Here is a 144179-nt window from a genome sequence, read left to right as displayed (position 1 = left end):
TTTTCAAGTCAAAAAATGTCATAAACTAGATTTAAATCATGATCTGAAAAGAGTCAAACTATTTGTAACAAATAAAGAAAAATATCCTTAATGTAGAAAGTGTTCTTTCAAATAAATATGAAAATATGAAAAAGGTGAACATAGGCAACATCAAATAACAAAATCTTACCAAATTTAGACAACTCTTACATAATTTAGACAACTCTTTTACACGTATTATGTCAATCGGCTTCTCATACCAAGTCATATAATCCAGCAGGGGAGAAGTTAATTACAGAGATACAACTAGAATAAAACTTCCATATGTATGCTAAAAATAAGATATGGGGGATTACTTTACATTTGTGAAACTGATATAACTGAAGTCTTAAAAATTGTATTACTCAGATGATCCATTAATATTCTCACTTTTTCTTTTCCACTTGATCACAAATTTTATATTAAGTTTGGGTTTAGCTGTGTCTGACAGAAACCCCCAAATAAGACTGACTTAAACGAGGTAGAGGTTTTTATTTTGCTTTCATACAAACAGAAGCACAGAGAACCTTGGGCTACTAGGAACTCTATACAGTGTGATCAAGGCTTTACAATAGCATCAGGACCCAGACTTCTCTTACCTTGCTGTTCCACCGGTGCTTACCTCACAGTCCAAAATGGTAACTGACCGTTAGCTGTTAACAGTCACCTTCCAGCAGAAGGGAGAAGGAGGAGTGGAGGAAGGGATGCCCTCTTCCTTCATAAACTCTTCCCAGAAGTTGGAGACAAGTTGATCACACATAACAAAAAGCAGTTGTGGGGGAAGCTGGCAAATGCAGTGTCTATTTCTGTTAGCCTTGTGTCCAAAGTTCTGGAAATTCTATTATGAGAAAAAGAAAACATATATGGAGACCTAGCTGTCTCTGCCTCTGACTTAGTTTATTAAAGTACATCTGTTAGAAAATCTGTATTTTTCTGAGTGTTTATTTTTAAACAAAGGTCTAGAGAGTTAATGTGTCAATACTGCACCACCATGGGGGGTGAAATACAAATCAGAGAGATATCAAGTACCAGAATTTAAATCTCTCTCTGTCTCTCTGAATTATTTGTCTGTCTGTCGATCATCTATCTTGACCTCTGTTAAAATTTGTATTGATAACCTTTACTTATGTATATAGGAGAAATTCACATTAGGTAAGGCTACTAGATTTGAAGTAGTTGCTGCACTGATATCTAGAATTTACTTCGAAATGCCCGAAAAAACAAGATTGATGGTTGTATAGAGGGATGGAAGTAGATGGGAAAATCTCTGATAAAACAAATATAATAAAATGTAAGTGATGGAAACTAGGTGGTGGTCATATGGGTATTGACTTTAAAAGACTTCCATCTTTCTCTTTTTGAAAAATGTTGTTAAAAGATGTTGAAATACAGACTCCATTAGCAAAACTCATGAGTCTGTGAGGAGAGGATTAAAGAGTCAGGAATGGGGCGCCCGGATGGCTCATTCAGTTAAGCATTGGACCCTTGATTTCAGCTCAGGTCGTGATCCCATGGTTTGTGAGATCGAGCCCCACATAGGGCTTTGTGCTGACAGCATGCAAAGCCTGCTTGTTGGGATTCTTTCTCTTCCCTGTCTCTCTCCCCCTCCCCCCACTCACATGTGTGCAAGTGCTCTCTCTCTCTCTCTCAAAATAAATAAACTTAAAAAAAAATAAAAGAGGAAATAAAAGAATTCAAAATGTTTTGTCACAAGTACAAATCAATAAGATTGTGAGAAAAATTCCTAAATATTTGGATATAAAGTATAATATTTCTAAATTACCCATAGTCAAAGAAGAAATCACATAACTCATAAATTATTTAAGCTAAATAGTAAAAACAACATATAAAAATTTTTGAGATGTGGACAAAGCAATTCTTAGATGAAAATGCATCACTTTAAGTGCAATTTATTAGAACAAAACAAAGTAGGTTTAATATCAAGGAGGTAAGCTACCTATCCAAGAAGATGGGGAAAACAAATTTAAAGTAAAAAAAAAAGAAAGCAATAATATAAGAATAGAAATCAATGAAATATGAATCAGTTGGAAAATAAGGAAAGTTGACAAAGCATCTAAAAATTTGTTCTTTGAAATGACTATCATAATTCATAAACCCTTACAGGATTGAAATGAGAGAAAAAATACAATGTATAAAAAAATGTTACAGAGATATTCCTATAAGTTGTATGATATTTCAAGGGTAATAAGGAAATAACTTTATGCCAATTTTGACATTTTAGATGAAATGGCCAAATTCCCTGAAAACCACATAATTCTAATTCTGATATAATAAGAAACAGAAAAATATGAATAGCTCTACATCTAAAGAAACTGAAACTTACTTAAAACCTTCTTGTGAAGACTTCATGTCCACTATATAAGAAATAATACCAATTATACACAATTTTTCTTCAGTGGAGGAAAAATACTTACAAAGTCTTCTTTGGGGCCGATATATCACCCTAATATAAAAGCAGGCAAAGAAAGAAAAATACAGCCAAATATCTCTCACAAACCTAGGCATAAAAGACCTGAACAAAATATTAGCAAATGAAATACACTAATATATAAAAAAGATAGTGTATTATGGCATAGGGGAATTTACGTTTAAAATGCGTGGTTGTCTATAATATTTAAAAATTAGCCAATGTAGTTAACCCCTACATTGAATAAAGGATAAAAACAAAATTATTACCTCAATAAGTGCAAAAAAAGTGTTTCATAAAATTCAATTATGCTTAAAAAAAACCCCGGGAAACTAGTCATTTGAAAGAACTTAATTTGATTTTATAAGGAGTATCTTTTAAAAATGTACAGCTAGAATCATGCCTAATGGTAAAATATTAAATACTTCTACCTTCATTTCAGGAAAGGCAAGGAAGTTCACTTCTATTCAGTATTATATAGGTGATTTTAGCTAATGCAACAAGGCAATAAAACAACCAAAAGAGACTGACCATCTCAAGTGTGGTGAAAATGTGGAACAGTTGGAAATGGCATGTATTACTGGTAGGAGAATAAATAATTCAACCACTTTGGAAAACAGTTGACAGTTTCTTTTTTTAAAGCTAAACAGGTATCTAGCTCATGATCCATCAATTCCAATTCCACTACTAAATGGAAAAGATAAATGAAAAACACAAGTCACAGAAGACTTATACACAATGTTTCCTAGTGGTTTTATTTTTCATATCCCAAGCCTGGAAACAACCCAGGTGAAGACAATAATGAGCAACCAAAATGAGTTTATATTGTCAATATCCACTTATATTGAGGTCTTAAAAGGCAAAACTAATTTAGGATAATATAAATCCAAATAACGGTTGCTTCTGTTTAAGGGGTTGTTATTTAGTAGAAAAGTACACGGGAGAACTTTCATGGATGATAGTAATATTCTACATCTTGATTTGGGTGATGAATACACAAGCATGCATGTTTGGCAAAATCCATTAACTATGTATACATTTAAGCTGGTGAGTTTTACTACATGAAATGTGTATTACAATAAAACAAATACATGAAAAGAAAAAGGAGACAAAGGAAATAAATCAGTGGATGTATATATATATAATATTTTTGAAAAGCTTATCTTTAAAGGAATGAAATGAAGCAGTAATGTAAGGGAGAAATAGAGATAAATAAGATATTTGCTGTTTGTTATACTTTGGCTCTCTTCCACTCTAAACTCTTTTTTTTTTTTTTAAAACGAGAACAAACTGAGGGTTGATGGGGGATGGGAGGGAGGGGAGGGTGGGTGATGGGTATTGAGGAGGGCACCTTTTGGGATGAGCACTGGGTGTTGTATGGAAACCAGTTTGACAATAAACTTCATATATTGAAAATAAAATAAAATAAAATAAATAAAATAAAATAAAATAAAATAAAATAAAATATCTCAAAAAAAAGATATTTGCTGTTTGGTTATTGGTAGTGCTATTTATTAACATATCTGTTGCTGAGATCATTGCAGTAGTGGAAATATAATATTTTTATATAATGAAAGGAAATGTCCAGAAGGGGAAAAAAAAAAACACCTTGATGATATGGGAGAGAGATAATTGGTGAAGGCTGTCCTTATAGCTGCTTGGGTATGACACCTAATGGGTTAGTGGAGACGATGGCTTTAGTTTGGAGCTCAGACAGTTCCTTCACTTAAACATAAGAGGAGATTTATTTGGACAAAGATGTATTTTTCTATTTTTAAATTTTATTTCTCTTCTTGGCTCCCTGAAAAAAAATTATTTATTTCTTTTAATTTTTAGTTTACTTATTTTGAGATAGAGAAAGAGAGAGCAGGGCAGGGGCAGAGAAAGAGGGAGAGAGAGAATCCCAAGCAGGCTCCACACTGTTAGCATAGAGCCCAGTGAGGGGCTCGAACTCACGAACTGTGAGATTGTGACCTGAGCTGAAATCAACAGTCAGATGCTTAACTGACTGAGCCACCCAGGCGCCCCCAAAATTATTTCTTTAATTTTGAAACTTGGTAGCTTAATTAGGATGTATCTCATCACTGAATTCTCTTTATCTGCAAAATCATTTTTGTTTTCACTTCAGGGAATTTTTCATATGTTGTATCTTTGAGTACATCTACATGTTCATTTGTTGGGTGCTTGCCTTCAGGGATACCTGTTATCTTTACATTGAATTACCTTTCTCAGTTTTCTCTCTAATGTATTTTATCATTTTTTATCTGTACTTATTGTGGTTATCTTGGGCCTTTTCTGTGACAATAATTTGATTTTTATCATCTATTTCATTCCTTGATGATTCTAATTTATATATTAATTCTATAATGATGTTATTTTTGTCCGCAATTTATTTCCTCAAGTTAGGCAATTTCTCTTATTATCTTATTCTATTGTACTGTCATCTTGTGTTTAAATTCTTATTTTATTGAATTCATAGTCATCCTGCATTCTTCTATAGCATAAAGCAGCTCTGTGGAGTTTTCTTCTGTTTGTGGTTTTCTTTAGGTTATGAGTGCAAATTTTGCAAACTTTTCTTTTCCTTCATCTTTGCCATATTCTGTTTACATCATTTCCACAAAATTTCTTTTCATTTAGCTCAGAGCTAGGTGGCTCTTCATGAGTCATAATATTAGCTCTAATATAGTGAAGCTTTCTTTTTCACTTCAGGGCCTCAACGTATCCTTGTGTAACTGCCTTATTGAACCTAGTGTCTGGTCCAAGAGGCAATTGGGGTTGACATTCCGCCAAGTCATCATTCATGGTGCTGCATCTTGTAGTGGATGCTTTCTCTTATCTGACACAAGTATGCCTTAGAGTGGTCCTGCTAGATTCTCTTCCCACCAAAACTGACACCCAGGTTTTAAATCCCTTCCAAACTCTAGTTTAAACTCTACAAGACAATTGCAGTTCTAGCTGCTTGTTTGAGAGAATGGAGGTAAAAGTACAGCTGAGGCAATAGGGATACATTTTTGGCATACCTTGCTGCTAGGTCTTTGCTGTCCTGAGATTTCTTAAATGTCCTGTGCCAGTACTCGGGCCACATCCTCCAGGATTCAGGGCAAGGTTGGGAGTGATTTTCATTCTCATGAGAATAATCCTTAAACTGTGAATGCTTTGCCCAATTTGGGGAGGAGCTCTGGAATTCATGTCAGACACAGAGTCACCCACATTGCTCCTTCTAGAAAATGTCCTGTTTGTCCCTCCACCCCCACCCCAGCAGTGATTTAGCCCATAATCAGTAGATAAGAAACACAGGACCCTATTCAGTTGCTTTTCTCAAAATTTGGAGAGTCTCCATGAGAACATCAGACAGTTCTTGACTCAGGAGCATGGTTTCTTTGGGGGAAAGCAGTAGTTCATTGCTGATCAGTATTTCCTTGCTCTGTCTAGGATCCTGTGTTTTTCTCAGTCACCTGTACTCATGTGATAACTGTTAGAAGTTTTGACTTTTTTTTTTAATTTTTTTTTCAACGTTTTTTTTTGGGGGGGACAGAGAGAGACAGAGCATGAACGGGGGAGGGGCAGAGAGAGAGGGAGACACAGAATCGGAAACAGGCTCCAGGCTCGGAGCCATCAGCCCAGAGCCCAACGCGGGGCTCGAACTCACGGACCGCGAGATCGTGACCTGGCTGAAGTTGGACGCTTAACTGACTGCGCCACCCAGGCGCCCCAAGTTTTGACTTTTTTAAAATTGGTTTTGTTCACCACATTTGGGAAGGGAAATTTGATAGTGCATTTTCATTCATTATTTTTAAAATCAGAACACAAAGATAAAACTTTAAAATAGAAGAGCGATCCCATAAATAAAACTATTATTGCGTCTTAAGATTATGGCACTAGCTGACCAGAGCTGTGGATATTTCAAAACATAAGGAATATGTGAGCTTGATCATATCAAATGCTTAGTTTACATAATTATTGCCAAAACAATTATTTTTCCTGAAGGTATAGTTACCCTCCACTCTCAGAAATTCCCATGACTATCCATTCCCCATTTCTCCTCCACCTACATTATTAAGATATAGCCAGTGGTCTTCATAGGGAATGCCATCATTAGGGAAGGTAATCAGAACTGTGCTGTAGGAACTCCTTGGGCGCAGAATAAGTCAGTATTTCAGACCAGAAAACTGCAGGGCCTTCTTCTCCTCTTTTTCTCCCTTTCCTCATCCTCTCCTTTTTTCTTCTCTTCCTCTTTTCCTCTCTTTTTCCCTTTCCTCCTCCTCTGCATTTCCCCCATCGTCTCCTCTTTTTCTCTTGCTCCTCTTCATTCTCCTCCCCCACAAAGATCATTTCCTCACTCTAAAAAATCGACAGCATTCTCAAACTCTGTGTCTGAGTTTTCATATGGCAACTTCATAAAGGAGTACTTGCAGATTTAATTGATGTAAGATCAAGGAAGGGCCATTCTGGAAAGTATCAATTCTATTATTTTGTTCGTTAGCTTTATTCTTCTTTTAAAAATTAGAAATAACTTGAATGGTGGGAATAATGCCAAGAAGGCCTTGACATAAAGGAAAAGAAATCATTTTTAAAGATCAGAGTAAACAAAAATTTAAATTTTAGCATATTCTTACAATCCTATTTTCCTTTTTCATTGACCAGAAAAGAATTATGTAATGTTGACATTAAAAGTAAAACAGCTAGTTGTTTTACGGCAACATGGGTTCATTTAGGAATAGCAGAGGAATTACAATTCAGGGCAAGCAAGCTGTAGTCAAAGCCATAGGCAAGTCTGGAGAGCAAAGGAGAGGGACCTCTTTTATAGAGTAAAAGAGGGAAGTTGGGGGGGGTGCTATTATAAACAAAAAGTCCATTAGAGTAAACCGGGGGTTCAGAGTCTAGTGGCTTTTCACTCTCTAAATTGTGACAGTCTCTCATTGGTTGAACTGTTGCTGGGCAAAGAGAAAAATCTTCCTTCCTTCTGCTGAGCTAGTAGAGTGTTTCTTCCAGTTGAGAATACAACCTATGTCTCTTCTTGTTGGGTCTGCAAAAGGCTACCAGGAGAGGTAGGGTGTGAGACCTCCCTCTTCTGGCCTCCTGACTCCGTTTTGAATGAGGTTTCCTTTATTCAGTTTCACAAATTAATACTCACCTGCTGATCTTGAGCAAAAAGATACAGACTTCATTATTTCAAACAATTCCACTTTTTCCTGAGAGACAAACATAGTGTATGTTTACTAGTGAGGTAGACAGCAAATTGGCTGGGTTGTAAGGACAGTGTAGACCTACCCAAAGCAGAGTTCCTGAGACAGGCAGTATGTATTTTTAATGGGCATGTCATGAAAACACAGTTCTGGGTTGAGATGAGCTGGTAAAAGTTAAACAGTTTTGAAAAATTTGTTTTAACACCAAAACGCCTTATAGTTTTTAATATGTAAATTTTGAGAGACCTATTTCCTACCTTATTTTATCATGGTTGAATTCCATATTATTTTGCTATAAGGAGTTTTGTTTATGATGTACTTGTTTCATCTTACCTCATGAGGCACATGTGTTCCAAAGGGTGTAATTTGGGAAAAGATAATCTAAGGGCAAGAGGCAAAATTATACGTTAAAAGTTTGTTTTCTGTACATTTGTTTCCTTTTTCTGCCATGTTATACCTTTGCGTGACCTCAACTATGCTTTCAGGAGTATTTTATTGGTTTTCTTATTTCTAATTATAGGATAAAAGTCTTTCTCTAGTGATGGATCTTAAAATAAAGGATGATTGAGGTGGAGACTGTAGGGAAGCCCACACCAGGACCACTGCATCCTGTGTGGAGACCTGAAAGAGTTCAGTCAGTTGGCTGGGTTAAGGCTACTTCTGCCAGCCAAAATTGTAGATGTGAAAAAGAGGCCATTTTCATTACCAATCTGATACTCACTTTCTGCTACCTTGAGGTAAGGACCCTGGAAATTCCAAGCTATTTTGAAAGGCTCTGCACTAATCTCTGTTGTGCTCCCAGGGCTGGTATTGCTGATGCCATGTGCACCTGGATGGGTCTGGCTTGCTTAATCATGTGCTGGTTTCCAGCTGCCAGACCTGAAGACTCTTCTGATCCATTGGCTCTGTTAGCACCTCTGCTTACCCTCACCATGTCATTTGGGCACATCACAGTGTTTTCATTTCACATGCAGGCAATAAGGAACATGGAGGACAGAATCAGGCTTGTCTGTATCACTGTGTTCAGCTGCTGCTGTTGCCCCAAAAACTGTGTTGAATGACTTCTCCTGCCTAACAGCCTCTCCCTGTGTTTCTGGGAAAGCATACCACTACCACTATCATACCTATTGTAATGTTTTTAAAACCCCGTACTGGTTAGCTTTTGCTAAAAATAAGGCTGCATAACAAATAACCAACAAACCTCAGAGGTATACAGGTATACCTTACAGGTATACTTTTATTGCTCACGTTTGGAATCAGCTAGGCACGTCTACTGATCTTGGTTGGGCTCACTCACCTATGTGGGGCTGGCTGGGTGTTCACTTCTCTAAGCTGCTGATAGGTTTAAGGCAACTCAGTTATGCTCTAGTTTCTCATCCTCCAATAGACTAACCTGGGCATGTTCTCATGGTGGGGACTGAGGCACAAGAAAGCAAACAGAGACAGGAAGACTTCTTGAAGTTAAGACTCAGGACTGCCTTGCCGCCCCTTCTGTTTCAATATGTTGGATAAAGCCAGTCGGTGGTTGAGTTCAGAATCAAGTGGCAAAGCAAGTCACCCTCTCTATGGGACGGGCACTACAGAGTTACATGGCAAACGGGTATAGAGACAGGGAGACCTGAAGTAATGTAGTCAAATGATGCTATTTCCCACGTCTTGATCCCAGACACACTTGGAGGTGAGCAAGGGCAAACCAGGGACCTGGTGTTTGATTTTCCTATTCTGCTTCCTCTGCCTCAATTTTGTATTATTTGATGAGGGAGCATAAGGTAGGCTGAGGCAAAGTAAAAGCTAGCACACCACCCCCACCCCTCCAGGTGGGATATGTGTGATATTCCTCAGAAACTCCTAAAAGCTGCCTAAAAGTGAAGGAAAGGAAAGAAATGGTTAACTGATGGAGATCACAGTCATACAGGACATGAGTCTCCATCTGTTTACATATATCTTTGTAAATGACAAGAAAAATGCAATCATATCAATAGCCTAATAATCTCCAGAAACTTGTAGTCTTAGTTTCCCGGAACCCCAACATCACCTTCCCCTCCATAGCATTATGGGGAACAAAGGCAAGAAGAAAATGGCAGGTAAAATTAAATTTCCTTAAACCTAGAGCCCATTGACAAATACTTTAGGCAGGCAGAGTAAAACATTTCTCTAGGAGCTCCCTACTGTCTTAACGCGTTGCTAGAGGGAAAAACAACCTTAGCTATATATATAGTCAGTCTCTCTTCATGGTCCTGGGGCAGCTCTTTCTGCCCATGGGTCCTGTCCCCGTGCTTTAATAAAATCACCTTTTCACACCAAAGACATCTTCAAGAATTCTTTCTTGGCCATCAGCTCCTAACACAACCATCACCCCAAGAAACTTCATCACCATTCACTAATACCCTAAGGAGCCAACTCCCTTCCTTTCCTGTTATGAGCTGGATGAGATCTCCCTTATACAATATCATATAATCAAGCCCATCAAAAAGCCTCTTTAGTTATGAAAGAGTGAAGTAAAATAGCTTAAAAAATCTGTTTCTTTATTAACATCTGATTTGCATGACTAAATTATTGCTAGAGAGACTGAGAAATTCAGGTTTAAATTTCAAGGTTGATTGTTGTCTTCTTTGCTTTAGGCAGTATCCTTGTTCTTCTTCCCTTGAGAAATAAGCCTTGAGCTTAGCTCTGAAAATTTAAGGCTACCAGTGAACATGATTTAATGAAGAAATAAAAATGCATCCGTTTAGTATTTACAAAATACACTTCCATTACATTTTACCTCTAACTTCAGGTCCAGATTTTACTTCAGGCAGCGGATTTTATTGCTTGATTTCATAGTTTGTTCCAAGGATGTTTACATTGTGATACAGGACCTACGTTATTTCACCTCTTTTGGTTTCCATTTCCTTATCTATTAAAATAAAGTCAACAGAATTGAAATGTATAAGCTTGGGAAAATTATTTAACTTTTCTGGATTTCAGTTTCCCCTTCTGTCCAATAAAGCCTATTGGGAATCCCTTGCAACCCAATAGTCCTGTTATTCTTAAAATTCCAAAAAACCTTCAAGACTTAAATTCAAGATTCCAATTGTAGCAGCAGAATAACTTCAATACTGTGCAAATGGGAAAGGAGACATTTGGAGATGTAGGGGAGCAAAATCTGTCACCCTAAAATGTGTCTCTTTGACATGTAGATTTTAGGCTTATTATTTTTAAGGCATAGAAGATTCAGGAAGAAGCTTTGACCTTCCCCTTAACTGCCTAAAAGAATTTAGGTATAGGACCTGCTCTAGGAAGGGAGCTACCACCATAGGTAACTACAGTATAATATGAGCTAGAGGTAGTGGAGGGCAGGAACTTAGCAAAATCTGTTTGTTAAAATTCCTCTCTATGTTACACTGTTTCTGCATACCCCAGCAAGCATTTGTTTACCAAAAATTTACTCTGTTTCATCTTCCTGTAAATTATCTTCCCTCCCTTTGAAGTCCCAGACCCCTAGCCTCTTCTCCTTAGCTCTGGATGGCATATAAGCCTCAGTTGCCTGAATGCATGTGAGCCTCATATTTTTATAGGGTTTCTGTCCTATGTGATTAAATTTGATTTTCTCCTGTTGATCTGTCTCATGTCAGTTTAATTCTTAGACCATCCAAATGAATCTTGAAGGTAATAGGAAAATTTTTTCTCCACAACAGAGAGAAAGGACTCATTTCAGTATTGTTCAAATCAGAGAATGTAACCCTAATACAATTTCTAAGGCCAGTTCTGCTAGAGATGGAATACTGTCTATATAAAAACAGAAGATTCTGGAGAATGTTGACTTTCTAAGGAAGCAAGTCAGGAATACCTAACTTGTACCTCAAACAGCTAAATGACTAAAAGAAAATTGAGAGTTCATTTAAGTAAAGGAGAAGGTTAACTGAAGGCATATAAAACAGCAATAAAGGCAACCATGTAAAGTTTATTCGTCAGTAATTGCTGTAACTTATTATATTTCAGTGTTTCAGGCACCATACTTTCATTTCTCCATGAATCTTCACAAATAGTCTGGCAAGATAAGCATTATTATCCCAACTTCCAAAAAGTATGAATGAAACTGATCTACCCAAGAGCACCACACATATTGGGCAGTGTGCTGGCTGGAGGTTTTGGGCATAATACAGGCTTTGCACAGGCCCAGCACAACTAGGTGGTACACCAAGTGGCTCTTTGGGGCCGCAATATTGTGTACAACTCTTCCCAACCTCTCACGTTGCCTACTGAGTTGAGAAAGTTGAGTTGGCTGTCTTAGCTACTCTTGTTGGAGCACCATTCTGTCACACATGCCGTACATTTTGTCCTTTAAAACAAATTTTAATTCCATTCAGTCTGAAGTAGGTTGAGTAAAGAGAGGTAGGCTATTGCGGGTCATCGTTCAGAGTCAACCATGAGTTAAATCAGAACTCTATTCCCTCCATGTGTCTGTCAACCACTTCTAAACAAGACCATAGTAGAATATGGAAATATAAAGTGGAGGTCTACCAAACTCACCCCTGATTATTCTGATACTATGATTAATAATAATACTTCGCTAAAGAATGAGAAAAGCCATCTGAGAAGAAAATGCAATGGAATGGTAAATTGATATAACACGTGAGATCCAGGACTATCTCTGGCAAAATGGGAATATGGTCACAAAAACACTTGACTTCTTTAGTTAGCCATCAGGCATTCACAGCCAGCCTTTGTATAAAGAAAGTTTTGCTAAATTCCTTTGGCTCCTGTTTAGGCGCTAGGCCCAGTGGACTGATTATGAAGTTTCCTCCATACTGTAAGGGTATGGACACCTCAGTCTTCTCTGACTTTGGACCTAGGAAAGAAGACCACACAAAAGGCATGGCATTCAAACTTTTTTTAACCCTAACTTAAAAAAAATTTTTTATGTTTTAAGTCACAGCAAAAAAACCATATTTGCTTTAGATATCCAACACATACACACACATGCATGCATACACACACACACCACACACACAAGAAAAGTATCACAAAACCATATTCGTGCACCCTTCTGGTTTGCAATGCACCCTTCTAGTTTTGCAATGCATTTTGATATTTTCCACTCTTTTTCATTAAAAAAATGACAGTTGTCTTTAAAATTTTTTTAATGTTTATTCTTTAGAGAGAGAGACAGAGTGTGAATGGAGAAGGGGCAGACAGAATCTAAAGCAGGCTCCAGGCTCTGAGCTGTCAGCACAGAGCCTGACGCGGGATTCAAACTCATGAACCGTGAGGTCATGACCTGAGCCAAAGTCAGATGCTTAACCCACTAACACCCGGGCACCCCTAACAATTGCCTTTTAAATTAATGCCATGTCCTGGTGACTGCTGGGTAGTGATTAGCAATTTGAAAATGCTATACAAAAAAGAAACTGGTATCTTCTGTTCTCAAGGCATTTTCTTAGAAGAAAAGAGATGGGGTAAAGGAGGAAAATTCTCTTTCTTCTCCCATTTCTCCTGTTAAGCCTAGGGGTTGAGAGAGAGTGGTTTTAGAAATCACCAGAAAAGTAAAGGAGCTCCTTGAGTTTCTACTGTGCCTCTTACTAGTACTCTGGAAGGTGGGAAACATTGGGGATTTGCTCGCACATGAATTCAGGGTGTTTTAATTGAAATATATTCAGCAGTGCACTTAGGTAGAGGGAGGCTTCCAGGTTGACTGCCCCCTGACTTCCATGTATGACGTATTCAAGACTGTGAAATGATCCTGTGGAGACTTGATAGGTATCTCACAAGCTTGGCTGACAAATTAGTCAGAAATATCATAGTAATGAGAGAAAAGGCCTTGGACCTGGGGCAAGGCAGATGACACTTAATCAGAAACAAAGTGGAATTACAAAGCAAACCTTAGTGGGTTAAGGCACCATGAGAGCTGAATGGGTCCCAGTCAGAAAGTGACAGATGGTCAGTTCCTAAGGAGAGGTGCCAGAGTCAAAGAGCAGACCACAAGATCACCAGTCACAGACTTTGACATAGAAGATGAGCAGAGAATCTAGTGAGCAGGTGGAGAAAGGGCATTGCTGAGGAATCCCAAAAGAACCAAGGGTAGTATAAAGACATTACATCCTAAGCTAGTACCTATACCCTTTTACCTGCTGGTCAACCCACAAGGGCATAGTCAACTCCCAGAAACAATCACAGGGCAAGGGGATGGTGTAAAAAAAAAAACAAAAAACTGAGTAATATCTCAAGACTTGACTATTTAAGTGTTGGGGAAAATTTATGAGATGACACTAAATTTTATATTTATACCCTCAGTCCAACCCCTCCACCCAGTTCTTATAAAAAACAACAGTTTAATTATCAAAAAAAAAAAAAGAAACTCTTTTTCTTCCTCATGTCTGAGAATAGTGTGACAGAATCCCAATCATACTGTATGTCATTGTGATATTGTTTTCATTGTTACATAAGCTCATTTATAAATGATATAATTCTTCAGATCATTTCATATACCAGTGTCAGATATCTTTAGTATAACAATGTTATAAAAGCCATTAAACCTTCTTTCAAATAAGGCATGTTATGTGTTCTTTAAAGATGCTAATAAAGGAATCCTGGTACCTACAGGTAGGAGACACATCGATGTATTTCTGTTGTCAATGTATATTGAGTATACTATTTTATCATGTACCTCTCATGTTAATATTAATGGATAAAATTTTGGAAAATAGAGACTGTGGCCCAAATGTGAAGTTAAATGCTACACTGAGACAATTTTTAGATAATTCTAGTAAAGTATTCACTTCTACAACCCATAGCAACAAAAGTATATTTTCTCTAAACTTGGCTTTTTATGTGTAACTATCATATAAATGTTTCCTTAGGGGGAAAAGACAAGCTGTTCTTTTTTAAAATGAATATGTGCTTGTATCACACATCTATTCATATATTAATTTCTTTAAATGAAGACTTTGGAATGTATTTGCCATTAACAACTTGTCTTTGTAAAGAATTATAGCTACCAGTTTAAAGTAGATACCTATTTCAAGTAATAATACTTCATCTTACTGCGCAACAACTCTGAATATCTGGTCAAGTACAGCAATAAATACAATAATATGAACTTTTATTATCTAGCGGTCTTTTTGGAAATAAGATACAATGTATTTGAAATGAACAGATTTTGGAGTGGAGCTTTTAGAGAAGATTAAGCGTTATAGTAAAGTTTTTATTGTACTATTTTTACTGGAAAAATATTATTCAGGTTTAATAGTTATTTTAATTTCACGAAGCTTGCCCTGTGTTCTTAATGAAGAGCAACAAAATTAAGAGAGAAAAGGGACAATTTGAAAACACATCACTTATAGGAAATTCGGCAAAGGAAAAATGAGTGATTGAAAAATACCTATACCAGTGTTCAGAATTGAGAGGCCACACGGAGGTGCCAACTCCCCACCAAGAACATGAGATAGAAATATGATTCTTTCTTGATCATTAAACTGTAGGATCTTGACATTATCTAAAAGCACAGAACTCGCAAGACGTATTTCCTGATAAGATGTATAAACTCCTTAAAGAGGTGTCTGTATCTCTTAAGGCCTAGGGATGGAAGCTGGGGGCACAGCACTGTTAGTGCCCATCCAAGCACTATCCAGAGAGGGAGAAGCTTTAGTTACCTCGTAACTAAAGGCAACTAGTTTAGGCTGTAAGTTACCTGGTAAGTTAGCTAAGTCAGTCCCAGTCATTCGATGGGTGAATTAATCCTCCGTGTTGATTCTGTGCACATAAAACAATCTTCTGATTCATGTCTATATGCATGTATTCATACAGGTTTCCTCATTTTAGGTGTACCTATAGAGAAAGAATGCACTGGTCCTATAAGTACAGATACTTCAGTCCATGTGAAAGTTACATTTCACTTTCTGAATAAATAAATAGCTCTTTTTATCAGTTTGAGTGTTCTATTAATAGGATGCTGGCACTACATCCAAATCTCTACTCTCTCACCAAAGTCACAAATGACCCTGTGAGGCCCATTGGGAGATATCCAGCCTGATTTCATGCTCAGTGGCTGAAAGGAACTTTATTTTTTAATAGTCATGGCATTTTAGTATAATAAATGCTGAGTCTTAGTTTCCCTCTTACAGCGAGGATAATAGTCCTTATATGCCTATCATCTTGCCAGTACTTTGCTTGGCAAACACTCCTGGATTCTACTTCTGGTCCCTTGCACTCAATTTCTTGGCTTGAAGAGCCTGCTTCCCATAATAGAGGGTGAATATTCTGGATAATTCTAGGTAATTGCTTTCCTAGCTTCCCCTGAAGTTGGAGCATGGAGTTATTACTCAGTCCTGGACAACAAGAACCCTGTAGGGAAATTATGGGAAGTTTTCCTCCCTAATGAAAATCACATTTGACAAGCTGAAAAACAAAGGGGACACTTCAACATACACTTCTTCTTTCTAAAGCTTTCAAAATAAAATTTTCACTAGTAGAGTTTTTCTTTGGGGGCAGCAGAAAATGGGAGAGGACAAGAGGAGTTTGAATTCTTTGGTGCATGTGGTATGATTCCTCTCTGACTTGAGAGTCATGCCTTCCCTTTTCTTACAACCGTTGCTGGAACTGACATAGACCAGGACTCAACTGTGGCAGCTACCTAATTGTATTGCCAAAGCAGTGAATCTGTCTCTCTTTATCTCTCCTCTCTCTCTCTCATATCACCCCTGCCACACACACACACACACACACACACACAACGTGAGCTGAAACAGCTAGGCACTTGACAAGTAAAACAACTTCAACAACGGAGGAAAACAAAGTGGATAGAATACGCAGTGTGAAAAAGAAATATTGGAATGGACTGACGATTTCTATGCTATTTATAATAGCATTGATAATGTTCCAAATAGATATAAAGAAAGAACTTCACAATATAAAAAAGAATCAAAATGTATTTTAAAAATAGAAAACAGAAAACAGAAACTATGAAAAATAAAATTATTAAAACAATAAATCAGGTTAAGTAGATGGATAACAGCCAAAAACGAAAATAGTATGTTGAATAACACATTGAGGAATTCTCCCAGAAAGCACCAGGTAATAACAGAGAAGTAAAAAATATGGATAGCAGGAAGAAAAGCCTAAATATTTGGCTAATAGGAATCTCAGAAGAAGAAAAAAATTGAAAAGAGGCTATAACTGAAGAAGTAATGGACATAATCATCAAAATTAAAAATGAGAGACTCTGGGCCACCTGGGTGGCTCAGTTGGTTGAGTGTCTGACTCCTTATTTCAGCTCACGTTGTGATCTGCATAGTTTGTGAAATCGAGCCACGTGATGGGCTGGGTGTGGAGACTGCTTGGGGTTCTCTCTCTCCTTCTCTCTCTCTCTCTCTCTCCCCCTCCCTCCCTCTGCCCTTCTACCGCACCCCCCTCAAATAAATAAACATTAAAAAAAATTATGAGAGACTCTGATCGAAAGGGTTCACAGAAAAAAAAAACCCTCAAAATCTATGCACATTAGAATGACACTGAAGAAAATTAAAGATACGTTCTAAAGGTTTCAAGAAACAGATAAACTACAAAAAAAATTGGAGTTACATCAGGTTTCTCAACAGCATCATTGGAAGTTAGAATATAATGGAATAATACTTTTAAGATATTGAATAAAAATATTTTTGTTCATAGAATTTTATACCTGGCCAAACTGCCAGTCACCTGTAAGAACATAATTGCCTTAGAAGTTTGGTGGGCAGAATTCTAAATGCCCCCCAAGATCACTGATTGTGTGTACACATGCACATAATCCCCCTGGACTGTAAATGTGATGAATTTTACTTCTGTGGTGAAATTATGTTAGATGGCACAGTTGACTTGGAGAAAGAGATTATTGTCTGGGTGGGCCTTTTGCAAACACACGAGCCCCTTTAAGTCTAGATCTAGAGGTCAGAGACAGAGACTCAGAGATCTGAAACAATAGATGCTCTCTTGCTTGCCATGAAGAAACGACTGCCAAATTTTGGAGAGGTTGACATGGCAGGGAATGGCAAGCAGGCTCTAGGAGCTGAAAATGGCTTTTGGCAAATAGACAGCAAGAACTAGATTCTCCCAACAACCACAGTGAACTTGAAAGTGGATTTTTTTCCCCAGTGAACTCCAGACAAGAACCCAGCTTGGCCAACATCTTGTTTTCAGCCATGGGAGACACTGAGCAGAGGACCCAGGTCTCCAAGCAGACTCCTAACGCACTGAGACCGAGATAATAATTTTGTGTTGTTTTAAGCTGCTAACTGTACAGTAAATTATTCCACAGCAGTAAAAATGAATGCAGAAGTCTTGCCACATAAATACTTTATCAAAAACAACTAGAGTTTTCAAAGAAGAAAAATCCAGGAAATACTTCAAGATGAGAACAAATGAACAGAAAAGTATACTCTTATTTCACTAACAGACATGGCTTAAAAATCTCCTAAATAAAATATTAGCTAACTAATTCCAGCCATATCCATTTGTTTTAAAAATTAGGATTAAGTGCAGTTACTTTCAAGATGTTTGACCTGGTGTCACATGAGAATAAAACAGTTTTGGTTTTTTGTTTCTTGTTTTGTACTTTTTTGTTGTTGTTATGGTTAAAAAATAAGATAAAATAAATAAAAGATTGCTTTCTAAAATTCCATTTTCTTGGGGCGCCTGGGTGGCGCAGTCGGTTAAGCGTCCGACTTCAGCCAGGTCACGATCTCGCGGTCCGTGAGTTCAAGCCCCGCGTCAGGCTCTGGGCTGATGGCTCAGAGCCTGGAGCCTGTTTCTGATTCTGTGTCTCCCTCTCTCTCTGCCCCTCCCCCGTTCATGCTCTGTCTCTCTCTGTCCCAAAAATAAATAAACGTTGAAAAAAAAATTTTAATAAAATTCCATTTTCTTAAGATTATTTAGCTAAAGATGCAGGCAGCTTCATCTTCAAAAATGTTTCTCCTTTTTAAAGTTTAAAATTCTCTTTGATCAGTATTCAAGATTACCTCTTTGTGAGACATTGATGAAATGTTGAGGGACATATCAAGATGAAAAAAAAAAGCATGGGTTTCTGGCCTTTTGAGGATTATATTACAGTAGGAGAGACTGTGGCACAAAAATAATATAATATCAGGTAAAATAGAATGAATGCCATCAAAATGTAATGTAAAATAAGATGAATGTGGTTTTGTCTCTATCCTCAATGACATCATGTAGCTTTAGGTTTAAGTTTCCAGTATCTTTAAAACTGCATTGTGAGAATAGAATCTAGCCCTGGAAGTGACTCCAGATGAGGATAATTAGTGTCAGAGACATGTAATTACCTGTTCATGGTCACATGGTTAAGCCACAAGATTCTGACACAATGTTTCACAGTGTTTACTTTCTAAATTGGGAGTCTAGATTCACCACCTGTTGCTAAATTTGGTTCACAACTCTGTCTTAATATTATTTTTAGCTATTTCAGTATTTGAAAATGATTTCCTTGAATTACATCTGGTGTGCATACTTTCTTGAGTTGCTTCAGGTATGAGTATGTATATGATGATTTGACCACCTTAACAATTGTGAGCCTCCAAGGGCATCTGAGTCCGAAATTGCTTCTGAATCTCTGGTCTACAGCATATGCCAAATACTACCTGAAGTGCGGTACTTATGGTTCCCAGAAACCTGTCAGGTTCCATTTAAGTTCTGCGTCTTTGAATTTACAGCTCCCACTTCCTGGGACAAACATGACCATTCTTTCTTTTTTTGAACCGAGTATTATTTATATCAAGACTCCGCTAAGCAACTACCTCCCTAGCAAATTGAGTCAGCCTAGTTTTGCCATATCTTCTATTTGTAAGCACTGCATCCTGAATTTATCTCTAACAAAGCACCTTTACTGTATATTGCAATCACCCCTTTACTTCCAGATGAATTGATGATGGGTATTACCTATTCATCTTTGAATCTCTAGTGCTGTAGGATATCTCTGACACATAGAAAAAATTAAATAAATGTTTATTGACAAAATGTTATTTTGTTAAATGGTATGGAGAGGTAAAAATGACTTGAGAGTTCCATATTTATTTATACTTTTCCAGAAAAGTACTCTGACATAAGCACATTCTTGGGATTTGTGATTTAATATTGAATGCTTTTTGTCCTTAATTATATTTTTAAATCTTCTGGGAAAAATAATTATACATCTTAAATTATATAAACAGTATTAATAGCCATATGATACTGAAAGGGGGGAATAACAAAGAACTTTACCTCTTAAGTTGTTTTTGAAAGTATGGCTTAATAAAGTTGGATCTAGACCAAAGGAAAATAAAATACACGAGTGAATAACAAGGAAATTCATAATGTTTATGGTAAAGCCTACTATAGTGAAGACTTGTTTGAGCTGTGAGTCTCTATGACCAATAATCTTGCCAGTTGAAGACTCTGGCTAAGGGAGGCAGCTCCTCCTGGCAGGTACACTTTGAGGTTTGGATTTACCACCAGCCAATCACATCTAGCTATTAGCTCGTTTGGGGGTTCTTTTCAAAAATAAATCCCTGACTCAAGGAGCCCTCTCTGGCCTGCTATTTCCATTTTGGGGTGGTTCAACTCAGACTCCATAATGGACAAGGTGGGAAGACTATGTAAGGCTGTCCTTGTCAAATGGAAATGGTGTATTCAAGAATGAAATTGATCTGGTTCCAGTGGCTTCTTGATTTTACGGGAAAAAGCAGAAGCTATCTCATTGGGAGAAACTTTATCCCCTACTGTGCTGCCTGAAGCTTAGCCACTGGATATTCTTGTCTCAAGAAGACTCCTCTAAATATCTGGGCCTACTTCACATACAGCTTGGCCAAGCTGAAACCCGATGTTGTCTACTGGATTGCAGCCACAGTTCAGCCTTAGTCCCAGCTATGCAGGATCAAAAATAGACAAGGTTACTTGTCAGTTGCAGGACTTAAAGCATTTCTCATTGGTCTTTCCAAAACTACACTCCCTAACTTTGTTACACTTTATTCACCCTTAAACATTTGTGAATGAACTGGCTGTTTGGTTTGTCAGTTGGAAAACTACAGATGGCAAATTAAAGAGAGTTCTTTTGGGGGCCATGAACTATAGAAATAAAATCATGATTAATAATGGTACTGTCTGAGTCACACAAATAGATGCTCATGATAAGGGCTTGCTTTCTGATGATACCGCATGGAATCAAGCTACTAATGGAGGCTTCTACACTCAGATGCCACCATTGCTGTCTGATTCACCATAGTACCAGACGTAGCAACACATAAACCATCAGAGACTCGGCACAAAGTAACAGACTCTTGCTTTTGATTTAGAGGGTACCACTCTCAGACCTAGGACTCCTATCCAAAATTGACCAATTTGTCTTGCCCTGGGGACACTACATCACACAGAGCATTGCCCCTGTTGTCACTAGAAGATGGTGTATGTTAGGCCTTTGAACCCTTTCAGGGCTATCAGTCATGCCTCACTTACATTAACACATTTTCAGGTTACAGTATTATTATAGTCTGATCAGCCAACTCTAGCCATGTTATTGTGTCCCATAGAATAATCTATGTCATGGTTCTTACTTTCTGGGCCATCTGCAATTGGGAAATAATGTACCTTTGATCACAAAAGCCAGTCAACAATGGGTAATGGCACTCAATGGGTACAGTAGGCTGATCCTACCCTGATGTTTAAAGTCCTGTTGATGGTAGCTTTACTAAATGTTGTGTAAGACAACTAAATATATTTTGTCCTAACTTCTGTCAGTCAGATTAACTGACAGGATGGTATACTCACAAGAAAATTTGCGAGAAGCCACATGGTGTAAAAAGCAGAGGTTCATAATGTGAGGACAATTGAGATATCACCTCACACCTGTCAGAATGGCTAAAATCAACAACACAAGAAACAGCTGTTGGCAAGGATGTGGAGAAAGGGGAACCCTCCTGCACTGTTGAGGAGAATGCAAACTCGTGCAAGCCACTCTGGAAAACAGTATGGAGGTTCCTCAAAAACATCAAAATAGAACACAAAAATAGAACACAAAATAGAACACAATGCACAATCCAGGATTGTATGACTAGGTATTTCCCCAAAGAATAAAAAAATACTAATTCAGAGGGATCCATGCAACCCAATGTTTATAGAAGCATTATCCACAATAGCAAAATTATGGACACAGCCCAAATGGCCCTTCAGGTTTTGTATTTCTGTGTGTAAGGTGTCCAGAAGCACTGATATCCTTAATTCTGAACCATTTTTTTTAAAGGATTTTTTGTAATAGACTTTATTTTTTTACAGCAGTTTGAGGGGTATGGAGAAATTGCACATCAAATATAGAGAGTCCCATATACTGCCTACCAGCCTTCACCACCACACCCACCTCATGGTTTCTCCTTTTATTAACATCTTGACCTAGTGTGCTATATTTGCTACAATTGATGAACCAATATTGATATATTATTAACTAATAAAGACCTTAGTTTACATTCAGGTTTACTCTTTATGTTATACAATTCTCTGGGTTTTGGCAAGTGTTTAATATCATGTAGCCGCCATTTGAGTATCATACAGAATGATTGCACTGCCTTAAAGATGTCCCGTGTGCCATCTATTCATCCCTCTCCTCTTACCAATGATCCCTTGACAACCACTGTTCTTTTTGCTTTCTCTATGGTTTTGCCTTTTCCAGAATGTCATATATTTGGAATCACAGTATGCAACCCTTTCAAACTGGTTTCTTTAGTAATACCTATTTAATGTTCCAACATGTTTTATCCAGTCCTGATAGCACATTTCCTTATATCACTGATAATAGTCCATCGAATGGATGTACTGTGGCTTGTTTAGTCCCCTATTGAAGGGCACCTTGGTTGCTTCCAAGTTTTGGTAATTATGAATACCGTTAGTGTAAACATTCATGCCTAGGTTTTTGTGTGGATGTAAGTTTTCAATTCATTTGGATAAATACCTAAGAGTGTGATTGCTGGATCATATGGTAAAAATATGTTTAGTATTATAAGAAGCTGCCAAACTGTCTTCCAAAGTGGCTGTACCATTTTTCATTCCCATCAGAAATGAATGAGAACTCCTGTTGCTCCACATCCTTCTCAGCATTTGATGTCGTCACCATTTGGTGTCACAAACCCACGGCATGCGTAACATCCAGCTGGGTCTCCCTATATTACCCCGTAGGACTTGGAGGCCTGGGCAACCCATGCAAGTAGACTGTTACTTATGCTGTTTGCTGTGCCCTGAGGGATAAAGTCTTTAGTCTCTGACTCAGTAGTCTCAAGCCTTCTCTGCCAGAACCTACACAACTGTGCCAAGCAAACTTGTAAAAGGGTAAAATCACAGACTTTTTACCGTCCTTAGCATGCATTCCACCAAGAAAATATCTTACACAAAAATGTCTATTGTAGCTTTATTCATAACTACACATTTGGGAACAAACTAAATATCCAACAAGAGGTGAGTGGATAAACAGATTCTGGTGTTTCATACATTGGAGTACTACTTAGCGAAATGAAGGAATGACTTGCTGGTTGGCACAACCACACAGATGGAAATCTATGACATATGCTGACCGAAGTAAGGCAGACATGAACGTGCACGGGTGGTGTGGCTCCACTTATATGAAATCCTAGGATTTGCATAATGAATTTGTGGTTGTAGAAATGAGCACAGTGCTTGATGCTGGGTGGCAGAGATTGGGAAGGAAATTTCTTAGAGGAGAGAGATCTTGGCAAGGATGTAGTTTCTACAGTTGCATTTTAAAAACTGATCCAACTGTACATGCAAGGTCTTTGTACCACTGTGAATTATACCTTAAGAAATAACAACAACCAAAACAACCCTAGATGAATAAAAACATGATATGAAATTTCCAAACCAATGAAATCTAATTCAAGCCACCAATATAACAAAAAGGAATAAATAAAGAAGAAAACAAGAATATGTGTAAATGGAAAACAAACCAAATAAGTGGCAGAGATGAAAATTAACAGCATAGGGAATATAGTCAGTAATATTGTGGTAACAGTGTCTAATGACAGAAGATGACTATGCTTATCATGGTATTGACTAATGTATACACCTGAAACTGATATAACATTGCATATCAAGTATACTTCATTATTTTTTTTAATGTTTTTTATTTTTGAGAGAGAGAGCGCAAGTGGGGAAGGGGCAGAGAGAAAGAGCAACAGAGTATCCGAAGCAGGCTCCACACCGATGGCAGAAAGCCAGGTGCTGCGGGGCTCAAACTCCCAAAGCCCGAGATCATGACCTGAGCCCAAGTCCGAAGCTCAGTCGACTGAGCCACCCAGGTGCCCCCTATACTTCAATATTTAAAGAAAAACAAACAAAAAACTGAAGGAAAAAATAAAACACAATAGATGGTCGGATAGTCAAAATATTTAAATAACCACAGCTAATTCTTTTCAAAAGACAGAAGTTTTCAGACTAAGCTATATAAAATAAATTTTAAAAAACAAATGTTAAAATTCTAGTCATTAGTACTACTCTCTCTCTCAAAAATAAATAATAAAGATTAAAAAAAATTTTTAAAAAGGGGCGCGTGGGTGGCTCAGTTGGTTGAGCAATTGACTTCGGCTCAGTAGTTCATGGGTTCATGGGTTCATGGGTTCAAGCCCTGCATGAGGCTCTGTGATACCAGCTTGGAGCCTGGAGCCTGCTTCAGATTCTGTGTCTCCCTCTTTCTCTGCCCCTCCCATTCTCATACTCTCTCTCTCTCTCTCTCTCTCTCTTGCTCTCAATAATAAATAATAAATATTTAAAAAAATTAAAACAGGAAGGTTGCGGCAAGATGGCGGCTTAGGAGGACGCTGGGCTCACCGCACGTCCTGCTGATCACTTAGATTCCATCTACACCTGCCTAAATAACCCAGAAAACCGCCAGAGGATTAGCAGAACAGAGTCGCCGGAGCCAAACCCAGACGAGAGGCCCACGGAAGAGGGTAGGAAGGGCGGCGAGGCGGTGCGCGCTCCACGGACTGGCGGGAGGGAGCCGGGGCGGAGGGGCGGCTCGCCGGCCAAGCAGAGCCCCCGAGTCGGGCTTGCAAAAGCGGAGGGGCCGGGCGGACTGTGTTCCGACAGCAAGCGCAACTTAGCGTCTGGGAGGTCAGAAATTAACAGCTCTGCGCGGAAAGCGGGAAGGCTGGAGGACAAAGGGAGGGAGAGCTGCTGAGCCCCCTGACAACAGAGCTCAGTTTGGTGGGGAACAAAGGCGCTCGCCAGCGCCATTTCCCCCGCCCATCCCCCAGCCGAAATCCCAAAGGGAACCGGTTCCTGCCAGGGAACTTGCTCGCTCCGCGCAAACACCCAACTCTGCGCTTCTGCGGAACCAAACCTCCGGCAGCGGATCTGACTCCCTCCCGCTGCCACAGGGCCCCTCCTGAAGTGGATCACCTAAGGAGAAGCGATCTAAGCCTGCCCCTCCTGCCCCCGTGCACCTTGCCTACCCACCCCAGCTAATACGCCAGATCCCCAGCATCACAAGCCTGGCAGGGTGCAAGTAGCCCAGACGAGCCACACCACCCCACAGTGAATCCCGCCCCTAGGAGAGGGGAAGAGAAGGCACACACCAGTCTGACTGTGGCCCCAGCGGTGGGCTGGGGGCAGACATCAGGTCTGACTGCGGCCCCGCCCACCAACTCCAGGTATACACCACAGCACAGGGGAAGTGCCCTGCAGGTCCTCACCACGCCAGGGACTATCCAAAATGACCAAGCGGAAGAACTCCCCTCAGAAGAATCTCCAGGAAATAACAACAGCTAATGAGCTGATCAAAAAGGATTTAAATAATATAACAGAAAGTGAATTTAGAATAATAGTCATAAAATTAATCGCTGGGCTTGAAAACAGTATACAGGACAGCAGAGAATCTCTTGCTACAGAGATCAAGGGACTAAGGAACAGTCACGAGGAGCTGAAAAACGCTTTAAACGAAATGCATAACAAAATGGAAACCACCACAGCTCGGCTTGAAGAGGCAGAGGAGAGAATAGGTGAACTAGAAGATAAAGTTATGGAAAAAGAGGAAGCTGAGAAAAAGAGAGATAAAAAAATCCAGGAGTATGAGGGGAAAATTAGAGAATTAAGTGATACACTAAAAAGAAATAATATACGCATAATTGGTATCCCAGAGGAGGAAGAGAGAGGGAAAGGTGCTGAAGGGGTACTTGAAGAAATTATAGCTGAGAACTTCCCTGAACTGGGGAAGGAAAAAGGCATTGAAATCCAAGAGGCACAGAGAACTCCCTTCAGACGTAACTTGAATCGATCTTCTGCACGACACATCATAGTGAAACTGGCAAAATACAAGGATAAAGAGAAAATTCTGAAAGCAGCAAGGGGTAAACGTGCCCTCACATATAAAGGGAGACCTATAAGACTCGTGACTGATCTCTCTTTTGAAACTTGGCAGGCCAGAAAGAATTGGCAAGAGATTTTCAGGGTGCTAGACAGAAAAAATATGCAGCCAAGAATCCTTTATCCAGCAAGTCTGTCATTTAGAATAGAAGGAGAGATAAAGGTCTTCCCAAACAAACAAAAACTGAAGGAATTTGTCACCACTAAACCAGCCCTACAAGAGATCCTAAGGGGGACCCTGTGAGACAAAGTCCCAGAGACATCACTATAAGCATAAAACATACAGACATCACAATGACTCTAAACCCGTATCTTTCTATAATAACACTGAATGTAAATGGATTAAATGCGCCAACCAAAAGACATAGGGTATCAGAATGGATAAAAAAACAAGACCCATCTATTTGCTGTCTACAAGAGACTCATTTTAGACCTGAGGACATCTTTAGATTGAGAGTGAGGGGATGGAGAACTATTTATCATGCGACTGGAAGCCAAAAGAAAGCTGGAGTAGCCATACTTATATCAGACAAACTAGACTTTAAATTAAAGGCTGTAACAAGAGATGAAGAAGGACATTATATAATAGTTACAGGGTCTATCCATCAGGAAGAGCTAACAATTATAAATGTCTATGCGCCGAATACCGGAGCCCCCAAATATATAAAACAATTACTCATAAACATAAGCAACCTTATTGATAAGAATGTGGTAATTGCAGGGGACTTTAATACACCACTTACAGAAATGGATAGATCATCTAGACACACGGTCAATAAAGAAACAAGGGCCCTGAATGAGACATTGGATGAGATGGACTTGACAGATATATTTAGAACTCTGCATCCCAAAGCAACAGAATATACTTTCTTCTCGAGTGCACATGGAACATTCTCCAAGATAGATCATATACTGGGTCACAAAACAGCCCTTCATAAGTTTACAAGAATTGAAATTATACCATGCTTACTTTCAGACCACAATGCCATGAAGCTTGAAATCAACCACAGGAAAAAGTCTGGAAAACCTCCAAAAGCATGGAGGTTAAAGAACACCCTACTAACAAATGAGTGGGTCAACCAGGCAATTAGAGAAGAAATTAAAAAATATATGGAAACAAACGAAAATGAAAATACAACAATCCAAACGCTTTGGGACGCAGCAAAGGCAGTCCTGAGAGGAAAATACATTGCAATCCAGGCCTATCTCAAGAAACAAGAAAAATCCCAAATACAAAATCTAACAGCACACCTAAAGGAACTAGAAGCAGAACAGCAAAGGCAGCCTAAGCCCAGCAGAAGAAGAGAAATAATAAAGATCAGAGCAGAAATAAACAATATAGAAACTAAAAAAACTGTAGAGCAGATCAACGAAACCAAGAGTTGGTTTTTTGAAAAAATAAACAAAATTGACAAACCTCTAGCCAGGCTTCTCAAAAAGAAAAGGGAGATGACCCAAATAGATAAAATCATGAATGAAAATGGAATTATTACAACCAATCCCTCAGAGATACAAACAATTATCAGGGAATACTATGAAAACTTATATGCCAACAAATTGGACAACCTGGAAGAAATGGACGAATTCCTGAACACCCACACGCTTCCAAAACTCAATCAGGAGGAAATAGAAAGCTTGAACAGACCCATAACCAGCGAAGAAATTGAATCGGTTATCAAAAATCTCCCAACAAATAAGAGTCCAGGACCAGATGGCTTCCCAGGGGAGTTCTACCAGACGTTTAAAGCAGAGATAATACCTATCCTTCTCAAGCTATTCCAAGAAATAGAAAGGGAAGGAAAACTTCCAGACTCATTCTATGAAGCCAGTATTACTTTGATTCCTAAACCAGACAGAGACCCAGTAAAAAAAGAGAACTACAGGCCAATATCCCTGATGAATATGGATGCAAAAATTCTCAATAAGATACTAGCAAATCGAATTCAACGGCATATAAAAAGAATTATTCACCATGATCAAGTGGGATTCATTCCTGGGATGCAGGGCTGGTTCAACATTCGCAAATCAATCAACGTGATACATCACATCAACAAAAAAAGAGAGAAGAACCATATGATCCTGTCAATCGATGCAGAAAAGGCCTTCGACAAAATCCAGCACCCTTTCTTAATAAAAACCCTTGAGAAAGTCGGGATAGAAGGAACATACTTAAAGATCATAAAAGCCATTTATGAAAAGCCCACAGCTAACATCATCCTCAACGGGGAAAAACTGAAAGCTTTTTCCCTGAGATCAGGAACACGACAAGGATGCCCACTCTCACCGCTGCTGTTTAACATAGTGCTGGAAGTTCTAGCATCAGCAATCAGACAACAAAAGGAAATCAAAGGCATCAAAATTGGCAAAGATGAAGTCAAGCTTTCGCTTTTTGCAGATGACATGATATTATACATGGAAAATCCGATAGACTCCACCAAAAGTCTGCTAGAACTGATACAGGAATTCAGCAAAGTTGCAGGATACAAAATCAATGTACAGAAATCAGTTGCATTCTTATACACTAACAATGAAGCAACAGAAAGACAAATAAAGAAACTGATCCCATTCACAATTGCACCAAGAAGCATAAAATACCTAGGAATAAATCTAACCAAAGATGTAAAGGATCTGTATGCTGAAAACTATAGAAAGCTTCTGAAGGAAATTGAAGAAGATTTAAAGAAATGGAAAGACATTCCCTGCTCATGGATTGGAAAAATAAATATTGTCAAAATGTCAATACTACCCAAAGCTATCTACACATTCAATGCAATCCCAATCAAAATTGCACCAGCATTCTTCTCGAAACTAGAACAAGCAATCCTAAAATTCATATGGAACCACAAAAGGCCCCGAATAGCCAAAGGAATTTTGAAGAAGAAGACCAAAGCAGGAGGCATCACAATCCCAGACTTTAGCCTCTACTACAAAGCTGTCATCATCAAGACAGCATGGTATTGGCACCAAAACAGACACATAGACCAATGGAATAGAATAGAAACCCCAGAACTAGACCCACAAACGTATGGCCAACTCATCTTTGACAAAGCAGGAAAGAACATCCAATGGAAAAAAGACAGCCTCTTTAACAAATGGTGCTGGGAGAACTGGACAGCAACATGCAGAAGGTTGAAACTAGACCACTTTCTCACACCATTCACAAAAATAAACTCAAAATGGATAAAGGACCTAAATGTGAGACAGGAAACCATCAAAACCTTAGAGGAGAAAGCAGGAAAAGACCTCTCTGACCTCAGCCGTAGCAATCTCTTACTCGACACATCCCCAAAGGCAAGGGAATTAAAAGCAAAAGTGAATTACTGGGACCTTATGAAGATAAAAAGCTTCTGCACAGCAAAGGAAACAACCAACAAAACTAAAAGGCAACCAACGGAATGGGAAAAGATATTCGCAAATGACATATCGGACAAAGGGCTAGTATCCAAAATCTATAAAGAGCTCACCAAACTCCACACCCAAAAAACAAATAACCCAGTGAAGAAATGGGCAGAAAACATGAATAGACACTTCTCTAAAGAAGACATCCGGATGGCCAACAGGCACATGAAAAGATGTTCAGCGTCGCTCCTTATCAGGGAAATACAAATCAAAACCACACTCAGGTATCACCTCACGCCAGTCAGAGTGGCCAAAATGAACAAATCAGGAGACTATAGATGCTGGAGAGGATGTGGAGAAACGGGAACCCTCTTGCACTGTTGGTGGGAATGCAAATTGGTGCAGCCGCTCTGGAAAGCAGTGTGGAGGTTCCTCAGAAAATTAAAAATAGACCTACCCTATGACCCAGCAATAGCACTGCTAGGAATTTATCCAAGGGATACAGGAGTACTGATGCATAGGGCCACTTGTACCCCAATGTTCATAGCAGCACTCTCAACAATAGCCAAATTATGGAAAGAGCATAAATGTCCATCAACTGATGAATGGATAAATAAATTGTGGTTTATATACACAATGGAATATTACGTGGCAATGAGAAAAAATGAAATATGGCCTTTTGTAGCAACGTGGATGGAACTGGAGAGTGTGATGCTAAGTGAAATAAGCCATACAGAGAAAGACAGATACCATATGGTCTCACTCTTATGTGGATCCTGAGAAACTTAACAGGAACCCATGGGGGAGGGGAAGGAAAAAAAAAAAAAGAGAGGTTGGAAGGGGAGAGAGCCAAAGCATAAGAGACTGTTAAAAACTGAGAGCAAACTGAGGGTTGATGGGGGGTGGGAGGGAGGAGAGGGTGGGTGATGGGTATTGAGGAGGGCACCTTTTGGGATGAGCACTGGGTGTTGTATGGAAACCAATTTGTCAATAAATTTCAGAAAAAAAAAAAAAAAAAAAAAAAAAAAAAGTACAGTATCAAGTTAAAAAAAAAAAAAAAAAAAAATAAAAAAATTAAAACAAAATTCTAGTCTTAGTGCTTTGAAAGTGGCACCTATAAAACAATATGAAGCCAAATGGTTTAAGGCTAAAGGACCAAAAATAATGTAACAAGCAAAAAACTAACTAAAAGAAATGCTTTATGATACTATCAGAAAATATGCATTCCCAGTCAGACAAAAGAAATTCAATGTGACAGTTTTATATTATTGGTATAAGGTACAATCTACCAACATGTTCTAGCTCATGAATCTTTTAATGCACCTAACATAATACCTTTAAAGTAAAGGAAAAACTGTTAGAAATTTTAAAAGTACCTGACAAAAGGACAATCATAGTTTGGTCATCTAATAAATTTCTCTTAAAAACTGGCAGATAATACAGACACAGTGTATCAGTATGTATGACCTGGCAAATTCTGTTAATAATATTGTACATTAAACCTAAAACATTTTCTAATGTTGATTGAATAGTCACACATTTGATCATGTAATAGGCCAAAAATGAATTTGCAAACATTTCTCCTTACAAGTTTGCAGGGAAGGTAGCACTCTGCTGTACAGTTGGTAATACAAACGGTTCTAACTACTTTGTAAGGCAATTTGGACATAGCTAACGAGATTTCAGATGCACATATATTTTGTCCCAAAGGACTTTGCCTCCAGGGATATATATGACAAAATTACTCAATATGTGCAGAAGGATATATACTGTAATAGCAAAAAACTGTAGGGGCACCTGGGTGGCTGTATCAGTTGAGTGTCTGACTCCTGATTCTGGCTTGGGTAATGATCGTAGGGTTGTGGGATCAAGCCCTGCACTGGGTATGGAGCCTGCTTAAGATTCTCTCTCTCTCTCTCTCTCTCTCTCTCTTTCTCCACCTGTGCCCCTCTCCTCCCACTTGTGCTCTTTCTCTTGTGTTCTCTCTCTCTGAAACAAACCAAAAACAAACAAAAACTGTCAATGATCTAATTAAATCGCAATCAGGAGACCGGCTATATCACGGTAAACGCATACTATGGAAAAGAATGAATTCATGAAAAAGATATACGTATATATCCCACTCAGTGCCACGTGAGATTGAAAGGATTACTCAGAGTCCAAATGGTGTGGAACAAAGAGAAGCCAGGGAGGACTGCACCAAGAAAAACTCCCTCAAGCAAGAGAGGGCTGGGTGCGGCCCCAACCTGGATAGCTCTCTTGTGTTTATTGGGGAGTGAACAATAGTATGTGAAAATGAAAGCAGAAAAACAAGTTAATAAATCACGTGAACTATATCATGACTCTACGTGCCTGCCTGCGCATATATGTTAGCAAACTTAGGAAGAATGCACCGGGAGAAGGAAGGGGTAAGGGTGGACTCGACCTTCTTTGGTAATCTAAGCATTTCATCTTGAGGAAAAACTCTTCCGCTATTTTCAGCCTGTCTTGCTTTTTCCTTGGCTGAGCAGCTACTGTGTTCAGCGTGTACTGTGTTCAGCACGCATGCTCTTGCCTTACTTTCTCCCTCCTGTCCTCTGTATTCCCACATATATATATCTTCTGTCCATATAAACTTGCCTATGTATATACATTTATATGTTACTATGTGAGTTGATAGACGTTAAGTAAATTTATTGTGGTAATCGTTTCACAATATATACCTATATCAAATAATTATTTTGTGCATCTTTAATATTATATATCAATATGTCTCAATAAAAATAGGGAAATAAATAATGTATATCTGCACATGTTATATATAAATATAATGCTTCAAAACTTATGAATGAGGACAAATTTATTTTTTATATATTTATTAATTAATTTATTTTATTTTTTGTGTGTCTGTATTTAAATGCCTGAAGTAATAAAAATCTACATCTCACAGTGTAGGTAAAGGTGACTTCTGAAGAAAATGGGATTTGGGTGGTAGGGGATGAAGAAGTATACTAAATGGGACTTGTACACTTTATTCCGTATTCATTATAACTTGAGTATTTTTACTGCCACTCATTTGTTAAATTTTTAACAAAATATAATTCTCATTTAATCTGCAAGTTACCAGTAATCTAATTTTAAAAGACATCTTAACCCGAGTTCATCACATAAAGAAAAATAAGATTTTAGTTTTCAATTTATGTAAAATATATGTTTTTACTTATTTTTTTAAATTTTTTTCTTAATGTTTTTATTTTTGAGACAGAGAGAGAGACAGAGCATGAACGGGGGAGGGGCAGAGAGAGAGGGAGACACAGAATCGGAAGCAGGCTCCAGGCTCTGAGCCATCAGCCCAGAGCCCGACGCGGGGCTCGAACTCACTGACCGCCAGATCGTGACCTGAGCTGAAGTCGGAGGCTTAACCGACTGAGCCACCCAGGCGCCCCCTAAAATATATGTTTTTAAAGGACAAATTTGAATTTGATTATCATATGTGCCATAATAAAAAGTCTGTCATTATGGAACACTTAACACTGGTAGAATATGATGCTTGTCCACTGTGGACTCAAGAAAAAATGTGTTAGATGAACAATAAACTCGTAGTAATTAGAGATTACATGGATGACAATGACAACAACAACAAATATAAACTATAATTGACTCACTTAGGAAATCTGCAGGTTGTTTTGTTTTGTTTTGTTTTTTTATAAATATGTTTTTCCCGTCTCCGTGAATTCCCCAAAGCTTCTCTGTGTATGGGCTTTGGAACCAAATAAGAGATCACAACAAATAGGGTATTTTTCTTAATATGAAGAGAATAGTAAGATGTTCTAATGTTGAGTTGAGCAGATATAGGCAGGGTAAATTTAAGAAGCCATATAGGCGTTGATATTTTCTGTGCTTCATAATTTAAAAAGTAGCATGATTTGGAGGCACTATAATCACTACATCATTATTTATTTTCTAGTTCACTTCTGTCTTTGTTATAGATCTGTCTCATCTATAAGTCTTTGACTCTGTTCAGGAGCTACCATATGCATTGTATGGAATATTAGACTAGATCAGAAATTCCCCATGTTTTTCAGTTCATGGCATTGCTAGTATCTCAGTAATTTTTCCATGACATCCTTAGACCAAAAGAAGTATCTTATAGTTCCTGTGTAAGGAAGTTGTTAGGACCAAAAAATTTAATAAGTTATTTTATATCCTCAAAACTCAGAATCCATATTGTGAAAAAATAATACATAAATTAGGAGATTGAGATTAAAAAATAAAGATTTATGAGCCACCTTAAACAAGTAGTAATCATTTTTCTGAGTACATTCTTTTTTAAGAGCATATCGACTTTTTAAAAAGTAAGTATGCATTAATTTCTACTTATTTTATAAAAGTATAATGTAAAAACTATATTTATTCTGTTTTTCAGATTGCCAGAGAATTAAAAGATAGGAATCTTAGAAAATTATTGACATTGGTAACTTGGTTATAATACTTTTAAAACATATAATAAAATTAATTACATGATTTGTACGTGAATTTTTAATAAAAATTTATATTTAATACAGCATTCCATTCCTCAATATAAAGGGTAAAAGATAGAATCTCTTGAATCTTTTTTCTCCGTTTAAGCTTATTGCAAGTTTCTGAAGCTTTTCACTCTGTGCCTGTCAAACAAATGTTTTCCAATATGAGCAAAATAGATCTTGAAAACTGTGGCATTTTTCATGTCCCTTCTGAAAGCAGAGCTCAACTTGGAGAGAGAGGGAGGAATAGAGGCAGAGAGAAAGAGAGAAGGAATCAGCAAGCATATGCCAATATGACAGATACATAGTCAAGAGTAAAAGAGAAAACCTGTTATACTAGTTTTTCTCATTCTTATCAGTTTGCAAATCATTTGTGATAGCTGTGCTCTGGTTGAAGATTTAATTTAATTAGTAACTTAAAAATAACCCTCAAATCATAATTACTAGATAAGCTTCAGATCTGCCTGAAGGAGGAGAGTTCATATCACATTTGAGTACTTTTGCGGCCAACACATGAATTTACCAGAAGCTTCAAGCATACATTTATTGAGCAGTATTGTTCCTATAAACTCTGACTTCATGGCACAATAAAGGTAACATCAGAGTCCTGGAACAGATCCAGTCACTAAAGCAGTTGCAGTGCTGAGTAATAACACTCCTGTTGATCTGGTGGGGCAGAGACTATACAATTGCAGTGAAGTGATCACCTCAAATACAGTAGGCAAAAGATAAGCTGTAGGGTTGAGTGAACTGAATCTGCACACTTGAGCACAGGAAACAGGAAAACAATAGTTATGGACCAGAATAAAATAACATTATTGGCATGAAATCATTGGTATGAGACCCAAGAAAAAGAAAACTACCTACTAAGAACCTGTCTAAAATCTTGAAGAATTTACCTACATGTTTTTGTGCATTTTTCTCTGAGATCTCTGATCTCTCAATGATACTTTAAGGGAGATTTGCCCTCCCTATTTCCCCACCTCTACGATGGATAATACAGAAACAAAAATAATGACTCAGAGGAGCCATTAGCACAGAAAGATTACTGTGTACCCTTGCAGAATATTTTTCTTCTTGCTTATAGAAACCAAATGTGATTGGAGCTAGGGAGACAGAAGGCAGAGAGAACTGAAAGGAAGGACCCAGTCAAGAGGTAAGGGGTAAATGAGACGGTGTCATCAGCTAGAGACTCAGCATTGAGCAGTCTATCTGTGTAGACGTTCCTTGTAATCCACTGTCTGTGTCCAGCTTCCTTTGCAACAATCCTAGACTTTTGTACTGGCCTCTGACGTTGAAGTATCTTAGATGGGGATGAAGCCCCGAAAGGAAAACTCTACTCCTGACCAAGGCAGAACTGAACAGAACTAGCTGGACATTTCTCTTGTAGCTTGACCAAGGTAAACACACTGCCAATGGTAAAATCTTCACTTGAGGTCATTGGTTTCAAGCAACATTACAAGTTCCCAGAAATTCTGAAATATTCTGTAAGGTATGTCAAAAAAACCCAAAAACTCTTAAAATGCTGAGTAAAAGTTTAGAAAACAGCAATCACATATATAAATGGGATTTAAAGAAATTTATGGAAATTCTCTGAAGTCAGGAATGAGGCAAGAGCACAAGTCCAAGAGGCAACTGAAAGTTGGAGCTACTGGCCCAGGGGAGATGATCTCTAGTAGTTTAGAGCTTTGGTTTTAATGATTGTGCTTAAGAGAGGGCAAGGCAAAATTAGGGCCAGTGTGCTGTGAGGAATTAGATTGGAGAGTCCTATGGAAAGCCCAGACTCGTCGTAATGACCCAAATCAGGGAAGCCATGAAATGGGAGACTTCTCTGACTAGGACTGGTTTTGGGTAAAGGGATAAGAAGCAATAGTTTTCCCAAATATTTTCTGTCCGTAGGGCTGCTCCTTAATGGGCTTTGAGCTTGAATTCACGTTATTTTCAATTAAAGAAATTTGGCTTAAAGGAGATCTGGGTTTGTAGCTTTCTGGGACATAGAGAAAGTGGGCAAACTCTTGCTGAATACATCCTCACATCAAGCCTCAACAAAGCCCCACGGAATTTTAGCAAACACATGTTCAGAATCAGAGCTCACAGAACCCATAAATAAAACAAGGAATTGTGAGTGAGAGATAACAGGATTAACAGAACAGATATTGGAATTATTAGGGATATAAATATGTAAGCACGACTAATAAATGTATGTAAACAAAATCTAGACTAGAAACATGAGTAAGGATCAAACATCTACAAAGATGAGCAGGCATAGTTGACAAAAAGCGAAATTAAGCTTTTAGAAATGAACAATGTAGTCAGTGAAATTAAAGCCATATTTGCAAAATAACTGTTTAAAAGAGAATTAACAAACCAGAAGATATAAATTAAGAAATCATATAATTGGTGCTCACAGAGAGAAACTGATGAAAAAGTATAAAAGAGAGCTTGAGGGACACGGAAGATAGTACAAGCTAGTCCAACACATAGCTAATCAAAGTTCTGGGGAAAAAATAGACTGAAGAGGCAACATTTAAATTTTGTAAATGTTTATTTTTGAGAGAGAAAGAGAAGGAATGAGCAGGGGAGGGGCAGAGAGAGAGCGAGGGAGACACAATCCAAAGCAGGCTCCAGGTTCTGAGCTGTCAGCACAGAGCCCGACATGGGGCTCAGGCTGGTGAACCACGAAATCATGACCTGAGGTGAAGTAAGTGAGATGCTTAACTGACTGACCACCTAGGTGCCCTAAAGAGGCAACATTTAAATAGAGGATAGCTGAGAATTTCATGAGACCTAGTGAACGCATTCTGAGGAATACCAACAAATCCCAAATAAGGTAAATGATCATATATAGGTATAAAATTAGAAAGGGTGCAGAGAAACAAATAAAATAGCAAGTGTTAGGAAAAAAAAAACAGAAAAAAGATGCGTTATGAACAAAGGAATGGTAACTGGACTAATATTTCACTTCTCAACAACCTCTTCACAGAAGCCAGAAGGCACTAGAACAACATCCTCAACATGCTGATAGTTTATTTAAACCTAGACTCATGCCCAGCAAAGTATCTTTCGAAGAAAGCCAAATTAAAAATGTTTTCATGTAAAAAGTGATCTACCACAACAGATTCCTCCTGAAGGAATATCTGAAGGATATGCTTTCACAAGAAGGAGAAAGATGCTAGAAGGAGGGTCTGAGATGTATTAACAAAAGGGGAGGGCACAAAGACAGGTAATGGGAGAGGGTTTACAGGAAACTTCAACAGTCTGGGGAATGTGCTGTTTCCTTGCATATTATTTATTATATATGTTACATATGTTCTTTTATGTACCAAGTGGTATATAATTTTAAAAGTAGATGAAAATCATCATCATATGGTCCCTCTAGAAAAGAAAAGACTATAGTATAAAAGAAAGCAGAGCATATTATTCTGAAAATCCAATCTCTGGAAAAAGTATTTATAAGAGAAAGCAAAAGAAACTTTTAGACAACTGCACGGCTTATCCAAAAAGATTCAACTCATTGTCATTCTTAAGAAATACGAAATTGGTCAAATGTAGAGTACAGGCTGAGAAAGAGACAACTAGATGCTATGGAAAAAGAAGAATTTCAGAAGGAAAGGGAGGTGGTTAGAAGGGCAACTGACCAGTAAAATAGCAATAGCGGAATGGGCCCTGCTGAAAAACCTGATGCAAAAAAATTGCCTCTCTGTGTTGAAGAAAAATTTCAGGTTCTCTTACATAAGAAATAAAATAATAAGGTGAAGGGCTTGATGAAAGAACACTAAACATGAAAAACACAGGCCAGAAATACAATTTATAAAGTAAGGATAGTGCTGAGGAGGAAGGTGGACAGTAGGGACAATTCACAGCATACATACTGAGCACACGTCATGTCACTTAGTAGTCTACTGACATGTGAGGTTAGCTTTCTACCCCCCAATTACAGGGAGAAGAGATTAAGCCTGAAAGAAGTTGCTTGGGGCACCTGGGTAGCTCAGTTGGTTAAGTGCCCAACTCTTGATTTCAGCTCAGATCATGATTTCACAGTTAATGGATTCGAGCCCCATGTGGGGTTCTGTACTGATAGCATGGAATGTGCTTGGGATTCTCTCTCTCCCTCTGTCTCTGCCTCTCTCTCTCTCAAAAATAAATGAACAACAAAACAACAAAAAGAAGTTGCTTGCTGAAATTTGAGCCCTGATTTTTCTTACTCACTGTTTGAACTGTTTATCTTTTCCAATAATATCAAGAAAGAATTCAAGTTAATGTCCTTTGGATAAAAGTCATTGTTGTATTCATAATAGACCAAGCATCGGTGGAGATAAAACAATGTTAAACATAATATTAACAATATTAAAACTTTATACTACCATAGAAATATTATATATATGCATGTGCATCACATAAATCAAAGAAGGGAATGAATAAAGACACCAACATACTTGAGGAGTGCATATGTGGATCTCTGAAATCCAATCAACAACTATTGAATTCATCAGATGTGCAAAAGAATAAACACCACGTGATAGTTTAGCATATATAACATATGACTGAAGTATGCCAAAGGAGAAAATGTATTGTAATTTATCATTTAAATGAAACAAAGAAATTCAATTACAAGACAATCTCAGTTGAATCATAAAGGCATTTAATAACCTTAAAACATTTCTATAATAAAATAATGTATTAAATGAGAATATACTTACTTGTTTCATATGATAAAGAGTGTTTTTCTAGCCAACAACCAAAATTATATGGAAGGTTAAAATACCTTCACAATAAAGTCAAGAAGCAAGGCACCAATATCTACTTAAAATTTTTCTGGAATTGTACTCCAACTCATTAAGTATTGAAAAACATTAAGAAATATAGTTTTGGGGCACCTGGGTGGCTCAGTCAGTTAAGTGGCCGACTTCGGCTCAGGTCATGATCTCTTCGAGCCCCGCATCGGGCTCTGTGCTGACCGCTCAGAGCCTGGAGCCTGTTTCAGATTCTGTGTCTCCCTCTCTCTGACCCTCCCCTGTTCATGCTCTGTCTCTCACTGTCTCGAAAATAAATAAAACGTTAAAAAAAATTTTTTTTAAATGTTTAAAAAAAAGAAATGTAGTTTTGGAAAGTGTACAGAGTTATGATTACATGCAGATAATTGTATGATTACCAATTATAAAAACAACAACTTCTAATTCAACTAATTGGAATGCTGTTGGCATGGCACAGGGAAATGGGGCTGTCATATACCATGAATGCTCGTGGGTGGTAAGTTCTCAAAAGAAACTTAGCAGTTTAATTAAGAGCCTTGTGATTGGTGACTGCTAAGACTCTATACTAAAAATACCAAAACACGTACAAAATTGTATATGTTTAAAGATGATTACCCTGATGCTGATTGTGTAATATTGAAAATTTTTAATATGTCTAAATGTCCAACTAAAGAAAGTTTAATTGAAGTATTATTCTACACATTCATTAAATTTGGATTTTGAAAGATGTCAAATGACCTGGGATGTCAATATAAGTGCAAAGGGTGTATATTATTTTTATACTCTTTTTTTTTTTAAATTTTTTTTCAACGTTTTTATTTTATTTTTGGGACAGAGAGAGACAGAGCATGAACGGGGGAGGGGCAGAGAGAGAGGGAGACACAGAATCGGAAACAGGCTCCAGGCTCCGAACCATCAGCCCAGAGCCTGACACGGGGCTCGAACTCACGGACCGCAAGATCGTGACCTGGCTGAAGTCGGACGCTTAACCGACTGCGCCACCCAGGCACCCCTATTTTTATACTCTTAAAAATATAATTTAAAAATACATTTCAAAAAGATTTTCTATGAACAGTATACTCACTACAAGGAAAAGACTGGTGCTACACTTAACGTTTATTATCTTTTAGTGCGAAGATTACAAGTGATCTTCATGTCTCTGTGTATTTCTATATTAAATTCAAGTAGGAGAAAGGATGCATGTGAGAGGGAGAAAGTAGAAGGGAGGGAGGGAGTGAGAGAGAGAGAGGGAGAGAGAGAAAGGAGAAAGGGGTTTCCCAGGCCAGAGCTACATTTGATCACAATTACACCTTCAGAAAGAAACACAGGGAAGGTTGCTGGGTGATGGGAGCAGACAGGAAGGGACTTGGTGGTGGTGCCTATTTATATACCTTCCAGGACAAAGAGTGTTTTGATAAAAATAGTAGTTATTTGATGGGGCTATTGAGAATCTTGACACATGATATTATATAACCCTAATATTATTAAACATTCAAATCATATAACACACGGCTGGACCATATTAAATTTGTTGAATTTAATATGGTGAGGCCTCCTGACAACCGAACAGCTGGCCTCTGTTCAGGACAGCCCAATCTCAGCTTGTTCACGCTAATGAAAACTTTATCGTGTAAATTATCTTAAATTAATTCTCACAACACTTAAAAACTGGGGTATGCTTGTCATCATTTTATAAATGTGGAAACTGCAGGTAAAAATGGACCTGTCCAAGATAACACAGAAATGAACAGTGAATCCAGTATTTGAACCCAGATCTCTCTCCCTCCCTTCCACCTCCCACAGCACCCCCATCTCTCTCCAAAGCCCCATGTTTCCAGAGTAAGCTTACTGCCTCCCATATGCCAGGCCCTCATCTCTAATCCTAAAACTAGCACCACGAAATAGGGATTGTTAAACATACAAAAACTCTGTGTTCTCTTCAGTCCCAGCTCTGAGACATTTATTTATCTGATTTCTGGAAGTACCACCATCTTGTGAGGACATAGAACCACACCTGACACAGCTTGAGAACAAACACTCACTGATGCACAAATAAGTGTGCTCAAGTACAAAGGAATTATTCTAAAGGAACTGGAACATGAATTGAACATGGAAAGTCTCCTTGAAGGAGAAACCTCTTGAGATGGTCTTTGAAAGAGGATTTGGCTTAAAGTCACCAGAAAAGGAGCTAGTGAGATATATTTGAAGTGACAGGAGGAGGCGGCAGCAAAGTGATGCTTTTTTTTTTAGGGCCAATATAATTACACAAGATTAAAAAGAGAAACGAAACTCAGTAGAACAGCTAATGAGAGACTTTTTAAATAACGGCCTAAGGAGTAAGTATCTGATTTTATAGGCAATTACCTTAAGGTTCAGCTGTGGTTGACATCAGTATGTAAAGTTTGTGTCTGATCTTTTCTTTTCCTTTGCAAGTCAAAGAACACTTTATCATCCATTTCTCTCCGTGTTAATTCAAAAAGCTACCCAATAAAGTCTGTGTTTTACCGTTTATTTTGAAACTTTTTTGTTGAAACTGTAGGTGCAGACATGATTTTTTTCTCCATATATTAAAGAATATTGAATTCAGGCTACACAAAAAAAATCAGATGTCTCAGTTATAAAGCTAAATACTCACAGGTTGGCAGAAAAAAATTCATTTCATACTTAAAGTAATATCATAAGACTATTTTAATTGACCGGGTCTCCTCACAACCATGGTTGTTTATTGATTCAGTCTCCAAGAAAGTATATGTAAGTCTGTGTGTGTTTTATTGAAACACAAGTAGAATTAAGGAAATGGCATTTTATGCTATTTCTCTAGCTATATTTCCTATAGCAACAACTGAATCTCTTTGAACCCAAGTTTTGCCATGCATAAACTGGAGATCATAATTCCTACCATGTTGATTTTAGTTGACTATTAAACCACAAGAGTATGCAAGCCATAGGGTGGACAGTGAACAATAGAGTAATTGTTAATTATATGGCCAATCCTCAATGAGCTTGCAATACATAAGGGAAGACGAGGCTTTTCTAATAGTGATGGATTCAAACATTGGATTCACCATTTAATTTCTATGTGACCCTGAACAAGTTTATCTCTGATTTTCAGTTTCCAAATGAATAAAGCACCCACCTACGACCACATTAGATTGTTTCACAATTTTATATTTTCCATGTTTCATCAAGCTGATAACACAAAACAATATCTTATCTCAGTGAGTCCACATCTGTGAGATACGTTTGCATGACTAATGGTACTCGCTTAAATCTGTTTGAGACTTTAATCCTAGAATTCCTTTTCTCTCTATTTTTGAGTGCATAAGAATTAGCACACATCTAGCATGAAAATTCCCACTAAGAAATCACAGAAAAAAAAGCTAGCCAATCAAAAATGCTACTGTAATAATTATCTCAAAGTAAGTGTAATAGAAAATTCTAGCAAAGTTTTTCATGTAGGGTTTTCTGTAAACCACTATTTGCAGTTATATTAATCTACAAGATCAACCACAAAACATTGCAAACTTCTCAATGGTAGCCATTATGTCTATTTTCTCTTTGGAAAGGAGGGGCTATACCATGCTATGTCTGTATAATCTGTGGGGTGTGGGAGGTTCAGAGTGCAGTTAATCCACACATGCTCGTGAAGGGATAATTTGGTAACATTAGTTTTAGATCCGTTAAAGTCTATTTCAAATCCACAAGTCTTAGATTTCACAAACTAAACTTAGGTATAAATGCAAACAAATGTAAATTTGAAAGAGAGGATGTGTATTTTTGGGGTGACATAAGCAAACGTGGCGGCAAGGCTCCCAACACAATTTACATATTCAGAATTACTTATTCTTGAAAGTACCTGCAGACATCATGTGTAACTATTTCCAGCACTTCTTCTGTTTTCACCACTTTGAACATAAAAGTTAACTTTGTGAATGTAAAATTTTCCTTTGCCTGATCTATAACTTCATTTCTTATTCATGTTTTACACAGAATAAGCCAACTCTTCCTTTTGAAAGCCATTTTTCAGGAAAATGGGCATTCAATGTTTGCATGAATTTCTGACTTTATGTAATCTATAGTAAATTTTGAAATGCTTTCTTGGAATATAGCACATTTTCTGTGTGCTATATTGGATAGGAATCCAAATAGGTACCATATTACTCCTATCTAAAATTTGCTATGCTGTTTTAGCTATATATATGAGAGTGGTTGCTTTTGTGGTTTATGTAATTAATGCAGTGTTTGTGACAATACTATCTTACATTGGACAAATGCTGGTGTTTGATGGGTCCTTATTCAGAATATTTTGGAATATAATCATTATTGTCTCTTTTAAGACTTACGGCTGACGAATTTTAGTAATATTCTTAGCACTTCTCAAGGCATTTGTTCTGAGGCCTGACATTACTTGGATATATCATTAGATGTGAATCACCTAGTTTCTCTATGCCCCAGTTTCTCTCAAAGTAAAGTAGAAATATAGTGAATTTCCTTTTAGAATTTTGTAGGATTAACACCTCTTCTTGGCGATGTTTTTTAGACTCCTTTAACCAGAGCAAGTGTGACCTAGGTTTAAATTTGAAATTCTCCAGCCAAATTTTATATGAGGACTTCTTAATTTTAATAAAAAATAAATCAAGTTGTAAGTAAAGTTTACTACAGAAGAAAGTAATGTGTCTTCAATAGTACTTTGCTGGTGTGTTTTTTGGAATATAAATTCTGTAAAAGATAAAAAAAAAAAACACACCAAATTCTGTAAAGGATTACTTGGTATTCTTTAAAATGGTTCTTAAACCAACAAATTTGTGAAAGAAGTCAAACAATATTAAATAGGGCTTTTACTGCAGGGTTCTCCAGAAATTTTAGTATATTAGTAGTCATTTTGGACCTTAAAGAGAGAAAAATTTTACATTTTAATGAGATCTAATTATATCACCTTTTTTTTTTTTCCTTCAGAGTTAGTACCTTTTGTGTTCTTCCAGGAAATCTTAACTTATCTCAAGATTGCAAAGATTTTATTCTATTTTTTTTCTTTTAAAGGCTTACAGTTTTAGTTTTTATATTTAGGTCTCTGCACATTTTTATGTTCGTTTTTAAGAATGATGTATAGGGGCGCCTGGGTGGCGCAGTCCGTTGAGCGTCCGACTTCAGCCAGGTCACGATCTCGCGGTCCGTTAGTTCGAGCCCCGCGTCAGGCTCTGGGCTGATGGCTCAGAGCCTGGAGCCTGTTTCTGATTCTGTGTCTCCCTCTCTCTCTGCCCCTCCCCCGTTCATGCTCTGTCTCTCAAAAATAAATAAACGTTGGAAAAAAAAAAAAGAATGATGTATGTAAATAATTTTTTTTCAACCCAGTTTAAACCCTAAAAAACCCAGTTGGTCCTATTTCATTTGTTATCCTTTCATTTTTTTTCACTTTGGCACAGCTGTCTAGTCCAATTGACCATATATATGGACTTTCTTCTCACCTCTTCATTCTGTTCCATTTATTTGTCTGTCAATCATTATGCCATTACCACATTGCTTTGACTTTTATGGCCTCATGGTAAATCTTGATATCTGGGAGTATAAATCCTCCAACATTGTTATTTTTACAAGAGGAGTTTGCCTCTTCTAGCTCCTCTATATTTGCATATCAATCTTAGAATCAGCTCACCAAGTTGTAAAAGAAAGTCTGCTGAAACTGCATTGAATCTGTAGATAACATTTGGGGAAAATTGTAATGTTAACAACAAATCATTCAAGTCATGAGCATGGTATCTCTCCAGATATTTAGATGAAGTGTTGATAAACTTTTCTGTAAGGGGCAAAGTCGTAAATCTTTTAAGTTTTGCTAAATTTTATGATCTCTGCTGCAACCTCTCAACTGTAAAAGCAGTCTTAGCCACATGTAAACAAATAGGTGTGACTATATTCTAAAAACAAAAGCAGGCCACCACTGTAAGCCACAGTTTGCCAACCCCAGATTTAGATCATCTTCAGTTTCTCCCAACAATATTTTGTAGTTTTCAGAGTACATGTCAGTAAAATTATGCATAAGTATTTTATGTTGGATGCTTTTGCAAATTATATTAAAAAACTTTAGATTTCCAATTATTCATTGCTGTATACAAAAATATACTTTTTGTTTTTATATTTATCTTGTATCCTGTGACCTGCTAAATTCAATTATAGTTCTACAAATATTTTTTATGGGTTCCTCAGGAATCTATTGTCTGCAGTTTATTTTTTTCTGATATTTGTGACTTTCTTTTTTTTTTCTTTTTCTTTTTTTTTTTTTTTTTCTTATTTGATAGCCCTGCTTAGGATCTCCAGTACCAATTGAATAGAGCAGGCGTATTTGCTGATTTTAGGAGTAAAGCATTCATTTTTCATTATAAAGATATTAGCTGTAGCCTTTTTTAGGGTTCTTTCTATTTCTGGTTTGCTGGGAGGTTTTCTTATAGCTAAATGGTGAATTTTGATAAATGCCTTTTTTTCCCCCTTTATTCAGTTAATGTGGAGAATTATATTGATTGGCTTTCAAAGATATTTCTGTGTAGATTTCTCTTCATGTAATATCTTTGTTTTTGACAGGATATTTCTGCCTTCACAAGATAAGTTGAGAGGTGTTTCTTTCTTTTATATTTTCTTAAAGGTTTGCTTATAACCTTGTATAAAGTTGGCAATATTTTTTCTTAATTTTTTATTAGAATTTTCCAGTGAAGCCATTTGGACCTAGAATTTTCTTTGTGGGAAAAATTTGTATTATGAATTAAATTTCTATAATAGATATATTTAAAACATTTTATTATTATTATTATTTTTGTATGTCAGCCTTTTTAACTTACGGCTTTTAGGGAATTTGTCTCTTTCTTTTAAATTGCTAAATTTATTGCCATAAGTTTGATGAGGGAGCATAAAGTAAGCTGAGGGCAAAGTACAGGCTAACAGCACCCCTTTGTGCCCAGGTGGGATATGTGTGATATTCCTTGGACACTCCTGGCTGCCCAAGAACAAAGGAAAGGAAAGAAAGCAAATGGTTGACTGACAGAGACCACAGTCATGCAGGACAGGAGTCTCCTTCAGTTTACAGATAACTTAGTAAATTGCAAGAAAAAAGCAATCTTATCTATAGCCTAATCTTCAGAAACCTATAGACTCCATTTCCTGGAGCCCCAATATCACCCTCATCAGGATGTAAGGGGGTTTAAGTGCTTGACAAGGTGATGTGGGAAATAAAGCCAAATGAAAAATTAAATTCCCTTTCTGCCTATTAGCCCATTGACAATTCCTTGAAACAGGCATAGTGACCCTCCTCTAGGAGCTCAGCTGCCTTGATGACTTTGCTGCGGGCAAAAGGGAGTCTTGGCTTAATGTTATCCTGACTCCTCCCCACGCCCCGCCCCCCTCCCCCCCTCCCCAGGATCCTATGAGTTTCCTTAAACACATAATTATTTTGCAAACTTCCTTTATCTTTAACCCCCAAGTATATGTTGGCAATTATACTCCAACCATATGCCCCTGCTAAACATCTGAAGGTCTCATGACTGAGGCTTTACTAAACAGTAATAAATGGTGTTTTCCTAACAGCTAGCCCCTCAAGATCCTGGAAACCTTGCTTCCAAAATTCCTTAGAGACTTATGCTATTACCAAACCCCTCCCAACCTGAAGGTGTATAATCAATCTCTCTTCCCAACCCCAGTGCAGCTCTTTCTGCCTATGGGTCCTGTCCCTGTGCTTTAATAAAATCACCTTTTTTTGCACCAAAGACATCTTCAAGAATTCTTTCTTGGTCATCGAATCTGAATCCCCACCATCACCCCAAAACCTCATCAAATTGTTTTAATATTCTTTATTTTTAATTTATGTCTGCAGTATTCATTGTGATGGCTCCTTCTTTAATATTGATATTGATAATTTTTTGTTTTCTCCCTTTTTTCTTGATCAATTTAGGTTGAGAGTTACAATTTTATTGATCTTTTCATTGTAACATTTCTCATTGATATTGTTTTCCATTGCATCTCTTGTCTTTATTATTTGCTTCCTTCTCTTAACTTTGTTTTGCCTTTTTATTCTAGATTCTTTTTTTTTTTTTTTTTTATAAATGTCAGAAAGGCCAGTCATGGAAAGTTATGTAACTTTTGTATCAGCTGCACACTGAGGTATCTCCATGATCCAAGGAACAGTTTAAATTTTTTTTTTCAACGTTTTATTTATTTTTGGGACAGAGAGAGACAGAGCATGAACGGGGGAGGGGCAGAGAGAGAGGGAGACACAGAATCGGAAACAGGCTCCAGGCTCTGAGCCATCAGCCCAGAGCCTGACGCGGGGCTCGATCTCCCGGACCGCGAGATCGTGACCTGGCTGAAGTCGGACGCTTAACCGACTGCGCCACCCAGGTGCCCCTTTTTTCTAGATTCTTAAGGTAGAAGCTTATTCTATTGATTTTACCTTTTTTACTTGCAATATAAGTATTGATAATTATAAATTTTTATCTAAGAACTATGTTAGCTGCATTCCTCAATTTTTGGTATATTTTGTATTCATTATCATTCAGTTCAAGGAATCTTACAATTTCCTCTGTGATTTATTCTTTAATCCATGGTGTAATTAGAACCTTATTGTTTAATTTAGTAAATTGTCAAAACACACTCTGGGAAACTGGTAAACACTACTTTTTACATCTAAAATATATATACTTGGAATGTATATATATTTTCCAAGGTGGAAAATATCCAGAGGTGGGTCATATATACATATACATTCATATATATATATATATATATATATATTTACATTAGATATATAAAATATACTTATAAATCTAAGTAAGGTAATTAATGTGCTAGATTTTGATAAGATCAACCTTTAAAGACTGTTCAGAATAATATTGTTAGTACATTAAATCATCTTTTGGCTCTATTTAAACTCTTTCTCCCCTCTACTAAGCACCGAAACATTTAAGAATACGTCTGTTCTTCTTATATATATATACATATATATATATAGACATATCTATCTATCTATAGATAGATATCTATCTATATATATTATATACATCTATGTATATCTATATCTATATTTCTATATATATCTATATAATATATCTATATCTATATATATCCCAAAGGAATATAGTAGGTTTGGATTCATTCCACGGAGTCACTGAGACCCAAGATAGAATGGTGTAAGTGTGTAGGATATAGCTTCAGAATCAGAGCAGCCATGATCCTACAAGTCAAGAGGGCCTTTGGTTAAGGACATCATTCCTGATGCAGGATAAATACTTATAAATGTGATAAAAGTTTCCAAGCATACCAGTCTCAAATAAATAAAACACATTAGCAGAAAGAATTACTATAATATATATTATTAAAGAAAACTCGATTCTTCTATACAGGACAAGAAAACAATGAGATGGATAAAGCTACTAAGAAGTGTTAATCATAGATAGTAAGTGGTCTAGCAGCTTTTGAGATATGGGCAAAAATCATAGGGTGTGTATTAATACAAATAATACATAAGTGAGTAGCTTATGAGGCATAGGCAAATTTGTAATATGTGTTAAAAATAGATAGTAACTAAATAAACGTTGAAAAAAAAAAAAAAGAAAGGGGCGCCTGGGTGGCGCAGTCGGTTAAGCGTCCGACTTCAGCCAGGTCACGATCTCGCGGTCCGTGAGTTCGAGCCCCGTGTCAGGTTCTGGGCTGATGGCTCAGAGCCTGGAGCCTGTTTCCGATTCTGTGTCTCCCTCTCTCTCTGCCCCTCCCCTGTTCATGCTCTGTCTCTCTCTGTCCCAAAAATAAATAAACGTTGGAAAAAAAAAATAGTAAGTAACCTGAAAAACATGTTAAAAATGAGTAGTATAATGAAATATAAACAAGAACAAAGATACTACTTATAGATAGAAGGGATAGAAAGTCATAGTTATGATCATGACTTTCTCAGCAGACATTTTTATAGATCATCTTTAAATTGGCCATTCATTGGTGATATCCAGTATAGTTCTGTTCTAGCGTTACATGTTCTGTGTCCATAAAACGTATTTAAAATTCATAGCTGTTTAGGAGGCTAATTGGAAATACACATTTTTACTCCAATGTCTCTAATAGAGCAAGCGTGTGTTTTGGTCCTAGATAACTTTCATTGGTGTACCCCATCCTTATTCAAACCTCAATTTCGGTCTTCACCACTACACCATCATCAGAGAAGGAAGATGTGGCAGAGAGAGAGAAAAAGAGACAGAGGAAGAGGTTATATGAACACTGTATTATCCAGGATTTGGGTTAGTGAGGTCTTTCACCCATGTACTCTATCGTTAAGTATGCTTAACCTGGTGCCTGGGGTCTCTTCTTTTGCTTCTCATTGTGAATTTTAGATTGATTTAATAAATCATGTTGTTTATCTTAATTTGGCCAGAAAGGCTTTTCATTCTGATTCTTCCAGGATAGTAATTGGAGGCTACCGCTTCATCAAGGTAATTGCCCATACAACAATAACTATAATAAAACTAATGGTATTTTAGTAGATGATTATAAGCCTTTTATTGGCATATTTGATATTTGTCAAGAGTGCTTCTGAAAATTGATTTTGATAAATGTTTTGAATAAATTTTAGTGAAAAACTCAATAAAAAGTGATTATAATGTAAAATATATATGTAGATCACAGAATTAAATTATCAAATTATTTCACACTTGCAAAGAAGTATTATGTACATTTATACACATATACATATATAACGTGTGTTGATATATGGATTTGTATGTATATGTATATATGTGCATACAGATACACATATCTACATTTAGATCTATAAGTTCTCAGATTTTGATTCTAGCCAGAATTAATTTTATTTATTAAAAAAATTAACGTTTATTAATTTTTGAGACACAGAGACAGAGCACGAGTTGGGGAGGGGCAGAGAGAGAAGGAGACAGAGAATCTGAAGCAAGCTCCAGGGTCTGAGCCATCATCACAGAGCCTGATGCGGGGCTCATACCCACGAAGCGCAGATCATGACTTGAGCTGAAGTCAGACGCTTAACTGACTGAGCCACCTAGCCTCCCTGATTTTAGGAAGAAATTATTTCTCACCAAAGTAAATTCAACAGACATTTACTCAGGGTCTATTTGCCAGCCACAGAATCAATATCAATATCAATGTCAGTTTGACATTTTTTTTTTTTTGTCAGCACACATCATTGCTATTGACTTTGGATCACATCTTTTACATGTTGTAAAACGTGCATAAAATTAAATTATAGAGTTAATTCAAGAAGATGTGTATTTTCCATTTGTATTTTCCAAGTACCTGTGATGAAAAGTAAAATCCCTTTTACAGTTAATCATTGAAATAAATGCCATCACAATTCATATTGTGGACATTTATGATATGCTTTCACTATAAATCTTAGTAAAGTAAGTAACGTTTTTTGAACTAAATTTTGATTAGTGAGTTCAGCCTTAAAAGACCACTGAGCACAGTATTGTCAGTTCATTAAATTATCTCTCAATTCTACTTAAACCCCTTCTCTCCCACTTAATAAGTACCCAAACATTTAAGATTCCATATACATTTACATATATGAAGAATTAAGGATGTTATTATTTAATTGCTTATAATTCACCTGTAGCTTGAAAGTAGGTGTCCCTTCTCCTTTACCATGGGTACATCTGACCTTTCAATTCAAACAAAATCACCTGTTTCTAGCAGGAACCAGTTCTGCAGTGTCTAATCTGCTCTGCTAACCTTTTGCCAGTCACTTTATTCAGATATCTGTTTTTAGTGGGGCTTCCACATCCATAGTAGTTTCATTACAGAAATACAAGGAGATCAGGAAGCACACATTCATGGAACTGGTGAGTTTCCTTCTTAGTGGTAGCGACAATTACTCCAGAACAAACAAGATGAGACTGAAAGACACTGGAAGTCAATGTTTTTTTTTTTTTTTTTTTTCTCAAGAACCCTTCCCTTCACAGGGTAGTTGTCAATTTAGAGGCAGCAGAGGGTAGGGATGTATACTTAAGCCAGACCACCTGAGTTCAAATCCTTGTTCGCTAGTCAGTTGTATATGACCTTAGTCAAGTTGTGTAATTTCTCTGGGTTTTTGTTTCTCCATCTGTTAAATGGATATAATAATAGTTCATATCTCATAGCATTGCTGTGAGAATTTAATATTTGAGATTCAGCGACACAGTAGGAACTATAAGAAGTGTTAGCTAGTATTGCCACACCTCTGAAAAAAATGCAATATAACAACTTCTTGAAAACTTAACTAATCTTTAAGAGAAAGATTATCCTATTATCATGATCACCAAAAAACCCCAAAAAAACAAAACAGAGGTGGGGAGCAACCTTGAGGTAAAACTGCATTTCAGGCATGTTTTAATCAAAATGGAAACTTGAGGGGTCCTGGGCCAGGTTTTTAAAGACCCAAAGACTGGGGGCTTCTGGGAAGATGGCGGCATAGGAGGACACTGAGCTCACCGCATCCTGCGGATCACTTAGATTCCACACACACCTGCCTGAATAACCCAGAAAATCGCCAGAAGTCTAGCAGAATGGATTCTCTGGAGGCAAGCTTAGACGAGAGGCCCACAGAAGAGGGTAGGAAGGGCGGACTACACAGACTGGCGGGAGGGAGCTGGGGTGGAGGGGTGGCCCGCCGGCCAAGCAGAGGCCCCGAGTCTGACTTGCAAAAGCAGAGGGGCTGGATGGAGTGTGTTCTGACAGCAAGTGGGACTTAACATATGGAAGGTTATAAGTTAACAGATCTGCTCTGACAACAGGAGGTTTGGAGGACAACAGGAGGGAGAGTTGTTGAACCCCGGACGACAGAGTGCAGCTTGGCGGGGAACAAAGGCGCTTGCCAACGCCATCTCCTTCGCCCATTCCCCAGCCAAAATCCCAAAGGGAACCAGTTCCTTCCAGGGAACTTGCTTGCACCTCACAAACACCGAACGCTGTGCTTCTGCGGATCCATCCCTCTGGTGGGGCTGACTCCCTCCCGGTGCTGCAGGGCCCCTCCCAAAGCGGATCTCTAAAGGAAAAGCAAGCTAAGCCTGACCCTCCAGCCCCTATGCACCTTGCCGATCCACCACAGCTAATACGCCAGATCCCCAGCACCACAGGCTGGCAGTGTGCAAGTAGCCCAGACAGGCCACGCCACCCCACAATGAATCCCACCCCTAGGAGAGGGGAAGAGAAGGCACACACCAGTCTGACTGTGGCCCCAGCGGTGGGCTGGGGGCAGACATCAGGTCTGACTGCGGCCCCACCCACCAACTCAAGTTATTCAACACACAGGACACAGGGGAAGTGCCCCGAAGTCCTGCACCACTCCAGGGACTATCCAAAATGAAGAAACGGAAGAATTCCCCTCAGAAAAACATCAGGAAATAACAACAGCTAATGAACTGATCGAAAATGATTTCAACAATATAACAGAAAGTGAATTTAGAATAATAGTCATAAAATTAATCACTGGGCTTGAAAACAGTATAAAGGACAGCACAGAATCTCTTGCTACAGAGATCAAGGGACTAAGGAACAGCCAGGAGGAGCTAAAAAATGCTATTAATGATCTGCAAAATAAAATGGAGACAACCACGGCTCGGATTGAAGAGGCAGAGGAGAGAATAGGTGAACTAGAAGATAAAATTATGGAAAAAGAAGAAGCTGAGAAAAAGAGAGATAAAAAAAAACCAGGAGTATGAGAGGAAAATTAGAGAACTAAGTGATGCACTGAAGAGAAATAATCTACGTATAATTGGTATTCCAGAGGAGGAAGAGAGAGGGAAAGGTGCTGAAGGTGCACTTGAAGAAATCATAGCTGAGAACGTCCCTGATCTGGGGAAGGAAAAAGGCATTGAAATCCAAGAGGCACAGAGAACTCCCTTCAGATGTAACTTGAATCGATCTTCTGCACGACATATCATAGTGAAACTGGCAAAATACAAGGATAAAGAGAAAATTCTGAAAGCAGGTAGGGATAAACATGCTCTAACATATAAAGGGAGACCTATAAGACTCGTGACCGATCTCTCTACTGAAACTTGGCAGGCCAGAAAGGAATGGCAGGAGATCTTCAATGTGATGAACAGAAAAAAATATGCAGCCAAGAATCCTTTATCCAGCAAGTCTGTCATAGAATAGAAAGAGAGATAAAGGTCTTCCCAAAAAAAACAAAAACTGAGGGAATTCGTCACCACTAAACCGGCCCTACAAGAGATCCTAAGGGGGATCCTGTGAGACAAAGTACCAGAGACATTGCTACAAGCATGAAACCTATGGACATCACAATGACTCTAAACCCATATCTTTCTATAATAACACTGAATGTAAATGGATTAAATGCGCCAACCAAAAGACATAGGGTATCAAAATGGATAAAAAAACAAGACCCATCTATTTGCTGTCCACAAGAGACTCATTTTAGACCTGAGGACACCTTCAGATTGAGAGTGAGGGGATAGAGAACTATTTATCATGCCACTGGAAGTAAAAATAAAGCTGGAGTAGCCATACTTATATCAGACAAACTAGACTTTAAATTAAAGGCTAGAACAAGAGATGAAGAAGGGCATTATATAGTAATTACAGGGTCTATCCATCAGAAGAGCTAACAATTATAAATATCTATGTGCTGAATACAGGAGCCCCCAAATATATAAAACAATTATTCACAAACATAAGCAACCTTATTGATAAAATGTGGTAATTGCAGGGGACTTTAACACTCCACTTACAGAAATGGATAGATCATCTAGACACATGGTCAATAAAGAAACAAGGGCCCTGAATGATAACATTGGATCAGATAGACTTGACAGATATATTTAGAACTCTGCATCCCAAAGCAACGGAATATACTTTCTTCTTGAGTGCATATGAAACATTCTCCAAGATAGATCACATACTGGGTCACAAAACAGCCCTTCATAAGTTTACAAGAATTTAAATCATACCATGAATACTTTCAGACCACAATGCTATGAAGCTTGAAATCAACCACAGGAAAAAGTCTGGAAAACCTCCAAAAGCATGGAGGTTAAAGAACACCCTACTAAAGAATGAGTGGGTCAACCAGGCAATTAGAGAAGAAATTAAAAAATATATGGAAACAAATGAAAATGAAAATACAACAATCCAAACGCTTTGGGATGCAGCGAAGGCAGTCCTGAGAGGAAAATACATTGCAATCCAGGCCTATCTCAAGAAACAAGAAAAATCCCAAATACAAAATCGAACAGCACACCTAAAGGAAATAGAAGCAGAACAGCAAAGGCAGCCTAAACCCAGCAGAAGAAGAGAAATAATAAAGATCAGAGCAGAAATAAACAATATAGAGTCTAAAAAAACTGTAGAGCATATCAACAAAACCAAGAGTTGGTTTGGAAAAAATAAACAAAATTGATAAACCTCTAGCCAGGCTTCTCAAAAAGAAAAGAGAGAGGACCCAAATAGATAAAATCATGAATGAAAATGGAATTATTACAACCAATCCCTCAAAGATACAAGCAATTATCAGGGAATACTATGAAAACTTATATGCCAACAAACTGGACAACCTGGAAGAAATGGACAAATTCCTAAACACCCACACACTTCCAAAACTCAGTCAGGAGGAAATAGAAAGCTTGAACAGACCCCTAACCAGTGAAGAAATAGAATCAGTCATCAAAAATCTCCCAACAAATAAGAGTCCAGGACCAGATGACTTCCCAGGGGAGTTCTACCAGACATTTAAAGCAGAGATAATACCTATCCTTCTCAAGCTATTCCAAGAAATAGAAAGGGAAGGAAAACTTCCAGACTCATTCTATGAAGCCAGTATTACTTTGATTCCTAAACCAGACAAAGACCCAGCAAAAAAAGAGAACTACAGGCCAATATCCCTGATGAATATGGATGCAAAAATTCTCAATAAGATACTAGCAAATCGAATTCAACAGCATATAAAAAGAATTATTCACCATGATCAAGTGGGATTCATTCCTGGGATGCAGGGCTGGTTCAACATTCGCAAATCAATCAACGTGATATATCACATTAATAAAAGAAAAGGTAAGAACCATATGATCCTGTCAATCGATGCAGAAAAGGCCTTTGACAAAACTCAGCATCCTTTCTTAACAAAAACCCTCGAGAAAGTCGGGATAGAAGGAACATACTTAAACATCATAAAAGCCATTTATGAAAAGCCCACAGCTAACATCATCCTCAATGGGGAAAAACAGAGCTTTCTCCCTGAGATCAGGAACACGACAGGGATGCCCACTCTCACCGCTGTTGTTTAACATAGTGTTGGAAGTTCCAGCATCAGCAATCAGACAACAAAAGGAAATCAAAGGCATCAAAATTGGCAAAGATGAAGTCAAGCTTTCGCTTTTTGCAGATGACATGATATTATACATGGAAAATCCGATAGACTCCACCAAAAGTCTGCTAGAACTGATACATGAATTCAGCAAAGTTGCAGGATACAAAATCAATGTACAGAAATCAGTTGCATTCTTATACACTAACAAAGAAGCAACAGAAAGACAAATAAAGAAACTGATCCCATTCACAATTGCACCAAGAAGCATAAAATACCTAGGAATAAATCTAACCAAAGATGTAAAGGATCTGTATGCTGAAAACTATAGAAAGCTTCTGAAGGAAATTGAAGAAGATTTAAAGAAATGGAAAGACATTCCCTGCTCATGGATTGGAAAAATAAATATTGTCAAAATGTCAATACTACCCAAAGCTATCTACACATTCAATGCAATCCCAATCAAAATTGCACCAGCATTCCTCTCGAAACTAGAACAAGCAATCCTAAAATTCATATGGAACCACAAAAGGCCCCGAATAGCCAAAGTAATTTTGAAGAAGAAGACCAAAGCAGGAGGCATCACAATCCCAGACTTTAGCCTCTACTACAATGCTGTCATCATCAAGACAGCATGGTATTGGCACAAAACCAGACACATAGACCAATGGAATAGAATAGAAATCCCAGAACTAGACCCACAAACGTATGGCCAACTCATCTTTGACAAAGCAGGAAAGTACACCCAATGGAAAAAAGTCTCTTTAACAAATGGTGCTGGGAGAACTGGACAGCAACATGCAGAAGGTTGAAACTAGACCACTTTCTCACACCATTCACAAAAATAAACTCAAAATGGATAAAGGACCTGAATGTGAGACAGGAAACCACCAAAACCCTAGAGGAGAAAGCAGGAAAAGACCTCTCTGACCTCAGCCATAGCAATTTCTTACTTGACACATCCCCAAAGGCAAGGGAATTAAAAGCAAAAATGAATTACTGGGACCTTATGAAGATAAAAAGCTTCTGCACAGCAAAGGAAACAACCAACAGAAGGCAACCAACGGAATGGGAAAAGATATTTGCAAATGACATATCGGACAAAGGGCTAGTATCCAAAATCTATAAAGAGCTCACCAAACTCCACACCCAAAAAACAAATAACCCAGTGAAGAAATGGGCAGAAAACATGAATAGACACTTCTCTAAAGAAGACATCCGGATGGCCAACAGGCACATGAAAAGATGCTCAATGTTGCTCCTCATCAGGGAAATACAAATCAAAACCACACTCAGATACCACCTCACGTCAGTCAGAGTGGCTAAAATGAACAAATCAGGAGACTATAGATGCTGGAGAGGATGTGGAGAAACGGGAACCCTCTTGCACTGTTGGTGGGAATGCAAACTGGTACAGCCACTCTGGAAAACAGTGTGGAGGTTCCTCAAAAAATTAAAAATAGGCCTACCTTATCACCCAGCAATAGCACTGCTAGGAATTTACCCAAGGGATACAGGAGTACTGATGCATAGGGGCACCTGTACCCCAATATTTATCGCAGCACTCTCAACAATAGCCAAATTGTGGAAAGAGCCTAAATGTCCATCAACTGATGAATGGATAAAGAAATTGTGGTTTATATACACAATGGAGTACTACGTGGCAATGAGAAAGAATGAAATATGGCCCTTTGTAGCAATGTGGATGGAACTGGAGAGTGTGATGCTAAGTGAAATAAGCCATACAGAGAAACACAGATACCATATGGTTTCACTCTTATGTGGATCCTGAGAAACTTAACAGAAACCCATGGGGGAGAGGAAGGAAAAAAAAAAGAGGTTAGAGTGGGAGAGAGCCAAAGCATAAGAGACTCTTAAAAACTGAGAACAAACTGAGGGTTGATGGGGGGTGGGAGGGAGGGGAGGGTGGGTGATGGGTATTGAGGAGGACACCTTTTGGGATGAGCACTGCGTGTTGTATGGGAACCAATTAGACAATAGATATCATATATTGAAAAAAAAAAAAAAAAGAAAGACCCAAAGGTCAACTAGTTCTCAGCCTGTGTTTCATTCTTAGGATCATAAATAAGGTCACAGTCATGGACTTTGAACTCTGAATCAGATGAGCTACTGGTAACTCTTGACATGTAGTCTCAAAAGCTATAGGAAACATTTACTAGTAATTTATTTTATTTATTTTTTTAGTAATTTATTTTAAAGGCAAATAACCCAGTTAACTAATGGGCAGAAAACATTAATAGACACTTTGCCAAAGAAGACATCCAGACATAACAGACACATGAAAAGATGCTCAGTATCACTCATTATCAGGCAACTACAAATCAAAACCACAATGAGATACCACTTTACACTTGTTGGAATGGCTAAATTTAACAACACAAGAAACAACAGGTGTTGGTGAAGTTGCAGGAAAAGGGGGACCCTCTTGCACCACTGATGGGAGTGCAAACTGGTGCAGCCACTCTGGAGAACAGTATGGAGGTTCCTCAAAAAATTAAAAATAGAACTACCCTATGATTCAGCAATTGTACAACTTGGTATTTACCCAAAGGATACAAATATATAGTTTCAAAGGGGTGTGTGCACCCCAAAATTACAGCAGCATTATCAACAATAGCCAAACTATGGAGAAAGTCCAAAAATTAAACAAACAAACAAACAAGGATAAAGAACAAACTGAGGGTTGATGGAGGTAAGTGGGTGAGGGAGGCAAGATGGGTGATGGATATTAAAGAGGGCACTTGTGAGGGGCCCTGGGTGTTGCATGTAAGTCATGTATCACTGAATTCTACTCCTGAAACCAGTCTTTCACTGTATATTAGCTAAAATTTAAATATAAATTAAAAAATAAAAAGACAACTGCCCAATTGGCAAACATTGCCTTTGGAAAGAAAAATCAGATAATAAAAATATATTGAACTATGATTTTATTGTTAATTATTTAAATTCAAAGAAAGGTTATTATGGTCACTTCTATGAGGTTTAGTTAATTTTTACTTCTTTCTACATTATAATTTTATGAATTATGGTAGTTTCAAATTATTTCATCAGTCTTGGTTTTTGTTTTTAATTTATACAGTGGAATTTACTTGTTCATTGGTGTGAGGAATTTTCAATATCTTGCCAAACAGCCTGTGGCAACTAAAAATACAAGTTGCATATATTAGACTTTTCTCTTTGAGTGTAGTGCAACAAAAACAAACTATGCTGAAAACCCAACATCATTGAATTGCAGGCACTTCTATAACTAATTCAAAATAGTTTTATTTTCTGTAATTAAGAAAACAAATTTGACTTATTTAGGAGGCAAATAGTACAGCAAAGCCTATCTTATGGCTGTAATCATTTTCAATTTCACTTTATTGTTATTTATGTTTTTTATCTCCCCAACGTAACTAAATGCTTTATATCCCATTCAGCCCTTCTTGGTTTAGAACTCATATATATTAGTTTGGTCAGTATTTGTAGACCAGTTTTATTATTCTTATGTACTCAGATTACACTTTAAAACTCAGGTTTATGAAGAAAATCCCCATCAGTTTTCCAGAGCATTGTGAAAACCTCTCTAGTAGCTCATGGTGGTCACATGGTCAAAGTGTGCTGTCGGACATAGATGCCCCTTAGCCCTGTGGGCAGCTGGAGCCCATAGGCTAGTAAGCCCTAGCTAAGAGCAGCTTTCTCCAGTGCTCCCGGGCAGCCGGATCACAGCAAGTTCTGAGATGGGAGGTGTCCTCTGGCAGCAATGATATCTGGCTCTGTGTGGCCATGAGATGTCATACTGTCTGGACATCTATTGCAGCTCCCAGCTGCGGAGTACACAGCATCCGTAAGTGTGCTGAAGGAGGTATGACAGGAGCCCACTTTGCAGGAGCCCAAGAAGCTCTGCTTCAGTCCAAGTTGACGGTAGGACACAGATCCGATTCTCCATTCCTAATTTGCATATTCGTGTATACACAGTGTCCGCCTTTTGTGGCCACCATCTTTGTTACAGAATCCAATCCCACGCAGGCCTGCTTTCACAATGAATGCCCATTCTGCAAATTAGAGCTTCAGCAATTGCTATGAAAAAGTCTGATTAGATTTGAGATCCTTGGCATTATTACAAGAAAATTCAACACTACATTGTCTCGGACAGAAAAGAATGCTCAATTTCTTTTTTTTTTTTTTTAATTTTTTTCAACGTTTATTTATTTTTGGGACAGGGAGAGACAGAGCATGAACGGGGGAGGGGCAGAGAGAGAGGGAGACACAGAATCGGAAACAGCCTCCAGGCTCTGAGCCATCAGCCCAGAGCCCAACGCGGGGCTCGAACTCCCAGACCGCGAGATCGTGACCTGGCTGAAGTCGGACGCTTAACCGACTGCGCCACCCAGGCGCCCCGAATGCTCAATTTCTTTAACTATCATTTACAACTATGGTAAATTTTTGAATTGTTAAAATGGTCTTTAAATGTTTATATATCACTTATTTTGTTGATAGTGACTATCTGCAGATGAACTTTTTCATAAAAATGAAATTTTTTTACGTGGAATTTTATGCACATTTAATATTTAAGTCACTTCTAATATATTTCTATTTTTTTAAACATATACTCAATTGTAAAGGAAAGATGGTTAAGTGTTTATTAAACTCCAGGAGCCATATCCTTTTTTTCTGTGACATGACTGGAAAATTTGGGGAAGCACTTTTTATTAGGGATTTTTGGTAATTCAAATGTGTTCAAGGTTTTCTCCAAAGTGTTTCCAAAACTGGGCAGGAGGTCTTCTCTGATGACTCTGTGTAGCATAAAGATCACTCAGCTTCAGAGAACCTAGTCCCTTCCTTCAACTGTAAAATATTATAATAACATTTCACACGGTCCTATTTGATGGGACCATGTGCAGTGTAAGACTAGACTGGAAAAGTAATTTACAGGCTGGCTCATTCCTTCCAGTTTACCCTAACTCCCTAGTCATCCAGGTGTCTTACTCCGTTCTAATAAAACTTCAGAGGCTATCTTCTTACAGCCTGCGCCGCGCGGGTTGAGGGGCTGGTCTGGAACAGTCGCCCAACTCGCTCCTACACATTTTTTCCCTCGCCTGTGGGCCACTTGGGTGCACGCCACGCGCCCAGGTCTCCAGGCTTCTCTGGGGAAGCCTGCGCCAAGCTAGGCTGGGTGCGTGCGGCGGGTGGTCTGAGATTTCACGCTTTCCCTGCAGGTGCCCCAGAAAGTAAAGGCCGAAATCGGGGACAGACGCTCCCTGCCTTCGTCCAAGCTCTCCCTCCAGGTTTTGCGCCCCAGGACTGGGCAGTGGCGGAAACCTGCGGGGCGTTCCAGCCCTGGGGGCGTGGAGCTGCAACACCTGGGCAGTCGTTCAGGGGCTGCTGCCATCCCGCCCCTCCCCCAGCCTCCTCTGAAGATGTTTATCTTGCCCTCTGCTCCTTGCTCTTTTCTCTTTCACTTTTCTTTTCGCTGAGGGTTGGGACTCCCTGGGTTCAGGGCGCCCAGGGGAACCCCAGCTGACTCGCTCTTTGTAGTCGAAGCCCAACGCCAAGGCAGGGAGCCGGGTGGCAGTTCCCGTCCGGCTGCGCCGCTCGCCGCCCCCCAGCCCTACAGCCGGGACTCGATGGAGGTACAGAGTTCTGCTTCTCCGCCTGTGGGGGGGAAGGTGGTGGTGGTTGAAAGGGCGATGGAATTTTCCCCGAAAGTCTACGCCTCGGGCCTCTCCCAGCTCCGGGCGGACCTACCCATTTCCCCCCACCAGCTGCGGACCGGGCCGCCCCGCCCTCTCACGGGGAACACTTAACCGCGACTTCAGTTTTCCGTTGCACTACGTGCAGAGGTTTTCCCCTTTCTGACCCTTTATTCCTTCCGTGGGCTCTCCTCGCCATCCTCTGCTCCCAGAGGAACGCAGATTGCTGGTCCGCTTGCGGGTTCCTCCGTGCGCTTGGCTCTTTCGGTGCTGCAGGCAGCGGGTCAGCGGGAGGCAGCGCCCGGCGCCGGTGTCTCCTCTCCGCTAACTCCGCAGCTGACCCGCGGAGAGAGAGGGACGTGCGCCTGCCTCCTGCCCCAGGCTGCCCGTTCCGGAGAAGACGCGGTCTGGCAGCACTGAGCGGAGTTCTGCACCTAACCGAGCTCAGAGAGTTCGAAGAAAGGTACCGCAGCTTCCCGCTTCTTCCCTGCCCCCTCCCACACTCCTTGCGGGTCAGCTCAAATGTGTCTAGGACCCTGCGGGTTGGTCTCTCCCTTTGCTTGCAAAATCAAGTTACCCTCCCCTTCTTTGATCAGGAGGACGGACACTTGTCCTCCTAGGGAGAGGAACTTGCAGAAATGGTTACTGATGGGCACTCAGGCCTGGGTCTATGTTATTAGTTCCAGCCTTGATCAAGCCACTCATCTCTTAGAAAAGCAGTATTAGAAACTTGGAGATACAGGAGACTTAAGCTTGCAGTAAAATCCTTATTCAAGATGGATTTAAATGAAAGTCCAGTTAATTTTTTTCCAGTGTTACTGAGACTGCATTTTGCGAATGTTTACAATTCATTTTAATTGAACTATGTAATTCCGTGCGTTGAAGACTTTGATAACGTCAGCGTATCCATAAAGCAAGATGATTCTTAAACGATGCTTATAACAGATTCTTAAACAGGATGCGTCAGAAGTTTCAGAACTGGAAGTAAAGTGGTTTTTGCTAGCTACTTTTCCATTATGTTTTTAAAACTACTTTCTAATGTTATGGCAAGGGGCATACCATCTACCTGTAACTGATGGGCTTGCTCATCTTGTCAGTGTGCCTAAAATAAAAAGGTTTTATTGACCTTTATTGTCAGTGTGCCTAAAATAAAAAGGTTTGATTGAATGAACAGATAAGGTCCGGGTGATCCTGGCCTTCAGCAGTGCAGTGGCTGTGTGGTGGACTATTCCACTGAAAGCATCAAGCACCATACAATATGGATCAAATTTTAAACTACTGTTCTTTTATTGAAAAGCAGTGTGGTGGGCATGGTAGATAGAGGAAGGAGGCACAAAGGAAAAAGCATAAAGATATAGAAAAGATATAAATATATCGTTTATATAAAGATATATAAAAGAAGGAACTGAAGAAAAAGCAATAGCCTTCTTAGACTTAAAAAGCAATGAAGAATTTAAAATTTTACATAATCAAGTTAAGATATCTCAGAAAGTTCTAAAGGTTTGTTGTGATTGTGTTTTAAGGTCACATTCTTACATCTCTCCCTCTGTTTCCTCCTCTCAAAATTTTAGTCATACTCAGAATGGCCTTTTCCTGCATATGATCTGCTCTGTGACAGAGTGACCCAGAGGAGTTAGGTTAGTCACTGGTCCTGAATCTCTAGTAGGCAGTGTTCCTATACTTTGATTTTTAATTGTCTGCCTGTCTGCCTGTCTGTCTATCTATCTATCTATCTATCTATCTATCTATCTATCATCTCTCTCTCTCTCTCCCTCTCCCTCTCTCTCTCTATATATATTAAGTAAGCTCTGCACCCAATGTGGGGCTTGCAGTCACATCCTTGAGATCAAGAGTCGCATGCTCTGTGGACTGAGCCAGCCAGATGCTCCTTCCCATACTTTGGTTCACTATTCTCTGCCGATTTGGAGTGGCAACTCTAGAACCTGATTTGAAGCTGTTGTCCTGGAGTTTGGAACTTTACTGCAGATTATTGGGGGACTTAAGAAGAACAATTTGATGATTTTCTTTTCATCAATGAGATTTGTATATAAATGTCAACAGCTATATTGCAAGACACAATATTTGTCAATGAAATACAAGTTTATAATCTTTTTTGGAGGATGGGGAAAATCTGTGGTTTAACGTTTATTGAAATAGAGTTCGATAATTGAAGGATTTTAAACCCTAGAAGGTTCTCCATCTCAGGTTTGCTGGCTCTGAGTAGATTTCAGGAAGGATGTGAATGAAGCCCTGAAATGTTGTATGTAAGTGGATTTTTCTGAAGAAAATATCCACAACTCTAATTAGGTTTTCAAATGTCTCTTGGACCCCAAATAGTTTTTAAAACATTTTAAAACTTAGAAAACTGTCCTTTTTTTCATTTCTCTCTTAGAGTTGACTGTTAAGTTTGTTCATTAGATAACTATTCTTTTGAAGGTTAGTTAATGATAATACAGAGAGTGCTGTCTTTTGGCCAGCAACTTGAATTATGGGAAATAATATGAATCATAGCTAATACTTGTTGAGTTCTTAGTATGTACCGGACATTGTTCCGAGTATGTATGTATTTTTAAAAATCATCAAGATAAACTTAGGTGGTGGTACGGGCTGTGTTATATAGCCGAGAAAATGGAAGCATAGGGTAATTAAATAACTTTCCCAAAGTCACAGAGCTAGTTAAGTGGTAGAGCTGGGATTTGAACCTGGACAGATTTCAGATCACTGGTGTTTATAAAGGATGATATTTCCATAGAAGTATTTCCCACAGTTTGTCAGTGACAACTATCTACTACTTCATTTTGATGCAGTTTTATGATAGAAGGTTGGGTTTCAAGTAATACTGCTTATACAATACTTGCATGATTGACTTCATTAATTATACATTTAAAGAGTAGCTTTATGATCAAATAATATTCGCATGAGTATTTATTCACGTTTGGTTCCTTGGAGAAATTTCTCTTACGGTTCCTGAATGAAAACATTTGTTTAATTTGCATCAGTTTTTGCTGATAGAGCATGACATAGGTACAGGTGGATTGATCAATGTCTGAATCTATCGATCTAACCATTCATCCATCCAAGTAGAAAGGTGGGATTCATGGAGAGATCAGAACAGAAGCCTTTCCCAGTTATATCACAACCGAGGTGGTGTAGTCAACTATTTAAGAAGCCTTTTCACAGGCTCCAATGGTATGAGAGTTGGCAAGAAGCCAGCTTCTTTTCTTAGCTCAGTATTAGCTCTTAGATTTACTTACTCAGTGATTGCAGATTACCATGTGAGGCTTTTGAGGTTGAACAATGCTTAAGTGCTTGCTGCTCTCCTATTTGAATGGATTGAATGGAAAAATTCCATAGGGGCGTTGAGAGAACATGTGTGGTTTTAGCTAGTACTGCAATGTATTTACTACTAGCTATTTAATGGTGAGTTTTACTAATTAACTATTATTAATTATATTAATTACCATTTATTACTTCACTTTTTTTTCAGGTTACACTCAGTGTTGGAATGAAAAATAAATAAGAGGCTGTTTGATCTCATTTCAATTCAGCAGTGTTATTCATATATGTTTTATGTCTGGAGGCAGGGCATATGTATACATATATTTTTCAGTGTTTTATTCCAGAGTCCAGTAGTGTCTTGCAGGTCATCTTTGGAAGGACCAAAATATACGTAGATCTGCTATCTATCTATCTATCTATCTATCTCCATGCATATTTTGTATATAGACCATATAAATATGGATTAAAAAAGTCTGAATGCCTGTTAGCTGATCATGTTCTAAGAATACATAGTTGATTGTTTTCCAAATACTAAGGTTTCTCCAAGTGCTAACAGGGTGCAGAGGGGATCAGGAGAGTGACGACAGTATTTTGTTAAATAGAGGAATTGAAACTGAAAATGATCCTACAAGAAGAAAATATGATCGGTTGTAAGGTTGGTGGGGGGAGGCTCTACTCATCAGAGTGACATAGGAAAGCAGCCCTGTGGCACATGCCATGATCCCTTGTATCATTTCACTCTCACTGGGCATTTCGTTCATGTACCTTCTAATAGAAACTCGAGAAATGAAATACTCCTTGTGCACTGTTAGCACTGACCCCAGTTATTCTTTAACTGAACACTTTATAGCTAGAAACTTTACAGTATATTTTCCCCACTTATTTTCTTTTGTACGTATCAACAACAAAAAGTATATGTTTAAAAGTTTTAAAATAATTTTGTTAAAATTATTCTTTATGTTATTGTAAAGATTATTAGTACACAGGTAACCAGAGTAATTCATTTGAGTTTTGATAATTATGAGGCATAAAACTATATTGTATCATAAGATGTGTATCATAAATGTAGACCTGGGTGGTGTTGATATCAATGCTTTGATTAAGGCAGGTTTCTCTAATACCAGTTTTTCAAATTGCCCCTTGATTTGGCACCCTGGAGAGGCAAGGCACATGGTAAGATTCTGAATGGGAGAGTGATGTGCCTTTCTTTGGTAAAATGGGTGGAGGGTAATTATGAAAGGGGAAGTGGGAAAGGAGAACTTGCCAGAAAATGCTTGCTGTCAGCACATTTCAGGCATATTGCTTATAAAAAGGGGTCCCTTTGTAAATAGTGGATCTGAAAATTGGTTCCTTTAGAACTCTCTATACCCTTACAGACCTTGGACAGCTATGGGGTTCCCCAGGGGTGCCTGTTCTTCCCTTTGAAGATCTCAGTTTGCTCTGGTTCAACCTGTTACCCGCCCTGCCCCCTATGCTTGGTTTCTGCATTGCCATGGCCCATTGTGCTTAAGCAATAGTGTGTGTTTTTGTCAAGGGGTGGGGTGGGGGGGGGAATGGTAAAGAACTGGCAGCTGCAGAGGCTTCCCACTGAGAGCAGTGTTGGGGGGGCAGGAATAGGTTCTAGCCCTGCTGGGGGTCTTAGATAGCCTTCCCAGTCTGGGCTCCTCTTCCATGCAGTTCTAGACACACTACTCTATACTCTAGACCACCCTTGCTATTCCTGCTCACTTTTTGTCATTCTTCCTGCCTCCTGCTCAAAGCCTCCAATCTCCACAGTTTCTGAAACCCCTTCTACTGCCCAGGTAGAATTATTTTCTCCTTATATTTCTCCTTGTATGCTGTAATAGCTTTTTTCTCTGTAAATTAATCTTGTTATGTGTCTCTACAGTTATATTTTGAATAAAGACATAATAGTGTGAGCCCAGCCAAGGGTTGGTCACATGACTGGTTTGTATCGACTTCAATGAGAGATCATTCAACAATTTAAGAAGTAATCAGAGGAATGTAAAACAGGTAGAAAATATAATATAGCAAAAAAACAATGTTGGAGTATTGTAATTGGGGAAAATTAGTCTGGGGTAGGATTTATTGAAGAAAAAATAATTAGAGATAAGGAAATGAGCCAGAAATCCACGGCAGTCCTTCAGATGTACAGTCTTATTCCTATTATCTGCTAAAGGACATAGCTATAGCAATTCATTCCTTCTCTCTATCATCAATTTTTGTCTCTCTCTAATGGGTCTTTCCCATGACTATAATTTCTCCCATAAACAGCAACAACAAACAACTCTCTTTGGCTTCGTGTTTCTCTCCAGCTGCCACCTGGTTTTTAGGTCTCCATTTTATAGGAAAGCTCTGAAAGTCAATTCTACTTTCTGTCTCCAATTTCTCTCTTCTCATTCTCTCTTGAACCAGGCAGCCTGTCATTCCTACTGCTCCATAAAACTGTATCATCAGAGATACCAAGACCCCCCCTCCCCATGTTAAATCCGTGGTTAGGGCTGGGTTCCCTTTCAGCAGGACCTGAGTTCTTCATTTTTGCTTCCAGACAGTCCTCCTCTCGTCATTGTCCTCTGCCTCCCCATCATCCATTTCAGTAGCTTGCTGGTTCCTATTCCCTATCCTCTCAACAGAGGAGTCCGCTGCTCAGTCACTGGATCCTTTCTCTATCTATGTACACTCACTCCCTGACTGCATCCTGCCTGGTGGTTGTTAGTGCCTTCCGAGAGTGGTGATTCGTGTCTCCAGTCATGACCTCCCCCTGAACTCCAGACTCATCTAGACAACAGTCTAGTCTGCATTCCTGAGTAGATGTATCCTACTCGTTGAATTCCTGACTTAACCCCCAAAACTGCTTCTTCCATGGTCTCCCTTATCTCACTTGATGGCCGTTCTATTCTTTGAGTTGCATGGATAATCTCTTAGTCAGTCTTGGAGTTCTCCTTTTTTTTTTTTTTCCATACCCCACATTTTAATCTGCCACTAAGTCCTTTAAACTGTCCTTTCAAAATATATCCCACATCTGACTTCTTGTCACCTTTGCAGCTGCCATCTAGGTCCAAGCCACTATTGTCCTGCCTTATGGTATTATTGCAAGAGTTGGTCTCCCTGATGCTGTACTTGCTCCCCCCACCCCCAGCTTGTTCTTAACACAACACAGCAGTCAGAATGCTTGTTATTTGCCCTGCCTGCATTAAACAAACAAACAAACCCACAAAATAAATGAACAGAAACACCCAGAACCCACTGGCTTGACAAATAGTAATTTGTTATTTGTCATGATTCTGCAATCTGGGCTACATTCAGCTTGTTGGAGATGAAACATCCCAGAAGATTTCTTCATTCCTATGTCTGGCACCTCAGCTGGGCTGACTGGAAAGTTAAAGACCCCTCCTTTGAGTCATTCTTCCTTTTCCATGAGAAATAGCTCTTGTCAGCACTTGGGTAGACTGCTTCCAGCTTTGAGTTCGGGATCTAGGGATCTTCTGTGTCCTCCTTTTCGTTTACCTGGTGGTGAGTTATTTTAGTACAGTTTTCTCATAAACCTTGAGGCCTTCCTATAAATTTTATTGAGGTTCATTCCATTATGGAAAACTTATGTACCCAAGACTTTTATGACAGGCTCCTCTTTACTTCGGCTGCAAATCCGAATGCTATAGGAGAGACACTTACTGTTTTAGAAACCCTTTGGAGAGCATCTGGGTGTCTCAGTCCGTTAAGCGTCAGACTTTGGCTCAGGTCATGATCTTGTGGTTCGTGGGTTTGAGCCCCATGTCAGGCTCTGTGCTGACAGCTCAGAGCCTGGAACCTGCTTCGGATTCTGTGTCTCTCCATCGCTCTCTGCCCCTCCCCCACCTTGTGCTCTGTCTCTGTCTCTGTGTCCCACACAAAAATAAAAAATAAATGTTAAAAAAAAAAAAAAAGAAGAAGTCCTTTGTCCCGCTGACTGAGTCTCTGAGGCTCTGCCTTAATGTGAGGTCTTAATGAGGCATCTTCCAGCCACATGCTTGATTTGATCTTTAACCTGAGAGTACATTATACTAATACTTGGCTTTGAACTTTGTCCTAAGACTGCTTCTTTCTTTGAGCATCTACTGCTGTCTGGAGAGGCAAGAATGACAAAAAGTTTAATTTTCTTTTTTTTTTTTTTAATTTTCTTTTTTTAAATATTTATTTATTTTTGAGACAGGGAGAGATAGCATGAACGGGGGAGGGTCAGAGAGAGAGAGGGAGACACAGAATCTGAAACAGGCTCCAGGCTCTGAGCTGTCAACACAGAGCCCGACGCAGGGCTCGAACTCACAGACCGCGAGATCATGACCTGAGCCGAAGTCGGATGCTTAACCGACTGAGCCACCCAGGTGCCCCAAAAAGTTTTATTTTCTAACCTAGCAAGTCCTGTGTTGAATGATTCCCTCTAACTTCTACTTGAACACTTCAGTTCATCTTTCTCTTCCCGTAATTAATCCTAGGCAGCTGAATGAAGCCAGTTATCACATTCAGAAATCTCCTTAGGTAGGCCCACAAGCTCATGAGGTATGTTTTCATTCTTCCATATTGTTGCAGTGTTGCCAAACATTCTGCCACTACGTAATACGAGTTGCTTCTGTCCGGCCTCCAGGAAGAAGTTCATCAATGCCTTTCTGGCCTTCACTGTGTCCTTGATACTCTTTAGGTATCTACACATCACCCGGTCTCATCCCAGTTTTAGTGTCAGTTTTTCATTGCTATACAATAAACTCCAAAATTTAGAACCATTTTATTTGTTCAAGGTTTTGAGGTTAGAAATTTGGACAGGACATAGTGACAATGACTTGTCTCTACTCCACAATGTCTGTGGTCTCAGTTGATTTGACTCCATTTGTCCAAGGACTATCGGAGATGGTTCAAGACATTGAATCTGGCTGTTGGCTGGGTTCCTTCATTCTCTTCCACTTGGCCTTTTCACATGGCGAGATTGGGCTTTCTTCTGGCGTGATGGTCTCAGGGTTGTCAGACTCCTTCCATAGTGTCCAGGGTCCATAAAAGAGGAAGTGGGAGCTGCAAATCCTCTTAAGGCCTGGGAACAAAATTCCCAGACTTTATGTTTGCTTCATTGGTCAGAATGAAACAGTCAGAAGCCCATCCCAGATTCAGTGGGAGAGGACACAGACTCTGCCTCTTGCTGGGTAACTTGTCATGCTTGTTCACGAAAGGAAGGCAGTGATGATGGCATCCATCTTTGGAGATTATCAGCTGCACGTTGTGATTTTATTTTTAAAGTCTATTTATTTTTGAGAGAGGGAGAGCATGAGAGGGGGAGGTGCAGAGAGAGAACGAGACAGAAGATCTGAAACAGGCTCTGTGCTGACAGCAGAAAGCCCGATGTGGGGCCTGAACTCAAGAACTATGAGATAATGACCGGAGCCTAAGTCTGATGCTTAACCTACTGAGCCACCCAGGTACCCTCGTTGTGATTCTGTTAAAACATTAATTAGGTCATGCTACTCTATTCAAAACCACTATTGCCTTCTCATCTCACTTCTCTAAAAGCCAAATTCCGTTACAATGGTCAGTAAGGCCCTAAGTGATTTGTATATCTGTTATCTCCTCTACTATTATTCCTTTAGCTCACTGTTTCAGTCACACTGACAGTCTTTCTACTCAGCACCCATACTGCACTGCTCTTATCTAAGAGTCTTTGAACTTGCTGTTCCCCTTCTTAGACTGCTGTTATCTCAGATATAGCCCACTCCCTTACTTCACTGGTTTAGTTCAATATCCCATTTGCAGTGAGGTTTTCCCTAACCCACGTACTTCCTGTGGCACTCCCACCAGCACTGTGCTTAAACTCTTTTCCATGTACCTATAACTATAAACTAAGGTTTATAGTACTTTATCCCAAACTCTTAGGGTCAGATATGTTTGGAGTTCAGATTTTTTTCAGTTTTTGGAAAGGTAACTGTTATGGACTGAATTGAATGTCCCCGCCCCCTTCCCTCCCCCCCACCCTACTACTTCCAAACTCCCATGCAAGAGAGGCTTACCCTCTTAGAAACTTTCAGACAGGCAGTATAGTGTCATTAACTGTAGTCACCGGGCTGTACATTGCATTCCCATGGCATGTTTATTTTATAACTGGAAGCTTGTACCTTTTGACGCCTTGTATCCATTTCACCCACCCACCAAGCCCCTGCTTCTGGCAACCACCAATCTATTTTCTGTAGCTGTGAGTTCATTTTGTAAATATACCAGTCTTTAAAGAGTCACTTTCTCTGCGAAATTCTCCAGGCAAAACCCCAACATTACTTCCCCTCTAGCCACCTCCTCCCCCCGGAAATATTGACTACATTTTCTCCTTTGTTCTGTCCTCTCCCGATGGATAGCTCTCTAATTGTATCTGCGACATTTTATCATTATTGACTTGTGTTCATATTGACTCTCCTCTTGAATAAATGATGAAGATGGGACAAAGAATGACAAGAACTGTGATCATGGAGTTGGAAGGGCTGGAGTTTGGGAAACACCGTATTTATAAAATTACTCCCTCAATAAAAACGGGCACATAGTAAACCTTTAAAAATGTTATTTTTCTTGTCAATAATCTATCACAGGGGCGCCTGGGTGGCTCAGTCAGTTAAGCGTCCGACTTCGGCTCAGGTCATGATCTCATGGTCCGTGAGTTCCAGCCCCACGTCGGGCTCTGTGCTGACAGCTCAGAACCTGGAGCCTGCTTCAGATTCTTTGTCTCCCTCTCTCTCTGCCCCTCCCCCACTTGTGGTCTGTGTGTCTCTCTCCCAAAAATAAACATTAAAAAATAAAAAAAATAATCTATCACATATTGCTGAGGGGTCAAGTGATAGTAAGTTTTTGAGAAAAGGAGTTTGACCAGATTGGACTAGAAATACATCACCAGTGATCATCACAGAGCTGTTGGAAAACCACTCCCAGCAGACTCCTTATTGTCAAGGTCAGGAGGGGAAATAGAATTTCCTAAGGATCTAATTTGGGTCAGGCTACTGATAAAACCCTTACATTCATTTTTAGGATGATGCTTATGAGCTTTATAGATTAGAATGAACCTTTTTAGAACTAAAACAAAGAAAGGGAGGGGCTGTTTAATGTTTTGTGCCCGTTTTTATTGAGGGAGTAATTTTATAAGTGCAAAGCAAATGCTTCAACAAATGAAATGAAACAAGATACACCCTATTCTCTAAATTTCTTCAAATAAAAATTTTTAAACTTTCTTAATTTTTTTTTGCCAAGTATTTTGAAAAAAAAAAGATTTCCAAGTACAAAAAAGATGAGAAAATTTTTGTAAAAATATTAGGATGGTTAATATTTGACTTATTTAGTGCTCCTTTTCCCAAGAATCCTAGGAAACAAATATATAGTCATAACAGCTTTATGATGTCACTTGAAAATTTGCAGTAACCCCAAATGGCAACATTTTAAGGATCTATATCGTATACCTTTAGACTCTACTCCTGGGAAGCAAGATCCTCTTTTCATTATTTTGTGAAGGACGTCTAAAACTTCAGACATGTGGTTTTATGATGGCTCATTTAGATTGGTATTGAGATATTTCTCCTCTAAACTTTGACCTTTCTTAATTCAAGGTGCATTACTCTCAGCCTCTGCAGTTTGTAAAGTATTGGCTTCCATGCTATGGTTGTCAATCAGGCCGATGAACAACGGACCATAAACCTTCCTAAAAATACAAATATTTATTGAACATTTTCTCAGTGCATGGCTCAATTTCAAGTGCTCTGAGGGATAAAAAGCTGAACCGAACATGATTCCTTTCAGGAACTTGTTATCTACTGGAGAAATGAATATTGGTATATGAATAGCTGGGTCATCCATGTATGGTTGTACTAAACAGCTGTCCATTCTCTAAACATGTTTTCTGTCATCACTAAGCATGTGGATGTGTGTGTCTCCCCTCCAGAGTGCATTATTCCATCCATTCTTTTCCCTCTCCCCTTTCTCCTGATTCACCCACCTGGTCCAGAGGTCTCAGTTTGGTATTGTTTTTTTTTTGAGGATATTTTCCTAAATTTCCAAGATTGGATTAGGTATCTCTTGTTCTTAACTTTATTCAGTAAATATTTCAATAGCTAACATTTATTGTTGGCCATGTGCCAAGCACTTTAACTTGTGGAACCCTCATAAACTCCTGGAGGTGCTTTTCCAGCTACTCTTCAGATGACTCAGAGGCACCAAGACCCTGTGCCCAAGGTCCTCAGTTAAGTCTCTCTCCAGAGCCTGTACCCTTCACCTAGTCTGCTACCTCACTGGAAGAACTAAGAAGAGGCATGAAGATTAAAAGGGAGGGGGTAAAATTATCTTTATTTATGAATGAAAGCCATGAAAATTAACCAGCTATGAAAACTAATAAGCAAGTTCATCAAGACTGTCGGAGTAACAAAGCCTCAGCAGCATTTTTTAATATTAAATAAAATACTAGCTAACGTAAGAGTAAAACACAGTGCTACTGCACCTGCCAGGAGACACTCTTATCTTAATCAAATGGAATTTACCTACAGATCGTATGGATGGTCCAATATTAGAAACCCTATTAATATAATCCTAATGGCTGCATGCAGAAAAAGTTTTATCAAACTTTTGAGTAAGAGTTTCATAAGATTAAATGGGATCTTCCAAATGGGTAAATGAATGAATGAATGATATTTGCAAAATAATCTCTAGTAAACATCATACTTAACACAGAACTATGCTTAAAAAGCATTTTCTTTAGTATTGGAGAATGATGACAGTGTCAGTAAGAGTGCAACTATTTAACAGAGTAAATAGAATAAATAAAAAAAACCAAAGTAAATAAAAAAACAAAGATAACAGCTGCTTATTTTTACTGAGTACTTAATGTGTAAGCAGTACTCTAAGTGCTTTGTAAGTTTTGCTTTATTGAAACAATAGTAAATGTCAAATTTTTACTTACCTTTACTTCCTATATCTTTTTGCTTCCTCCGAAAATTACTTCAAACAGGCTGCAAAGGGTGAATTTTTATGAGGTCTTATGTACCTGTGAATATACTAATTTTTCCCAGATGTAAATAATGGCTTGCCCAGACACTTAATTCTAGGTACAAGGTTATTTTTCTTCAGCATTAAAAAAAATTTTTTTTTAATGCTTATTCATTTTTGAGAGACGGAGAGAGACAGACCGTGAGTGGGGGAGGGGCAGAAATAGGGGTAGACACAGAATGAGAAGCAGGCTCCAGACTCTGAGCTGTCAGCACAGAACCTGATGCAGGGCTGGAACTCACAAACCCTGCGATCATGACATGAGCCGAAGTCAGGCACTTAACTGACTGAGCCACTCGGGCACCCCTATTTTTCTTCAGCATTGTGGGGACTCTGCTCCATTATCTTCTTGTATCTGTTGTTTCTTTCAAGAAGCCTGATGTCACTGTGACCTTTGTTTTCACTCTAATGAATATTGTTGAAGTTTCTCTTTGGCGTGAATTTTTTTTTTTTTAATTCCAGTGTAGTTAATATACAGTGCTGTATTAGTTTCCAATGTACAGTATAATGATTCAATAGTTCTATATATGACTCAGTGCTTATCATGGTAAATGTACACTTAATCCTCTTTGCCTATTTCACAATCTCCCCACCTACCTCCCCTCTGGTAGCCATCTGTTTGTTCTCTATAGTTAAGAGTCTGTTTTTTTGTTTGTTTGTTTGTCTCTTTTTTCTTTGTTTTGTTTCTTAAACTCCACCTATGAGTGAAATCAAATGGTATTTATCTTTCTTTGACTGACATATTTTACTTCGCATTATACTCTCTAGATCCATCCATATTGTTGCAAATGGAAGATTTCATTCTTTTTTACGGCTGAGTAATATTCCATTGTAAATATACCACATCTTCTTTATCCATTCATCTATATAAATGGACTCTTGGGTTGCTTCCATAATTTGGCTATTGTAAATAATGCTGCAGTAAACATAGGGGCGCGTATATCTTTCCAAATTAGTGTTTTTGTGCTATTTGGGTAAATACCCAGTAGTAGAATTATTGCATCATATGGTAATTCTATTTTTAATTTTTTAAAGAACTCCTGTACTGTTTTCCACAGTGGCTCTACCTGTTTGCATTCTCACCGACAGTACACGGGAGTTCCTTTTTCTCTACATCCTTGCCAACGCTTGCTGTTTGTTGTATTTTTTTTTTTTAATTTTTTTTTCAACGTTTATTTATTTTTGGGACAGAGAGAGACAGAGCAGGAACGGGGGAGGGGCAGAGAGAGAGGGAGACACAGAATTGGAAGCAGGCTCCAGGCTCTGAGCCATCAGCCCAGAGCCTGACGCGGGGCTCGAACTCACGGACCGCAAGATCGTGACCTGGCTGAAGTCGGACGCTTAACCGAATGCGCCACCCAGGCGCCCCTGTTGTATTTTTTATTTTAGCCATTCTGACAGGTGTGAGGTGATACCCCATTGTGGTTTTGATTTGCATTCCCTGATGATCGGTGATGTTGAGCATCTTTTAATGTGCCTGTTGGCCATTTGTGTGTCTTCTTTGGAGGTCTTAAATCTTTGTGAATGCTACTAAAATATCCCTATGAGTGGGATGTGTTTTCAAGTTATTTTCTTTGCTAGTCTGTTATCTTCTTTATTTTGAGGTCCGATGTTTAGAATTTTGGAAAAATCTTGATTATTATCTTTTTATTTGTTGTCTTATTTTTCAGACTGCAAGTAGACTTATTTTTGTTCTCTTCTGGAGAACAGACTTATTTTTCAAATGCAACTCTGCAAATACAGAGTTGAATTTCCTACTTTCATCCTCCATGTACACTTCACTCTTCCTTTTTTTTTTTCCCCCTAGCTAATTTTTACTTACTAATGGCTTCCAGGATATTGCCCGATCTAACTGTGTAGCTCATTCTGCCACTTTCCAACAGTATTGTTTCTGACATTCAGGCTATCTACTTAATTCTCTACTTTATGACTTGTGGCTTTTTTATATTTATTATACCCAGTTATTTCTTCATATTTCTTGCTCCCGATTCATATTTCCAAAATCCTTCTTACAGTCTACAAAGCATTTTTTTTTTAATTCTTGTTTTATCTGTTTCATTAGGCTTTTCCCATCTGGCATAAATTTTTTTAAGTTTTATCTCTCTTTTATAGAGACCACACTATATACTCTTCCCTGTAAACTTCTCTTTCTTAGATTGGGATCATCATGGCTAGCATTATCATCAGCCAGGAGACAAAACCCTTGGCTCTAGCTTATGTCCTCCAAATGCGTTGGTGTGGGATACTCTCCAGGTTGAAGGGTATACTGTTGCACTCTGGATTTAACAGTTCCGTGACTCTCCAATTCCAGTACCTTGTTTGTCAAGGATCTTTCCCAGTGTCTTACTGGAGGTACTCCTCTGTCTTGTAGCAATGATGGGAAAAACAATTACTTGGACCCAGGGTATGGGTTCATGCAGTTATGTTGCCGATTTTCTAGGTTCTGAGTGCCCCACAATCCAGGTCCAACCAGAAAGTGCCAGTCAAGTTTAACATGTGCAGTAAAACAAGATCACCTAATCCTACCTTTCAGGGAAGATAAGGAGGGAAGGGGGTACAACAACTACAACCTTCTTCCTCATCTTATCCTCTACTTCCGGCCCCCAACTATCCAAGTCTAGTCTGCCAAATAGATCCTTCTCTCTCCCAAGGGATTTTTATAGATTTGGAATTAGCTCCTGAGCATATATTGGCATTCTACAAACTATCTTATTTCTCTGGAACCTACAGGGTGTATTTCCAAAGACAAAGCTAGCTGCTCTTGCTGGATCTTCATTTAACTAGGAACTTCCTAGGATTAATTGCTCTTCCTTCTCCCAAGTGATTCTTCCAATAAATAGATATGTAAATGTATGATGGTATTTATGATTGTTATTATCAAACCACGTTGGGAAAAGATTCCAGGAATCCCAGGATAAAAGCAAGAGTGTGGTGGCTTAGCCACAGGGTAAAGGAGATTATGAAACTTCCATCTTCCCATTCTTCCAAGGTAGATGTCAGCTGGGCTACTGTGGGTTAGGATGACACAGAGTTGTTACGGATGACATGTTTAGTTGTTCAGACCTAGAAAGTAGCTATTTGGAAATAAATAGAGTGAAGTAAATTGGATTATAGCAGCATTTTGCTGGTCATGCTGGTACAGGATCATTAGATTTAAGGCATGAAATTAAAACAATTCAAATTCCGCTAATACTGCCCTTTAGTTATAATCAAGACATACAGGATTGTGAGCCCCAAGCATTTTATAACTCTTGATTTTAAGGATAAGAAGACCTGGTTTGAAATTGAAGGTAATGTGGAGAGGAAGCACAATGATAGCACACGCCTTGTGCTTCCTGTTAGCTGAATGAACTACTAATGACAAATGAAATCCAGGAAATCCAGGACACGTGGCAAACCCCAACTTTACCTCTTTGTGTAAGCCTGGATACTATGTTTAGTTTCTCTGCACTTTTGTTCTCTTCTGGAGAACTAAGGTGATTAGAGCAGAGGAATTCCCTCAGGCATCAAACCTGACAGTACAAGTGATTAACATAATATGGATAAATTTGACCATATGTCGTAAGCTACCTGTGACCTTAATAGGTGCACTCCAACACTGGGGAGAACTTTGGACACCTTCCAGTCTAGTTTCTTTATTTAAAAAAAATTTTAACGTTTATTTATTTTTGAGACAGAGACAGAGCATGAACGGGGGAGGGTCAGAGAGAGAGAGAGACACAGAATCTGAAACAGGCTCCAGGCTCTGAGCAGTCAGCACAGAGCCCGATGCGGGGCTCGAACTCACGGACTGTGAGATCATGACCTGAGCCGAAGTCGGCCGCTTAACCGACTGAGCCACCCAGGCGCCCCTAGTTTCTTTATTTTAAAGATAAAGAAACTGAGGTTAAAAGACATGAAGTACCTTGCTAAGGTCACATGCTGTCTAAAGACAACCAGGACCAGAGTTCAATTCTCTAAGCTTTCAGTCCATTCCATGGTTTTGGTAAGATGAGGGAAGCTCCAAATTTTATCAAGGAGCCTTCAGTCTCAATGTTACATGAACCATAGTTTTGGAAATTGTAATTTTCTAGTGATGAATAGTTTGTAAACATGGTAGTCTCCATAGAGTCTAGTCAAAGAAAAGGTGGTGAATGCCACTGCTATTGTTTACACAAGTCCAAAGAGAGAAATTCTATGTCTATAGAAATGAATGTCCGTGGTCCCAGCACATGGAGTGACACATTTAATGGTAGTTGCCTGGAGGGCTATGTTCTATAACTGAATGGAGATAATTTTCTGTGCTGTTTTCTATCCTAGATGATACGTTCTACAAGGCTTTGAAGTTTCATTTGTTCCCATTCCACGTTTGTCAGAAATCTTCTCATTAGTAATTTGGTCATTTAAGTTAATAGGACAGTCTTTGTCGTAGGAATGGCTCTGGTCACAGAAGCCAGCCGCCTATTTTACCTTTCCATAACCACCTCTGAGGGGGAAAAAAAAACTTCAAAAGAAATGTGACATTTTAGACTACAAAAATACAGCCATTTGGAGCATTCTGTACAAATACACCCAACAGAAAGGGTTAGAATTTTAAACACTGTAACAAATGGGTAATCCCATAGAAGGAATGGGGCACACAACGTGTTTGATGATGTCTGCGTAGCCCATTTTTCTCTGCACAAATGCTGAGGCGTGTGGAAGAAGTGCTAAAAAGCAGAGAAGAATGAAAAGCAAAGATTAGAAAGGATAAAGGAAGGGCAATCTAGTCGTAGTAGTAGTTTGGTAACTACTATGTGAATAAGAATATTTAGTGAGACCAAGGAAAGAAGAGATAAAGAACTAAAACTGATGAAATGCCCTAATCTGGGTTCACGATGTCCAGGGTAATTTCACTGAGCCCTGGTGGAGAGGAGGGAACCAGTATCTCTGTAAAAGATAGCCGAGTTCTCTGGCCAGCCATGACATGGACCACCCTGGAACTCAAGAGTCCAAGCACTCTCCCAATCGCAAGTAACTTTTATTAATAGAGACAGCCTGCTTCTCATCAGTTTTATAAGCATCTACTGCTTTGCTGTGGAGACTTGAGAAGTTTAGTTTACTTGTCAGGAAGGAGCTCAGCAAGCAGTGCTTTAGGAATAAGACATTTGGGACTCCGACAGCCAATTCGTGGCCACTGTGTTGATTCAGAGATCAAATGCTCTGAGTAAATCACTTGATGCATCTCATAATAAGCCAACTATTTGGAATGGAAGATACCAAAGGCCTAATAAGCAAGAAAAATAGAACATTAGAAGGATGACAGCCAGCTCTGGTAAAGCTGTCTGGAGACAGAGGACTGAGGGATTATGTGGGCTAAAGTTCATCTGTATTTAATAAAAGATCCACTTTGCCTTAGTTTTTTTTTTTTTTTTTTTACTTAATTATTAGTGTTATTTCTGAGGATCGTGGTAATCGTTCCTCTTGGCTTCTGTAAGGGATTTGTGAGAAGCCATAGAAATGTTCAAATCCAGTAGGAGATATGCTATATAATTAAGCTGTCGTTTTCCCTGATAGGTTATTATCAGCAGTTAAGAAGAAGTGTGCATCATTATAAATTGTCATATGGCATTTCATGCTACAGCAGATAAGGTATGTCTTCTGTGGCAACACTGAGCAATCATGTAGAAACTGGTGCCATTATGGCCGTTGTAAATCACAACATACACTTTAATAGTTAAACAATTATCTATAGTAGCAGTTCTAGAGAATTGGTTAGTAATAATTGACTTATTTTTATGATGAAGATTAATTTTTATATAGGTCTTTTTATATAAATACCTGAAGAATTCAAAACAAGAACATTCATTTAAAACACACACACGTGGGCACTTTTTGGGTGTTTTTTCTTTTTTTTTTTTTTGGTCCATTTATCTTTTTTTTTTTTTAATGTTATTTATTTTTGAGAGAGAGAGAGACAGAGACAGAGACAGAGCATGAGTGGAGAAGGGCAGGAGATAGAAGGAGACACAGAAATCTGAAGCAGGCTCCAGGCTTTGGGCTGTCAGCACAGAGCCCAACACGGGACTTGAATCCACAGACCGTGAGATCATGACCTGAGCTGAAATTGGAGGCTTAACTGACTGAGCCACCCAGGCGCCCCTTGGCTCATTTATCTTTACCTGCAAATGTTTGAAGGATCAGAAAGTCGCCACAATAGCTTCCTTACATATATATATATATATATATATATATATATGTATATATTGTATGTATACCTATGTATATTTGTATGTATGTATATGTATATTTGTATGTATATATACCTATGTATATATATATACATGTATATATATACATGTATATATATATAAAATTATATGTATATATTCAGTTTAGAATTATATATATTTAATATTTCTATTATATGAAGATGGTAGCGCTAAAGAGGCCCAAACTGGCCACCAGTAGATTCAAGTCTGTCTGGTTTTCTGTTGTCGGAAGCCACAAGTGAACAAGGGAATGGTCTGGCCTCTGGGATAAAAGGAAAGTATTTCTTTATCTTTGAAGGCCTAAAGCTATAAGTCTTCTCTCCTTTCTCTTTCCTTTCTCTTGGTATTGTTCCTTTGCCATTCTTCTCCCTTATCTCTTCTCTCATCATGATTTATGTTCTCTAAAACTTAGTTCACATTAGTCAGCTATAAAAACCTCACCTTGACTGACCCAGCTGCCTCTGCCCCTTCAATTTTGCTGTACTAGATGTCACCCTTTTCATGGCAAAGTGTGACAGCTGTCTTCTTTGTGAGAATTTTAAAAACCTATCCACCCAGACCATTGAAATCCACAGTATGAACATGTTTGTCTCCCGGATTTGACCCAAGAAAGGGCTTGCGCCAGAATGTAACTTCACCCCATCAGTAGCACACATTAGTTCACCTGACATGTTTTTCACAATGAGTCTTTCCTGGAGGAGGAATCGGTGTAAGTTGTACTCACTGTAAACTGGTGCTTTAATAACACTGAACTAGACGGCAAGGGTGCTCATGGCTCCTTTCTCTGTGGGACCTATGGGAGGGATGGAACAGCCTGATTGTGAGTGATATGAGGACTGGTTCATGGTGAGGGGGGTCACATTCATGGGGGTGATAACCACTAAGAGGTCACATTTTCAAGGGCTCCCTTTGTGTCAGAGACTGTTCCATGAAGGTTTTGGTGAATGAGCTCACTTGACCCTTACCGTGACCCGGGTAGGGTAGACACTATCATTTCCTCCATTCTACAGATGAAGAAACTGAGGCCCTTGGAGATGAATTCATCTCCTCCAAACCTTATTGTTAGTAAGTAGCTGAGTTGGAATTCAGTCTAGATGGGACTGAAACCGAAGTGTCTACTCTACCTGCATCAGTGACATCCAAACGAGGTTTCTGCCGTGGTGCATGTGTTCTCTAGCTGCTGTGTCCAATATGGTAACCACAAACCATGTGTGGCTTTTGAGCACTTGAAATGTGGCTAGCTCCACTGAGGAAGTGAATTGTTAGCTTTATGTTTTCAAATTTTCATTTATGTTTAAATAGCCACATATGGTTGGCGGCTGCTGTATTGGACAGCGTAACTCCAGATACTTTTTAGGTGTTGCTGACTATAGGCTAATAGAAAAACCAAGGCGGGAGTAAAAGAATGTGGTATTCTTTCCCCATTTGTAGAGTTTCCCCGGATCCTACATTTTTTAAAAAATTTGTGTATTTATTTTGAGAGAGACAGAGACAGCATGTGCGGGGGAGGGGCAGAGAGAAAGGGGAAGAGAGAGAATCACAAACTTACTCCACACTGCCAGCTGCAGAGCCCAACTAGGGCTTGAACTCATGAACCTTGGGATCATGACCTGAGCCAAAACCAAGAGTTGGATGCTTAACCCACTGAGTCACCCAGGTGCCCCCTGCATCCTACATTAAAAAACAAAACCAAAAAAAAAAAAAAACCCCAAAAAACCCAACAAAGTTTAATATTAAAAAAAGAAAGGGGCGCCTGGGTGGCTCAGTCGGTTAAGCGTTCGACTTCGGCTCAGGTCATGATCTCGCGGTCCGTGAGTTCGAGCCCCGCGTCGGGCTCTGTGCTGACAGCTGAGCGCCTGGAGCCCGTTTCAGATTCTGTGTCTCCCTCTCTCTGACCCTCCCCCATTCATGCTCTGTCTCTCTCTGTCTCAAAAATAAACATTAAAAAAAAATTAAAAAAAAAAAAAAAAAGAAAGAAAAGGCTGTTTTAAATCTGTTGCTGTGTGGAAGCAACAGGATTAAAAAACAAATTATTGACTGCCTTCTTTGCTTCAGGCCTTCTGCTAGGTTTTGGGCATTACGAATAAATGAATAAAAAGATATAGTTCTTGTCTTCAAGGAGCTCGTTATCTGAGTAACTTTTTAGTGATATTACACATTTTTTTTTGAGAGTCTCTTCATATGCTTAGACAAAGTTTTTAAATACCTGCTATTTAATATTTGGCAGTGTTTTGTTTTTAATTTTTAATATTTTGTTTTTTTCAAAAGGTAATCCATTCCTGTGGTTTGAAATTCAGAGGGTACCAAGCTGCTTTTAATTCCCTTTTATAGAAACAACTACTGGTAGCGTTTCTTAGTTCATACCTTTATAAATATTTTGTGCATACATGAGGAAACACAAACATGTGTTTAATTCTTTTTTAAAAAACAGATATGCACTGTTGAGTAACCTTGTTTCTTGCACTTAAAATAATACACCTTGGATGCTTTTTCATACTAGCACTTAAAGACCTTCTCATTTTTTCCTGTGGATGTATAATATTCCATTATATGTATATATCATAATTTATTTAAGCAGTCTTCTGTGGACTTTTAAGTCGTTTGCAGTCTTTTGCTATTACAGGACATATTGACAATAGTAACTTTAGCAATCATATTCTAATGTGAGCTAGAGTGAATTGCATTCATGTTTCCCAGAGGAGATTCCGTAAACAGTCTGAGAAGATGTTCAATACAAATAGAGGGTTCTCTGGCTAAATAACTTTCGGTTAACTGTGGATATTCATTGGGGATCCATAGTGCACCTTGTTGAATTAAAGAAAATCCCACAGTAATTTATGTCAATGTAATCCAAGTGTTTCCCAGGCTTCGCTTTTCTCAAGTAGTAGAATAGACTGTTTTTGTAGGTTGAGTTCCCTGGGAGTCAGACTCTGAGCTAGAAATGTACATGCAAGAGACCTACTGGGGCATGTTCTCAGGAATGGCACTTGATGGAAGTGAGTGCTGATAGAAGTAAGGTAGACAGAGGGAGAAGGTGAACTGTGATACAGTTGCACAGAGGTCTCAGCCAACTGGTCCCATGGAGAGTGAGTGCTCTCAAGCTGGGATGGCCCTTTAGGGATATTCCAACTCCAGGGAAGGAGGCCAGTCCCCTACAGGGAGCTGTTGTGACTTTGTCCCAGGTGGCTCCCTTCCACTGGGGGCACATTTCTGGGAAGACTCAGCTCTGAGCTGTCAGCTGGGGTGATGAGTGCTTCAGAGTTCACTATAACTCTGAATAGCACCTTCACATTTTTTATGGAAATGAGTATCAATTCCTTCATAATTTTGATGTTCAGAGCAAGTCACTTGATTTCTTGGTGACCCAATTTCTTTCTCTATGAAATATGGATGCCCAACTGGAAGTTCTTTGGAATATCTAACATTCTTTGCTTCTAATTCCATTTAAATATGTACTAATTAAACTCCAGGGGATGGGACTAGTTTTCCTAAACATGTATTTGGCCACATAGAGGCCATCGACCTGACTAGGTCAGCCCTAATCATCTGCTATCACTGCTGTGCATTTATGGAGAAGATGTATTGTGATAGCATTTTTAAGAGTATGTCACTTAATCTCAAGCAGATTCTTGGGGCAAAATGTCATGAGACCTGAGTTAGTTTCTTTTGTTTTTTAAATATTTTTGTTACCTTTTGGTAAGTGTTTCCTGAAGAAGCTATCCCCCCATCTCTCTGGAAACATGAGTGCCCATCCTGTGCCTTTTAGCGTATTTGCTACTTTCATTCTCATGCCTTATGTGGGAATCATCAGTTGCGGTGGCATAAGAGATAAAGGGGGGAGATAATTTCTCTGGTGTCTCTTCTTATAGGGGCACTAATCCCATCATGAGGGCCTCACCCTTATGACCTCATTTAACTCTAATTACATTTCCAAAGCCTGATCTCCAAACACCATCCCACCGAAGTTAGGGCTTGTTTTTGATTGGAGAGGGAAGAGGGTCCACAGAATGGACCTCTCTTAGGTGTGCCTAATAGAGTTGATGGAGCTTCATAGAGAAGATGGAAAAATCTCTAAGCAAAATTCTCAATGAAGTTGTTACAAGATAATGGAGGAGACGGTGACATGGCAAATAAAATCAGGAGTAAGGAGTTGGCTGTTATATGAACATCACGTACACGTGAAGATGGAAAAGAAAAAAAACATGCTAAGATTGATGGCTGTGTCTAAGATTAACTTTTAAATTGAACACTTTTCTCAAAAACCTTAATCTGTTCTTTCAACACAAAGCTTAATAAGAATTCTTGTTATGCTTATTATGTTAGGCTGATTATTATTACTATGGTAATGGATCAGGTGAAAGATTGTTAAAAAGGGAATCTGAAAGGGAACAAACTAGAAAAGACAGTGTTAGGGGGTAGGAGGAAATGATGAAATATGAATTTGCCCTAAATAGGTCCAAAACAAATTAATCTTTTCTGACCAATCATTGACTCCTTCCTTTTCGTCTACTAACAGATGGTATGTAAAACCTCTATATGCTAACTCTGAAATGTTTCTGGAACCACTGCCCTCATCATCCATTTGCAATGATTTGTTTGCAAAGTGTCAGATCCTATAGCATGCTGGTCACTTCCAACTATTCAACTGTGGAGCCCATTTTAAATGCCAGTGTCACTGGGGCACCTGGGTAGCTCAGTTGGTTAAGCATCTGACTCTTGGTTTCAGCTCAGATCATGATCTCATGGTTCCTATATTTGAGCCCCAGGTTGGGCTATGTGCTGACAGGGCTAAGCCTGCTTGGGATTCTCTTTCCCTTTCTCTGCCCCACCCCCCACTCGCATACATGCTCTCTTTCTCTCAAAATAAATAAACTTTAAAAAAATAAGGGGTGCCTGGGTGGCTCAGTTGGTTAAGAGTCCAACTTCGGCCTAGGTCATGATCTCACTGTTCCCAGGTTCGAGCCCTGCGTTGGGCTCTGTGCTGACAGCTCAGAGCCTGGAGCCTGTTTCAGATTCTGTGTCTCCCTCTCTCTCTCTGCCCCTCCCCTGCTCATGCTCTGTCTCTCTCCTTCAAAAATAAATAAACCTTAAAAAAATTTTGTTAAAAAAAAATAAAAGTAAAATGCCAGTGTCATCTTACGTTCTGCCAATTGAAGTGAGACCTGTGGGGCCCATTGGGGGAAGAGAGTGTGGTTCATGTTTTCTTGCCTTCTAACTTCCTTCTGGTTTTCACTGATGGAATTTGAGACTGAGAGGGGGGCTAGGGCACAAAGGCCAGATATTTTCTGATTTGAGGTCATCCTCTGTTGGTTGTGCTTCTCTTCCTGCTGATAGTAACTAACCATGGATACCTTATGTGGGGGTGGTCTCCAAAGCTGGTCATTTCTATGGAACATGTGTGAGTTCTTCCTCACAGGTACAGTGGTCTCTACCCTGGCCCTCCGAGCATAATTAGGCTTAATCTCTTCCTCCCCTCTCACCTCCCTCCCCTAGTGGTATAGCCCACTAGGTCTGATTATCTGGGTCCCCTTGCAAAGAGGCCAGCTTGGATCCACAGCTTTGCTGAATCAAATACTGGAAATAAAATCTGATGCTTTTCTCCATTATTACAATAATAATTGTAATACCTTTGGTCAGGTAGGTTTAACAGCAAATCTGCAATCCCTTAAGGTGATATGTATTCCTGGGAAATGAGATGCCAGTCTGTTTTACTCAGCTCAGTCTGCCATAACAAAATACCATGCCTGGCTTCTGAAGGCTGGGAAGTCCAAGATCAAGGTGGCAGCTGAGTCATTTCTCTGGTGAGGTCTCTTCTTGGCTTGCAGATGGCTGCCTTCTTGCTGTGTCCTATACGGTGGAGAGATAAAGGGGGAGATAATTTCTCTGGTGTCTCTTCTTATAGGGGCACTAATCCCATCATGAGGGCCTCACCCTTATGACCTCGTTTAACTCTAATTACATTAACAAAGCCTCATCTCCAAACACCATCACACTGAAGTTAGGGCTTCAACATAAGAATTTGGGGGGAAACAATTCAGTCTATAGCACTGTCTCTTCTGTGTATAGTCCCATAGCGTTTTTCATTATGCCCTTGGCTAGTGATTCCAACCATTGCCTTTCTATTCTTTTCTGTTTTTTTAGTCTTCTGTATATGGACTTGGGAAGGATGTTGGGGTGGAGTTGGTGGTTTGGAGAAAGTAAAAGTAAGGGCTTGCCTACCTCTGAGTTAGCACTGGAATGGGTGTCTGAACCTCGCTGTAAAACTTTCTTTAGAACAGGAGGCAACTTAATGCTTCTTTACCCCAACATTAGGTTCTATTCACCAATTACAGGGCAAGAGTAGAGACACATTCAAAACCCCCTTAAAATACCATTCCTCACCCGCCTTCTTGAATTCAGAGCCTCTGCAGGCATCACCCCCTTTGCTAGAGTAACATTACTCATTCTGAAAGGCTAGCTCAGATGTCACCCTCTCACTGAAGTCTTTCCAAATCCCTCATTTTCCTCACCTCTTTAGAATTAATTACCTCATCCTGTGTTTTAACATGGGCCTTTCTTTAGTCTTTTATTCAAACACTAAGAGGATTAGTTGTTTGCATTTTTTTCCCCCACTGGTTGGTGAGTTCCTTAAGGATCAAAACCAGTTATTAGGTCCTTATACATGATAAGTTTTGAATAAATATTTTATTTTTTATTTATTTTTTTAAGTTTATTTATTTATTTTGAGAGAGACAGGGACAGCATGAGAGGGAGAGGGGCACAGAGAAGGGGAGAGAGAGAGAATCCCAAGCAGGCTCTGCTCTGCCAGTGTAGATCCTGACTCGGGACTCGAACTCATGAACCGTGAGATCATGACCTGAGCCAAAACCAAGAATCTGACACTTAACCGACTGAGCCATCCAGGCTCCGCCAAATAAATATTTTAAATAAAACGGGAACGTTCCATCATATAGGCAATGTATATCAAATGGTTATACTTTTGACTTACAATTATGTGAAACTTTTATTAAATCAGTAATAGTAAAAAATGAGACTATAGAGATAATTTTATTAGTATAAAATATAAATATATAAATATCCTTTATATCATGGACCATACTGAATTTTGGTTAAGATGTTTATCATTTTATAATATAGAAATTATACTCCTTAACTTTTAAAAATGATATGTTTGATTACCTTTTTTTTTTTTTAATAGGAAATACCTACTTTTGGGTTTTCTGATGCTGCGATATGTTGGCATATTCAAACCCTTTCAAAATCACATATCCCTTGAAAATATGATGTTATGATTTTGTGTTTTCCTGCTGAGTGTACCAGTGGAGACTTTGCTACTCTGCTCGTAGAACAGATATTTGTAACTTATTCTCAGCACCTTCCTTGGAGTTGGCCAGTGACTTGGTATCAAGTTCACAGATACATTTGACATCAGTGTACTTTGTGCTATGTTTGGGGAACTGAACAACTTTAAGGAGAAACTGCATGAAACATTATAGTTTATTTTAAATAGTGTGTGATTACTTGTCTTCCAACATGAAGTAGCTGTAGTCATCATGGGTGTGAGTTACATTATGGGGGAGTTTGAAGATTTTAGGAAAGAGTAATAAAAATTCCTGTGGACTTTTGAGGCTTTCTCCATATGAGTCTTCCTGTCTTTTCTAGTATGACCAGATATGGAGGTAATCATAAATCCAAAGTATTATTCAATATGTAATTTTAAATCTTTTAATCCCCACCTTTGACACCTACAGAATGCATTCCTACATATTGCAATCTGGCTTTTTAAAGCAATATCTCATCATGTGCCATACTGGTATTGTCAGAAGAAGCAAAGAAATTAATGTTAGCACACAGCCAGCCCACAGGAGGTTGTATAAATAAGTTTTTAAGAATTATATCATGTAGTATAGATTCTTTTATGTAATAATGTAACTAATAATAAGGAAGATGTGAAAAACCGGTTGAAGTTTTATACACACACACACACACACACACACACACACACATTCTTAGTTTTTTAAACATGAGCATCTTGGTTTATAGGAAAATGCTGTTTGTCGTAAAATGTTTAAAGCATTTTCTGAGGACAGGAGGCACTGTACCTACAAAGGTAGGCAGATTTTTTTTTCTGAAGAGAGCCAGATAATAAATATTTTAGCCTTTATGAGCCAAATGATCTGTGGAAATTACTCAAATCTGCCTTTATTCCTGGAAAGCAGCCACAGACGTGAATAGGTGTGGCTCTGTCTCAATAGAACTTTATTTACAAAACCGGTGGTGGGTGAGGTTTGGACTGTGGGTCAAAACTTGCCTACCCTGAGCATATAAGAAGATGACAATGTGTATCTCACCTTCTGCTATAGTATTAGGTTAATTTTAAAGGAACTGAGATGCTCAAAACTAAACAATATATGTAATCCAACCACCCAATTTCTGAATGATTTCACTAATGTAAGGAAATTAGACAATGATGTAGATCAGATATTTTGAATGACCCATGGAAACTTTTGAAAATATTGAGAATAATGTGAAGTCAAATTCAGTCTCAGGAATTAAACAAAAGAATGTCACAGAAATGGAAATTCAAGGAACTGACTTCTTTTTGAATAAAGTGAAAGCACACCTTTCATTTTTACTTTCAGTTATAATTTACATTTATTCCTTCAGAAGAAATCCTGTGGTATGTGTACAGATCAGGATACACAATAGAGCAAGTAAAAATGATTATAAGAATTGAAACTCTACAAGAATCCTAGGAGGAAAAAGCTAATTCCTCTCTTGTGTAGTCATTTCTGCCATCAGAAAATAAAGGAAATATAAACTGAAAGAAAAAGTATGAAGAGCGTGCTTCATATGCTTCCTTGAAACCGCTCTATTTCCTAGAATTATTAAGAATTCCCCAAATTCAAGGGGCACCCGGGTGGCTCAGTCAGTTAAGCGTCCCACCTCAGCTCAGGTCATGATCTCTCAGTTCACAAGTTTGAGCCCCACGTTGGGCTCTGTGCTGACAGCTCAGAGCCTGGAGCCTGCTTCGGATTCTGTGTCTCCCTCTCTCTCTGCCCCTCCCCTGATCATGCTCTGTCTCTCTCTTTCAAAAACAAATAAGCATTAAAAAAAAAAAAACTATTCCCCAAATTCAAGAAACAACCTACTGATAGTGTTAGGGTAGACACATAACAGATGTTGCCACCATTGGGAGCTCAGAGAAGCAGCAGGAGAACATTTTGGATGTTGAGAGGTAGAACTTGACATTCTTATCATAGCGACATAGTTTTGAATTTCTAGATGCCTTGTCATTTCTAGATATTTATGAAAATGAATAAACACATTTTAAAAAAATTCCATTATGGTCAATGCCAGAGCAAGAAACGGGGGAATTTTCTTTAAATGAAGTCATTCTTGCAGTATGCAGGAAACTAAACAGGAATCTCCCCTCATTTGTTTTGAAGTCATAAGCCAAGTGTCATGTGCTTTCTGTTTTTCTGATTCTCCTTGATTCCTAGATTTTTTTAGTTATTGCTTCCAAGGGGTACTTCAAAACAGAGGTGTTTTGGTGTGGGTATTTTGTGGAGGCCTGTGAGAGTTGTTCTTGTCTGATGTGAGGGAGGGTTGAGAAGAATACAGGCTAGGTAGAAATAAAGATGTATCTCTTACAATTTGCATAGTAAAAGCAGACCATCAATTTTAAGATGCTCCTTAATGAGCACCTGGGTTACTGTAACAAGGATCCAGAAAGGTTTTATTTCTATGGTGTGCTCCTTTGAAGGTAGCTTTTATTTTGGGTAATCTGTTGGGAAACATACTAGACTATGCTCAAGAGATTTTGGCTGCATTGACACTTATGCTAACTGAATCTCACTTGTAGTATTTACTATTATCTTTGTTTCCTTTCTTATATTCTGAGAAAAAAAAATGCACTTAGGAAGATGAATTTGGGTACAGACCAGGTTATGTAGGCTCTCATCTGTGCACGCGTTCACTCAAAGCCCCTTCCTTTTTTATTTTGTCCAGGGCTGCAACCTCCAGGCTTGGGTGGCCTTGAGTCACCATCATTTAATTCAATTTATGTCAAGTTTAAAAATTTTTCTCTTACTATTTTTCTGATTATCAAAGTAGTATGTGCTCATTATAGTAAGAGTGAACACTACAGAAAACTGTAAAGTGGGGAAAATATTACCAGCAAGGCAATTACTAATCGGCAACTTGTTGCATTGTTTTTTCTACATAGTTGATATAAAAAGGTTTGAACATTTGCCTTGTAGTTTTGTTTTTTAACAGCAGACAGTGACATTTCCCTGTGATATTACATAAGTAATGTAAGTATTATTTTTAATACTGTGAGGTGTTAATACTGTGAGTATTTTTAATACTATTTTAATGTGAGGATAATACTGAGGTTTAAAAAAGGGGTGCCTGGGTGGCTCAGTCTGTTAAGCATTGTACTCTTGAGTTCAGCTCAGGTCATGATCTCATGGTTCATCGGATCAAGCCCCATGTCAGCGTCTGTGCTGACAGCTTAGGACCTGCTTGGGATTCTCTCTCTCCCTCTCTCTCTGCCCTTCCTCTGCTCATGCTCACTTGCTCACTATGTCTCACAAAATAAATAAATTAAATTAAAAAAATAAATAGGGGTGCCTGGGTGGCTCAGTCGGTTGAATGTCTGACTTCTGCTCAGGTCATGATCTCGTGGTTTGTGGGTTTGAGCCCCGCGTCAGGCTCTGAGCTGTCAGCACAGAGCCTGGAGCCTGCTTCTGATTCTGTGTCTCCCTCTCTCTCTGCCCCACCTCCCACTCACACTCTGTCATTCTCTCCTTCAAAAGTAAATAAACATTAAAATAAATAAATAAATAAATAAATAAATAAATAAATAAAATGACAAAAAATGTATCACAGTCCATTATGATTTTGTTAATTTGTGGTTATTCAAAATAATATTTATGTGAATTTATTTTTGAACAAATTACTGTCCAGATTTCTGACAATTGTGTTAAGAAAAATTTTCTAGGAGGAGAATTAATATGTCTGACACCTTAAATATTTTAGCGGTGCTCAACACATATTCCAGGAAATATGTACAAATTTATACCTTCGTCACCATTTCGTGAGTCTTAATGACACTGCATCCTCACCAGTGACATTTAACGGTTTTAAAACAATTCTTCCTGGTTCCACGATGAATAGGGCAGTAGTTTGGGCCAAAGGTAATTTTCCTCCTAGAAACCATATAGAATGGAATTGTAGGGAGACTCAAAACTAAGTCTATTGTAAACCGCAGAGACAATGAAAAGCCATAAAATCCAAAACATGTGTCAGTGTAGGCAAAAGCAACTGAGGCCAGCAGAATTTGTGCAGGAAGCCCTGCCAAGTGACACAGAGGAATGGCAGTATGGGAGGGGCCCTGTTGCAAATGTCAGTAGTCACAGGCAGGCAGATAAGTAGTCCAACAAGGAAAGAACCCTGTTCCCAGTGGGAACTAAGCTCCAGCAGGAAGTCATTGCTGTAAGAAATGGAGAAAGATTTTTTCTTCCACTGGTAGCAGATCTCACAGAGTACATCTTTCAAAAAGGAGTGGAATGCAATTGGATGGAAAGGGGGCTGTGTAACTTGGTGGCAGGTTCCAGTGACGAAGCTGAGGAGCTCAGAAGAGATGCATGAACTACCTCTTAAAAACTCCGAGGGACTTCCCAAGGTGCATCCCGCCAGGTGGGGCCAAGTCATGGACTTCTTGCCTGGACTTTCCTCCTGACATGAAAATGTGAACAAATTAACAGGCTCTGTAGCTCATCCTGATTAGTGTGATTCAGCAGTTAGTAACAAATTCTTGCCCTTTTCTCCGCCTGGGAATAACCACGAAGGTGCGGTTTTTGTCACTGTGCGCACTTAGAAATGGCCAGCCTCACAGTAGCCCTTCTGCTGGCTTTCTCCCCTCTCCTGCTTCTTTCCCATTTTCACTTCCTCCTGCTTGCCTGGAATCCCACTCCTTAATGGAATACTTCTTCTGTGCCTGATGATGATTTCATTTCTTTATTGTTTGGTTTCCATTGGGATTTCTCCTCTGATTCACTTGTTACTCACAAAACATACTGCTCGATTTTCAAGCAATTAAAAATTCCCTGGTTATCTTTTTTGTTATTGATTTTGCAGCCAGAATTCTATCGGAGAAGAAACATTGAATAATTTTGGTCCTTTTAATTTTGTAATGACTTGCTTAATGGCCCAGCATATGGTAAATTTTGGCCAATATTCCAGTAGTAACTTAAAAAAAAGTGTGAATTTTGCCACTGTTGGGTACGTGTCAGGTAGATCAAGTTATTATTATTTGTTTTTTTTTTTTTTCAGACCTACCCTATCATTCCTGAATTTTTATTTTAATGTCAATCTATTAACTTGTAAGAGAGATATTTTAAAATCACCCACAGTAATGGGACATCTGCCTGTTTTTTCTTTAGTTCTATTCATTTTCTTTATAAAATTTAAAGCTATGGTTTTTAGAGGGTTATCTTTTAGATTGTGATATCCCCCTGGTGGATGGAGCTTTGCAGGGGTATGAAATACCCCCTCCTGTCTTTCTAATAAAGTTACTTGGCTTAACATCTGCTTTTTCCAATATATTTGCATGACCTATATTTTCCCTTCCATTTACCTTCAGCATGTCTTTGTCCTCATGTTACAGGTGCATCTCTTGTAAACAACATGTGGCTGTGTTTTACATTTTTGTTTTGAATTCCACCTGACAATCTTAGTCTTTTGCAGAGTGTTTAGTCCATTTTCATTTAAAATAATCACTGATATGGTTGTGTTTATATCTACCATCCAACTATGGTTTCTTGTTTGACCCATCTCTGTATGTAGCTTTTTCCTCCTTTCTTGCCTTTGGGTGGATTAATCAACTTTTTATTATCCTTTTCCTCTATTAATTTGTTAATTAATCTTATTTTACTCTTATATGTTACATTAAATATAACAATGTGTGTCTTTTTAATTTTTAATTTTTTGAAGTTTATTTATTTATTTTGAGAGAGAGAGAGAGAGAGAGAGAGAGAGAAAGCAGGGGAGGGGCAGAGGGGGGGAGAGAGAGAATCCCAAGCAGCCTGCATGCTGTCAGTGCAGAGCCCAATGTGGGGCTTAAACTCATGATCCTTGAGATCATGACCTGAGTTGAAATCAAGAGTTGGACACTTGACTGACTGAGTCACCCAGGTGCCCCAGCAACATGCATCTTCTTAAAGTTGTATTCTAGATATTAACTATTAACTAGATATTATGATATTCCTCATTTGTGTATTATATTCTTTCTGATGATTTTTTAAAGAAGTATGATTTAACCCCTTTCAGAGTAATACAAACTTTAAATTATTTTCATGAAGTCATAATATCATTGACACCTGAGGTTGGTCAAAATTTCACAAGAAGAAAACTATTCATGCTTTCGTTTATAAATAGGAATGCAAACTCTTCAGAAAATTATCAGGAGAAAGACTCCAGCAACTCATTCAAGGAGTAATATATCATGATGAAGGAGAGATCATTCCAGGAATGAAAAATGATGAACTCTACTAAAAATAATTCATCATGTTAATTAATCTAAGGAAAAAATTATGTGTTAATCTCTATAGATGCTGAGTGTTCATTTGACAAAATTCAACAGCCATTCTGGATTTTTTTTTTAAAAAGAGATAACTCAATACAGTAAGAGTTAAACATTTTGTAACCATGACAAACTATTTATGCACTCACACATTCATACACACACAAACTCAGCCCAAAGACAGAAAAATAATTAATGGCAAAATGCTAGAGGCACTTCTGCTATTTCTGCTAAAAGACAAACAAGATAAGGGTGCACAGCTCTCACACCTATTTGTAATAGTATGCCAGAGTTATTAATCAACAAAGCTAGACAAGAGAAACTGTTATTTGTAGATGACTTAATACTTAGAAAACCCCAAAAAATGTAACTGGAAAGATTTCTAACTATGATTCGATTCTAACATCTAAAAGAGAGAAAAAAAGAGACAAATCTGACTCACTAAATCCTTTGGTTGACAACAAAATCAAAAAACAGCAACTCTGGAGAAATTCTAAAGAAGAATGATAAGCTGGGGAAAAGTATTTACCTCTGAAATCAACAAGAATTGTTTCTCTAATATATTTTAGAAACTGTGGTGTTGGGGAGAAATAAAAACAATAGAACAATGGAAAAAGATAATGATAATGAATAGACAGTTTGCAAGAAATACAAGTAGTGTATGTAACAAGAAATAGTCTTTCAATTCATTAAAAATATTCAACCTCATGCAAATTTTTAGTTGTTTTTTAATTTTACTTAGGGAATATGGGAATATAAGTATATGCTTTTCAATTTGCTTGCATTTCATTAGGAAACTTTCAAGAATTCACAAGAGCTAATACAAAAGGTTGTTTAAATAAAAAGAAGAATGTGGAGAGAATATAGAGTAGACAGGGAAAAGAATCCCGGCACAATTTCTAACTGAATACCTTTTCGTATTGTTTTGTTATTCAACCGTGTTTTACCTTTCCAGAAAAAATAAAATGTAATTTTTTGAGAATTTTTAAATTTAATCATATTTTATCTTGCATTGTTGATTACTGTAGGTTGAATTCTTTAAAGCATTCATTTGTTATTTATATTTTTATTCTTTGAAATTATCTGTTCAAATTTTTTATATTTAGAGATTTTTTCTTACAAAATTTTATAATCATTTCATATATAAGGAACTAGTACATTTTGAGATGTTTATTTCCACATTTTTAGTCTGTTTATCCTATTATTCATTGCACATTAATTTATAGAAATTAATTGTTTTTATTTTGTCAAATCTATCAATCTTATTTTGTTGAGGTTTTAAAAAATTGCTTTAAGCCTATCCAGAAGTCAGATGCTTACTTACATATTGTTTTCTAGATGTCTTTTTTTACAAACTGGAATTTGTCATATGAAGTGAGATGAGACTATAATTTTTCTCCTAAATAGCTAACCAGTGACTGTATAGAATTTTTGTGAAATAGCAAACATTCTCTTACCTGCTGCTTTAAGATTTCTTTCACTGAGACAGCTATCAATCCTTCAGTGACAAGCTTATTTTCATTTTGTAGTAAATTTCAACATCTACTAGGCCTAGTTATTTTTTATTACTTTTATATTTCAAAATTATTTTTACCAGTGTATTTTTCCACATAAACTTAAAAATCATAGTGTCAATTTCACTTCCTTTGTCAATTTTTTTTTGTCAATTTTACTTCCAATTTCATTTCTTGTGAAATAATTTGGAAAAATGATATCTCTGTAATATACATTGTTACCATCCAGGAATAAAATATGCATTTCAACTTATTTGATTGTCCTTTTTGCTTTTCAAGCTAGTTTTATTGATTTTTTTATATAGTTCTAGTACATTCCTTATCCTATTCATTCCTGAGTATTGTATAATTTTGTCGGTAATGTGAATTAGATAATTTTCTATCTTGCTAAGATATAGAATGATGAATATGAAAATAAGTAGTTATTTAATTTTTATTTTTCATTCTTTTTTTATAAACCATCTCATAGAACTTGTGATTTTAGGGGCTCCTGGGCTCAGTCAGTCAGATGTCAGACTCTTGGTTTTGGTTCAGGTCATGAACTCATGGTTCCTGGGTTCAAGCCCTGTGTCAGGCTCTGGGGTGATAGTGAGGAGCCTGCTTTGGATTTTCTCTCTCCCTCTCTGTCTGTCCCTCCCCTGCTCACTGTCTCTCTCTCTCTCTCAAAATAAACATTAAAAAAAAAACAAACAAAAAAGCAACCTTGCTGTTTTAGTCCAGTATGATATCTCAGGTAATTTGCTTGGCTTTGTTAATTAAATAATTGTAGAATAAAAAAGAACAATTGTAGAGGAGTGTCTGGATGGCTCAGTCGGTTAAGCATCTGACTCTTGGTTTGGGCTCAGGTCATGATCTCATTGTTCATGGGTTTGAGCCCTGCATCTGGCTCTCCACTGACAGTGTGGAGCCTGCTTAGGATTCTCTTTCTCTCTCCTTTTCTCTCTGTGCCCCTCCACTACTTTCTGTCTCCCTCTCTCTCTCTCTCTCTCTCAAAAAAAAAAAAAAAAAACCACAAAACTTAAAACTACAATTGTATAATCTGTAATAGTTTTAAGTTTTTGAATATAATTATAATTGTAGTTTCTTATTTTTATGCGTTATGTGTATTAATTAGAAATTCCAAGAAAGTGCCGAAAAATAGCCATCAGAGTATCTATTCTTATTCTTGAATACAGTGGGGATACTTACAGTTATTTGTTAGTAGGTTTGAAGTTGGTATTAGTTTAAGGAAGATTTGATTAAGAAATTATTCTATCCCCATTATTAAGAATTTACTATTTTTTTAAAAAAAGAATGGGTAGTGAATTTTGTCAAAGGTATTTTTAGGGCACAACTGATGCAGTATTTAAGAGATTGGACTGACTGGAATTTGAAGCCCTGCTCTACTGGTTAGTACAGCATTGCATTGGAACCTGGGGCTAGCGGCTTATGCAGTCGTGTCAGCATTTATACAGTGCAGATAGAAATCATACCTGCCTCATAGGCATTCTATAAATGGCACATGAGCTGAAGCCTTACATGTGTTTTTCATTGCCCTTGGAATATCGTTGGCGCTCAGTAAGCAATGACTATTATTGCCATCTGTTGAGGTGATGGTATGATTTTTCTATGGGATAACTTACAGTGAATGAACTTGAGCAAAGCAAGTCTGACTGGAATCTTGGAGAGCAGTGGCCTGTCTTTGTCAGAGCACATATCCGCCCACCCTGTGTTTGAGCACCTGTGGTTTAACTCACACCCCTTTTTTCACTCTCAGCATGCCACTCACTTTAAAAAAAAAAACAAAAACAAAAAATGTGCTTGCTTTGTCCAGTCAGCAGGATTAGAAAACAAGTTTGTCTTCTACTTTTCAGGGCTCTGTTTATTCAGTTATAGGAAGGAAGGGTGGAGTGAAGTCAAATGCTAACCTTTCAAACACTTTTATTTTCTTTTAGTTCTCTTATAGTGGGTGATATTGGGAAATGTGTTATTTTTGTCTTGGTATTGTGCACATAATTTAGGAAGTTGTCAAAACACTCTGAAGGGTAGCCATATACACATATATACTGAGGGCTGGTCATATATGTATATTAACATGAACCTCACTTGCTAACCTCACTTAGTAAGCTTATGTAATTCACTAGCTAAATTTTAATTTTATGATGCAATAGATCACTTAAATATTTGATGGAAAAGCTGACCCGACGTTAACATTTTATGGGATATTAAGCTTCATCTGCTGTCTTTGTTGTTAGTAAAGCTCACTTTACAGAGATGGAATTTGTGCATTAAATGAGTATACAGGATGCATGATTATCTTTTACTAATACATATTTTATAATTGTGGTTAAGCCACTTTGTAATTTTATTAAAATTTGCTAAATGATTGCTTTTGAGATAGAGATAATACTTAGTGCCACATTTCCCGGAAAATATATGCGTATCCTTGTGGAGATATATTTTCCTTAAAGTGGAAGGCGTTTGGAAAGATAGATGCCACAGATCCTCTGAGCCTCCGTCTGTGTTACCAGGCCATGCTTTTAAGCCATGTCTGTTGTCCTAGGGTCAGCTTCCTTTACGCCACCTCACCGCTGCCTCTCCTGTGCAAGCTGCTGGCTCTTTCTCAGCCATCTTCTGTGTTCCTTTGTGGGTTTAGGCAGACACGCCTGAATTCCTTCCAGAGAGGAGGCTTGGCTGTGTTACCTCAGTCCTTTCCTCTGCTTAGCTAATCCTTTGTTTTTTTTTATCACATTCGGCTACCTCCCGAATGGATATCACATTTGGTATCCATGAGGAATTGCGAAGCAGGGAGGCAGGACCAAGTGCCCTCTCAACCCACTTTCCCAAGGGTATCCACCCATGGCTGGAGAATTTATTACACACATGTCTTCTTCAACCTCTGTTTCTCTTAGCCTTCTTACCCTCCTGGCTGAAACATCTACTTGCATCACATCTTTCCGATTCCGAGGGCAACCTGTTTTCTAGCATTTATACATAGATAGTGTTTTCACTCTTTACTGTGGGAGAAACTCTATCTAGACCAAGTTTCATTTTCAAGGCAGAAGCCTCCAGAAAGCTAGGTGGTAGGGATCTTCCAAACAGGAGTAAATATTGACTTAACTGAGTGTAGCACAGGGGTAAAAACAGGGACGTAAGCCAGGCTGCTTGGTTTCCTGCTCTAGTGATGCTACTTACTTACTAGTTGTGTAACTTTAGGTGTGTTGTGAAATCCTCAGATTTCTCACCTTTAAAATGATGATAATAATTACCTTCCTTAGAAAGTTGCCATCACAACAAATTTAGTTAAAAATATATGTATAGCTTAGAACAGTAACTGATACATAGTATTTGGTATTTGTTAGCAATTATTATTTTAATATTATTAATCACACTCCAAAAATTATCCTTCTTTAATATATCTGAAAGTATTGGAACATAAGTAGAATGTGGTAAAGTGATCGACCCAACTGGAGGGAGATAGGTAACTTCTTATTGGCAACCAAATGGAAAATTTAGAAATGCAGGTGCCTGATTAAGTAGGACTTTGAAGGTGCCATAGAATTTAGACATAATAGTAAGCAGGAAGAAGATTTGATAAAATATGGGTGACAGTAATATTGCTTTAAATGAATCCATAAGGAATACAAAGAGTAGAACCAAAGAGTGAGAGAGAGAGATTGTACTCAAGGCAATTCAGCCTTAAGGACACACAGGCCTAGATTAAGTTGTTACAAATAGCAGCAGGGATACAGGAAAACATAGAGATGGCCATCTGGGGTCAGACAGAGGTTCTGGCCACTGCTGAATTTCAGATAAATGGAGATTTGTCAGAAGAGAGTATTGTCTTGCAGAATTTGGCGGAGGGGGGGGGGGCATGTTGGGAAGTATTCCTTTCTCTGCTATAGTCTCTAAGAGTTTTTGTAGGCCTGGGCAGAAAAATTTTTATTTTATTTTTATTTTTTTTAAGTTTATTTAGAGAGAGAGAGAGAAGGGGGGGAGTTGGGGGGGTACAGAGAGAGAGGGAGAGAGAGAATCCCAGGCAGGCTCCATGCTGTCAGTGCAGAGCCCAATGTGCAGTTCCATCTCACGAACCATGAGATTGTGACCTGTGCTGAAATCAAGAGTCAGACACTTAACCAACTAATCCACCCAGGCTCCCCCAAAATTTTGATTTTAGATTAATTTTGAGATAGTGATAGGCCGTTCAGGTAGAAATACCAATTGGTCAGGAATTGACAAACGTTTTGTGTTAAGGGCAAGATGGTAAATATTTTAGTCTTTGTGGGCCAGATATGGAATCTGTTACATAATCTTTTTAAATTTTTTAAGTTCTTCTTTTGATTTTTTTAAAAAAGGTAAAATTGTAGAACAAAAACAGGCTGCAACCTGATTTGCCCCATCAAGACATAGTTTGCCAACACCTGCTGTAATTTACTGCAAAAGAACAGAACCTTGGCAGAGTTGTTGGGGTCAGAGATTTAGAGTTCTTCATCTTTAGCATGATGTGATTTGAGAAATCATTAGTGAGCACGGACACTATATTCAGTATTCTAATTCAAATTGAATATTGTTGTTAAAATAAAATTATATAAATATTTAAAGTGAGAAAATTTTTGCCTAGAAATAGATTTTATAAAATTATGTTCTCCATTTTGTGAGCTCTGTAAAGTTACTTTGTAAAAACTTCTCTATCAACATATACAAAAGTATATTCAGTAAAATTAACATAGATATGTTTTAAAAATATTGATTAGAACTTAACAGTTAAACTGTTTCAGAGAATTCTTAATTTCATGTTTCCATAGAAATTGATGTAAAATAATGTTTGACTTATTGGGTGTTACAGAGACAAAAAGTGAAGCTTTTGGTTTATGACGCTCTCATCATGATAAACTATAGAATGAAACAGGACATAAGAATAGTAGCTAGCTGCATTTGGCTTCAAGGCATTGGGATTATTTATGTTTTAACTGTGGGATTGGAAGGAATAGTATTCTTTTAAAACTGACCAAAATAGGGGCGCCTGGGTGGCGCAGTCGGTTAAGCGTCCGACTTCAGCCAGGTCACGATCTCGCGGTCCGTGAGTTCGAGCCCTGCGTCAGGCTCTGGGCTGATGGCTCAGAGCCTGGAGCCTGTTTCCGATTCTGTGTCTCCCTCTCTCTCCGCCCCTCCCCCGTTCATGCTCTGTCTCTCTCTGTCCCCCAAAAAATAAATAAACGTTGAAAAAAAAATTTTAAACTGACCAAAATATATGCATAATAGAAAGAATTTAATAAAACAATTTGAGTTCTTTAATTATATACAAATTAACCAAAATCAATGGTGCAATCCAAAGAAGATTCTTAAGGTAGCCAAAATTAATGAGTCTGCTTATTCCCTCAATTCGAGTAGATTACTATGGACTAAGTACATTTTCCTAACTGAAATTTATTGATCATAAATTTAGCAAAAGCATTTTGCATTTTACAACAGATTTCTAGAGAGGTTGAATATTTTCCTGTTAAAACCCAGAAATTATTCTGTTTTCTTTAAGGTGATACTTTATTTCAGATAAACTTTTGAAATCTACAAAGAATATTACTCTCTCGCAGATTCAGAGTTCAGATTACAAAAAAAATTATTTTAGATAAGCACAATATTATGTTCAGTTTCAGGTTCTAAGTTTTGAGGGAAACATTGATAAATAGAATTTGACTTAGGAGAAGTCAACCGAGAATATAAAATATTTAGGTACTAACTCAGATGAAAAATAGTCAAAACAGCTAGCATGGAAAAGAAAGACCTTGAAGGGGCTGGATGTGGGGGTGGGCTACATGTATATCATTTTTTCTCCAATATTTAAAATAGCAGAAGCAGCAGATTAATCCATTCATCCGTTCATCCATCTATCTATGCACCCATTTATCCATCCAACCTTTTAAAAATAACCTTCTTTATTTTGGTCACCGTGCATATACTTGAGGTACAAAGATGTGTAGGATAACCCCTACCTAAAGAAGCTCACAGACCAGTGGAAAGACTCAGTTTTGTGGGCACACTTACTAGCTAGGTAAACTAATCAGCCTTTGTTTCCTCCTCCTTAAATCTGAATAACAATAACTAGCTCATAGGTTATATGAGGAAAAAATGAGGGTGTGGAAGGTACTTCAGAGTGCTAGGGAAGCTTAGATGATTTCATGTGGTAGTCTGAGGGTTACGTTGACAAGAAATTACTAACATATTTTCTAAATCTCGTGATTGAAAAATTTATATATAGTGAATCAGTTATATGTTGCTGTATAACAAAACATCCAAAATTTACTAGCTTAAAGCCACAACACTTTATTATTTCTCATGATTCTGTCTATTGGCTGGGCAGCTTTTCTGCTGGTCTTGTCCGGTCTTATCCATGATCTCCTTACTCACATATCTAGGAACTTGAGACTGACTGTGGTCTGAGTTTTTCTCTCCCTGTAGCTTCTTCATTAGTAATTTCCCTGGATTTTCTTTCATATGAACAGGAGCTCCAAGATGGGGACAGTAGGGTGGCAGGGCCCCCTAGGATCTACCCTTGGAGATTACTCATTGTTTCTGCCACATCCTCTCAGTCATAGAAAGTTATAGGGACAGGACCAGCCCACATTAGTGGGAGGGGAAATAGATTCCAGCTCTTGATGGGAGGAATGGTGAAGTAAGAGCACAGGGACAGGACGAAATTTTAGGACCATGTTTGTAATGTGGTGTGTCTTCATTCCACATTCGATAAAATGTAAATATTTTTCTATACACAATGGCTAACAGTTGTATATATTTTTTCTGTGCTTCAGTAATCATTACTAGCAAATAATAATATGAAATAAGATATGGTGACCTTCTCTACAGCTCATAGTAATTGCTTATAATTAAAGAAAACTTGCACCCACATCTAGCTGGTGGCTTGAGTGAAGGATCTGTTTGCATCTAGAGGAAATCTACTAGTTGAAGAGTTTTAAAGTCTTAGTTGATCATTACCGTATCTTCAATGATTTAGCAATAGGAAATAAATGCTGTCTCTTAATAGCTGTCACGATTATTCCTCAACGACAGAAAGATAAATGTATTTTAATTCAACTTTTTTTTTCCCTCTTAGTGCATAACCAAGGCTTATAGAGCATAGAGTGGGGATGGGGAGTGATTTTGTTTGTTTGTTTGTTTGTTGCTCCAAATAATGTGGAGCAGTTGAACAAGCAGATGAAACTCAGCACATAGCACTTGGTCTTTCCGGTTTGGGTGGCAGCTTGGTTGACACTAGATTTGTGTAGGTTTCAGGCAGTTTTCCGGGCATTTTTTGTTGTAGTATAAAACCACAACCTAGAGCACTTCCAACCTCTGTTTACTTAATAGGATGTGAATCCCTTTTGTTGTTTTTCTAATGCTCAGCTGAAATGCAGCATGCATAGGATGCACATACAGATTAATGAAACTGATTTTCACATGTGCTTTGTGGAATCCTCTGACTATTTTATTGTGATACCTCCTATAAAACTTCATTCTGCTTTCACAAACCTGTATATCTCTTCAGTGTATAGGGGAATGAAGGCAGAAGTATTACCCAAATGAGTTTGCAGAGGATTTCAGAAAGGTCGACTTATAAAATGTGTCAGAAATATCTGAAGTTTCATAAAATAAAGTATTTAAAGGTACAGTAATTGCATCTTAAATGCTTACTGCACCTTAAATACTGTGTTAGGCACGTTGCGTGCAGGACCTCATTACTTCTCATTACAACCATTTATTATTTGTATTATGTTTTTCAGAAGCTCTGGAAGTTAAATAAATAAACATATAGGGATATATTAGTTTTCTATGCTGTGTAATAAATATTTACAAACTTAGTGACTTAAAGTAACACCCATTAACTATATCACAGTTCTGGGGATTAAAAGTCAGACAAGTTCTACTGGATATTCTACTCAGAGTATCAAGGTAGAAATTAAGGTTTCTGCCAGACTGAGCTGTTGTTGTCTGGAGGTTCTGGAAAGAATCCATGCCAAGCTCATTCAGCTTGTGGGCAGAATTTAGTTCTTTGTTATAGGAGTAAGGTCCTTATTTCCTTGCTGGCTGTCAGCAGGGGTCATGCACCATACCTAGAAACCATCAGTATTCCCTCTTTTTTTAATTTAATTTAAAAAAATGTTTATTTTTAAGAGATAGAGCATGAGCCAGGGAGGGACAGAGAGAGAGGGAGACACAGAATCTGAAGCAGGCTCCAGGCTCTGAGCTGGTGTGGGGCTCGAACTCACAAACCGCGAAATAATAACCTTAGTCAAAGTCGGATGCTTAACCAATAGAGCCACCCAGGTGCCCTGAGTATTCCCTCTTATATGGCCCTCTCAATCTTCAGACCAGCAAAGGCATGTGTCGTCCTTATGATCTGAGACTCCCTGACTTCCCTTTCTTCTGCCAGGGAGAAAGAGTTCTCTGTTTTTAAAGATTCGTGTGATTAGATTAGCCACTGTTTCTCCCCCTGCACCATCGCCTTCAATAATCTCCCTATTAAGGTCAACTATACCCATATAATGTAACACAACCGCAGCAGTGGTATTTCATCATATGCACATCTAGGGTGGGATTTGGGGGGTGGGGTGGGATGTATAATTTTGCTTGCTACATCCTATTACTCAAAACAGTAATTGACAGATTTGGAGGTCAAGCCTGGGTTTTGGCTGAATGACAGACCTTTGTCCCTATATCACACTGATCATAGGGTTTGATTTTCTCCATAGGCATTATGAAGACCAGCCTTACTGCTATATAGCCAGACTGTGTTGGTGCCACAGACTGCTGTAAAAAATACTGCCTTGGAGGGTTCCAACACAAGCTTTACATGCACACTGGTCCTGTAAAATAGGAGATGCAGATGGTCAAGAATCACATAAATTAGGTTTTGTTATGCTCTACATATTTCTGTGATTTGTGCTAATGTCTGTTTAGTCTGCCCTATTTGATTTCAAGCTTTGGTTTCTACTTGGTACCCTGTCTTCCCACTGTTTATCTTATAAACACACTTCAAATATTTGGTTAACTGAGAGTCAGGCTTATTTCTGTTTCTTTTGGAAATTTGAGTGCAATAATGGTTTTTCTTTTTATTTATATACTTTTAAGAATTAATTTGAGTATGATTCCTATAATAATATGCTAAAGGAACTAATTGCAGAAGATACAAAGTCAATTAAGAAAAATTCCATTCTTGATCAAACAAAGCTACCATTGACTGGAGACCACATGAAGCATGTTTTTATGAAGCAGAATATTGGAAGTGGGGTATACCACAATAAAGGAAAACAGATAAGTGTTATCTTATTGATTTTAAATAACATAAACAATTATGTATCATATATTTCTTAGGCTCTTGAAGCTAACATTTTTGAGAGAACCATTGATTTCTTTATTGGCAGCTTTGAATCTTCTTCTCCACTGCCCCCCCCCCCCCACATTAAGACACTAATAGGCACCTGCTTTGTTCCCCATGATTTACTAGGTCAAGCGGAGCCGTACGGACTATAACCTCCTCAACTGTATCAGGAACAGTGCATTTTGTGTGCGAAACAAAGTCCAGGCCTGGTTTTCTCAATAGCTAAGTAATTTGGGATCACTAGACATCTCTGAAATAGGCAGTTCTAAAATTCTATTACATTTTAAACACATCTGTGATATATTTTGGTTAGTTTCTGAGTTGCCGGAAATATTTCATTTATTTTGGTTTGACTGCTTAGAAATTTGTTTGCTGGATCTCCTAAAGACATATGAAAAAATTTTACAGTTGAACTTGCATGAGTATTACAGTAAAGTTCATTGGCACGTATATGGGGTTTGTCATACTTAAATTATAGGATTGTTCTTTCTTTACACAAGAATACTTTCTTGGGTTCTGACTTTTATGCACACTTTGTTCTTCTTGAATAAGTGTTCCATTTTTATCCTGTCTTTCTTATTTCACCAGAAATCTTTTACTTGGAATGTTATTGGTCACAGTTTATGCATCATTGTCCTTTAATGAGATGTTCATATTTCTTCTATCTAGGATAAAATACCAATATATTAAAGCACAGACATCATGATAGCAGACTATGGCCAGAGTTGTCTTGCATTGAATTGTTAAAGACAACTTGGTAAAGTTGATTGCGCCTTTCTCTGTGAACTACGTTGTATGAAACACTGGTATTGTCATTCTTACGAGTTCTCTTCCAAGTTGATGGCCCACTTGTGACAAGTCAAAGCATCCAGTTGATATTTTAAAGTGTTAAAGAAAATTAAATGAACAGTTAAATTAGAAACGGGGTCTGAGCTATAACTTCTTTCCCTGGAAGGGAGGATATTATGGGGAACATGCACATAGGGAATGATTTTTCTGGTAATAAAGTTTGGAAAATAGCAACCAAAACAGGACGTAACTATTCATGCTGTCATTCAGTACGTAGAGAACAAAAAGAGTTTTCACTATGTAAAAGCCTATACTACTATATGTTTGCAGTGATGCCTTAGTGCAAGGGGAAACAGCTGTTTGTCTGTTTTTCTTTTGGTTTTATTTTCTTTTTACACCGCCATTCTATCAGTACGTGGCTTCATAAAGCTGTAGGATTCTGATAGGAAAACTACTGAGTCCATGTGCTTTGGAAGCCAATGTGTTGATTTTCTAGTTGGATAGCAATATTTTATTATAGCTGGAGGGAGAGTGTGACTCTAAGTGTTCAAGGCAGGAAGCCTAATGCCACCAATACCATGTCCAGGAGTGAGCTATCTCCTGTGTTTTATGTGCTTCATTCTACTGAATGAATATTGGATTACTGTTTTTATTTTGTTGTTGTTGTTGTTCTTTGAATATCAGAGACTTGTCAGTGGGTTCTGTTTCTGCTGAACACTTTGATGGAAAGTTTTGTTGTAAAGCTTCCTTCATGGAGATGGCTTTATGTCTTGGCTATAAAGGAAAGTCCTATAAAATGTGATCGGAAGTTATGTTTATAGTTGCCGCCCGTGTGCTATTAAAAGCTCAGAACCTGAGTGTTAGTTTTAACTCAGAGCTGTGTTTGCCCAGTATATTTGGACACACCCTTCATCCTTCCGCTTTCTTTCTCCAAAACATCACCCTCCCCCCCTTCAGTATTCCTGGAGGGGCTCCATAGTCTTGTTCGACTCACCCGTGGTATACATTAGAACCAAGCTTTCTGGGTGTCCTCCTTGGATATTTACATTGTCAAAGACCAAAAATCCTTGATGTTCAGTAATTTCCTCTTTTATTACTCTAGGAATAGCTCCCAAGAACTGCTTCACGCATGGGAGTCCCCAGTGAGTATTAACTGGAGATTTTAGGAAGATTTTTTAATTGAAAGCAGCATTCTTTAATGGCAGTTCTTCTGTATTAAAATTTCTTGTTCTCCACCTACGTTTTGTGGCCAGAAGCTATTCAGTAGCCTATCTTCGTATTCTTATTAGCTGATATCTATGATCAGCTAATCATACCCATGATCAGCTAATCAGCCCAGTCAGTACACGCCTAAATTCTCCCTGTAATTCTGTAACTTATTAGTGGTCCCGTTTTGCCTAAACAGGGAGAGCCTGAGAGACTGCCTGTTTTCCATTACTGTATATTTTTCTTCTTTCCCCCAAACACTTTGAGATTGTTGCTCTGAACTCGAACACGAGATAACCCATGAAACATGGTTTCTTTCCTTCTCTTTTTTTCATAGGAGTTGGTGTGTTTAATTAACTTGAGTAAAAAGGGAGAAGACATTTTTTAAAGAGAAATAGAAGTCATAGTAATCTTTTGTTCTGCCTGGAAACAGGTTGCTCAGCATACAAAGGGAGACTAAACTATACAGATATTTCCTCACATTTTCCTTTAAAAATAAATAAATAAAAAGGTATGTGGCAGTCCAGGCAGACTGTTTCATTGTGCTTTAATGGCCCATGGTAACCCAGATGTTGAAATGCTCTAAGTGGGAAAGGAATTTTCTGTCATCTTCTTTTCTGCTAATGGTGTTTATTTTATGTAAATATTCAGTTCTAGCATGATAATGGGTGCCCAAGGGAATCAAAGTGAAATAACAGGATTCTTAACATATTCCTCATTCCCATATAATTTATGTTTCATATATTTCTACTGGAAACTGAGAAAACATTTTTTTTCGTAAGGCAATTCCTCTGCATGGCCTTTTTACCCTATTATAAAGCCTTCTTTCTTTTCAGACAATAGCCCACAGAATCTCTCCGGTGCTCAGTTTAAGTCATTAATTGGCTTGATAAGGGTTGTTAGTACAGAAGGCTTATTCTCTCCATTTGTTGTATGTAACTCCCAGACATTAAGTGACCCATTTTGTTGTTCCTGAGGCCAAGACTCATTATTTTCTTTTGGCACCATACAGACTGTGGATTTCAATTAAATTCACAGACTTATAGCTCATATTGAAGTATCTTCTGCTGAGCAGTGATTTTTCTAGACAGTTGTTCAAAATTTTTGATGAAGAGTCAACATTAGATACAACATTTGAATGCATGTACTCTACCACAGAGATTGTTATTGTAAGATTTTGTTCTTTTCGTGTGTCTTTCCTCCTTTAAAATAGGTTTTGCTATTTTATTTTTTGCTATTTTGCTAAAAAACTGTGTTTTTTTTTTCTGAACCTTTGTTCAGAGTTAACAAGGGCAAGTTTAACTATTAGCTTCTCATATAAATTATTAATATGTTAATATCCAGCTTTGTTCTTCTTATATATACTTCCCTCTTAAATCCATATTTGTTGAGAGAAAATGTGAACACTAGGAAAACTTTACTTAACAGTGATTAACTGTGAATATTCTTTATTGAATCTAACCTTGGAAAATATTGATAATTGAATTCCACCAATAGAATTAATTTTAATAATGTTACAAAAATTTTCCCACCAAAGTTTTGTAACTGAACCCAATGAAAGTTTGTCCACTCAGTGCACAGCAAGCCAATAAAAACTGACACTGAGCGTTTACAGTGAACAAAGATACTGTATTGGTGTGGCACCACCCAGGAAAATGGGGAGCTAATGCTCAAAAGTCCCAAACTCTCTGATGTCTTGGAGGTGAGGGGTTTTAAGGGCAAAATTTGGAGCAAGGGTCTCCTGAGAAGGTGGACACTGTTGATTGGAGCCCCTGAGGGTCATGTTAGCAGATGCTACTTAATAACTTCTGGTGCCACTCCATCTGGTCCTTGGGACATCTGTGCCATCCCAATAGACTTGGAATCTGAGATTTTGTTCTGTATGTGAGAGATTTCATTAGTGCTGATTAACTACTTGTCCTATAGTTACTTTGAATGGCAAGTAAACCTTCTTGCCCCTTGAGCATGTGTGTTCTTGCCTGGTCCAGCCATGCATTGGGGGTGATATGACCTCTAGTGTTTATCTTTCCATCTGAATTAGCAAGATGGATGCTGGCTTCCTAGTTAGAGTTCTAGAGGGGACTATATCCCAATCATACCGTGAACGGATTTGTAGAGATTGAATAATGAAGAGCATTAGTAGCCAAAGAGGGTCACAATCCAGAAGAGAGATCCTATTAGGCATATGTGCTGAGGATGCTAGAAAATTTCATATAGATATGGATACGAACTAATTATGACTCAACCCTGTACTTATTCAGCTAATAATTAACACATGGGCTCAACATTAAATCAACTACAAATTCTCAGGTCTTCCCTTTTCCTGTAAAAGGGATGACTGTCAATTACCAGGAATCACAAATGTATTTATTAAAGTAGAAGGACTGTTTATCAGATTAAGGTAATAGTTTAATAGATGAACAGCTAGTCTGACTATTCATACTAGCTGATGTTAAAAAAATGATATGTGACATTTTTCTCTTCAGTTTTTCATTTGATTACTAATTCCTGTCAAGGACAACTCGTAGGTAACATTACTAAGAATCTAAAATAGTATCCCATTGCTTAGAAAATCAAATCAGATCCCTCAGCTTCATTTTGTAGGTCATATGTAATCCTACACCAGCCTGACTATTCAAATGTGTTTTATTGGTGAAAAATTTTCCTGTACCCTTTAAGATTCTGGTGGCTGGTCTAAGAATTAAGTTGACATGAGACAAATTAACAGGAGAAAATAAAATTGAATTATGTATGTAGGGGGCTCCATAAGATTATGAGGCCCATAAGCAGTCAGGCGTTTGAGGCTTATGTGCCATCCAGAGCTAAGGAGAAGAGGATGGGGTCTGGGACTTCAATGGGAGGGAAGACAATTCACAGGAAGATGAAAAAGAGCAAATGTTTGGTAAACAAATATTTGCTAGGTCATACAGAAGCAATGGGACATAGAGAAGGATTTTACCAAACAGATTTTGCTAAATTCCTCCCTGTCTACTATTCCTAGCTCATATTATATACTGTTGCTATCTCTGGTGGTAGCTCCCTTCCCAGGGTGGGTCCTCTAAATTCTTTTAGGCAGTTGGGGGAAGGCCAAAGATTTTTCTGGAACCTTCTGTTTCTTAAAAATAATCAGCTTAGAATAATCTACACGCCAAAGAGACACGTCCTGGGATGACAAATTTTGCTTCTCTACAATTTCCTTTGACTTCCTTTGATACCTTTTTTTTTTTTTTCAATGGCACCTCTTAGGTTTTCTCATACTCAGGTGTTATTATTTATGCTGGATCAGTATTAGCTGGGCTAGCCTCCTTCTTATTCAAATTCTATTCACTTATTTATTTATTTTTTTTAGTTTTATTTAAATTCCAGTTAGTTAACATACTAATAGTGTAATATTAGTCAGCTGTACAATATAGTGAGTCAACACTTCCAGACAACATCTGGTGCTCGTCACAGGTCACTCTTCAATAGTAACCACAGGGGCGCCTGGGTGGCGCAGTCGGTTAAGTGTCCGACTTCAGCCAGGTCACGATCTCGCGGTCCGTGAGTTCGAGCCCCGCATCAGGCTCTGGGCTGATGGCTCAGAGCCTGGAGCCTGTTTCCGATTCTGTGTCTCCCTCTCTCTCTGCCCCTCCCCCGTTCATGCTCTGTCTCTCTCTGTCCCCAAAATAAATAAACGTTGAAAAAAAAATTAAAAAAAAAAATAGTAACCACAATCGCCACTACATCCCAAAGCTTTCTCCATTTGCAGCAGCATTTATTCATTCTTATTTCTTATTTATTTATTTATGGGTTCACAGTCACTCTCCAAATATTTCCTGAGTACTTTCTGTGTTAGAGGTGCTGCCCTTTCCTAAACATGAATTGTTATTCCGTGTACCATCATATCTAAGTGGTTATACCGAGTTTGTACTTGGACATTTATTTTCCCTCCATTGTAAAACTGAGCCCACAATGGCAATGATTAGGTGTTTTTTGTTTTTAAGAGAAATCATGAAATAGTGTAAGACATGACCAGGCAGGCAGTTGAGGCTGGTTCTGTGTCTTCAGTTGGCTACAATTTAGTTCTTGGATAATTCAAATTGGTGGAAATTTATTAAGCTTCTATCATATTGATTGCAACTTTAAGCACTATGGGAGATACACAGATAAATGTATTTTACGCATGTATTATGGGCATAGATAAGAAAAAAATCATTTTATGAAGCCAGCAATCCAGAAGAAAGATTATTAATCTGGGATCCTGAGACCTCTGGAGGATTGAATTTGTAATATTAAGATGATTTTATTTAAGTTTTTGGATATGTACTTATGTGCATTTTTCTGAGGAAAAAGCGTATAGCTTTTAGATGCTATGTATCTAAAGGTACCATTGATCATTTAAAAAGAGTTAAAAAGCTCATGATCTCCGTATATAAAAAACAAGTACCCAACTAAAGGACAAGAGCCATAAAAGTGTGCTGAGTTTAGAAAAAAGTAAAAAGGTAGCTGATTGTGATCATTTAGGGAAAGGCTTCCTGAAAAAGACGACTCTTGTAATATATGCCACATATCTTTCTGGCCTCAGCTTCCTCATTACAAAAGAGGGTAGATTATAGGAGCTCCGTTACTGTTTCCAAATATAAATTTTTTTCCCAATGTGATCACCAAATACCTATCAGGATGCCAGTCACATCATAGGTACTCAGAAAATATGTGTTAATTAGTCCTAAAATGAAACTTTAAAAATTTGTTACCCAAATATATCCACTATCTTGAGTTGAAATTCTAAAATATTGTCACATTAGCTCCCCAATGTTCCATGAATGAAAGGAAAACGTATCCTATGTTCATACACCATTGCTCACTCTCTTTCACCTGGCAGATGAGAATGTTTAATTCACTATTTCTCCTTTATTTATTTGTAGCACTTTTTAAAACCTGTGTATTTTATTGTGCTTTCTGTTGCAGCATTTTGGGTCTCCTTATTAGTCTTTATGGTTTGTGGGGGGTAGGAACTATATAATATCTGCCTGATACTCTCCAGCACCTGGCACATTCCCTTAACCAAAAAGGAGCTTAGTAAATGTTGAATGATAAATGAAAGGCTACATATCAAAGTGCATCAAAAGAATCTATAAATGGATTATTTCAATATAGCATAGAATTTAAAGAACGTGAGCTCAAAAAAAAATTTAATGTTTATTTTTGAGAGACAGAGAGAGCATAAGTGGGGAAGGGGCAGAGAGAGAGAGAGAGAAAGAGAGAGATGGAGACAAAGAATCTGAAACAGGCTCCAGGCTTCAAGCTGTCAGCACAGAGCCTGATGCGGGGCTTCAACCCACAAACAGTGAGATCATGACCTGAGCAGAAGTTGGAAGCTTAACTGACTGAGCCACCCACACACACCCCTAACTCATCTTTATATACTTTATTTACTACAAATTTTTTGTCTGCATACACTCAGATTTCCTCTTTTATATGATAATGATTTTTAATATTTTTTTATAAAGCAAATAGAAAATTTATTTTTGTCTATAGCAGTGTGGGTAGAAATTTGTTTCTTATTATTGATGGTTTAGGAAGTATTCATTTACCTTGATAATGCATTACTAGAAACACTGCATTTCTGTTTCCACAGCGTCATGCTCAGGTGGTCCTTCTTGTTTGGAGGGAAACTGTGGAGAAATCCAGCTTTTGGGTTTCACTTGACATGATCTCAGACAGGCAGTGCCTCCACAGCTTGGCCAGGTCCTTACTGTTCCCTCTTGGCTCCCCATCCCTATCCTGTGGATGAGGTCTTGCTATGAGAGATGGGGGCAAGGCATATAAAGTGGGTGAGAACCTGGGACCCATAGTGGCCCTGATGCATTGCATTCACATCCTTAGAGTCACAGATGAGGTCCAGATTCTTCATGAGGTCCAATGGGGCTAGATTATCATTAGAGTCCAAACAGATTGAAGGAAGTTCCGGCAGCCTGCCGGCAGGTAGTAGCTGCTTACAAACCCAGTATGACTTCTAGGAGGTAGAAGGTGACCAAAAGCGGGGGTCCCACTACAGGGCTAGGACTGTTGCTTCCTCACCATTGGCAATGCAAGACAGAGGTATGGGAGCACCACTGAGTTCGTGGTAAATCTGCCTCTCATTCTAAGTGCTCAGTAGGTTAGCACTTACCATGATTATTTTATTCTTTCATTGCCAAATATTTTTGAGGAAATCCCTAGGAATTTTGCAGTGGATGTCTTTTTTGACCTTACATAATTTTTTTAAAGAAATAATGCTCTTTTTTCTACTTTATCCCAAACAGGGTAGGATTTCAGATGACCTATATTTTTACTAAAATTGATTTTGAAATGGGTTGTGCCAGAGAAAGTTTATGTTTAATACTTCATGATCATAGTAAGATCACATCATGCTGAGGTAAAACTGCTGCATTTCCTTCATTCCTAAATAATCATTAGTATTGGATGCTGTGCTGTGGGCATACTCATCTTAAGGAACGAAGAGTTTGTTATGCTAGCTGCTGGGAGTACTGCTTGCTAGAGTCTCAGGGGACAGTTCTCTCTGGGAGAGACTCTCCTTGTCCAAGGTCACACCCACTCCCCTGGGGCAGCCTGCATCCAGTGTTTCTTGGGAGGGAGTGTTATAAAGGCCCTCCTTTGCCCAACTTGGTGCAACTCCTGAGAGCTATCCCAGCTTTAGAGCTCCACAAAGCCCAGGTGGTGATGACCTTATTTCTCCCTCTGCCCAATTGAGCTTTTTTCTCTTCCCTCACAGATACTGATCCTAAAGGCACTTCTCAATATACGTCCTGCACATAAATCCCTCGTAGTCTCTTTTTCCAGTGCACCGGTGGTGAAACATGGTCATTTTTTTTAAGCACAATCTTTTTAAGAGCAGCTTTTCTGAGGATGACGATAGAGATCATTTATAAGAAGTGACCCTATTTCAGAAATGTTCACATTGAAAAAACGTGCTTCTTACATTCAAGGAAATGTGCCATCAGAGTCCATGAGAGTGCTATAATTGCTTGCTGTGTGATCACGTTAGCTGTGACCAATAACCTGAAGCAATTAGGAGCCTTTCACTGAAGCCATTATCTAAAGAAAGGTTAAAGATGTTTGTTCTCTCTTTTCTCACCACAGTTTTCTCTTTACATGTTCTCCTAGCTTGCTCTCCTCCGAACTCACGGTTTTAAGCCAATGCCTTCTGTCTCCAGCCCTGCCATCTCTTCAGCTTTGATTTGTATATTCATCTGTGTGCCTGAACATTTTCTTTGGTGTCCCACCAGCCTTCCCAACTTGACATTTCCAACACTGAGTGAACCATCTTCCCTTCAAATGAGCCCAGCCTGGGTCCAATCTCAATTAGTGATCCCACTACCCTACCATCAAAGCATACAAGCCATTAGTCATCCTAGACTCTTCCTCCCCACCTCAGCGTACATTCTAGGACAGCCAACAGGACCTGCCAATTTTGCAGGGAAGTATTACTATGATAACTAATATTATTATTACTTTTCAATTCCTATTACTTCTTCCTCAGTTTAGTCCTTATGTTGACTACCGTAATAATAATTGACTCATTTTCCTGCCTTCGGTCTTCCTTTACGTACACCCTCTGCCCAGTGGTCAAGATGATCTATATCCAATGCAGATTTAATCATGCCATAGCACTCATGAACACAGTGAACAGCAAATTCTCCTGTCAGGCAGGGCTCTCGTTTATCATTTACTATACCACTACCATTCCTTTTCTCTAACTTGATATGCCGGGAAATTCACAGTGTTGGGGTTTACCTGCATGCTTCCTATTGTTTCCTGCCTCTGTGCCTTCGCCCATTATTTCCCCTCTACCTGGTTAGTCCTTCTCTTCTTCCTTGGATTGGCTAACTTTATTTATTCTCTCAGGGAATCTATTTTTGTCATCTCCTCTAGGATTTCTCTCAACCTAAAAATCTGGATACTGAAACTGTCTTAGTATTTATGATATCATAATGAAAGTATATGTGTGTTTTTGTAACTTCTTGAAGAACAAGGACTCTGCTTATTCTCCTTTAGAACCCTAGTGCCGGGCACATAGGGGATACCCAGTAAATGTCTGCTGTACAAGAACTGAATCGTAAAGACCAATAGGCCTCTGGTTTCCTTTGCACTCACCGATTCATTGCTTATTTGGTATATTATCAATATTCCCATAATTCTTTCTGGGATCTCGGGCTGAAATCAAGCTTCTCCCAATGTCTTGATAAAGTTGACTACCTAATAACCGTGAAACTTAATCTTTTTAAAACCGAACCCTTCTTTTCTCTGACCTGTTCCTCTCACAGCTTCCTTTGTTTTAATAAATGGTAATACTCTTCTTGCCATTTCTGGTCAAAGCCTTCAGAGTCATCCTTGACACTTCTCTTTCTTTCATACCTAACATCCAGTTCATCAGGACATATACCTCTCTGCATCTCTATTTCTATTATTGTGGATTATTGTAGCAACCCTGTGCTACAATTGTCTCCCTGTGCCCAGGCTTGCCCACACAGTCTTTCTCAATATGGCAACCAGAGTGCGGCCTTTAAAGTCTAAGCCAATTCACATCCTTCCAGTGCTCAAGATGCTTCACACAGGTTTTCCAGTTAAACCCAAGTCCTTACCTGATGGTATACTTCCTGCCACTCTCCCTTACCTAACCCTGACCTTACCTGTTGAATTTCTGGCTCAGTTAGCCTCCTTGCTGTTCCTAACACACTTCTCCCACAAGGTCTTTGCATTTCTTGTTGCCTCTTCCTGGAAAGCTATTTCCTCAGATACTGTTTGCTAACCCTCTTTCTTTAAATGCAATGCCATCTTATTGGTGAGGTCTTTCTTGCCGTCCTGTACAAAACAGAGATTAATTTCACACATGCTGCATTTATTGTTCTCCATAGTAATTGAGGACATTGTAGTCAAACTTTAGAATTACACATTTTCTGGGTTTTTTTTTCCTTTTTCCGTGCTGTGTCCTTAGAGGAAGAATTACTTACTGACACATAGTAGGGGCTCAGTAAATATTTGATAAATGTATAAGTGAATGAAGGAGGCAAGACTAAACTCTGAAACTTCCTTCTTAGCATGTGTGATGTTGGGCAAATTACTCAACTTCTGAGTTTTACTTTCTTTATTTGTAATTTACTTTTTAAATTTGTAATTTGTAATAATGATGCTTGCCATATTTTCTCAAAGGTTCTTGATGAATTGCCAAGGTAATGCTGATAAATATTGTTACGACTCTTTCCTGTTTCATGCAGTGTCTAAAGTGCTTTACATGTAAAGCATTCATCTTCACAGTAATCATAGGAGGTATGTTCTGAGCTCATCTTCCATTTTACTGACTTAGAAAGAAAAATAACCAAGGTATATACATGTCTTAGGGTCACCCAGATAGTAAGTGAGAGAGCCAGGATTTGAACCCATGTAGCTGTGATCATATATCAGTGTTGACTAGCAGCCCTGATTGTGTGCCTCCTTGTTCTGTACCTATAGTGAAAATGGCCCCAGATAGGAATCCTGCGGGTTTGTATTAAATAGTCTTTATCAGTTGGAGAATATTTTGACATTTTTTATTTTAGGAATTTATGCTGAGTTTTGTCCTGTCTATGAAGGCAACCACATGACTTTTCTCCTTTAATGTCTTAATATAGCAAGTACACTGATAAACTTCCCGATGTTAATCATCCTTTCAATTCAAAAATGAAATCTACTTAGTCGTTTAATTGTACTCTGTTAAAACACTGCTTGATGAATTTGTTAATTTTTTTTTTTTTTTTTTTTTTTAAGTAGGCTTCATGCCCATCATGGAACCCAATGAGAGGCTTGAACTCACGACTGAGATCAAGACCTGAACTGAGGTCAACAGTCAGACACTTAACTGACAGAGCCACCACCCAGGCACCCCTGAATTGGTTAATTTTTTATTTTGGAAAATTGCATCTGTGTTCACAAGAGATTGCCATATAATTTTATTTTTTGGGATACTATTATTTAGTATTGGTATCAGATTTTGGTGCCCCCAGTTTTTTTTAATGAAGTGTACTTTTCATATTGACTTTATCTTTTATACTAGCATTATTTAAAAGTATCATTTTACATTTTTTAGTGGGCAGATTTTAGAATTTTTCTTTTCTTTTATTATTGATTTTAATTCAAAGTTACTAATATTATTGTAATTCAATATGATTCCATTCAGTAATCCAATGTTTATTGGTTTGTGATCATATAATGTGGTATATATGCTTTCAGATTTTTATTATTTTTTGAGGCTTTGTTTTACGTCTGGCACATGGACATTTTAGATCTAGGTCATGGACAACTTTTATGAGTATTTTATGTGCTATTCTGTAGGATAGAATGTTTTCATCTATCTATATCTATTTAATCTAAAAGACATATGTACTACATGAAACATTATTCATTCTGCTTTTAAATTTTACCATAGGCAATGGTTTGCTGAAAACAGTTCTAATTGGCTTGTGAAAGTGAGCGGCTAGTCAGGCATTTAATGAACTAGTTGTTAAACCATTGGTGGCTTGAAATCAGAATGATTGGGTATTTTCCACATCAGAAATTGGCAAATGCTACATATCAGTGTTTTGTTTGTTTGTTTGTTTGTTTTAAAGAACCAGCTTACTTGCACACCACAGACCATAGGCCTACTCATTTTCATATTTAAATTTCTGAAAAATGTTCTAAAATCTATAATAACCCCTTGTTTTTCTATTAGTTTTTCCTTTATACAATTTATAACCATGTTATTAGGTGCATAAAAGTTCATGATTATTATATATTTTGAAGATTATAACTTCTATCCATGTGTATCAGCCTTTGTGTTGCTTAGTACTGGCCACTTGAATTCTAATTTTTCCATAATTTATTATTACTATAATCATATTGGCTTAAGCATATCATTTTATGTTCTTTCATTTTCAAGCTTTTTGTGCCATTTTATTTTTGTTCCTTTTGTTATAAATAGCATATTTTAACATTCATCTGTCTTTCTGTCTCTCTACTTTTTAAACTCAGTCTCAGTGTCTGTTCTTTCAGGAAGCAGGAGTAGTTTTTATCACATATCACAATTTTATCACATTGCATGTGTGGAGGGATATGCTTGTATATTTAGACTTACTACTGCCACTTTACTCTGTATTTTTTACTATACTTCCTCTATTTTTTTTCCCTTTCTGCCTCCGCTATCTTCTGTTAGATTCCTCAAGTTTTCATTGCCTTATTTTCCTTTTTTGGGGGGGAGGGGCAGGGTTTGGAAATTATAATGATAATATATATTTAGGTTTTTTTTGTTTTTTCTGTAGTAAGCTTTTATCTTGATTGTTTTGCAGTTACTCACCATGAATGTGTTTTATGTTCTGTAAGTAAATAATGATCCTAGCATGTGTTTACTTCCTCTTCTTTTCCCACAGAGATTATCTGTACTTTTCCTTCCGCATCACTACTTGGGAAAGTACATATTAGGTCAGTAGTTACCTGGTATTGGGGTTGGGAATAGAGTGACTGTAAACGGGCTTGAAGGCAATTTTTGTGATTATATGTATATGCTTTCTATCTATGTGTTTTACGGTTGCCATGGTGATTTTAAGATGTATACAATTGTTAAAATCCTGCATACTGTATACCTAAAATAGGTGTTTTTTTTATTATGTTGAAATTATACCTCAATAAAGTGGATTTTAAAAGTGGTGGAGAATGTCAGGGAGAGCGAGAGATTATTGGCTAGATGTAGAAAAGGCCCAGCAGAAGTTCTCAAGAAGTTATAATGGTGCATTTTTTTCCAGCAGTGCTTTGTAGCTTGTAATTTGAAATTAGCAAAATAAAAATAGCAGAAAGATGAAACGTGGAGGGAATTTAGGATGCCATGTAGCATAGTATTACAGTGACTAACTGGGACATCTGGATGGAGAAGCAAGTGCAGTGAAGAGGTTGATGGTTGTGAGGACAAGAACAATGTAATTGCAAACAAATGAAAAATCAAATCCAACAAACATAGAATATGTGCTTATTATGTACCTAGTATGCTTTTATGTGTTGGAGGTACGTAATGGACAAGATAAATAGGGTTTTTAACCACAAAGATCTCAAATTTTATTTTTATTTTTACTTTTTTTAATATTTATTTTTGAGAGAGAGAAAGAGCACAAGCAGGGGAGGGGCAGAAAGAGAGGGAGACACAGAATCTGAAGCAGCCTCCAGGCTCTGAGCTGTCAGCACAGAGCCCTACATGGCCTGAACCCAATAATCATGAGATCATGACCTGAGCTGAAGTCGGAAGCTTAACTGACTGAGCCACCCAGGTGCCCCAAGGATCTCACATTTTTGCAAAATAAATGAATGAATAAAGTAGGTAAAAAACCACATACTTCAGAAGAATGGTGCCATTATTTAGACCCAAATATAAATGTTATTTGTTTTATGCTTCCTATTTTTACATCCCACATCTTTCTCTATTTTTTTGGACATTTTTATTTTCCCAAAATACATTTTCACACTATTTTTTCACATTCTGTGGATCTTACATTTTCTAAGATATTGTTACGAAACAGTATTTTTTCCCTCTTTCTTTAATACCTTCTTAGGTTCAAGTCCATTTTCCATTAAAGTTTGAAGGTTAGTTCTATTGTCTTTTAAGTACCAGATTTAATCAGATTCATTCTGATTCTTGTGTTTAAAGTAACTTGGTTTTACTCCATGAATACTATTAGCGTGGTTTTCTTTATCCTGGAATTAGAGAGTTTAAATTAAAAATACTACATTTTTTAGGGGCGCCTGGGTGGCGCAGTCGGTTAAGCGTCCGACTTCAGCCAGGTCACGATCTCGCGGTCCGTGAGTTCGAGCCCCGCGTCAGGCTCTGGGCTGATGGCTCGGAGCCTGGAGCCTCTTTCCGATTCTGTGTCTCCCTCTCTCTCTGCCCCTCCCTCGTTCATGCTCTGTCTCTCTCTGTCCCAAAAATAAATAAAAACGTTGAAAAAAAAATTTTAAAATACTACATTTTTTACCTATGCTTTTTATGTCCCTTCAGTGTAAAAGCTAGTGTCCTTTTCCAACTCTGTAGAATTTGTAAAAATCATTTTGTAATTAATTCTTGCTCTCTATTCTCTTTGCTCTTTCTGGAGTTCTGCTTCAGTACTATGTTGGAATTTCTAGATCTATCTCATAATTTCCATATTTTTCCTTTTGTGCTCTGGTTTGGGAGAATTTCTTCACCTTTTCCAAGCGTTCTGAATGCAGTACTTTTGGAAAATGGGGTAGAGGAACAGATCTCATTACCTATTCATAGACAGTAGGTTAAATATTATAGCTGTGCTATCCTGGGCAAGCTGTCCATTATACCTGCCCTAGAGAATTATACTAGCTACCATTTTTCAAAAACACTTACACAACACATTTTTCAAGAACATTTGCACCAAATAATCAAAAAAAAGCACATGAACATATTGCTACATGGAACTATGATCATAGAGTGGTTTGAGCGTATATGCCGTCCAGCTACATTTACGAACCATCGTCTTTGTTAGATGATAAACTACCTGAAGTGTTTCTATATTCATTTTTATACCATCTATTTAATTAATGTTTTTTGAGTAGTCATGGTAACTAAGGTGTCCAGATTTTATCACTGCCTTTGTCCTTGGCAGTATAGGCATGTAAATGGTTGTGATTTGCTTTAGAAGCTTTTCACTATAATTAAGCAATTTGTCTTGTCTTAAGTATTCCCGAAAACTTAACCATTGTTTAATTGAAAATATATATTGAAAATATGTATTTTGTAAACCTTATATGAAATAGTATTTTTAAAAGAAGAAACATCTTAATCATTTATTTTGTTATTTTGATAAATTGTGAGATTTACAGGCTCTGTTAACATGATGTATGGCCTTATGAGAGAATTAAATACCAACTTCAGATATTATATGAATTAATTTTTAAAAGTCAAAGTAGTGACCTTATGTGGGGCACCCAGGTGGCTCCTTCAGTTGGGTGTCTGACTTTAAAAAATAATTTTTTTTAATTTTATTTATTTTTGAGAGAAGGGGGTGGGGAGCAAGAGCTTGAGTGGGGTAGGGGCAGAAAGAGGGAGACAGAGGATCTGAAACAGGCTCCACGCTTTAAGCACAAAGCCCAATGCAGGGCTTGATCTCAGGAACTGTGAGATTATGACCTGAGCTGAAATCAAGAGTCGGCCACTTAACTAACTGAGCCGCCTCGGTGCCCCATCAGTTGAGCGTCTGACTCTTGATTTTGGCTCAGATCATGATCCCAGGGTTGTGGCATCAAGCCCTGCATTGGGCCCTGTGCTGAGTATGGAGCCTGCTTAAGATTCCTTCTGTCCCTTTGCCCCTTTCCCTCGCTCTCTCACTCTCAAAAAAAAAAAAAAAAAAAAAAAAAAAAAAAAGGAACCCACAGTAACATAGTCCAAATTGGGTGTTTTTTAAAGCTTTAATATTGAACATAGATTGTCTTTAATGTAATTTCATATTTGAAAATTTCATATTAGTGTCTATTGAAAACAGCTAAAAAGCAATTACAGAAAAAAATGCTGGTACCGTTAATGGTAGGACAATTTGAGACGTTTAAACATACCGCTTTCTCAACTGTATTCCAATTGGGACTGATTAAGAGATCCCCAGGAGTCAGAGGTCTGTAAACGATAGCCTGTGGGCCAAATTCACCAACTGTCTGTTCTGAATGCATTCATTCATACATCATCTATGGCTGTTTTCCCACTGTCATAGCAGGCTTAAGTAGTTGTGACCGAGAATGTAAGACAAAGGCTGACATATGTCCCTTTAGAGAACATGTTTGGCAATCCCTGCTTTATATACTCACAACAGTTTTGTCCATTCTTCCTTATCACTGCTTTCACACTATTATCAAATGACACACTTTCCTCTGAATACACACTTCACTTGTTTGTGTATGTCCTTCTTCAGGCTCTTTCCTCTACCTAACCTAGAATGTTGTCTCTCTGTCTTTACTCACATCTAAAATCTAATCATTCTTTTTTTTTTTAATTTTTTTTTAACGTTTATTTTTGAGACAGAGAGAGACAGAGCATGAATGGGAGAGGGTCAGAGAGAGAGGGAGACACAGAATCCGAAACAGGCTCCAGGCTCTGAGCGGTCTGCACAGAGCCCGACGTGGGGCTCAAACCCATGGACCGCGAGATCATGACCTGAGCTGAAGTCGGACACTCAACCGACTGAGCCACCCAGGCGCCCCTAAAATCTAATCATTCTTTAAGGTATGGTTCCGGGAACACTTCCTCCATGAAGTCTTACAGTAAAAACAAAAACTTAGATTTCCTGGCCATATCTCCATTGTACTTTCTCACATAACCTCAAGTCCCTTGCCTCTCTCTTGTTTGTGCTTGCTGGCGTACATGACCATGATCAAATCCAGTTCTCCACCTACGGCAGGCCTGCCTGATCCTTGCAGTTTAATGTGGCTGCAGAAAACACGCACATGCTGATGAATCTTACTCTCTGACCATTCACGGCCATGGACTTCCTTCCAATAGGCATAGCTCTCATACCGTACTTACATTTGTCATTCTCCTCTGTCATATATTTTCCTCTGTCCTCAACCCAACACCTTCCCTGTCCTCACTGTCTGCTAATGACTTTTTATCCTGATTCATTGAGAATATTGAAGCAGTAGTGGAGGACATATACCAACACAGTTATCTACCACCTAGCTATTGCACCACCTTGACCCTCAGCCTTCCTTCCATGACAACAGGTGACCTAGCCACCACCCCACTTGTGCACAAAATTCTTTTCTCATCCTCACCTGACTTTTCAAGAACGTCATCTGGCAATGGTCCTGGCAATGGTCCTTTCTCCCGCTAACATCCTCGATTTTTCCCTCAGCACATCTCTACCTTCTAATACCTATTACCACCATCTTTTGTTTCTCCCTTTTGGAGCAGTATTCTGCAAAACGTTGCCTGGACTTAGCATTTCATTAATTCTTTCCTCCTACTTTCTCCTCAGTCCATTTCAGGCAGGCTTCTGTCTCCATCACTCTGCTGAGAGTGCTCTTGTCGGAGTCACCCATGACCCCCAGGTTATAAGCTCACTGGTCAGGGCTCAATCTGTATCTTCTTTGAACTCTCAGCACCTTTGACGTGATTGTCATTTCTTGTCCTGGATATAATTCTCATTGATTTCTAGAACATCACACTCTCTCCTTTTTCCCCCCTTTCACTGGTCTTCCCTTTGAGATTTTATTTGCTGGTCCTTCTCCCCCTCTGCCCCCCCCCCCCCCAACTAATTAATATTGAAATACCTTGGCTCAGGTTTGGTCCTCTTCTCTACCTTTCCCTCTGTGAAGTCCACCAGCATCATGAGTTCCATATCGATTTCAGGCTCAAACCACTTTCCCAAACTCAAGATTCTTGCATCCAACGGCCCATTTGGCGTTTCTGTGTGGCTGTGCACTCAGCCTCTCACAAATTGCACATGTCCAAAATGAAAACTCCTGATACGACCCCTCCTTTCAGAGCATCTGTTCGGCCCACAGTCCATCTCGTTTCAGTTTACGGCAGCTTCAGATCTCAGGTGCTCAGGCAAAAGACTTGGGAGTATTTTGTTCTCTTATGGCCCACATCCAGTCTTTCAGGAAATCCTGTTGGTTCTGTCATATCAATGTTTCCTGACTCCAACTACACGTCCCTGTCTCTACTGCCACCCTGCACACTGCAGCCACCACTGTGTGTCACCTGCATTCCTGTAGTCTCAGGACCTCTGCTTCCATCCTTGCCTGTCCTTAACACAGGGGCCAAGACAGATTGCTTAAAACGTCATTCAGAGGGTATCAGTTATTTGCCCAAAATGCTGCAGTGACTTCTCACTTCAGATCCTTAGAGCGTAGAGTGGCTGAAAGGGCACAATCTGAGCCACCCCTCCCTGTCCACCTTTCTGACCCCATCTCAGACTATGCTCTGCCTTGCTCACTCCCTCAGCCTCTTTTGTGATCCTCAGACTCACAGACATGCAGGTGCCAATGTGCCTTTGATCTAGCTCTTCCAGGTGCCTCAAATGCTCTTTACTTGGGTTTATTAGGGCACATTCCCTTCCTGCCTTTGCATCTCTGATCTGATTTTATTCTCGCTGAACTCTATCCTGATCACCTACTCAAAATCACGACCACATCCTTCGTGCCTTACTTTGTGTTTTCTTTTCCCTATATCACCTACCTCTCTCTAATCAAATATATAATTAACTAGTTTATGTATGTTACAAATGGTCTCTTTCCTCCTAAAATCAAGGTTCTCTGCCCTCTGCATTGATCGATGTATCCCAAGGTCATAGAGAAATGTCTAGCACATAGTAAGTACTCAGTAAACATTTACTAAATGCATAAGGGGCAGCAATGCTGTCTTCCATTCTTTATATTCTCCAGAAGCACGCAACATTGGTTTGCCCTCACTTTTAGTTTTTTTTTTTTTTTTGAGTGAACAGATTAATGTGTTTACCAAATTAACCAATACTTATAACTCTTCTTTTGTGCTAAGCCTTTTTAAATTTACTTTAAATGTGTGACAAGGCGAGTAAATAACGAAACAGAATAAAACAAGGCCAAACGGCAGTGCATTAGGTTATATTTCCTCACCGGGAAGGACTACAATATTGGTATGGAATGCAAGATGTGCACAATTATTTTCCACAAGTCACTCTGGAATTAGAGCTCTTAGAGCTGCCCAGCTGTGTTGATTTGTCAACTCTTCCCAATGTCTTACCCCTGGGCAGTGACATCCTGCTAGCTTTTCAGTGCCACCATAAGGTCAACAGCCACCCTGCAGTGACACCCAATCACAAGATCGCAAAAAATTTCCTGCTCAAACTTTGTGAGCAACTTGGGTGTAGGGCTGGGATTTAGTCTTTCTTTTTTTCCTGGAGTTGTGCACCCAGTTGAATGAAGGGCAAACCAAAGACGCTGATTGTGAGGGCATTTCGTGACCATATGCCATTAGTACGCCAGGATTAAGGATTAAACACTGCTTTCCCAGTTCTCCAAAAATATGACATAAAGGGAGTGGGTAATTTATTTCATACCTAGATTTGCCTTCTCAGAAAGTAATTAACCTGGTTTCAGCCACTTCTAGCAAGTGTTTTGTGAGAATCACATGGAATAATGGATGTGGAAGAACTTGAATTCTGTTTCACACAAGAAATTTGAAAGACCTGTTTTTAAACTGTTAGAGAGCAGGGATTTTTATTTTATTTTTATATATATATATATATATATATATATATATTCACATATATATTTTTATTATTCACATATGTATATATTTTTTAATGTTTGTTGATTTTGAGACAGAGAGAGAGAGAGCAGGGAAGGGGCAGAGAGAGAGGAGAGAGAGAGAATTCCAAGCAGGCTCTGCGCTGCCAGAGCAGAGCTGGATGTGGGGCTTGAACCCACAAACCACCAAGATCATGACATGAGCCAAAACCAAGAGTCAGATGCTCAGCCATCTGAGCCACCCAGGTGCCCCAGCTACTTCCTATATTAAGGGGCTTACACTTCTCAGTTTCTTGCATCCCTCCTCATTCTGCCCAACTTGGATTGTGAGGTAGATTTTCATGGCCACATGCATGACATTTACCTGAAGCAAGTCATTTAACCTCTCAGAACCTCAATTTCGTCACTGTAAAATAAGAGTAATGTCTTTCGCTATAAGATATTGCCAGGATTGAATGTAGTACTGTATAGGAAATAATGTTATAAACCGAAAGCACTAGGTAAGCAATACATATTATAATATTACCGTCATTAATATTAATTATATTAATAGTTAACATTGAGTCCTGGCTAAAGAGAAAGGAATAGGGTATTCTACCTTTTCAGTTTTTAAGATCCACACTGATTTTTGACCCACACACGTGCATGCTTGCACTCACACATATTTTAGTAAAATTACTGGTCCACAGCACTAGTAAGTGGCAGGTTGAATGCTTCCAAAGCTGCTTTGAAAGCCACATTTTTTGCTCTTAGCCTAGGAAACCACATCAGTTCTTTTGTTGGTGGCAAAGCTGTAAAAGTTTCCTTTTCCCCTCCATTGGTCTCTATTAACATTATTTTGCTTGAAACTTTTGATGTGGTTTTCGGCTGCATTCCACCATGCTTGGAGCATTCTGAGCACAGCACTTAGTCTCCTTGACCTATGCCAGCTGGAGGTGGTTGGGCAGGGCAGTGCAAGTCCACTGCCACACTGGTAAGGGTCAGACACCCTGCACGTGGGGAGATGCGCTGCTGCAAAAGCCCAGGAGTGAAATCCTCATTGCTTACTGCAGTAGTTTCCCAAGGCCTTACTAACACCTCCGTCACCCTCGGTACCCCTCAGTCCCAGGTCAATAGATACTGTTATTTGACCAATGCGAAGTTTGGGATACCATAACTCAAAAAGATGGAAGGAATTTAAGAGGCTTTGGACAATTACGAGATAACTGAAGTTTTGTAAAAACTTGAAGCATTGAGATAATACAGGCAAAGAGAATGATTATTGGTTGAGAGGAATAAGGAGAGTTTGCTTTAATTAAAATCGTACATACGATTCAGGTCATATGTAACAGGAGGACTCAATTTAATATGTTATTGAAAAAGAGGCATTCCTGTTGAATGTAGTCTCATAGTATCTTATTTAACATGTAGGTAAATACTAGTTTTTCTTTTAAAGATTTTTACATCGGGGGTGCCTGGGTGGCTCAGTCGGTTGAGCGTCCAACTTCGGCTCAGGTCATGATCTCACAGTTCATGAGTTCAAGCCCCTTGTCAGGCTCACTGCTGTCAGCACAGAGCCCGAGCCTGCTTTGGATCCTCTGTCTCTCTCTTTCTCTCTGCTTCACCCCCACTTATGCATGTGTGTGTGCACTCTCTCTGTCAAAAATAAATAAAACATTAAAATAATAAAGATTTATACATCATATATCATAAAACAGTCATGTGAAAAATAAAATAATTTAATTAATTGAGCTTACAAAACTTAATTGCAATGAATATTTATGTCAGGGGCAGAGCAGATTTTGATTTTTGTGGGGAGGTCAACAAATACATACTATTTTTAAAGGATGGCAAAAATAATTGTTTATATTTTATATGTCTTAGTTTTAATCTTTACTTTAATAAAATGGAGTTGAATATGGGACTGTGTAAACCTCACATTCTTCATTGCCTTGAATTAGAAAAATAGAATTTGTTACTTATGAAATTCTCAAATAACATTTCAATTAACAGTGATTTATTTCAAAGACTGAAAACAGCTGTTCAATGTCTGTAGAAGTAGACACTTCTGTTGTAAATTAAATTAACAGTCAGTGGTTTATATGAAGCCAGGTATTTGGTGACTTCTATTGGTTACTAAGTAAATATGCAACTTTGGAATTTGCCAATTCAAGAACATACTATAGTGGAAAGTGTTTGGGCTTTGTCTTCAGACAGACCTGGTCTCAAATCCTGGCGGTCTTGGACTTGCTCTGGGGCCTGGGCAGTTTACCCAAATGCTGGTAACCCCACCCCGTAGGATTGTTGTGAGGATTAAAGGTGATGTGTATAGAGGCGCCTGGGTGGCTCAGTGGGGTAAAGGTCCGACTCTTGGTTTCAGCTCAGGTCAATGGTCTCACAGTTTGTGAGTTCAAGCCCCACATCGGGCTCTGTGCTGACAGTGCAGAGCCTTCTTGGGATTCTCTGTCTCCCTCTCTCTCTCTGTGCCCCACGCTGCTCACTCTTTCTGTCCCTTTCTCAAAAATAAATAAATAAACTTAAAAAATAATTTAAAAGTGATGTATATATGAAGTGACTGATGAGTGCCCATGAAAAAGTAAGTGCTCAGTGAATATTAATTCCCTTCCTTCCTTTTCCTCACTAGTCCTTTTCCTCACTAGCCCACCGTGTTTTTAATTCCTTACCCTCGATTGTATTGTAGGAAGTATTCTGGATGGATGGCTGCTGGAATCCCACTGTCATAGCCAGCTCTTCTTCAACACTTAAGGATTTACTCTGGCATTGAGTAATGAGAATTTCGGTAAGGAAAATTAGTAGAGATAGTATATGGACTTTTCAAAAGGATCACTTGAATCTCAGATACTTCATGATAAGTTATATGACAATTCTCCAAAGATCTTGTTGTGTCCCAGGGGTCTATTCATGTGTGGACTATTCTTATTTTGAAAGTAAGTGGAATAGGTATTTGAACTCTACTAACACCCTGATGGGCTCTTCGTGCCATTGTAAATGTATCATTTCACTTTTCTCACCCTGTTTTGTTCTTTGAATTTTCATCTACTCAATGAATAGTGTAGTCTTTGATGGCAAGGTCTAGGTATTATTCATCCTTTCAGTGTAGACTAAATGAAACAGATTCTTAGTGGTTCAAGGGCTCTCTGAAACTGTAAAGGCTTTGACAGTGTGAAAGAGGCAGGCAAACATATCAAAACTCTGAGAAGTTCTAAGATGAATATTTCCCTAAATCACCAAGAAAAATTACTATGTATCACTTGTTAGGATGGCACAGAGTATCTTTAGTTGGGTCTGTAACTATTTTCAATGACATCCAAAGAAAAAAGAATGAACATGCCATAGAGAATTAAGAACAAACAAACAAACAAAAATATCTGTTGAATTATTAAAAAGGAAAAAAAAATATGAGGAGAATAAGGATAATAGAAACAAAGTAAGTAGTAATGTTAGTATATACATAGATTAGTAATATGGGAATTTTCTTAAAATTATCATCATTGAAATGCATCTGGAAAAATATATAGCAAGTAATTTTGCACATAGGAGACAGAGATGGCAGGAGGGAGAAAGGAAGAAAGATAAATTCTAGCTTCATTAATTCTAATAGAGAGCATTAATTCTGAAGTTTTGATCAATTTACCTCCTGGAACCTACAACATGATAAAATATCATTTTAAATGTATATCATTTTTTAACTAAACATGTTTTAACTGCTTTGCATATGATTCTGTTTTTCAGAAACCATTTTTGAGAAGTACTTCCATCCAGTGCTACTTGTGTTTACTTCTGAACAGCCATTTTTTAACTGAAGCTTGCATTCCTGTCTTCATTTTGAGGTAATTTTATCTTTCAGCCTAAATATCATCATGTTAATGGCCATGATCATTGTTACTCAGCATATTCTCTATTAAATTGGTTTATGTCCAGTTTGCTTAAATCCTTAGGCTCTAAGTATTTGGGAACAATAGAGGGCAGATTATGAACACTCAGAGGAAGTTTGGTTAACACCCACTTGAACATTTCTACATTCTGCTAATATCCCAGCTAAGTGTTATACCCTTCCAATAAACTGGATCTCTTAACATTTACCTAAACTTGGAAGTACATTCCTTATTCACATCTTACATGATTTTCACAGCATAAAAAATAGATACTGAGGGCTTGTTCGTGTTACTCTGTTATCTATCCCTGGCACTGAAGTCTCCTGTCCTTTGAACCTTATCCTCCCTCAATTGGAAACATTTCTTTATTTAGGCCTTTTGCTTTTCCTCTTCATAAACATTCAGACATTTCTGTGCTTTATTAACTTTCTTCTTCTTTCTTAGATGCAGCTAACACTGTGTACACAGTTGGCCCAAAGTACCCAACCTGTAGTTATGTAGTATGACTCCCAGCTCACTTTCCCTTACTGATGCCCTCCTGGTGTGGGGAGCTGTGGATGTGTGTAGTGCATCTTTGCTCACAGGAAAAATTAGTATTGGCTATCTTGCTTCTGTACAAGATCCATCAGGAAGCAACTATTGGTTCCTGAAGTTTGAAGAATCATTCCACAGTCACTTGGTCAGTGTATGATAAGTCTTTTGTCCTGATGTTAAATTTCAGTGTTACCAAAATGAGTAAGTATATGATCATTCAAGACTAGATTTGGCTCAAGTCTGTAATATTTATGAAGGAAGCTAGGGCAAGCATAGTCGTAACATGAGCAATGTGCAAGGTGCATGTTGAATCTATAGTAAAGAATATTTATTATCAAAGTCATTCCATGAAAGTGATTATTGCTTATTTTGAGAATCACTCCTGGGGCACCTGGGTGGCTCAGTTCATTAAACGTGTGACTTGGGCTCAGGTCATGATCTGGTGGTTTGTGAGTTTAAGCCCAGTGTCAGGCTCTGTGCTGATAGTTCAGAGCCTGGAGCCTATTTCAGATTCTGTGTCTCTCTCTTTCTCTGCCCCTCCCTACACTCGTGCCCTATGTCTCTCTCTGTCAGTAATAAATAAACATTAAAAAATATATAGGGGCGCCTGTGTGGCTCAGTCAGTTAAGCGTCCAACTTCGGCTCAGGTCATGATCTCACAGTCCGTGATTTCTAGCCCCGCATTGGGCTCTGTGCTGACAACTCAGAGCCTGGAGCCTGCTTCAGATTTTGTGTCTCCCTCTCTCTGTGACCCTCCCCTGTTCATGCTCTGTCTCTCTGTCTCAAAAATAAATAAATGTTAAAAAAACATTAAAAATATATATATGTAAAGAATTGCACCTATTTAATAGACTTAAAAGTCTGATGGATCTTCTACTTAAAGAATATCAGCAGTTTATTCAAAAACATTTACTGAGCACTACCACACATTACGTGCTGTGTGTTTTCCATTGTGATAAATTGCACCAGGTTATTTATAGTTATCCTTCCAAATTAGGTTTTTCTCCAATCCCAGTTGGTCAGCCCTTAAATTAATCTAAAGTGTTAAGGGGTTGTACTGTATATTCTGCGCTTATATTCGTCTACAAAGCTGTTGAATGCACAAAGGCAAGGATAACACTTATCTTTTCACTGATCAGAATAAGAAAATCTTGATTGCTCTTTTGCCTATGTATTCATCAAGCCAGTATTATGCTTATTCAAAATGTTTTGCTCTTTGGTTTTGCTTTCAGCTGTATCAGTGCAGGTCTTCCTAAAACAGAGGCAAACTGGCAGGATGTAATAAGTGATTTGAAAATAATTGACAAGCTTATTCAAGTGAGTACTCATTTTTCCATAAGCTATCTGGTATGATTGCTGTGGAGTATGCCTCTCCCTGTGTTTCGCTGTCAGTCTTAATGAAATCTCACTTGAAGCAATATTTTTGTAGAAATTCATGAGCCTGGTAAAACCTTCAATGCTTTTACTTAACAATTTTCGGATCGTAATTATCTTTAAAACTCAATTTATAAGTGGCCCACTATGAAGAGCTCTCTATCACCACAGGCCAAAGACTCCCTTCTCCTACCAAAGAAACCTGGCAGCCTGGAGGCACTTGCAGGGGGGATGGCCTGGCCCAGGGAAGAGCTCTCTGTCCTGTGGCCAGAGAACCCGTCTCTCACCTAGAGACACCAGCTGGCCTGGCAGAACTAGCAGGGGGAGGAAAACAGGAGTCCCACTGATAATTGGCTAAGAGAATTGTCCTCCACCCCTTGGGTGATACAGCAGGGGCCAGTGGGCATCCCAGGGGCATCTGGTGAACCGAGCATTTCAAGTTAGCACCGCAAAGATTCTGAAAACTAAATCATCATGGGAACCACAGCAAATATATGTAAGTCAGAGCCTCAACCCAAACAGGGTGGCTGTATGCTACAATAGAAGGTTTAGATGGAACCAGGGTCTCCTAACATAAAGCTAAAATATCAGAATGCAGCTGAAAGTCACTCATTGTGCCAAGAAGCAGGAAAAACACAACTGGAATGAGAAAAGTCTCTGAAATAGACTTTGAAATGGAGATGGTTTAGATGTTAGAATTATTTGACAAGGATTTTAAAGCAGCCATCATAAAAATGTACCAAGCAATTACACATACCCTTGAAAACAACTGGATAAAATGAAGTCTTAGCAAAGAAATACAATATGTAAAAGGAACCAAATGAAAATGACAGAACTGAAAAGTACAATAACTGAAATACAAAACAAACTGGAGAAACTCATGAGCGGGATGATTGTGACAGAGGAAAGGCAGTGAACTTGAAGATAGAGTAATAGAAAACAGACTGTAGGGGAAAAAAGCCTCAGGGATCTTTGGGATAATAAAAAGTTCAACATTCCTATCATTAGCATCTCAAAAGGGAGGAGAAACAGAATACAGTAAAGGAGGGAGATTGGCCAAATTGATAACAAAGCACCAACCACATTTTGCTATTTTGCTGTCTACAATTGGAAATTAAATAATAATACTTCAAACACAGTGGCATAAGTAGGTTGAAATTGAAAAGAGAAAAAAATATACCATATTATAATGGTTTGAATAGTGCCCTCCCCCCCCCCCCCCCCATAAAAAAGTCATGTCTACTGGGAAACTCAGAAGGTGAACTTATTTGGACATAGGGTCTTTGCAAATATAATTAGTTAAGATGAAGTCATACTGGGGTGGGTTGGGCCTTAACTCCAATGTCTAGCTGTCCTTACAAGAAGAGGTCAGAACATAGAGAGACTCACAGGGAAGAAGGCCATGTGAAATTGGAGGCAGCTACAAGCCAAAGAAGGCCAGAATGATGCAGCTATAAGCCACAAGAGGCCCAAGATTGCCAGGAGCCACTAGAGACTTGGGAGAGGTAAACCAGGATTGTTCTAGAACCTTTGGAGGGAGCATGGCCCTCCTGACATCTTGATTTTGTACCCTTAGCTTCCAAAGCTGTAAGAGAATAAATTATTTTTGTTTTAAGCCCTCATTTTGATACTTAATTACAATAGCTTTAGGAAGCTGATGCACATGCACACAGTAATTTTTAAAAATCAGAAGTAGTTATATTAATATCAGATAAAGTAGACTTCACAGCAAGTAAAAATACTAGAATCAAGAGGTACATTTCAAAATGGTAAGAGATCAATCCACCAGGACAATGTGATCTTAAATGTGTACACACCCAATGACAGAGCCTGACAAGGCAAGAAGCAAAAACGAATCAAACTGAAAGGAGAAAAAGCACATTCACAATTATAGTGCAGGACTTTACCACTTCCTAAGTAACAAATGAATCACTGGACAGAGAATCAAAAAGGATATAGAAAAACTGGACAACACAGTCAGCCAACAATAGATGAAACCTTTCACCCACCAACAGGGAATTAGTATTTTTTTCAGGGACGAGTCACCAAGACTAAACATGTCACGGGCCATAAAACAAACTTTAACAAATTCATCAGAATTGCAATCATGCAGAGTATGTTCTCTGACCACAGTGGAATAAAGTAGAAGTCAATTATATAAATATAGCAGGAAAGTCTCCAAACGCTTGAAAATTAATAATACTTCTAAGTATTCTATAGGTCAAAGATTAAGTCTCAAAGGATATAAAAAAAGTACATAGAACTGAATGAAAATGAAAATACAACATATCAAGATCTGTAGGATTCAGGTAAAGCATTACTGAGAGGGAAATTTGTAAAGCTAAGTGATTATATTAGGAAAAAGGAAAGATCTTGGATCAACTATCCAAGTTCCCACCTCAAAAAACTGGAGAGAGAAGAGCAAAATAAACCTAACACAAGCAGAAGGAAAGAAAAAGTAAATATAAGGGCAGAAAATAATGAAATTGAAATCAGGAAAACAATAGAGAAACTTGATGAAACATGATGCTCATTATTAGGGGAAAAAATCAGTAAAATTGATAAACTTCCAGCAGGACTGACAAAGATTAAAAGAGGGATGATATAAACTATTAATATCAGGACTGAAATTAGAGACTATCACTACAGAATCTGCAGACATTAAAAGGATAATAAAGAAAAACTATAAACAACTTTATTCTCTAAATTTGACAATTTGGAAGAAATGGACCAATTCCTCAAAAACACAAACTACCAAAATTTAACAAAGATGAAATAAACAATCCTCAAACTACTATAACTATTAAAGACACTGAATTTGCCAAAAAGAACTCCCCCAAACGAATCCCTACGCCCAGCTGGTTTCACTGGAGTGTTCTACCAAACACTTAAAGAAGAATTAACACCAATTTTACAATAACTTCCAAAAATAGAAGAACATCTTCTAACTCATATTAGGAGGCAAGTATTACCCAGATGCTAAAACCAGACAAAGACAGTACCAAAAGAGAAAGCAGAAAATACTTCTAATGACTTAGATGCAAAATTCTCAATAAAATATTAGCAAATAAAATCCACCAGTGTATTAAAAAAAATTACACACCATGACCAAAGGGATCGTTTCCAGATATGCAAGACCTGCTTAATATTGGGAAATCAGTCAATGTAATCCACGTTATCAACAGGCTAAAGTAGACTATCATATGATTAGATCAATTGATGGAGAAATAGCATTTTAAAATATACCTATTCCTAGTAAAATTTCTCAGCAAACCAGAAATAGAGAAGTAACTTTTTCAACTTGATACCAAGCATGTACAAAAAACTTAGAGCTAACATCATACATAATGGGTAAAGACTGAATGTTTTTCTGCTGAGATTAGAAACAAGGCAAATATGTCACCTCTCACTACTCTTATTCAAAACAGTGTTGGAACTTTAGGTAAATTGGCAAGGCAAGAACAAGACCTAAACGTGGCAGATTAGAAAGGAAGAAATTATAAATCACTCCAAGACTTTGTTCTGGAAGAAAGTACCCATAAATTGCTGCATATTATTTAGAGGTTGCAGATTAAAACGACAATGACATATCACTATCCTCTTGTAAGAATATTTAAATTAAAAGTAATAATGCTAAATGCTGGCAAGGATGTGGAGAAACTGGATCACACATATGTCTGATGAGAATGTAAAATTTTATAGCTACTCTAAAATAGTTTGGGTGTTTTTTATAAAACAAATTTGCCACCAATATAAAACACATTTGCCATGTGATCCAACAGTTGCACTCTTGAACATTTATATCAGAGAAATGAAAACTTACCTCCACAGGAAAACAGGCACATGTACGTTCGTAGCCCTTTATCTATAATAGCTAAAAACTGAAAACAGCCCAAATGCCCTTGAACAGATGAATGAACTGTGGTACATTAATCATGGAATAATACTGAGCAAATAAAAGGAAAAATTACTGATACAACAAGTTGGATGGCTCTCTAAAGTATTATGCTGTGTGGAAAAAAAGCCAGTCTGAATAAGCTAACAGAGGTACATCCATACAGTAGAATATTATTCAGCAATAAAAAGAAATGAGCTTCTGGACATGAAAAGACATGGAGAAACCTTAAAAACATATCACTGAGTGAAAAAAGCCAATCTAAAAAGGCTACATGTGGTTCCAACTCTATGACATTCTGCAAGAATGGATACAGAATGTATCCATTTGATAAGAATGTCCAATGGATAAGAATATCCAATGGATGCAGAATGTATCCAATGGATAAGAATGTCATATGGATATAGTAAAAACATCAGTGGTTTCCAGGTGTTAGAGGAAAGGGAGAGATGAATAGACGGAGCACAGGTGATTTTTATAATAAAACTATTTTGTGTGATACTGTAATGGTGGATACATGTCATTATATATTGGTTAAAATTCATAGAATATACAACACTAAGAGTGAATCCCAATGTAATCTACGAACTTTTGTTACAGATGTATCAGTATCGGTTCATCAATTGTAATAGATGTACCACGCTAATGCAAGATACTAATAATAGAAGAAACTGTGCAGGGGGACAAGGAAGTTTGGGAAGTTTCTGTACTTTCTTCTCAGAAACCTACAACTGCTCAAAGAATAGTCTATTAAGTTTTTCAAAAAGCCAGTCTCAAAAGGTTATGTACTATATGATTCCACTTACATAACATTCTTGAAGTGATACAGGAATGGAGAAGAGAGAAGTGGGTGCCAGGGATTAGAAAGTGGGGGGTGGAATGTGTAGGGAGAAAGGTGGTTTGGGCTATGAAAGTGTGGGAGGAGGATTTTAATGGTGATGGAACTGTTCTGTGCCTTAACTGTGGAGGTGGTTACATGAATTTACACATCTGGTAAAACTGAGTAGAACTACATAGCCACATCAGTGCACATGGAACTGGTGAAATCTCAACAAGGTGGGTGGATCGTATGAGTGTCAGTTTCCTGGTTATGGTATTGTACTATGGCATTCAGAATATTCCCACTGAGGAATGGTGAAGGGTTTGTGGGATCTCTCTACATTTTCTCTTACAATTGCATATGAAACTGAAATTATCTCAAAATTTAAAAAATGTAATTTAAAAAGTTTAAAATGTTCAGTAAGTTGTTTTCACTATATCTAAAGCAGGTCATAATTTTTCATATTATCTAATTTTGTTTCCTTTCAGTCCTTACATATCGATGCCACTTTATATACTGAAAGTGATGTTCATGTGAGTAGAGTTTATTTTTTTTGAAAATTGTTATATTTTCCAGTTTTCAAAAGTTGAAGAAGCATATTTTCATAAACTTACTGAAGAATGTATAGTTTTCAAGTCTAACTTTTGTTGTGTTCTGACAACATGCCATCAATGCATTTTGTAAGTAATTGTTGAGGTTGTGGGACTTGGGGACAAAGAGCTTACATAGATGCTGTTTTCCTAATGGTACCAAATCAAAATATAAAACAGCCTTTTCCATCAATGTCAAACAAAATATATTACATATTTTATGATGCAATTAGATCATGATGCAATTAAGTGCAAAAATCAGGTTAATGGATTCAATTTAAAGCTGTCCGCCATAGCTCTTGTTTCCAGTCCTGGAGTGTATTTCCACACTTAATTATATTTTCTACAAATTGCTTAAATGCACTCATGTTCCACATTTTGCATGAATCTCTACAATTGTCAGAAAAGAATTCTGGCCAATTACTCTCGATGTGAGAAAAGAAATAAACACAACTCATAAAACCTATCAGAATTAAAAAATGATCTTGAACTTGTTTCATTAATACACTGACATTGCCTAAGGCATGTATAATTTTAGCTATGTTGCTGTTCTTCCCCTCTGGGTTGGCTACTAAAAAACAAGAAACAAATCCCCAACTTCTTCACCTCACGGAAAACGAGCTCTATGTTGTGTGCGAGGAGAACAGTGAGTCCACTCTCTGTGATTGCTCAATTAGAACTTCTCTGAAATGGAAGAATTTGCACCTGTGAAGGCTTTTTCAGTTTTGGGAAGAGGGCTTCACCACAAGCTAGAAAAACCAGATATTCATCAACCCCTTGGATAGCGGTGCTACACATAGACATTGTCTTCCTCCTTAGGCTTTAGTATGTTTTCCATTTTTCTTTCAAAGTAGAGAGCAGTCAGGTAACCACCCAAACTCAGCATCCTGAGATTGCTTTTTTTTGCAAGAAGATAACCTTGTAACTCATGGCTTATAGAAAGAAGCTGAGGTTGAAATTTAGATGTAAACTCTGATTCAGCCACTTCCTAGGTGCGTTGCCTAAGAAGTCACTAAACATTTATGAGCCTCAGTTTTATTTATTATTTTATCTACCTACCTACCTACCTATCTATCTGTGGGGATGGTATTTACCCTTGCAATCCTGAGCGGCTGCTGTGGGAGATAAGGAAGATGGCCAATGCCAGGCATGTGGGTATGTTCCCTCCTCCCTTCATCCATTCAGTAAGCATTCTAGAAGTGCCTGTAGGATCCCAGGCACTGTACAAGGCAGTGAGAACCTAAAGTCAGACAATCCATGGTCACATCCCCAGATGATCATTAATGCTTCTTTTCTTTTAAGTTGGGGATTTTGTTAAAGTCACTATTGTGGGAAACATATTTTTGTGGTATCTGAAAGGTACCTTTCTGATGTGGCCAGCCCGTGAATGGGCAGTACTCCTACCCTGATTTTTCTAATAAATTTCTTGGGATTTCTTCTGCCCCTGGAGCTCTGGGACTTATGGAACTAGCATGGCCAGCAGCTGTCACTGTTTCAGATATTAACAGTACAGTCTGATTCTAAAAATTCTTTTAGCAGACTATCTATGCTAATGTTTTGAGAGTCTCAGGCTGGTATTACTACCCTTTTACAAGGAGGAAATGCTCTCATTGAGAAAAAGTGGCCTGTTATTTCCATGTTTTCTAGCTTTGTGTTCTTTCTTCTGTATACTATTACCATCTTTTTAGATTGTTTTATTGTCCGTTTGTTTTGGTTTTGATTTAAAAACAAAACAAAGCGAAAAATTGCCTCCTGTGTAAAACTTCTTAGGGGTTTTGTGTTTCTTTATAAAATATTTGGATTAACTTTTTAAAAAAATCAAAATTGCACCTATGTAAAAGTGCATAATGGAAAGATAATTTTTTTCAAAGTGATTCTTTGTAACTCTTTTTTTTAGCCCAATTGCAAAGTAACAGCGATGAAGTGCTTTCTCCTGGAGTTACATGTTATTTCGCTTGAGTCCAAAAATGAGACCATTCATCAAACAGTAGAAAACATTATTATCCTAGCAAACAGCGGTTTATCTTCTAACAGGGTGAGTTACCCAATAGTCATACAGAGCTATATTGGATGTTTATGTCTTGGTTGGGAGAAGTCATTAGCCGGATGTAATGAACAAGCAGATTGTCCGAAGAGGCACTCGGGAGAGGGAGTTAATGCCAGCGGAGTGACCTTCAGAACTGGCACCATCAGTAGTGTGTCCAAAATCTTAAAGTGGTCTATCAGTGTATTCATTCAACAAACATTTACTGCGTGATTCCAGGCCCTTTTGTGCTAGAGTGACAGTGATGAACCAGTGAGGTCGTTGGCCCCAAGGTGTTTATCACCAGGTGCAGTGGATAGACATCGGTCTAATTACATGGTTAAGTGTTTAGCATCAATAATAGCAATTCACATTTATTCAGTAATTACTCTATGCCAGACACTGTTCTTTGAGGCTTAAACGGTGATTCATTACATCCTCAAAATAAATCTGTGAGTTACCCTTGTTTCTGTTTTTTTTTTTTTAAGTTTATTTATTTATTTTGAGAGAGAGAGAATGCACGAGGGGAAGGGGGAGAAAGAGGGAGAGACAGAATCCCAAGCAGGCTCCACATGGCCAGCACAGAGCCCGATGTGGGGCTTAAACTCATGAACTGTGAGATCACGACCTGAGCCGAGATCAAGAGTCAGACTCTTAACCAAATGAGCTGCCCAGGTGCCCCTCCTTGTTTCTGTTTTAAGGTTGAAGAAATCGGAGCACCAAGGGCTTGAATCACTCCCTCCAGTCCACACAGCTGGTAAAATGGGGAGCCGGATTCATACGCAAGCGGCTTTGCTTCAGGGGAGGTCTTCTTATCCACTGGAAGGACAAATGCCACAAGAAGATACTAATAAAAATATTAAAAATTCAAGTAGAATTTGGGCCTTGCCATGCACCACGAGAAGTATGGTTCTAGGAGAGAAAATGCGAGGGACTCCCACAGCAGGCCTGAGGGTGAGCTGGGCAAAGGCCCTGAAGTAAAAGAATGATGGTTTTCATGGCAAAACACGAGTGGCCAAAGCAGAGTGGATAGAAGGAAGTTTTACAAACAAAGAAGGCATAACAATAATTCATGAATTTAACATATACTTTTGGGGCCTCGTTGTAGGCCTTCAGGATAACAGACGTGCAAAAACACACATGGTCTCTGCTCTTAAGGGACATAAGTAAAACGTAAATCATAAATAAAGCAAGCAAAAGGAAATGAATAATGACTCAGTTATTTATTAAATCAGTGGCCAAAAAGAAGGCAGGTAAGAGGGCTGGGGTTCTATTTTAAAGGTTTACCTGCTAAGCTGACATTTGGAAAGACATGAGGGAATGAGCCTCCTATCTGGGGAAGTATGTTTAACAGGCCGAGGAAACTGAATGTGCCAAGACCCTCTGAGCGAGTAGGGCTGGACACCCTGAACTGCTCTAAAAATGCCAGGTTGCTTTAAGGTCTTTGCTTAAATGTCTCCTTCTCAGTGATGTCACCTCTTCACAGTTGCAATCCACCCCCACACCCTGTCCCCTTCTCTGCACGCCCCCCTATCTGACATTTTACTTACTTGTCTGCTTTTCCCTACTAGAATGTCAGTGTCTAAGGGGCAGGTATTTCTGTGTGTCTGTGTATATGTGTGTGTGTGTTTTAGAGCTGTATCCCAGCTCCCAGAACAATGCCGGGCATATTCTAGACACTTAATATATTTATGAAATGCCTATACTGATGTTTAAAATACTCTTGTGATAGGTTACCTCTCTGTTATTGGTAGAATATTCAATGTGCATGTTCACAGTCACCGTCATCATGGCCTGGTATGTGTAGCACGTGTAGCAGAAGGAGCTGGCAAGACTGCAGTCAGAAGAGCTGGATGCAGAGCATTTCACTGGTTATGTCAACTGAGATGCATCGTGTAACATCTCTGCCTTGCTATCTGACATGATTATTTTCAAATAGGACAGCGCTACATAGAATATGACAGTCCCTGGCATAGAGTATGTGCTTGATAAATGTTGGTGAATCTGAATTTCAAGTGCTTAATGGACATAAAATCTCATTTTGATTTTTGCTGGTACAGCTTTCCTGGTTTGGATGATCTCTAAGTAGTTTATTTATGATTACTACATTTGGAATATTCTAGTTATCCATGAAATGGTGTTTGAATTACAACTTGTGGTATTCACCTACATAGTTTAGTTCAACCAGCAATGACTGGGAGAATGCTATGTGCTAGGCCTTATGCTAAAGGCTAGGGAAACAAAAATATATGGCCTTGTGCTCTTAGAAAAGCCTAGAGACTATTGGTATAAAAATAAAAAAACTCCCTAATATCAATATATGATATGATATGATATGATATGATATGATATGATATGATTGATATATGAGGGAGAGTTCTGAGAATGTAAAGATGGAACATTTAGCCCAACCTGGGGAACTCCTAGGTTTAGGAATGCCTTCCTAATGGAGATAGGACCTGAGTAATCTCAGCCTGAGTAGTGGTAGCTAAAATAGCAAGTGTGGAATATGCAGAGAGAAGAACAAAGGCAGTGGGGCATCTAATAGCATGATGTGTATGTGGGGGTAAGGGCACGAGCTCATTGTACTTAGGGCATGTCATTGGAGGTGGTGGGGACAGGTGAAAGAAACAGGTGAGGAACCCCTCAAGGAGGGCCTGTGTCCCATGCAAGGGAGGCATAGTCTTTATGGGGTAGACGATCAGAAACTACTGAAGGGCTCTAAACAGGAAGTCCATGGTCTGATAGACATGGCTTATGTCTCCAATGTCCTTAACCCATTATAGGAAAAATAAGCCTAAACCAGATCTCCCAGTTTTTTCTAGTGGTTTTTCCAAATATGACATTAATGTGCCAAAGTTTTTATGTCTCAAGACCTCACTGTATGGTTCAAATGATGTGATATTCCCAGGAAAGGGATATAGTAGTCTTTGCAATCTAATCCTTTCTTCTTATTCACTAGAATATAACTGAAACAGGATGCAAAGAATGTGAGGAACTGGAGGAAAAGAACATTAAAGAATTTCTGCAGAGTTTTGTACATATTGTACAAATGTTTATCAACTCTTCTTGATTGTGATTGATCCCCTTCAGCATTTCTACTGTTAGCAAACATCTTCCTGCAGCTTAGAGGCTGTGAAACTCCTCATTTCATGCATGCTGCCCCAATTTTTTTAACAAGAGGACAATCTGGAATCTTGGATCACAAGAACCTTTTCTGCCTTAGAAATGAAGGCAGAAAAATGTCATTGAGCAACATGGTGTCTATGAACTGTCTTCGTACTTATTTCGTTCATTTATTCTTAATTTATTATTGAAATTGTACATATTTGTAGCATAATATAAAGTATTGAATAAAATTGTGTATATACTTTATCCTTCGAAATTGCATTGATGTTTACCTCCTGTAAGAAAATAGGGGACATTCGTTCAAGGGCAATAGTCAAATTGCACAAGCTGTGGGGCTGAGCACCCCTGGGGCAGGGAAACCGTATGTTCCAGCCAGCAAAGGACCACTGACCACCAGCCTTCACTTCTCCATTAGGTGTAGCACAAGGAGGAAGAATTAACTACCAATGAGAAAGGAAGAAATAGGTGTGAAACCGGTGTTTTACTCTGTAATTGATATATAAAGCACCTGTTATAAAAGACAAAAAGTGCATGTACCTGGCAGGTAATATGCGTCAGTAAATCTTAGGTGGGAGTGACAATAATAAAGCTCCACTGAGGTAGATAGGTAGAATCGTGTATAGGAAACTAATGGTTGTAATGATGTTTGTATTCTATGCTTTCCCAAGTGCAGGTATTTTATTTTCACTTTTTTTTTTTTTTTTTTTTTGCCACGCATGTATAATAAAAAATTTGCTGGTTCGTTAGAGCCAGCATTATCTGACATAAAGTAATTGTTTGTATATTTTTGCAGTATGCTGTCTGAAATTTGCAAGGTCTTTTTTAATAAAACTATGACTAAAATGAAATATTTTTGTCTTATCACCATTTCTTTCACCTAGTTCACTTATGGTGTTTTTGTTTGTTTTTCATTTTTTTCTTTTGTTTTGTTTTTCCTCAAGTTAGTTAGCTTATGGTATAGTCTTGGCTTCAGGAATAGAACCCAGTGATTTATCTTTTATATATGACACCCAGTGCTCATCCCAACAAGTACCTTCCTTAATGCCCATAACACCTTTAACCCACTCCCCCACCCCCTATCAACCCTCATTTTGTTCTCTGTATTTAAGAGTCTCTTATCGTTTGCCTCCTCTGTTTTTATCTTCTTTTTCCTTCCCTTCCCCTATGGTCATCTGTTAAGTTTCTCAAATTCCACATATGAGTGAAATCATATGATCTCTGTCTTTCTCTGACTGACTTATTTCGCTAAGCATAATACCCTCCGGTTCCATCCATACTGTTACAAATGGCAAGATTTCATTCTTTTTTGTCGCTGAGCAGTATTCCATTGTAAGTATATACCACATCCTCTTAATCCATTCCCCCATCAGTTGATGGACATTTGGGCTCTTTCCATACTTTGACTATTGTCGATAGCACTGCTATAAACATTGGGGTGCATGTGCCCCTTCAAATCAGCATTTTTGTATCCTTTGGATAAATCCCTAGTAGTGCAATTGCTGGGTCATAGGGTATTTCTATTTTTAATTTTTTGAGGAACCTGCACACTGTTTTCCAGAGTGGCTACACTCCCACCAACAGTGCACATCCCTTTCTCCACATCCTCACCAACAGTTGTTGTTTCCTGAGTTGTGAAATCAGCCATTCTGACACGTGTGAGGTGGTATCTCGGTGTGGTTTTGATTTGTATTTCCCTGATGATGAGCAATGTTGAGCATCTTCTCATGTGTCTGTTTGCCATCTGGATGTCTTCTTTGGAAAAAAATGTCTATTCATGTCCTCTGCCCATTTCTTCACTGGATTATTTGTGTTTTGGGAGTTCAGTAAGTTCTTTGTAGATTTTGGATACTAACTCTTTACCTGATATGTCATTTGCAAGTATCTTCTCCCATTCTGTCGGTTGCCTTTTAGTTTTGTTTATTGTTTACTTCACTGTGCGGAAGCTTTTTATCTCGATGAGGTCCCAATAGTTCATTTTTGCTTTTATTTCCCTTGCCTCCGGAGACATGTCTAGTAAGAAGTTGCTGTGACCAAGGTCAAAGAGGTTGCTGCCTGTTTTCTCCTGTCAGATTTTGATGGTTTCCTGTCTCACATTTAGGTGTTTCATCCATTTTGAGTTTATTTTTGTGTATGGTGTAAGAAAGTGGTCCAGTTCCATTCTGCATGCTGTGGTCTGGTTCTTCCAGCACCATTTGCTAAAGAGACTGTCTTTTTTTCTATTGTATACTATTCCGTGCTTTGTTGAAGATTAGTTGACCATATATTTGTGGGTCCGTTCTTCACTGAGAGACTCCAGGGTAGGAACTGATCTCCTACAAATTCATTTTCTCTCCATCTCACAATACAAACCAGTTATCTGTCAAAACATTCTTTTATCCCCAGTACCCCACCCATGCTCGTGTATCTTCATTGCTCTAGTCAATGTATGCTTAAGCATTTCTTTCAAGATAGTTTTGGAGAAATCTATATCCTATTTGAATTTCAAAGAGTCATGTGTTGGCTATCAGTTTGTTCCCTGATATCAAATAGTATTTTACAGCCACACTTTAAAGTTTAGGGATTAAGATTGTGGCAAGTTTTTTTGTTTATTTGTTTTAATTTCATCTGAAATGGGTTTTTTAAATCTACATTTTATTTTTTTTCCCTAGCTTTTCTATTGATGGAGAATAGGAAAAGTGCACCATTTTTAACTGCAAGTTGCTATTCCAACCCTTAGGCAAAAGTTAGCCTCCTTACAGTGTTTGTTGGGATGGAGAAGGAAAATCATAATGTCATGTCACCAATATTTTATAGTGGCCAATGATCTGTTCTTGTTATATAAGCACACAAGTCCAATTTGGCATTTTCCAGGGGCACCTGGGTGGCTCAGTTGGTTAAGCATCTGACTTTGGCTCAAGTCATGATCACGTCATTGGTGAGTTTGAGCCCCATGTTGGGCTCTGTGCTGACAGAGCAGAGCCTGGAACCTGCTTCGGATTCTGTGTCTCCCTCTCTGCCCCACCCCCTGCTCATGCTCTGTCTCTGTCTCTCAAAAATGAATAAACATTATTTTTTTTTTAATTTGGCATTTTCCGGCACTCAGAATTCCTCACACATTATTTACTTAGTATGAGTCACTTCAGTTAATCTTAAGGAACTCAAGGCATAGATGTGAAGCTTCTTAAAACATTCTTAGCTAACTTAAGAAAAGAACTAATCATGTTAAACATCCTAAGCGGTTTTTTTTTCATGCCTGAATTCTTAACAAAATCAGTTTTTCATTTATGTTTCAAAATTTTGCCTTCTTAAACTGTCCTCTGTTGTAAACCAGCTTAATGTTATTTGTGTAGACTGGAATACAGTGTTTGTGTCTCACCTGCTGTCCTATATGCTGAAAGCATTGGCCTTACACTACATTTAATCAAGCACAAATCCGTAGACTTAAAACTCCAAATAGAAAAGGCAAGCCTAATAAAAATTAGGTTTACAGTCCAATATCATTTTTGTGGATGATATCCTTACCTTTTAAAAATTTCAGATGAACAAAAGATATGAGAGAATATCATTTCTACACTCTCTTGCAATAAGCAAAAATGGGTTAGAAATCAGAGGACATGGAAATCAAACTGAACCAATACATAATTTGTGAGCCCAGAGATTTTTAAAACCCAAGCACAAACCTAGTTTTACATACTCTCATTTTTCACCTCAGAACAGAGAATCGATGGAATTATTTCTTTTGCTGCTGTTACTGTTGTGAGAGAGCCTTATTATGTGTTTTGATGTGTTACTTCTGTCCATCAAATTCAAAGGCTCATAAGGTCAAACCAACATACACAATATGAAAACCAAGTATGTGGTTGATCCCTTTCCCCACATGCAGAAATACTAGGAAATGCATTTTTGTTCCTCTATCTGTGTTAGATCAGGCTTAGTGTAAGTTCTCTGCATTCATATATGAGTCACAGTTAACATATGCATGTCATGTATAAATATTTTGCCCAGAGGAAATCCCATTTCCATAGAGATTTAGTTCAATGCTTCTGAATGTATCTGATGATTGAATTTTATCTTTGCTAAGGAATTTATTATGCAAGGCAAACTTTAGCTTCATTGAAAAGTCCCCTAATTGTA

At 38.2% G+C, this 144179-nt stretch overlaps 1 protein-coding gene across 2 annotated transcripts; it reads left to right on the top strand.

Moving 5' to 3' along the window:
• The first annotated feature begins 60361 nt into the window (after positions 1-60361).
• IL15 (interleukin 15) lies at positions 60362-140914 on the top strand. Of its 2 annotated transcripts, none has more exons than XM_043568221.1 (7): positions 60362-60517; positions 126507-126605; positions 127559-127656; positions 129468-129552; positions 134813-134857; positions 136812-136949; positions 139900-140914. In XM_043568221.1, the coding sequence occupies exons 2-7, from the start codon at positions 126594-126596 to the stop codon at positions 140008-140010; spliced, it is 489 nt and encodes a 162-aa protein (XP_043424156.1). In that variant the 5' UTR covers positions 60362-60517; positions 126507-126593; the 3' UTR covers positions 140011-140914. The 2 variants fall into 2 exon arrangements, with proteins under 2 accessions (XP_043424156.1, XP_043424164.1); XM_043568229.1 differs by lacking the exon at positions 60362-60517 and adding an exon at positions 60586-61040.
• Positions 140915-144179: the final 3265 nt, after the last annotated feature.

The sequence above is a fragment of the Prionailurus bengalensis genome, chromosome B1, assembly GCF_016509475.1.
Source record: "Prionailurus bengalensis isolate Pbe53 chromosome B1, Fcat_Pben_1.1_paternal_pri, whole genome shotgun sequence".
NCBI lineage: Eukaryota > Metazoa > Chordata > Mammalia > Carnivora > Felidae > Prionailurus > Prionailurus bengalensis.
The sequence above is the reverse complement of the archived record's forward strand: the minus strand, read 5'-3'. Positions and strand labels throughout refer to the sequence as shown.

What these genes read in the sequence shown, in the direction of transcription:
- IL15 (XM_043568221.1), top strand. An exon ending in ATTCCTGTCTTCATTTTGAG is followed by an intron (nt 127,657 to 129,467) that starts GTAATTTTATCT and finishes TTTTGCTTTCAG; the next exon opens with CTGTATCAGTGCAGGTCTTC. An exon ending in TAATTGACAAGCTTATTCAA is followed by an intron (nt 129,553 to 134,812) that starts GTGAGTACTCAT and finishes GTTTCCTTTCAG; the next exon opens with TCCTTACATATCGATGCCAC.